Genomic DNA, 144,179 nt, shown 5'->3' on the forward strand with positions numbered 1-144,179 from the left:
TTTATTTTTCTGAGGAAGAAAAATAAATACTGTAAATACTGTAATGGTTAGTTCAGTAGTCAGTCCCCTAAAGAAGTTCCCACAGTCAGTCCCCGCAGTCCCCTCGGTCAGTCCCAACAATTATTTTCTCGGGGGGCGTCTCTTGTTCACATACACGCATGCGCCTAGATGTGATGAGACGCATACAGTATGCGTTTCAACAAGGTTCCAATTCGCATGCGCCTAGCTGTCCACCAAAATACTGTAGAAGCTGCTCAGCCAATGATATTGCTGGACTAAAGTTTGGCGAATTGTGACTAAAAGAACTACAGTAAATAACCATAAGCAAAGAGATTGATTACAGGAGAATCGCTTTACTGTGCATTGATATTGATATTTCAAAAAAGAATAAAATACGGCAGCATACTCACCATAGACTTTGCCAATCGGTTGGCGCCGAGCCACTGCCAGTCCCGTAGTCTTGATTATACACGTAGTTGACAGGTGACAGCGGGCCTGCTAGACCTGTAGTTGACAGCTGATGATGCTGGAAATTGCTTTGGTACATGCAAGCTTGCTGGTATCTGCATGTGAAATCCTGCTCAGGCAGCAGGTATCCATGCGGGGGCTGATAGCAAGGGTTGCCAGTCAGCAGGTTTTCACAGACGGTCGGACCGTCATTGGAAGCCGGTGGTGGCGCTGGCGTATTGCTTGCCTGGGACTGACGATTTCTAGTTGGTTTTACAAAGGTACTGGAAAATTCAGGGGCAACACACCAATACCCTCCTCCTGTAACTCCGGGTGCAGGAGCAATACGAAAAAAACGCGGATCAATACATAACTTTTTCCTTATCGCGTGCTTCCACCCCAGAGCATCTGGTGAAAATCTGTAAAAGTCATAATTTTCGATAAAATATTGATAAATTTGACCAACTGTGGCCATCTTATCATCTGCTGAACTAATTGCTAACCATATTAAATAAGCGTACGTTATGTTGGACTTTTTGAACACGGACTGCAGTGATTTACTCATCTCTGGACCTCTCTGGACAATGGAATAGAACACCAGACAGTTTGCATTTAGTTTTTAATATGAAACGCCTAAATAGATACAATGTTGTACAACTTCTTCAGTACCAAGGTCAATTCACAAAGAACCACTGTGGTATTTTTTATACACCTGCAAGTCGATACATTACTGAAGCGCATGCGCATTACAATTCATGAATTTCTGCCACCTGGCAGATACGCGAAGAATTGCAACCAATTAAATCCAAAACATTCACCGGAAAATATCGGTGAAGTGTTAGAATAAAAGGGGCCGCGGCTGTATGTGTCAAAATAAGTGCTACTGGACGTGGCTAAATATATGCAAAAAAAAAATAAAGAAGCCCAGTGCTACTTCCAATATGACAAAAATACACTTTGAAATACCTATATATTCTCTTGAAAAAGAGTCATTTAGATTAACCCTTTGGCCAAAGCGTCTTAAGCCTGTTGCCAATATTCCCAGTATTTTGAGCTTCAAACTGTAACAATAGATAATGTTAGCATAGTAGTATAAGAATACATTGTAGCTGCTGAGTTACACTGCCTGAAGGATTGATTGAAACTGAAGTGAACCCCTTAAGTAGGATATTTGTTGATCGACCACAGGAGAACTAATCGATCTGCAGCTAAGGTAATTCACTTTCAAAAAAGGTAATCAGAGGCTGCCTATATTTAAACAAAAAAAAGATTATTCTTTTTTAAAGTGTCGCTTGGAATTGCCTCTTTAAATGGAGAATATTCTGTTAGTTAAAAGGAAAACACAAATGGATATAATCCTGCATTAATCTTATTTGTAATTAACATAATTGAGTTAAAAAGCTTTAAAATATGTCTTAGTGTTTTAATAGTTCTAATTGCATAGAAGGGTTGGCGACAACAGAATTGTTGTTTGTATAATGTCCATTTTTTGTTAAAATGCGTTGCCTTCAAAATAATTTTTCAATAAAAAAATAAATATATAAAAAAATAAAGATGTACCTGTAGTATGACAATCACTATTATTGTGATTTCAAAGGCTGGTAATTGCTACGTTTGTATCGTTCTGTTCGGCCGCCTACAACGTTTTGCCTTCCTTGCAATGATGTGCAAAATGTTTACTGAAGTTTGCAAATCATGGCAACATTGTAACATTTTCTTCCACAAAACATGTTGCAAGAAATGAAAGCTCCGCATTAAAAGTGAACGTGTAAGGACACGGGGCCTTTATATCCCACTTTGCTGCCATTCAGACGAAACGTGGCGAAATTCTGGTGAAATTGGTGAAATTCTGAGAGTGTTTGAGTGAAACGGTTTAATAATAAGTTGTCATCCATATACACCGTTATATAACTCACCTCCCCGTAGAGTTCTACAACTAAACACTCATACAGGCGGTCCTCATCCAACGGAATCCGTTCTGGAAGTAGCGTTGGATAGTGAAGCCATTGTAAAGTGAGTCCCATGTTAATCAGTGGCGGTGAGAGTCGGATAACGCCTTCCGGCATCGCAAAACGGATATGTCATTCATTGTAAAGTGAAACGTTGGATAGCGAGGACTACCTGTACTCCCTAAATCCCTCACACTACGGTATATCTCAATTATGCTTCCACCACCAGGATTCCTTTAAGTACTTAACTTGAGACTGTGATGGTCCCCAAAAGAATTTATACAGTACTGTACGTTGAACACAAATCTCAAGAGAGCAAATACGGTAGTAAAATGTGTTTGAAAAGGAGATCAATAACTTCACAGGTCAACAGGTTGAATTAAAGCCCAAAGACAATAATTACTACATTTTTAATTTACTGCAATATAACAAAATGTGTTAAAATGCTTGTACAGAAAACGAGGTTACAGAATAACATACAGTAAATAAGATCAGATGGTGTATAAAATAAAAAGAAGTAAAACAGAAAGGGGCAAAGACATCAGGATGAAGAAAAGAAGATCAATACTTGTGGATTAAAGCAGCGAAATGTGAAACCTTATGCGTTTTTTTTTTAAATAAATAAATCCGTTCTGTAGTATTAGATGATAGTGACTATTTTTTTAATGACTTTTTTAATGAGTTTGAAAGTATCCTTTGATTTCTATAGCAAGGAGGCAAAGGTGCACAGCAACATGCAACATGCAACATGCAACATGCTGTGCACCTTTGCCTCCTGGCAGTTTCGTCTCTACTCTACAGCATTTCACGCGACCCACGTAACCCTGCACCTTGGATTTGCTTTACCCCCAGGGACAGGTAACGGGCAGTTGCCCTCAATTTGTTACCTTTGCCCTAATTTAGGGGATGTTTCATAGTTTTGAGGGATTTATGTATTATAACCAATTGTTGTGATAGTCCAAGGGACATCACTAGGTTATTTTGTCCCCTGGCTTTCATTTATGGACATTCATACTGGCTGATAGGTGCAGTGAGACTTTTGTGGTTTCAAAGACATTATGAACATTATTACTAGCAGTGCACACATTCATATTTGAGCACCACTGTTTCTTCTAATCTATGTACTGCATTTGATTTCTGTAGCAGGTTTTCCCCCACCTCCCCAGCAGTGTAAGATCTTTGTTACACTTTCATGTTTCTGATCATTTGTTGCCAATGTTTATTTATTTATTTATAAAATATTTTACCAGGAAGTAATACATTGAGAGTTACCTCTTGTTTTCAAGTATGTCCTGGGGGGACATGTTCCCAGCAGGTTGAGCTGTAAACAGTAAAAATAGACAATGTTACCTTAGTAATATCAGGATACATTGTAGCTGCTGAGTACTGAAAGGCAGCCATTAAATTAGGCACACAATCAGGACTTTTACAGATTTATAACAGGAGCACCCAACGATTGCCAGCTTAGGTAAGAATATAGAATTATACATTGTTATATGTTTTACATATGAAAAGAAGAAAACTCTTCAAGCAAATGAGGATACACTGTGTAAATCAAGTTGAGGACCCCTCATCACCAGACCATGGATGCCTTGGATTGACCATAGACCATCAAACCTTGAATTATAAATAGGCTATAAGATCTGGATCTATTTATGGTGTTGGTTGGTTGGTTTTCTTGGACCAGCTGGCCATTGGGCCATGGAATGTTTGTATTCAGTTTTTATTTTACTGTATTTTTCATAAAGGGTGTAAGTGATCATCATTTACTTAATAGTTTCATTAAGTGCCAATGTTGTCACCTAGGCTTTCATTGAAAAAGCACAGGTAGCCCGACTAACACTCAGTGGGTTAATTCAACCCTTGTTATTATGAATGACCTTTTGTGTGTATATGTATGTGTGTGTGTATATATACAGTATATACAATTCTGTACATACTGTACACTCATCAGCAGGACCAGCCTTTGTCGATCCAGTGCTGGATGAAGGTCTCCTCAAGGATTTTCCAGGTGAAGCAGTTGCAAGCCTCTCTTTTCCACGTTTCTCCAAAAAGTTTCTGATTTCATCCTCCCATCTTCCTTTTGGTCATCATTTTGGTCTTTTAACCTCTCTTGGATTTCAGTTGAGTACCATCGTTGTCCATCGTTGAATGCTTTAGCATTCATAAAGACATTCATGCTGCACGACCTCATGACCACTAGGTGTGAGGATCAGGCGCAAGCTCCGCTCCAGAGTTTGATTCTGACTTGCTGCAGGCTTCCTCATCAGCTACTGCTGTGTGCACTGGATTCACTTTAAGCCTCTGCTGACCAGCAGTTCCTTGATTGGCAGAATCACCCTTTATATGCTCAGCCTTTGCACCTGCAAATTGGCTGAGCATAATCGTTGTTTTGTGTGATGTGACGCTGTTATTTCCTGGCCTTATCTTGTCATCTTGTTTCCTTGCAGCTACACCAATACCCTTACTACGGATACTGACTTCCTGCCTGTCTCCAGCCCTCCAACTCTGCTATGGATACCACTACTTTGCCTTCTCCTACCTCGACCTCGGCTACGTGACCCCATCTACGTGACCCCTACTATTCTCACCTCTCCAACCCTGGCCCGGCTAACCACGATCACGCATCTGCATTCAGAACGCTACTTCGTGGCCCCCGGTCGGTGTATCTATATCCCCACCTTGGCCTCACGGTTCAGTCCAGTCTGCAGCGAGCACCCGTTACACTATGCTATTAAAGGGTTCATTAACTATATAATTTGAGAATATGCCAGGTGTATATATAGTTTAACAATATAGATGCAGTGCTATCTAGGTTCGTTTCCCAACCAGACCTTCCACTTTAAACACAATTACCTGATATAAGATATTATGTCTGACCTTGCATTATAGGTTTTGTATATTATGTACTGTTTCTTTATGTAACCCCCTGCTAAAACCAGGCCTTTTAGCATGCAGGCTAGGGCATCACTCTGACAGTGTAGGGGTTAAACCCATTACACATGGTCCTGCATGTGAGCTGGCTCAGAGATAGGATACAATGTTGCAGATCCCAGGCACAAGAGGCCTGACTCAGAGCTAGGAACGTTCTATTAGGCCATGTGACCGGTGGGGTGGCAGATTGCTACAGCATGGTTTCCACAGAGACAGAGAAGGGGAAAGGTTGACACTCCCCTGGATATAAGAGGTGGGGAACTACCCTAGAGAGAGAGGATACTGGGGCAGACTGTGCTACAGTAGGTGCCTGGTGCAACAGTGGTTTCCATGCTGCAGGGAGCAGGGCTATAGCCAGGTTTAAGTAGGGACCTGGGGCTAAGCCCACTCCACTCTTGTCCAGGGTTAAGTTGGGTCCTGGGAGGAACTGCAGGCAGAGAGAGAACTGCTGTAAGGGAGACAAGCTGAAAACCTGTCCTGTTATGCTGTGTCTGCTGACAATAAAGCAAGCATCCTGTTAAAAGTTCCTGGCGCCTTTTCTACTTATTCTACTCCTCACTACAGCCTTGGCCTGGATCCACTGGAGAAGCCCTGAGACCAAAGGTAAATCTGACTGAGCTACACTACGCTGAAGCAGGTAGAAATCCTGTTTGCCGTGCAAGAGAGAGACTGATTGCATGTACACCCTGTCTTCTGCAGCCTGGTGGTGGTAGGGGTGTTACATTTAGAAAATGTATTAACTCTTTGATTAGGTTTTCTACCTGTGTTAAGCAGTTTGTCATGTTCTCATTGCCTTTGAAATGTATATGTGACACTGTATAATATCCTTAAAAGGGTTTCTCTTTTTCAACTACCGCGCCGATCTGTCACAAGCACCCATCTAAAGTAAAGCAGAGTACGTACTCTGCCCCGTTAATAGTGATGTTACTTCCTGTCACGTGACACATCCCATCCGGTCCAGGACGCAGGAGACACCTGAAAGGCAACCGAAGCATCTATGCTGCCTGCATACACCTTAATCCAGACCACTAAACATCACGACTCTCTACCGAGTGTGGAGCATTCATCCACAGAATTGCTATGATGGCCAAAAAATAAGACTCTGAACAGATGTGCCATATTTGTGAAGGATCCCCCTCTACTTCCATATTTGTCATTCATGGGGCAGTCGTGACCATGTGATGGTCACCAATATAGTGGCACGGTCGCGATCCCTGAAGTACAGTGGCCCTCGAATTACGGCACTGCGAAGGTTAAACAAAACATGTGAACATTTTGGAAAGCAAATTTGAAGACATTTGCAAATCCCTATGTTATTGTTCACTGACTGCAAACCACAGCTAGTTCATGCTCTGTAAACGATGCATCAAATTGCAGCTGGTAGAGCACTGGGTGTCTGTCCTGCTCTAATTTTGCCATCAGATTGCCATGCTCTTGTGCAGTAGATAACACTCTATTCCCTATGCCGTGAAGCTGATTTTAGTGCAGAAGAAGAACAGGGAAGAGACTTTGTAGCACATTGACAAGAGCCATAGGGACTTATTCTATATACCCCGAAGTGGCTGCAATTTCTCAGTACTGTCTACCTAATTACAGTATGTACATTACCACGAACATTAAATCCTGTGAAAAATCTGTAATATTCTGTGTTATAATGCAATATTCTGCGTTATGAGGGGATGCAATACCGTTGGCTATGTACATGTATACATTAATAGAATGCGACATTGCCTGATTAGATGCCTGTTTGCCTACAGTACTTACTGTAAATGACAGAATGTTTAATTACTTATGGACTTTTACCAATTATACATGGTAGGCTGAAAACCTCCCTCAATGGAGGGAAAACTCTCTAAAATATACGCAGTGACATATTAACACTTGAAAACCTGATACAGTTGCACAGGTCGATAATTGCATGTTAAATATATACAGTTATTAATGTCGTGTTCAGTGAAGTATTCAGCAAACCCAAGCAGTCCCTCTAGCTGCTGTCACCCTCCTCCCTGTCTCTCCCTCTTCCTTTCTAATGATTACTCTCTTCCTGTGTCTCTGCCTGCCTCTTAATGCAGCAGTGCGCAAAGATATGGGGATTCTCTGCGGTGGGGGGGAGGGGGGCGTGGCGCTTACAGAGGCCCCGTGCGCTTCCCGGGGGGGGGTGGCGAAGGCCTCTGTAAGGTCCCTTACCTTGGTTCAGCCAGCTTCTGGCGACGCGTTAATGTATATTTTGTAAATACATTTCTTGTGGAAAAAAAATTATAGAATTTTTCTTCAATTTGTTTCATTCCTCTTTTTTTCCTCTTCATTCATCAAAATTATAATACATATAAATATATATATATAACATAGAAAAAGAACAAAAAGCACTCCGTAATAATAGTCACTGGTATGGGTGCAGATCCTATAATGAAGAATAAACAATACGATACCGTTTGGAAACGAAATCAGCAGGCAGCACTCCAGAATTGAACAAACAAGTGTATTGAAAATAAACACAAAACCAACGTTTCGGTCCATGAATGGGACCTTTGTCAAGGTGGCACCACCTTGACAAAGGTCCCCGTTTCGTGGACCGAAACGTTGGTTTTGTGTTTATTTTCAATACACTTGTTTGTTCAATTCTGGAGTGCTGCCTGCTGATTTCGTTTCCAAACGGTATCGTATTGCTTATATATATATATATGAAATATATTGATATGGGTAACCTTTTTCCCTCTAATTATGTAATTCTTAATAAAACAGAATCCATGCATGTATATTACCACAGATTCATGCTAAGATGTACATGTGTATAATTATGTAAGAGACGGCAATCACAAACAATTACATTCTAAAAATTTGTAATAAACTTTTTATTTTAGCCAATTTAAGATTATTTGTTATTTTCTTCTCAACCTTTTGGGTGGTGGGGTAGTAGAAAGTTATTGTCTGACGTGGATGTCCTGGATGTCCTCCTCTTGGTGGTCCCGTTTATAAGGGTGTAAACGTTGGGTTGGGTTGGGGCTTTTTGGGGGCAGTGGTGAATGTCGTAGCCATTGTATTTGCTGCCTCACTCTACAAGAGTAGATGTATTTCTATCTTGCACAGCAATTTGCTATTACACCTCAATTGCACCTGGACCCAGGCATATACATACCTGCTCTCACCCATGCCTCCCTGCCACCTCTTTCCCTGATAATTTCCCTATCTAGTTTAATACCGACCAACCATAAAACTCACCTCTCAAAAGAACCATCCCAATAACCTGTACTCACTCACTGCTACCGTCCCACACCCAGTCACTCCTACCAACCATTGTGGCCAAGCACTGCCATCTACTGCACTTATTCCCTCACCTGCAGTCTCTGTAAGTCTCCCAACATACCACTTCGATTGTAAGCTCTCCGGGGCAGGGATTTATTTTCCATTGTCTAACTTCGCTGCGCTTATTGTATTATAATTCCCTGTACTGTTTTGTCTTTATAAAGCACTGAGTACACTCTCGGCGCTATATAGATAAAGATATACATGCATAAATACAACGATCTGTTTGAGTAGTAATTTGTTTCCCACATGTACTTATTCATTGCTTTTGAATTCCTGTGCAAACCTCGTCTCTCCTTCTTGCTCCTCCTGTTGGGTGGATTGGGCAACCCTGCAGAAGAGGCGCTGCAATATGTTCGGAGTGTATTGTAACCATTTCTTCCATTGCAGGCTCATGCGACTCCTCAAACAGTGCAGGTGTCTCCAAGTCACCCAATAATAGAAGTGTGCCTGGTGCAGCTGGCAATACTGGGGTATGAACCTAAAGCAATAGTTCTCTTTGAAGATAAATACGCAAAGATCAGTGTTGGAAGTAAGAATTGTTTTCTTCTAATCAAAATGCATTGAGTAGACCATGAATAATTATTTCTAGTGTAAACGTATAATTTCATAATATCCACCTACTATTAAAAATGTATTTTATTAAGTCCTCCAATAAAGGACATGCATCATTTCATATTTTTTTTTAAGTTTTCCGTAAATTATATTCTTATTTACATGACACCTTATAAATCTATTTAGAAAATGATAAATACTGTAGATTATTTTTTGTGACAATAGTAGTCACATACAGTACGTTGGCAAAAAAAAAAAGTAACCTTATTTATCTTATTATTTCCTTTAATGTAAACTCATATGGTATTCCTATAACTTTTAACATTATACATTGTGGAAAAGTAGCTTGTACACCAAGGGGTTTCCGTGCCAATTGATCCACAGCTGCACAGTCGGTGGGAGTTTTCATGCAATTCTGCCCAGATATGCACTAGAACAGTTTCATGAATAATCCCCTGAATGGAAGCACATGTAACGGAACATGAATATTATCCCTCTGTGAAGACAATAGCTGGGATTCACTAAACAGTGATAGGGGAAATGACACCCTAATCTGGCAGTAACTGCCATTCAAATCTATAGCATTTACCACCAGATGTGGATGCAATACCCCTCAGTGCTACTTGATGACCACTAAAAAGTGGTACTAATTTACAGCAAAAAAAAAAAATAGATCATTTATTGTGATTTAATGATAATAGCATATACTGTATGACTAGCCTGCCTCCTCTTCTGACTCCACAGGACCAATCTTAGGGTCACCCTCCAGGTAGTGTATGGACTTCGAGGCTTGTGTCTCCTGGAGCCTCTCCTCTATCAGCGCCACTGATTATTCTAGGTGGGCCACCTTCGGTTTCAGTTACATGTCTTCTGGACACCACATATTTTTCCTTGACACTCAGTTTTGGATCTGAGAATATTGTTTTCCACTGTGTTCAGTCACTCTGAGACAACTGACACTAGCACAAACATTCTCTGAAATGTGATTTTTCTCGGACGTTATACACCTTACTGCGTGGTTTTCAAAGAGCTTGCTATATTTTGAAGCACTTTCTCCATAAGGATCTCATGCCCAGGAGCAGTAAATCACAAATTAGACACTACCAGTGCCACACATACATTGACCTGTATGCTCAACTTCAGGTGGAGGCTGTAGAGCCTCTGGAGTTAGAATGTCTCCTTTTGCGCCCTGCCACTGTAATTCCCACTCCAACCCCATCCATAACTCCCCAGGAACCTTCTTTGGGTCTTCTTTCCCTGGCCACCTTTAATCAACATGGACCTTCCTCACCTCCTTCCCACCTCTTTTCCCAACCTTCACACCTCCACCACCACTCCTTTCCCCTCTATCACTACTCACACTGTCACTCCAACCACCACTCCCAGAACCTGTCTCACTACTACCACTCCCAGCACTCCTCTGACCACCACTCCCAGAACTCCTGCAACCACTACCATCACTCCCAACACTCCTGTCACCACAACCACCACCACTCCCACGCCTCATCTCACCACGACCAGACCTCTTCTCACACACACTCCCAGCACTCCTATTTCCCCCAGACTCTCACTGTTCTGACTCGCACTCCCAGACCTCCTCTCATATGCCCTCCCACTCCTTTCCTCCTTGGTCACTCACACAAAAAACTCACAAATCATTAAAAAAATCTACAAACTGACAGTAACAAACACACACAGAAACTAACAGACTCCAACAACAAATGCTCACGCTGACAAAAAGACAAAGGCAATCTCACAGCTACTAGAATAGGCCCCTGTGATTCTGAGAGAGCGCAGAATGATTAAAAAAACATCTTATACACAACACAAACTAACATTGTACGTAATCAATAATATTTAGTGGCTTTTAAAATCTGTGTTTAACCCCATTTTGCTAATTATTGATTAGGTTTAAGGATTGAGCCTAGATGTATTTGCTTTACTCTCTGCAGGCATCTGTGAGAAACTGATTTAAGTGACAGTCTTGTGTTGAAATGCTAATTAGTCATGAAATATTTACAATACATTCACATAAATCATTAGATGAGCAAGTTCTATTTCTTTAGTTATCAATGTCCTAATGCTTTTTAACATCTTGCAATTTTACCATATTGACAGAGTGTAAAAGTAAACATAATAGATTTTACTTACAATAAATATAAGATACGTTCATTTGTAGCTGTTGCAAGAGTGGGTATTAATGAATCTCAAACACACACAGCCCCTGTAAGCTCAGAACCCAAATAAAACAGATCATATAGATTTGTGTCAAGGAGGGCTCTCGCATCTGGCACTCAAGTCTCCTCCTCACTTTTAAAGCTTTACACTCTTCTGCCCCTCCTTACATCTCAGCCCTAATTTCTCGCTATGCACCATCCCGACTTGCATTCTTCTCAAGGATGTCTTCTCTTTACCCCCTTTGTATCTAAAGCCCTCTCCCGCCTTAAACCTTTCTCACTGACTGCCCCGCACCTCTGGAATGCGCTTCCCCTCAATACCCGACTAGCACCCTCTCTATCCACCTTTAAGACCCACCTTAAGACACACTTGCTTAAAGAAGCATATGAGTAGCACCGTGGCTAATACTATACACATGATACATCAAGCTTGGCCCCTGCAGACGCACTTACCAGAATGCCCTCCCACTATCTCTGTATGTTCTTCCTACCTACCAATTAGATTGTAAGCTCCTCGGAGCAGGGACTATTCTTCCTAAATGTTTTATGTCTGAAGCACTTATTCCCATGACCTGTTAATTATATTATTTATTATTTATATGACTGTCGCGTATTACTACTGTGAAGCGCTATGTACATTAATGGCGCTATATAAATAAAGACATACAATACCTCCTATATACTGTATGTAACCCCACTTCTCCTGCTGTGTTACTAAAAAATACTCTAGGAATTAACCAATAAATAGAAAGTAAGCTCCACGAGTGATGACAGAGCAGGCGGTGTCATCAGAGGTATCTACAGATGCAGTCAGATCCATTGTCGCCCTGCCCCACACATGTGCTGGTGAACTACGGATCAAGGGCGACCTGATCACTGCCAAGTGCAGAGCAGGGGACAATTGCCCATCAGGGTCTCTGCTTCTGAATGGGACTCCCACTGTGTTAATGCTACCGGGCTTCATCAGCCTGGAAAAGCTGCGCAGTGAGAGGAGAGAGACGTGGTCCCTCTCCCTGCGCATCTCTAACAGGCGATCGCAATGTTTTTATTTTAATTACACAGTATTGAAGCAGGGGGTCTCCGGAGCTGAACTACATTAATTTCAGTCTGAAGGGGCCCTCTGCTTCCCGAGATACAGGCCCGGTATAGGGTGCCGGTATCTCCTGAGCGTTTAATTCACCCGTGTCACGGCCCACATGACCGGCACATTTAAATGTATAGGAGATAAAAGCACCACGTATATGGGGGCCTGTATTTCAGGAAGCAGGGAGTCATTGGGGCTGAAATTAATGTGGTTCAGCTCCGAAGACCCCCTGCTTCAATACTATCTGATTAAAATAATAATAAAAGTAGCTTTATTACCTTACTGGCTAGCCGCTAAGGTAATAAAGGGGTTAACCAGAAGTACCCGTTTTTTGAGGGTGAAGGGGTGGCTGAAGGGGATAGTTGTCCCAGGGTCGGTGCTTAGGCCTCCCAGAAGGGTTACTACATCTAAGGTAATTAAGCATTAATCCCATCTGCTACCCACCTTGGAGACCTAACCACCCACCTTTGTGTAAATTACACCATTTACCCATCCCCTCTACCCACAACAAACCCCACCCCCTTCCCTCCCCCACAGCAATGGTCAAATGCTCTAGTAGCCAAATATGGCTACTATCCCTTTTGCTCATTCAAACTACCCCCTTCACCCACCCTCTCAATACAATCAAATACATTACAATCAAAACAAACACTAGCCATTTAATCCACTATGGTTATCAAGGCGAGGGCACAGGTAGCCACATTGTCAATCAATGGGTGGCACCCAATATCCCACACCTCTACCCCCAACATCCCCCCGCCCCCCCAACCACCACATTCTAATGGGGCTAAAGCCCAATTGGCCATATTTAGATAATAGCGCTTTTGCCCATTTAAAAGCAATCAATAGTCAGCAATCCTATAGTAAATAAAAGTTGTACTTAGCCCTGCCAGGATGAAGGTTGTCCTCATGTTCGTCCTCATCTTCATTGGCACCAACATTAAAATAAAAAAAGTAGCTAATGGCCAGTAACCCCTTAATTATATTTGCGGTTAATAACTGCTAAGGTAATTAGGGGTTAACCCCTCCCACTACCCACCCAGGAGGCATAACCACCCTCCCAGGGGCAACGTCCCCCATACCTCACCCCTTCTACCCCATCACCACACACAAATAAGCAAAAGCACTAGTAGCCAAATATGCCCAACCGTGCTTTTGCCCAATTGTGATGCTTAAAAAAAAAATCACAATAAAACAAACATTAAAAGACAATAAAAAAAACAGAAGCATGGGAAAGGAGCATGGGATTCTGGGGGAGTTTAAGTCCTAGGATGGCTGTCAAAAATAAGCATCCCAGCTCAGAGATAGGAAGGCTTTCCCTATAGTATAGGGGTCAGGCCCCCCTTTTATTGTATTCTAAAACAGGGACAATACCCCATGAGTTATGATCCTTGGTATATGATCGTAAGTAAGTACAAGCATGTCCCACCAAAGGGAATGTAGACATGCCACCGTGGGCCATGTAAAGACCACCAAGGTGTCTGGGGATCAGCCCTACAAGCAGATCCCCATTCACAGTGTTCAGTATCCCTGAGGAAGTGGCAGTTCCCAAGTAGGGATGGAGCAGTAACAGTAAGGTTACACAAACAGGGGCAGGATCATAGCAGGGTACTCACAGTTAAACGGAATTCAGGCATATGAATAAATGGGGGGGGCTTGATGTGACCATGTTGGTGTTACCACAGGGAGAAGAAGAAGCACCTCCCATATGTGTTATGTGTCGGCACCTAGGGAAGATATTAATAATCATTGCTATCTGTATTGATGAAAACACGTTCAATCATGTAAATCTGTGAATGCTGTGAATGTTGTGACTGCAGTGTTCCCCAGCAAGGGGACACAAATAAAGATTTAATGTTGCTGTAGAAAAACACCTTGCGCCCAAATTTTCCTATGCTCAGCCAACCACTGGCAGCCCCTGAGACAAGGCAAATAAATATGGATGCCTGCTACACCACTGCACTGATGTAACCTCTTTAGGGAGCTGGGCAAGGAGGGTTACATATAGAACAAAAGACGAAGAGCCCCAGTGCTACATTCAACTTCACAAATTATGTAGCTAAATATCAATCTGTTTATCTTCTCAAAAACAAGGGTCATTTAGTTATGAGAGCTTTTTGCATGTGCAGCAGTGTTTAGACCTACGGAGGGGCCATACCGTGACAGGGTTGTAGGCTTAAGGTACTGTACTTTGGCTGGAGAGTTGAACTAAATGGCTCTTGCTTATGAGACAATAAACATATCAACATGTACCTATATACTGTAGCACTGGGCCTATTTGTCTTGTCTTCTATTAATGAATCACAAGCAGATCCATCTACCAGCACACACTAAAGATACATTGTATATATTTTGACACATTGCATCATTTCCTGCTCCGAACAGCATTATACAGTTTGAAGACCGGGCCACTGAGAGTTAGGGACAGTTAGACCTGTTGTCCCTGGCCTGGTGAGAGAAGCGTATCCAGCATGTCCAGCCAGTCCACAGCTGTCCAACCTCTGGGTATAGCACGACCCAGCACGTCCCCCAAAACTTTGTACCCTACCTGTGGATTACTTACCTGTTTCCCAAACCAGCTTCCCCCTCTGCTGAACAGTGACTGAACCAGAGACGGCAGTGTTCATATGCAAGGGCCCTGTGTGTAACCACCCTTGTATTAGAAGTTGTTCAAGGTTTTTACATCTTGCGCACATTGTTAAGTGGTTTATACCACTTCAGGCATCTCAGATTTTTTTAAGCAGGAGAAAAGGAGGTGCACAATTTGATAAGTATCATTGCAATATGCATTCAGTAACGCCTCCAGTTGATACTGTGCTATCACCCAAAGGGCAACATTGGAGCTAAGTACCTTGATAAATTAAGACTCCTAAATTGACAATGATGTTTTTTTGCAGAAATTCTTCTCTTAAGGGTCTTGATTCATAGATCCCCAAAAATGTAGCTCTTCTTAAACGGCAATAGATGATACAAGTACAACAAGGGAAACGTCTTGTATAGGTATGTCTTCACCGAAAATCTTGGGAGTGATTCAGGAAGTTGAACTCTGAAAACAAAAGAAAAGCACCCTGTAGCATGGGACTTACCCCTGTTTAAATAAAGCTGCCTCTAGTGGGCTGAAAATCCAGCAGAGAGCTGGTAAATTGCAGCTAGTCAATTAACCAGCTTCACCTGGGTAATCAGAGGAGGATAAAAAAAACACACGCTGCGACAGACCAAGAGACTACTTACCACAGTCAGAACCGTGCTGACAGAGGAGATACTGTCTTGAGCACAAAGGCTGTGCTGAGATCAAGACACCCGGACACAGGGACTGACATGAAGGGCCACCTGCTTAAGGTACTACTTGAGACTTTGGGGTGGTAGGCTGGTAAGTGGCTATTCCTCCTGGTCTTGCAGATAGGGACTGGGGAAGTAAGTTAGCCCTTACACAGGGATAGGTGTTTATTTATTTTGTACATATGTTTAGCCTTAAACTACTGTTTATAGGGACAGGCTGAATAAAGCCATGTTTTAATTTCACCAAAACTGTCTCCCGGTGTGATCCTCTGCACATGTCTCTTACACACCCATGGCAAGAAAGCCTTCCTGCTAAATGACTTCAGGTTACCTACTATTTTTATTTTTGTTTTTAGCTATTAATTTAGAAAATTAAATAAGCCCTTTTACTTCAAAATATACAGTATATGCAGACAAACCTGGGGAAAGAACGGAAATATAATTGTACTTGGCAAGTACAGTGTGGCAGGGCGGCCTGTGGCCGAGGTCAGACAATTGTCCACGTGTAGTTTCAGGTTAAAGCAAATGTTGAGTGGTTTTATTTCTCCACAGCATAACTGAACATGTGGGCTCACTGTCCCTTTAAGGCAACACAAAAGCAAAATAAAATCTACTCCACATTGGGAGAACTTACTAACAATCCAAGCCCTATCTACTAGGCTGGCTGGCTATGTCCAGTTATCAAACCTTTAACATACACCACAACAGTAAGGAAACAATATTAACAGTTCTTACTGTGGTTTAGAGAGAGTTGTGAATCCATCTGTATAGCAGCTTGTAGAATGAGACAGACACCTGCTTGCAAGCAATGGCTTCCTCATATCTCATGCTGGTTGTCAGGTGTGTCTGCTTACTTCCTGATTGCCCAGCTATTCTTCCTGGGTTAACCTTCTGAGTGCTGGATGAAGGACTCAGATATATATGTTTCCCAAGCATTACTAGCAGTACCTGACTTCACCCTGTCACATACAGATTTATAGCTGCTTCCATTTTGTAAACTAGTTGATTGCTGGTACACCATGCATTGACCAATGTGAGAAAGCATCCTTGATATAGTTGTATCACCGAGAAGCTTCCACATGTATCTTTGTTGGATGTTCTGTAGCAAAGTAAATATGAAGAAGAGACTTACAGTTAGTACAGTGTACCTCACATATAAGACACTTTGTAGCACTGGATTACACCTTACAGCCATTCAAATGAATATACGGTTTCTTCCAGTACCTGAAGGTGTTTAATGGCATAGCAATGCTTAGTGAATATTGCCCTTAATCCCCTTAAAAGTAAATACTTTAACTTTTTCTGTCCAGTGAAAACAATGATTATTTCTTCTTTTAATCTATAACACTACAATTATTTTTCTTATCGGTTAGTTATTGTTCTCCCGCCTTGGAGGTTTGATCTTTTGCCTTTATGAAAGGTGGTTTCCAGGCAAGCTCCAGCTGGTTGGTAGCAAGAACATAATTGAATAGGGGTACTAATTGGCTCACCAATAGCTTTGTGTGGCCTCCACTATTTATACATGCCATGACATGAAGGGTGTAGTTTAAATAATGCTAAAACATTTTTTTACTGTATTTATTGAGCAGTGCCGAATACGGTTTTAAAGAAAAATTCATTTGTGATTGCAATGGCTTATTGTTGGTTCTAGTTTTCTAGTTCACACACACTACAAAGCCAGCGACATTACAGTATCTTACAAGGTGATAACATTGACATAAATCTTTGCAACAAAGAAAAGTTTATATGCTCCATCTTCTTTGAGGTCAGGATGAGAACAACAGAGTTAAAAGAAAAAAGTCATACCAGCGAATATTTGTCATCAGTAACGCTTTGGTTTTAATTCACACATTGTTATTTGTGACAACTCTTATAATGGATACTTCATTCCATTAACATGTTTTCTTGTTGTGAAAATTCGGCATGACTGGACTAAGCCACTGCATTCTGCATAATCCACTTCTTTGTTACAGTACATGCTACAGAGAAGTAGATATGATCATTGGTTATGGTTTTTGATCTGCATGGTGCTGCACAGCAGCAAGAAACCAACCTGGTGTTGCTGTGCCTGGCTGGACAGAATAGAGCCATGTTACTGGAGGTGGTTAAGAGACTGGGTGAGGTTCTTCTAAGACCAAGCACTGTGAGCACTAACAACATGGATGAGTGTTATGTGATAAAAGCCAAAAATCCTTTTTTTTACAAAGGATGATATTGAGGCCTTCCTCCTTGCATTTGAGAGAACTGCTGCTAGGGAAACCAGACAGCAGAAACAATGGTCTGGTATACTCATGCTTTTTATGTGCGGTAGAGCTCAAAGGGCCTACCACGACCTTGATTTAGAAGATGCTGCAGAGTCTCCTCGGTGGAGTAACTGCAGCCAGAGGTTTTATGCATGGACATTACAGTAGGACTCCTCGTTCCCAAATGTTTGACCTTATTCATTTGACACGTAGTGGCAACAGTCCTGCCCACATTTTAGAGCTACTGCTAGTGGACCGATTTTCTTGCTTGCGAGAATGGATTGGACAAAATGCTCTTGACTCCTATCACTAGTTTGTGGCACTGGTAGAATCACAACGGGCCGCTGTCATGGACCCAGAATGAGGATTGGGACTACTGTAATAGACGAACTCCAATACTTAAGACGCGTAATATGGATGTTTTCTGCATTGCTGTAACAGGGAGAGCACATGAAGAACAGCATGAGCCCAGTGCACTAATCAAGGAAAAACCTGGTAACCATAATCAGAACTTGAAAAGAACATTGGTTTCCCTCAAGTTTTATAATTGCGGAGAATTGGACCATATACAGTAGCTGGTCAGTATCCCAATGAACCGGAGAATATGCAATTTGAGTTTGACCAACCTCGTGGAAGCGTTTGAAACATCACACTGATTCATCAGGACTAGCAAACTACATGGACAGAAAACCACTGCTCTTTTTGACTCTGGAAGTGCAGTCACTCTGCTTTCAGGAAGGCTAATTGGCCTTGATAAACAGGACCTAAATAAGAGAGTTGGAATAACCTGTGTGTATTGGACAGTGAACTTCTATCCCAGGAGAACGGCAATTATTGAAATACAGGTGGTCCTCGCTATCCGTGTTTTTGGTATCCATCGAACGGATTATCCGACGCATCATAATGCATTTGAGGAACGCATTATCCGATGTCGGAATGGATTATTCGACGCTCGCCACCGCAGATTAACATTGGATTCACAATTCGATGATTTGCTATCCGACGTCGGTTAGCGGAACAGATTTTGGTGGTTAACCAAGGACCTTCTGTAAAGGGAAAAAGAATAAAAGTTACAGTCCCCGTCATCTCCTGGCTACCCTATTCAGTCTAACTGAGAGGAAAATTCCCAGGATTTTATAAACTAGTTCAGACAGATTGAGAGATGAATGGTGACCACAAGGCAGAGCAATGGATTTCTAATGAGAAATTCATGTCTACATATCAATTTACAGATCCTGACTTGTTCTCAATGCCTGGGAAAGACAAACAAAATGAAACATGAAAGAAGAAAAGCCTAAAAATTGGTGTTTAAATAAAGGCTCAGGAGGAAACCTTAGCGGACAAGCAGACTGAATAGCAGGATTAACAGCCAGTGCAAGGAAATAATGTTATAGAGCCTGTAAATAACATGAGGTACAGGATAGCCCGATTGACTCGCAAAGTTCAAGAGTGTATAAAGAGGGCTCAAGAAAACCAACCAAGATATCATAATCAACATGCCAAAATACAGACGTTCCAGCCTGAAAATTGTGTTGTCTATAGCTGAGAACAAACTCCTTGCAGGTGGCAAGGACCATACGAGATCATTGAGGCAGTAGGGTAAGTAAACTACAACGTTAGACAATCTAAACTTCTTAAAGCCTTGGCTTGAAAGGTAAGTCTATATGGTTATGCTAATAACAAGTCTGTCGGATCTGACACCTGAACAAAATATTGAGGTCACCAAAATAATAGAAACCAACACCCGGTCACACCACAGGGATATACAGATGTAGCAAGACTTACTGTTTCCATGACCACATGAAACCAAGTACATTTCCCCAGTATTTATTTGCATGTCATGGCCCACGTAAACCGTGGAAGACCCACACCTCTGAAAAGAGGTTTTGCGGCTGCCATAGTACTTTGCAGTACTGATACTAGTGTGTCTTTAACCTGAATTCAATGCACAAGATTCCAAAGCTATTGCTACAGTAATTAACGTTATTTACAATACTGTGTAATGTAACCCACCCCTTATTCCCCTACTGACAGGATGGTCCCTGGTGGGTCTTGGACCCTGGTCTCTCTCACTCCCAGCCTGAAGTTATGCTGTTCTTCCACTTGGAATGCTGTTGCCTGTGGTTATTCCTGCAGAGATCGTTCTGAGGCTGATGATTGCCTCATTGCCGGCACCTGCATCCTATCTGCAGCCAGCCCTTATAAACCTTCCCTTACCATTCCTCCCTGACTGTTTATTCAGGTTTACGTAGTACTTAAGCTCACTCAACATCACGTTGCTATCACTCCCTATATGTGTTGTAGATCTAATTTGGACTTTACTACGTTGCTCCTCTGTTGTCCTTGAACTCAGCTTGTTTACTGACCACCAATACCTGCTTGCTGCTTGCCTCAAACCTTGGCCTGTCCCCTGAACATCATTAGCTATCTGCCACCTGACTTTTACCTCTGCCTGTCTTCTGACCATTGTTGCCAGACTCCATTTCCAGATGCAGCACTCCGTCTATACTACTGACACTGCTAAAATCACGAATGAAATTAATAAAGGATGAGGCCCTCTTCTGGGTAGCCCTCTCTTCTGCAGAAATAACTGTAGGAAAGGCAGGGAAGGGTAAGGAAAGGAGGCTCATGCTACAGTCTAAGGCCACATTTATAGTGGGCGCGTGCGATGGAGCGCATGGCGTCACGCCCATCTGTCGCTCGAGCGATTTGTGCTCATAGGGTTTGCACGACGGGGAGGCATCACCAGGACAGTTCGCCGTGATAGTCCTTTAACAAATCTGCCACGCAGTCGCGCGCACTGTGGACGGCCTCATAGAGAAAAGGTCTGTTGTTCGCGCCATGCGCACGCATGCGCCATCATGCCCACTATAAACGCGGCCTAATAATTGTAAGGTGCTAGAAGAGGCGTAATAAACATACAGGACAGCTCCTTGCAAGAGGAAGGGAAAAGCTCCTTTTGTTAGCACTCGAATACAAGTGCAGTGAAATAATAACGTCATTTAAAACTTAACTTTTAATTAAAACTTATAGTAGAATAGTGTGACAGACAAGCAAAGACGTTTAGACAACACAAAGTATATTTAAAAATAAGTGAAACTTATAGCACAAAACTTTGAGAAATAAGTCATTCTCCCTATGTATCCCCACTGAATTGGTGAGTAGTGGGTGTGTGTGAAGATAATGCAATAAGGGTAGTCCCTAGAATCACTGAACAATGTATTCTCAAACACAAAACGAAGATATCTTAGAGGTCATTACCATCTAAAAAAATGAGGGGGTTTATCATAGCCACACTGTCTCCCTAACTGTATATAGATATAAATGATCAAAAGCATACTGATAAGGTATAGTTATCCATCGATTTGTCCACAAAAAGAGGGTATACAGGTTGGAACAGATATTGTACTGTTTATGAGTCACAGTACTAACAGCCATACCATTAATACAGAATTATAGTACCAATAGTGATTATTGTGTCCAGTAACAGGACAGGTTTTTTGCAGTTGTCAGATTAACTAGCTAAAATGTTGAAAGGTGACAGAAACAATGTAGTAGTATCTTGTACTTAACTATTTATCTCCCTACCGATATAAATCTATCCAGTTAATGCAGACCTAGTATAGTAGGTGAGTGCTAGTTTCAAATAATCACTATGTACTCTCAATCTTAGTTAGGAACTATATACACAGGAGCAGCCTCACTGTGCTGTTGATTGTACATAGTCAGCGACTCTTAAAAAACTGTGAACAAGGAGATGCAGCTGATCAAATAGAACCAGCAGATACTGATAACAGCCTCTGCGTGGCTCAGAGACAGAGTGGAGCTGTCGGATGGCTATTCACAACACATATAGTGATACATAGACATTTAGCCCTTAATATATCAGTCGCCGCACTGAGAACTTAGTCAAACACATTGTAGCCAGCATTATGAACATAGTGGCCACCGGGTGATAGAGAAAGTGGGATACATTAGTTGTAAAGCCTCATTTAAGTAATATCCCAGCCTTATATATGGGCCCTTGTTCACATATTGCAAGTGAATCTAGCAGTTTAAACCAATGTTACTTTAAAAAGGGTCGCCCATATACATAAGCAGCGGCCTTTATTCAAGCATTTCACGGAGCCGTTTTTGTGAACTCTGCTGTATTCCACGCGGCATTCACCGTTATTCTTCCGTGAATGCAGCAGTGAATGCCGCCAATCACACTAGTCACACATGTGTTTACCGCGGTTGATTTCTTTGAATTATCTGGATTCTGATTTCTTTGGGTGCAATTCTTCGCGTATCCGCCAGGTGGCATAAATGAATGAATTGTAATGTGTACACATATAGTACTGTGCTACTGTGTCAATTTTCAGGTGTTTAAAAAAAAACAGATAAAAAAACAAGTCTATAGTACCACAGTGATCCATTGTTAATCGACCTGGGTCCTTGAAGACGCTGAAGATGTTATCAAATTTAGGCGTTTCATAATAAAAATCTCTAAAACACAAAGCCGTGGGCATTTTTCTACATTCTTAAACCTGCACAATTGCTGGATGGACTGGACACCATGTGTACACCGTACACATAAAAAAAAACTGACTGTAGTTATGCATTTTTATTATGTTCTGCAATTAATGCTGCAACAGATAAGATGGCGACTTTATCAGAAATATATGAATATTTCATTTCGAACTATGATTTTTACTAATTTTTCCCAGACGTTCGTTGGAAGCGTTTGGTAAGGCAAACCTTAAGTAACAATCAGTGCTTTTTTTGCGTTACCCCTCCTGTCGGAGATAGAAGAGGGTATTGGTGTGTGATCCCAGAATTTTACAGTATTTTTGATCATGGCAAATGCAAAAGGAAAAGGTCGGGTTTAATCCATATAAGATTTGTCTATTCCAATCCAGCAATGCGCCTGCATCAACACCGATTTACAGTAACGGTCCGACCGTCAATGAAAACCTGGTGAACGGCAATTCTTGCTACCTGTCCCCGCCAGATTACCTGCAAAGTTTACAGCCTGGTTTCCAACCAGATTGCACATACCAGCATGCTTACAAACATGATTACCAGCTTCAGCAGCTGTCACTACACATGTAGCAGGCCAGCTGTCTCCTGTCAACTATAATGCAAACTACAGGAGTGACAGTGGCTCATCTCCCCCCATTTGGCAACGTTTATAATGAAGGTAAATATAATGTAGATTACTACAGTATACTGTATTACACTATACAGTATAGTATTAAGTTTAAAGCTGCAGTTCAAGCTGCCGTTTAAAAAAATTAAATATTCTTTTTTTTTTTTAAACAATATGTGTATCAATACAATATGCACACAGACAAGTGATTAGCTACAGTAAGCTGCATATCGGTCCGTTCTCCTGTAATCAATCACTTTGCTCAGGGTTATTTAAAGGTAATTCAATTCTTGCACAGCATTATTGAAAATATAGTCCTGCAATATGATTGACTGAGCAGTTACTACAGTAGATACAATTGGTAGACAGCTAGGGAGAGGGAGGGGCTCAAGAGCCAGAGCCTATCAGAAGGGGAAGGGGACAGTCACTTTGGAAATGCTTCCTACAGTACAATAGAAACATTAAAAATGTCTTTCAAATATTTTTTAAAAAAATGCTACAAGTTTGTTCTCATAATACAGAACTGATTTATTTAAAAAAAACACATGTAGGATATTGCTTGAACTACTGCTTTAATTCCCAATGACACGATACAGTAGTAGTGTACAGTATTCTTGCCATACAGTATCAATGCTTGTACTCATGCACACTACAGCGCGACTTGACGCATGCGCAATACCGGAAATTATAGCATCATTTATTTTTTTTACAGAAAATAAAATTTGACATCAAACGGCAAAAGATCAGGAGGAAGTTTGATGGAACTCTAATATTGCTTTTTTTAAATGTTGCTTGTGCATTGTGAATCTGATTTAAAAATCCAACGAGGAAAAAATTTAAAGTGACAATGTAATTTTTATTGAGAAGGAGAGAATAATTGTGAGATTTATACAAAACCTTATACAGTACTGTATGATGCTATGTTTTCATATTCAATACATTTTTATCATCACTACTGTTTTATCAATGATGTTGCATTTTGCGGTATAATTACAGTAGACTTGCATGTGTTATTAATTCTGCTAGGAAACCACAAGAATAAAAATTGATTGATTCTATATTTATTATTCAATAATTTTGCTAGGCTTGCTCTACTTTTCATACTGTACATTACTGTTTCTGTGAGTGATCTCTGTGAGTGTTAACTCTTTATTACGTTTTACAACTGTTCCAAGGATTCACGGACGCACACACATTAGACAAAGATGGACTAATTTAGTTGCAAAAGACATTCAAGTCGTTATCCTTAACTCCCCCGGGCCATGGGAGCTTCCTTAAGAAGCAAAGACACATTAACTTTGAGCATGTGCATGTGTAATAAGTCCTTCATGGGGATTTGGCGAGAATGACTTCGCATTCAATGTGAATCTCGACATGAGCTTATGGAATGAGTGATTTTAAGAAACCATTGTTTTTTATTAAACAATGTTTAATAACCATTAACAAAAAAAAACATTAACCATTGTTTAAGAAGCATGTTTTTTATACTTTATCAATTTTTGCCATTCTTAAAATCACTCGCTTTTTAATTCTACTGTACGAGGTGGCATACTATAATTTTTATTTGGGGGTGGGGGGTTTCAAATGATCCTGATGAACAACTTATTCTGATGAACTGTTCAAATGATTTCTTTGAACTACACTGGCGACACAGTTTATTACACTGCGGCCAGATCCGCAAGCCGGGAGATTTCCCGGCTTGCTAGTGGCCGCCCCTCGGCGTGCCGCGCGTCATAGACGCGCGGTCACGCGTCTTCGGGAGCGTGCGCCCCCTGCACGCGCGTCCAGGGGCTCCCCGAGGGAGCCCTGGTGTCCCGCGATCGCGGGACAGCGGCAGGGGGTTCCGGGGGACCCGGCGGACCCGGCAGCGGTAGGGAGAGCGCCCCGATCGGAGGGCGCTCTTCCGCTGCTTCGGCGCGCGCCCGTCACTCTCGGGCGCGCGCCAGGCTACTGCTGCGGCACAGAACGGGCAAATGCTCGAATAAACTGTGCCGCAGCAGTACAGGTACAGGTATAATACTGAACACCCGGACTGGCAAAGCTACAGTAGTTGCACCTTTCCCTCACCCCTCACAAAGCCTAATAAACAAAAGCGAATTCAACTGCTTATCGACACCTCCCCCCCCCAGATTATGTTTCAGGCTTTGATGAACTGTGTAGAGTCTTGAGGTCGGTTTCCCACACATGCGCACGTGTGATAAGTCCTTTATGGGGAGTTGGCGAGAATGACTTCACATTCAATGTGAATTTCAAGTCTGAAAACAAAAAACAAAAAAAGAGGCATCCCTTTTTTTTTCTCGACATGGGCTTATGGAATGAGTGATTTTAAGAAACCATTATGTGAAGTATGTTTTTTATACTTTATCAATTTTTGCCATTCTTAAAATCACTTGCTTTTTAATTCTACTGTACTGTGTACTGTACTGCTGGGGTGAGCAAACTTTTTATGCCGAGACCCCCTTTTTATCCATGAAATTTCTCGGGGCACCCCCTGCCTGATGTAATCAAAATCACATGAAAAAAAAACATTTATTAAACGGTATACAAAGTAAATACAAATATGTCTAAGGCCGCGCATATAGTGCCCGCAACGGCGACGTCACCCGTCTCCGCTAGCGAAAGTTGTATTTCGCTTTGCGGCGGCGGCGTGGGTGACCAGGCCATTGATTAGTTCAGGGGCTGTCACATGAGGCGACAGCCCCTAAAAAATCAAATATTGCTGGCTTCAAATAATCGCGTTGCCACGTCACGCTTACTATAAGCGCACGCGGCGGCGACAATGCATTTGTTTTCGGGCGACGTCACATCGCCGGCACTATAAGCGCAGCCTAAATACATACATACTTCAACAGCTCGCTCTTGCAAAATTAGGCTGCGTCCACGCTGCCGCTAAGAGCGGTGACATCACCAACTCTCCAAGCATGAGCGCAGGGTGTCCTGCATAATTTTGCAATCACGAGCAGGAAAGTGTTTACACTTTTTTTTTATTATTTCTGTACATTCATAGTATGATTGATATAGTGGCAGCCGACCCTTTCACTTGCAGAGGATCGCAGCGAAGCAGGTTGACAGCGGAGGAGAGCAGGAACACAGCGCTATTGTAGGGCAGACACCGGAAGGAGGGGCGTTTGACATCACAGCGCTGGGGTGTGCTCCTCCCCCGTACCTCCGACTCATGTGGCCCCACCTGCACTATTCTGTTTGGCCACCCTCGCGCGCACAACTTTTTTGCCTGCGCACCCATGTTTTGCCGCACGCACCCCGCCTAAATAATCTTGCGCCCGGGGCGTCCCCCCCTCAGTTTGTGCACCGCTGCATTCAATCACAACACCCACACACACACACACAATCACAACACCCACAACCAAAACACACACTCAATCACAACACACACACAGTCACAACACACACAACCAACACTCACATAATCACAACCAACACACACAGACAGACAACCAACCAACAGGCACAGCACATACACACAAACACACACACACACACTCAATCACAACCAAAACACTGCAGTTTATATATATACACACACACACACATATATATATACACACACACACACACACATATATATACACACATATATACACACACACACCTGGTGGGTGGTGGGAGGGAGTAACTAAGCCTGCTCAGGTCCCCCCATGTGCTGCTGAAAACGGGCGGGTAACAGACAGGAGGAGGAGGGCTTGTCTGTGTGCAGGGAAGGCCCCACAGCAAGGCCCCGCCCCCGCAGCAAGGCCCCACCCTCTAACACAGACACAGCAGAGAAGCAGCCTCTGCACGCTTCTGAGCTTCTGGCCGCCCGTGCACAGCTCTGCCCGCCCCCAAATTTCCCAGCACGCTGCCCATGCCCCCCCCCCTACATAATCTTGTGCCCCTCCAAGGGGGCGCACCCCCCAGTTTGCGCACCGCTGCTGTACTGTACGAGGTGGCATACAGTACTATAATTTTTAAACCATTTTTAAACCAAAGTTAAACCATGAACACACCAAAAAGCATATATAAAGAATGAACAATTTTATTTGTACAGAATAATAAAGGAAAAAGGAATAATACAAAGATTATTGTAAAGAATAAGTAAGTATAGATATAGGATAAAGTATCTGTTGTCTAAATTTAGCATAGGTTGAACTTGATGGACCTGCGTCTTTTTTCAACCTCATCTACTATGTAACTATGTAACTATGTAACTATGTAAGATACAACGTCGCCTCTTCTTCAAAATTTACAATCTTGTGTTTTTGTAGATTTGTATTGCCATGCAGGTACATATGCATATTATATAGAAATTATAACCAATCAGTATTGCACACTAGAACACAGCATGAGAGGACATTATTCACTACTTACCCATTCATTCTAAATTCTCCTTACAATTTTATTCAGTTCACTATATATCCATCAATAAGCATAATTACTGCTATATATTATATACAATGTTCGGATAGAGGTGACTGAGTAACCTTGTTCATATCACCATGACACGTAGAGGAATTTTATGCATTTTTTCATTGTAAATACTTCATATAATTGTGTATATTATAGATTTTTGATGCAATAAAATGTTGTTATTTTTTTTCGGTTTTACTATATTTGCTGGTTCATTTGATCATTTTTGATTGCCAATCAGATAATATCTGAAGGGTTATTATTGTCCCGAAATATCACTATATTAGGTATTGAGTGCAATAATTGGGGTACCTTGGATCATATCTGTATCTGTAAAGAAAGAGACAATATTATATATTTACAATTGCACCGTACATTATGCAATCCAGATTTTTGGGGGGTTTAGGGAGAAAGGGCATGACATGGGGAACCATACATTATGACTAAAGTACATTGACCACTTTACACATGAAATTAACGACAGTATTAAACCCTGACGCCAGTACAGTCCATTGTTAAACAGTATATTATGCTTTTGGGGGATGGGGGGGTGGAGGAAACAAAGCATGTATGGCATGAGCTATTGCACTTTAAAGTAGGACTAGAGGTTTTAAAGTACCTAAGGTTTTAGGGGGTTTGTGGGAAAAGGGCATGACATGTGGAACAGTACAATATCACTACAGTGCCTTGTATCTTCTGCTTTTGGGGGGGGGGGGTTGGAGGAGACAAAGCATGCATGACATGGGCTACTGCACTTAATAATAGGACTAGAGGATTATAGTTCCTTAGGTTTTGGGGGGGTTGAGTGGAAGGGACATGGCATGCTTGGATTTTAGCACTGCGTCTTACATGGCAGTATTGCTGGGAGAGTTTCCTGCACCAACGAGGGGGGGGGGGGTCCCTGCACATTGTCTTTACCAAGCTCCAGACATGCAAAATAGAAAACAAGCATTAAACAATGAAATAATTTTTCAAAATCAACAGATTTTTTTTAAAGATTAAAAACATTGGCGGCGCATCTTTATATGTAAATAAAGTTATAACTAGTAGTCATCCAACAAGTCGATGGACCTCCAGGGAAGAGCCCTTGTATGCCTCAAAAGGCTATTGATGCTGTCTCTCACGGTTTTCATAAGAAGACTGGTATCTTTAAAATTGCACTTCACTTCCTTCATAATTGTTCTCCTTAAATTTGCAGGTAGAGCCTTCTTGTATTTATTGCCTTCATAGTTGACATTTCGGGTCCACTCGCTGTACAGCTCAAAACTGACATGGTGTTTAAAGAGGAATGGGGCATATTTCTGAGGTAGACCACCACATCTGATCTTGTTTTCCTCCCTAACGCTCTGGGGCAGTTCTCTCAGGGGGATGCCTGGGAGCTGTACAGTCCTGGGTGCTGGAGTGGGTGTGCTTCTGGCAGCGGGTGGGGGTAGATGGTCGGGGAGGATGCTTTCATCCTGTCGTGGCCTAGCACTTACCGCGGTTGTAATCTCCTCCAACAGAAGGGTATACATTTGTTCTGGAGACAGAGGGGGTGAGCGTGGGGGGCCCATGGCGTGCTTGGTTTTGGCACCGTGAAGGTAAAATCCCGGGATTGAGACGGTGCACAGGGGAAGGGGGGTATGCGGTTCCTCCTTGGGAGAATAAGATGCCTCCAGGCCACCCTTCTGCTCCTGCGTCGAACATACAGGGGCAGGGACTCGAAGCAAAGAATAGAGCCCCACTATGTTCCTCTCAATCTTATCCAGATGAACACTTATGCCACCTATGCACCTATCCATAGTCACTATGGTCTCCAAAAGACGATCCATCTTGGCCTCGATTCGGTCCCTGTATTGCTCTGTTTAGTTGTCAGTGATTTGTCAGGTAATGAAGGGGTTAAATATACCCGCAACCCCCCCGCAAGGCCTAAACTACCACCAAGGGCCAATACCACCTACACCCACCCCAACTACAACAATAAGCTGGGCACTGGTGGTTAACCCTTTCATTGCCTTAGCGCTTAGCCGCTTAGGTAATTAAGTTGCCTGTAAATGCATTTTTATTGCATGGGATTCATGCCGGGGAACTCCGGTGCTGATATTAATCAGCTCCGGAAACTCCCGGCATCAATCCGATGCAGGAAAATGCGTTTTTTTTTCTAAGTCATCTCTCGCTGCTTTCTCAGCAGGTTCTTCCCAGCTTCACGCCAACTTTTCCTGGCGTGAGGATTTTGGGTGAAACTCGCCATTCTAGAGCTGCGATTAGCCGCCATAAACGAATTGAGGCTACTAGAATTGCACAAGCTTCAGAACCTGCCAATAAGTGGCTTATTGCCGCTCACCCGGTGATTTGTTTTTGATGGCTGCAAAAATGGGCGATTTATTCATTTATCGCCCACTTATCGAGGCTTACAGAATAGCAGTAGGTATTTTGGCCAAAATGGCCTCTCAATAAGTGGGTTATCGAAGCTTATAGAATAGGCCCCTACTATAATAGTGCAATATGCTTCAATTGGGTCTGAAGAGTTAGGTGAATTCTGTGTAATGAGAACTCACATTTTTTTAGAACAATTAAGGCATTTCCCACATCAATGGTGGATACAAATCAGGGTAACTTGCTTCTTGGTTTGCTTGTTGGAAATCAGAGTCTGGGTGTTTCCTCAATGTAGTGATGTGGTAATCTCAATAAAACAAAAATACAACCATAGTACGGATTGTAAAACTAGTTGTATTATATGGATGTAAACAGAATGCGCACTTACATTAATACATATAGAACAGGCATGTAAAACTATAGTTGAGTAGCCTCCGGTACTTTCACCGCTCCACCTGGTGCCGTCGTCTCCTCATCCACTGCACTTTCGGTATCGTATTTAGTCCCTTCCAGTGTGATCAGCTTGTGCGGACGGGGAAATAATATGGCCCGGTTTCAACAGTTGAGATGCGGATGATCGCTTACTGATGCTGGAACAGACTCAACGTGTTTCGCTTTGGAACGGCTTCGTCAGGAATCATATTCACTGCGTCTTATTATATATATACATCCTTATCTTGACACTGATTGGTCTAGAGAACACTTCTAAGGAAACTGATTGGTTAAAATTGCTTATGTGGGATGGACTTACAATAGCCGAAACATTGGACTTTTAGACATATTAAACCAATACATAATTAATATACACTACCAAATGTCTAACAGTCTCAGAAACTTTATTACAAACGTTGTAATAGAAAGTTAGCGGTGTGTGCAAAATATATTTAAAATAAATAAAAATAAATCAATGATCCCACTGATTTAACTATAAAATAAATTAAAATCCCTAAAGAGACTGTGAGCCAGTGGTGTGTGCATACCACATCAGTAAGACATAATCTGTTTAGAAGGTATAAGACATATTTTCAAATTATGATAAATTCATAAACATGCTAGAAAATCTATAATGATAGGAGTACATCTCCAATCTCTCAAATAAATCCTACATGGGATTTGGATATTGTGGAAGGGGTATCATCACATGCGACAAGCCCTTTGTCAGCGCCATCCCCCCTTCCCTACCCCCTCCACAATATCCAAATTCCATGTAGGATTTATTTGAGAAATAGAAGTACATCTCCTATCTTTACAACGTCCATTTTTTGCAAAATGTTAAAGACATTTTCATACAGTACCGTGAAAGTTCTAATCATTTCGCCATTAAAGTATTGCTGCAATTGTGCATTGGGTTAACATTAGCCAAGGGGCCTGATTTGTCTTGCTGGGAGCAGGAGACAGAAGTACTTGCACAATCAGAAGGGTTGAGGTCTGTTGCTCATCAGGTTTTTCCTCCTCACTGTCACTATGTATACTCAGTCAGTAATCAATCACCATCAGCCCCCCGCTGATTGCTGACTCTGGAACTGTAAAGTTATTAAATTACTGTATATCTCATATCCTTCCGTTCCGTACAGATATAATTAGAAACAGATAGTCACACTGGGGATAATTGATGCTCAGCATGGCAATGATATGCACTAGCTGCCTGCAAAACAGTTTGCTAGGATAGGTGGTTCACCTTAGCACACTCCTCAGAGAGTGAAACATGTTCAAACTCTTCCTCAAGCCTCATCCTCTAAACTACCATCTGATGCTGCATCATGCATGCTGTCTCGGGGGGATATACTGTACAGTGTCAAAGGTTGGTAAACAGCAATCATGATATTAACTACTTTCCGCATAACTGCAGTTTTAAGCATACACACTAGATAAAACGCTATTAAAAGATATGCCAAGGCATTGTATGGGATAATCAACATAGTAAGGCTCAGGTCCCTAAGGCCTCTTATAGATCTGGAAAACATGTTGTGTAGACATAACCAACTGCTAAGTAATACCCATCCCAGTAGAGGGGATATAATGAGTAAAATATAGCCTTAGTACGCGAGACTCCGCCACCTATATGGGGACATAAAACTACCCAAACCGTTTAGGCGGGACTGCACACCTGATTTATTAAAAAGAGACGAGTAGCAGTGAACGCTAGTCCATAGTGTATAGAGCCACTATTCCTCACTATATAGCCGCAATTTCTTATGGGTGTTCAGGGGCCTCTAGGTGGTCCCTGCGGGTGTCTGGGTGTCTCCGGGTGGTCCCAGTGGGTGTCCGGGTGTCTCCGGGTTGTCCCTGTGGGTGTCCGGTGGTCCCCGCAGTCCTCCGATATCAATCATGTGGAGGAATTTCATTACCTTAGTGGCTAACCGCTAAGGTAATGAAAGGGTTACAAATCAGGCTCTGCATACTGTAGTTGTTGGTACCAAGGGTGGGTAAGCATGTGTTTAGGCCTTGCGGGAGGGTGGCAGCCGCAGTTAACCCCTTCATTACTATAGCAGTTCACATGAAGGGGTTCAATAATGAAGGGGTTAACCCCTCACGCTACCCTCCAGCTAGGCCTAAACACCCACCGGGGGCAACCATCACCTTCACCCACCTCCTGTACCAACAATAGGAACGGGTAAAAGAGCTATTAACCAAAGATAGCTAATAGCGCTTTTACCCATTCAAAAAACAAAAAAAATACAGTGAAATACATTAAGATAAATACAATCCCCCCTTCTCCCCCCCAACACCAACACATACAGTACAGTAATGGGCAAAATGACTATTGTCCTGATATGGATAATAGTGCATTTGCCCATTTAAAATAAAACCAGCCGGCATAAAGTAAATAAAACTTGCACTTACCCCTGCCAGGGTGAAGGCCGTACACATTCTCATCATCACCATGTCCTCCATTGGCAGCAACAGTACAATAAAAAATACAATCTAATGGCCCCTAACCCCTTTTTCACCATAGCGTTTAGTAACCACTATAGTAATTAAGGGGTTAACACACCTTGCCCTGCTTCCCACCTGGCGGGCCTAACCACCCACCCTGGGAAACTACCACCACCCTCTACCCATTGATTGGCACAGTGGTACAACATGCCCATATAATATGGGCATAATTTTCCACTATGGCAGTCAATGATCAACCTAAAAAATAAACAAGCACCAAAAATAGTACATTTAATCAAAACAATCACCAAAAGAAACACACCAAAAATAGACAAAAATAAAAAAGTAAACAAAAAATCTAAAAACACCAAAAAAATCCCAGAATTAAAAATCAAAACACATAAAAAAATATCAGAAATAAAGACAAGAAAACACCAAAAAAAATCCTGAATAAAAATCAAAACACCAAAAATAAACAATCAACAAAGAAACCCAAATTATACAAAGCAATCAACAAAAATACATACTGTATAAAAGAAATAAAAGCAAGCATTTGCCAAAAAAACACATTGATTGTCACTGTATTTATATATAGCCCTAAAGGGGCATAGATAAATACATTGGCAAGCAAAAAAAATCAAAATTAAAAAATGCAAAAAATAATAATACCTGAAAAATTAAAATAACATACATTCAATGGTTTTTCTTACCTTTAGATGTCTTCGCCCTCCGATTGCCGTGGTATCAGGAAGCTCTCGATCAAAGACGCAATGATCGTCAGGTTCAAGTAAGTTGCTTCTTCTTTTCTACTATTCTACTGTTCTTCTCTTCTTTCTTCTGTTCTTTTAATCAGTTCCATGGGGGGTGGGGGAGATGTGTTTCTGTCATCTTCTTGAGGTCAAATGAGACAAGACAGGCCTTATATAAAGCCTGCAATGTCACATGTTCTGTCAAAGGACACACCTCCAATCCTATTGGATGGTTTGCCATGTGACAGGACCTCATTTTTTTTAAAGGATGTGACGTCATGTAAAGGGAGGGAAGCCAGCCAATAAGAAAGGCTGTGCTCCCCCCCCCCTTTAAGATGATGTCACCAAAAACAAGATGGCCACCATCACATGTTACTCCAACCAATCGGATTGTTAGATATGCCATGTGAGGCATTACATGGTATATCCCCAATCTGTTTGGTTGTAGTAAACCATGTGACACAGTCCATTTTTGATGAGGAGTTGCGTAGAGAATGACGCTCAATATCAGTGTATACACAAAATCATCATAGAGTTGAAAAAATAATTGGAGATAGGAACACTATGATTTATCCATGAGAGATATAGGTAATATAAATTTAAGGGGGGGGCAAAATAAAGACCTAGCGGTCAGTCAGCCCGACTACCGCAGATGTGGTCAAAATGCACACCCCTCTTAAAATATAAACATCCCCAATATAGGGTCAAAGGTAGTAGTATAAGGGCTATTGCCCATTACCTGCCCTTGGGGGTATATTGAAGTCCAGAAAACCAATGATGGATAGTAGTTCCACTGCGTGCAATCCTGATGTGTAGAAGCAACAGTTGAAGAGTAGAGCAAAGGAGCACTGTTACCGGAAGAAATCCTGAAGGAACAAATATCACGGGCAAACTCCAAGAATAAAACTGAGGATGTTTAATGCATAAGCTCACAAGGAGATGAACATGACCAACGCACCAACGCGTTTCATCCCGTGGGACTTTATCAAGGTGTAAAGTAAAAAACATACCTTCTCCTAGATATAGCTACCATTTCGCGTCAAAAATCCGCAGGGCCGCAGCGCGCATGCGCACCAGTGACGTGTCGCACCACTGTGACACCGCATCATGTCCGAGGTGAGTATGCGCGGCACACATGATTTCATTGGCCTGATGATGCGGATGACGTCATTTTTGGCGCGAAAACCCGGCGGGCAGCTGTATTTAAACCTGTGATAGTATAGTATACAGCACTTCTTGAAAAAGTTCTCTAGAACGAAACGCGTTGAAGTTTGCTGCTGTCCCACATCCAGATGACTTACCAATAAAGGAATTTTACTGCAAGACCTGCTCTCATCATCTTTGCTGTGCGCTGCACACCCTGGCCTTTGGTAATGGGAATATCCCTCCAGTCCTGCAGATAGGGTCTGGGGAAGTAAGTTAGCCATGAACGCTAGTCCATAGTGTATAGAGCCACTATTCCTCACTATGTAGCAGCAATTTCTTATGGTTCCCTCCTCTACACAAGCTCTGGACATGTTCTAGAATAAGAAAAAATGAATTGTGATACATTACATGCTAACCAAGCCACTTGAGCACATATTCCAAGAAATAGAAACTTATAATGGCAGTAGGCACTACCTCATCCCAATTATAATAACACTGACAATACCAAATCTCATGGAACCTTCCCCATGATCCATGATATTCAAGGAAGATGATAGAGACCGACGCACATTCTGCATCGTTTAACCTGCACAAGTACTTTTGTTGTCTATGTCATCACCTGCCTCTGCAGATACTAGTATTGCACAAGACTTTCAGTATTTTGTCAACGCATGGCTAATCATTACTCTTCCATATGCTTTGCCTACCATGATGGTAATGCAGATAAACAAGTGGCTAAGCATTTCTCACCCACCACACACCAGCTGCCTACTTTATGTTGTATGATTATAGACCATGTTCCCTCATCAACAAGAGGTGGTAATCTGTCAAACACTCTTTACTCCATGAGGCGGAATGGATACAAAGATTGGATATTATCTCACCATAGGGCTTAAACGAGACCCTTTACTGAGATGCTTCCTGAAATTTTAAGCTGTTCAGTGATGGGATAAGGTTAATTGAATCAATACGTCTGCAACTCCTGGAACAACATGTCAACTTAGATGTCAAAAAAACTACAAGACCAACAGACGACTGACTGCTTGTCTATCATCTTAATTGAATATCATGAATTGTGGATGAGGTTCCAGCTTGCTTCTCTAACCCACACTTCTTATCCACTATTTGCTTTTTCGATGAGTTTGTCCACCACAAAATTAAATCCTCAATACTTTATTCTTGGTCTCTGACAAAACTTGTACCCAACATGAGATTACATTTGTTTTGCTGTCGTAGATATGTGATTAGCACTTCATTACAGTACACTACCGACACACTTTATTAAAGTGTGGCCGGTACCGCAAGCCGGGAGATTTCCCGGCTTGCTAGTGGCCGCCCCTCGGCGTGCGCGGTCACGCGTCTTCGGGAGCGTGCGCCCCCTGCACGCGCGTCCAGGGGCTCCCCAAGGGAGCCCTGGTGTCCCGCGATCGCGGGACAGCGGCAGGGGGTTCCGGGGGACCCGGCGGACCCGGCAGCGGTAGGGAGAGCGCCCCGATCGGAGGGCGCTCTTCCGCTGCTTCGGCGCGCGCCCGTCACTCTCGGGCGCGCGCCAGGCTACTGCTGCGGCCAAGAACGGGCAAATGCTCGAATAAACTTGGCCGCAGCAAGTACATCAGTACTTCTCCTTAGTGAACAATTTGGGACTTGCCGTATACTGTACTTATAAATGTTGTCAATGTTCCAAACTGACAAACGGTGTTCATTTGATAATAAGTAGTTTATTGCAAAGTATGATCATACTCGTTCAAAAGTCTATAAGACTCTCTGCCAGGGAGTATCCAAGCAGGTGTTTTTTTGTCTAAAATGTGTTACTAGGCAGATTATACTAACCACTTCTTAATTCTTAAACCAATCATTTTACAGCACATTAAACCTAGATTAGGTTTATTAGAACTAGAACTAGAAATTAGAACTGGCTTAAAACATCTCTGAATAGGTACCTGGTACAATCCCTCACTAGGAATGTGGGCGTTACTTCAGGCACAGTCGTAAATCTACTTAGAAGCGAAACCCCCATCTACAGTACACCACACACACACATCTTACACACAAAATGGATACTAAAGCCATAACAGATTTTACTAAATGGAAACTGAACATCGCTTTCAATCCTTCTCCAGAGACCCCCCCCCCCCCAGTCCATTTCAGTAATATATCAACAGTATCTTCATTTCAGCAATATTATTTCATCACTGTACTCTATAGTAAGGTCTCAATTTCAAGAGAATTCTGGTATGGGATACTTTATTTATATACTTACAGGTTCTAATCAACTTTGACTTAACGTTTGATTTTACATACTGTTTCTTTACTTTGAGACTGCTTACAATAATATCTTTGCAGCTAATAACTACAGATATAGGGGCCTATTCACAAAGCAGTTACAAGTGGTTAAATGGTCGGTAAATGCCCTTATTGTGCAATACTACCTGCTTTGCTATTCACTATACAGTGATAAAAATGCAGTATCGCACTATAATGACTTTTTAATGACCATTAACAGCCAGAGGCAACAAAGTCATCCAACAAGCCAAAATCTTTTTTTTTTTTGCCAGTAACTGCTATTCACCAAACACTGATAAGCTTATCGGACTTTAAAAAAATTGCAATATTTTGTCGCCAGCTGAAAGCTGGTGCTAAAGATATTGCAAGATGCATAAATGCATTTTATTTATTTATTTCTGCACTGGATTGATACCAGAGGCCGGCGGGGACCCCCAGAGACCCATGGGACCCCCAATTGTCTCTGGGGGGTCCCTATGGGTCTCAGCGGGTTCTCACCGGTTTCCAGGGGCCTCTAAGTGGTCCCTATGGGTGTCCAGGGGCCTCTAGATGGGCCCCACAGGTGTCTGGGGGTCTCAGGTGGCCCCAGCAGGTGTCCGGGGGTCTCCGGGTGGTCCCCGCGGGTGTTAAGGGGCCTCTAGGTGGTCCCTGTCGGTGTCTGGGGGTCTCCGGGTGGTCCCAGAGTGTGTCCGTGTGTCTCTGGGTTGTTTCTGTGGGTGTCCGGTGGTCCCCGCTGTCCTCCGGTATCAATCTTGTGGAGGAATTTCATTACCTTAGTGGCTAACCGCTATGGTAATGAAAGGGTTACAAATCAGGCCCTGTATAGTTGTTGGTACCAAGGATGGGTAAGCATGTGTTTAGGCCTTGCAGGAGGGTGGCAGCCGAAGTTAACCCCTTCATTACTATAGCAGTTCAAATGAAGGGGTTCAATAATGAAGGGTTAACCCCTCACGCTACCCTCCAGCAAGGCCTAAACACCCACCGGGGGCAACTATCACCTTCACCCACCCCCTGTACCAACAATAGGAATGGGTAAAAGGGCTATTAACCAAAGATATCTAATAGCGCTTTTACTCATTCAAAAAACAAAAAAAATACAGTGAAATACATTAAGATAAATACAATCCCCCCTTCTCCCCCCCAACACCAACACATACAGTACAGTAATGGGCAAAATGACTATTATCCTGATATGGATAACAGTGCATTTGCCCATTTAAAATAAAACCAGCCGGCATAAAGTAAATAAAACTTGCACTTACCCCTGCCAGGGTGAAGGCCGTGCACATCCTCATCATCGTCCATGTCCTCCATTGGCAGCAACAGTACAATAAAAAATACAATTTATTCACATAGCGTTTAGTAACCACTATAACCACTATAGTAATTATGGGGTTAACACACCTTGCCCTGCTTCCCACCTGGCGGGCCTAACCACCCACCCTGGGAAACTACCCCCACCCTTTACCCATTGATTGGCACAGTGGTACAACATGCCCATAACTTATGGGCATGATTTTCCACTATGGCAGTCAATGATCAACCTAAAAAATAAACAAGCACCAAAAATAGTACATTTAATCAAAACAATCACCAAAAGAAACACACCAAAAATAGACAAAAATAAAAAAGTAAACAAAAAAAAATCTAAAAACACCAAAAAAATCCCAGAATTAAAAATCAAAACACCAAAAATAAACAAGAATTACAAAAACAATCAACAAAGAAACCCAAATTAGACAAAGCAATCAACAAAAATACATATTGTATAAAAGAAATAAAAGCAAGCATTTGCCAAAAAACGCATTGATTGTCACTAGATTTATCTACAGCCCTAAAGGGGCATGCAAAAAAAAATCAAAATTAAAAAAAACAATAAAAATACAATAAAAATAGCTGAAAATTTAAAATAGCATACATTCAATGGTTTTTCTTACCTTTAGATGTCTTCACCCTCCGATTCCCGTGGTATCAGGAAGCTCTCGATCAAAGACGCAATGATCGTCAGGTTCAAGTAAATTGCTTCTTCTTTTCTACTATTCTACTGTTCTTCTTCTCTTCTTTCTTCTGTTCTTTTAATCAGTTCCATGGGGGGGTGGGGGAGATGTTTTTCTGTCGTCTTCTTGAGGTCAAATGAGACAAGACAGGCTTTATATAAGGCCTGCAACGTCACATGTTCTGTCAAAGGACACACCTCCAATCCTATTAGATGGTTTGCCATGTGACAGGACCTCATTTTTTTTAAAGGATGTAAAAGGAGGGAAGCCAGCCAATCAGGAAGGCTGTGCTTCCCCCCTTTAAGATGACGTCACCAAAAACAAGATGGCCGCCATCACGTTACTCCAACCAATCAGATTGTTAGATATGCCATGTGAGGCATTACATGGTATATCCCCAATCTGATTGGTTGTAGTAAACCATGTGACACAGTCCATTTTTGGAAAGGATGTGACGTCACTCCCTTTGGATGACGTCACATCCTTTATGCGGTTTTTCTCCTGCTGCTCACATGGATGTGAATGCTCTCGTGCTTCCGTTGCCCGCCAGCCATCTAACTCCTCTGCTGCCCTGCTGACATGGTGATCCTCCTTCTCCCACCACCAGCTTCGTCTTCCTCTCCTGTCATCAGTCATTCCTGCCGCCACCATCCACCAAAGCCAGGTAAAGGAGGGAGGTGAGAGAGGGAGGGGTGAGGGAAAAAGAGAGGGGGGTGTAACCGGTACTTATCACTGTTTGAGAGAAACTGCCTCTAAATCCTGCAGGGAGCTGGTTAATTGCAGACAGGCAATTAACTAGAATCCACCTGGTCACATTAGAGCTCTAAGAAAAGCCTCCTGTTGGAAACAGGATAGAGATTCCTTTGCTCACATTTGGTCTGACAGAAAGAGAGCAGGGAAGCCTGCACACAGACACTGTCTTGAGAACAAAGGCTGTGCTGAGATCAAGACACCCAGACACCCAGAGACCTATATTTCCTGGACACAGAGGACCCAGGAACCTGGCAGAGACTGACATGGAGGGCCATCTGCTTAAGGTACCTCCTGAGACTTTGGGGTGATAGGATGGTAATGGGAATATCCCTCCAGTCCTGCAGATAGGGTCTGGGGAAGTAAGTTAGCCCTTACAAAGGGTTAGGAGTTTGTTATTTTGTTGTTTTTGTATGTTTTGCCTGGATAAAGGAACAGGCTCAATAAAGCCAAGATATAATTTCACCCAAAACAGGCTCCGTTTGCATACCTCTGCATAGTTCTCTTACATGGGGCTAGTGCCATTTTTTAAATATAATTTGTCGAGCCCTGTATATATATAAAAAATATACATACATATGTAACGGGTATTCCCTGTGAATACAGACTCTACTATAATATATTCATTATCACAGAAGCCTGTTCAGCTTGAAGTATATATTAAATAGTATGTGTATGTGTATGTGTATACACATGTGTATGTGTATACCTGTATGGCTCTCAGGAGCCCAAGCCTCAGACTAGGGAACATACATATAATTATCTCGGGGTACAGCGCCTCCACCTGGGAGGGATCCCAACGGAGTGGGAGGAGGCCCTCACAGGAAACAATCACGGTCCTCACACGGTTGTAAAACAGGACTGGCTTTACTACACATATGCACATAACTTATACTCTAATATTCATAACGTTCAACGTTGCACTTAGGTAAGGTATAACATACACCCCGCTCCCACCACCATGTATCCCCACACCGTGTCCAATCGCACTATACAAGGCCCTTGGCCACTCTCCACGTAAGTGTCCCCAAGTGATACCCCCACCCTTTAGGCGTGCTTCTTGCGTTGCTGTACAGTGTTGGTGCACTTGAAGAATTATACCTGCCCAGGGCTCCAACCCCAGGTTCCGCAGACTACGACAGGTATTCCACCCGATCCGACGTCGTCCTCCGCACCACGTTGGGTGAATTCCGGCGTGGATAATATCACCTTAGTCTCAGGGTCGTTGGTGGCGTTCTAAGCCCAGAACCCACCTCGCAGGGCTGCACTGCTTCAGCGCTGTGTCCCTGACTATACAAACGGCTAATGGGGCAGGGTCCCTATCTAGGGCCTGTCCCTATAGCACAACAAGCTACACAGTGGCTCAGGACCTAACTGGGACCTAGGGGGCTGCTGGCCTAATCCAGTGGGTCACTGATCCCTGCACTCAACTCCTTCCCCTAGCTTGTCCTGGTCCTGACTAACGTGCTTCTCAAAACCCCGTGAAATGTATCTAATCTCCTCTGCAGGGAGATGCTACAGTCCTATTGGCTCCCTGGCGTCACTTGGGGTCCCTTAAGGCTCATGGGACCTGTAGTCCCTGCTTAGAGCCCTCTTCTCATTGGTGGTGTGTTCGCACGCTTATCACTGTGCATGCTCGATCTACAGGGGCCTCCCGTCGCCTCGGTCCTCACTGCGCATGCGCGAACTTGCACAAAATTGCGGCGCCCTGCACGGGAGCCGCCAGAGCACCGGAGCGCTCCCTGCTCGGCCCCCACCCTCCAGAAATGCCGGCAGGTCTGCCTCTTGGCTCCGGCAGCACCCACGATCCCTCCCGGCAGCGGAGGTAAGAGGGGGTCGCAGAACAGAAGGGGGACCCGGCTACATCCTCCCCCTCGTGAAATCCCCAACGCCCTCGCTTGGGACGCAACTTAAACAACTATACACAAATACGAACACAACTTAACACATCGAATGACTTTACACGATGTTACACAACTCTGTGAGCATTACAATTACCGATTGTATTTTGCTACGAGACCACTGGTGAGCCTCATAATGGGGTGCCCCAATTTGGTCATAGGTTACCAGGTTTGGAGGGTACCTTACTCTTTGGCTCCTACTGAGCTGTTCTTCAGCAACTCCCTCTGGGGAGTAATAAGTACAGTCCTGAGGCTCAGCCTCTTCCCTTGAGGGGAGAAATGTCTCTGAACAGTCTCTGTTAGGCACAAAGCACAGGCTCTGTGGATCCAAAGGCTGGCCTGTTGGTGCCACCTTAGTAGACGTTGCCTACGGGGCCCTTTACCCGTAGCTCCTCCGGGAGATGCCCCTTCAGTGGAATAGTCCCTTTGAGAGGGTCCTTCCATAGGGTCTTCAGGAGTTTCAGAGTTGGGGTAATTAGTTACAGTCTCTTGACCAATCTCTGAGAAATCGGACTCACCGTTGAGCGGTGTGGCCAGTATTTCTGCTTCTTCGTCTCCCACTTGTGGGATGGGGAGAAGGTGATTACGATGCCAAACCTTTACCCGGCCTTCAGTGTCTTTGATGCGATAGACCGGGAGGCCAGGCGTCTGTGACTATCTCATATACGCCATCTCTCCATCGGTCCACCAATTTATGTTTTCCGGGGACTCCCAGATTACACAGCAACACAGCGTCCCCAGGACGTAGCTCCCGATACTTGACTTTATGGTCATATCGTCTTTTGTTGCCAGCATTCAGTTTAGCTGTAGACTTCTCAGCCTGTTGGTAAGCCTGCTGCAAACTGTCCTTGAGTCTTTGCACATATATGAAATGGGTAGCATTGTGTATCCCATCCGTTGATACTCGAAGACGCAAATCTACTGGCAGTCTTGCCTCTCGCCCAAACATGAGGAAGTATGGGGAGAATCCAGTGGACTCATGGCGGGTACATTTCTACGCATGTACCAAAGCTTCCACGTGTCGACTCCATTCCGTTTTCTGCGCACCCTTCAGGGTTCCGAGCATGTCCAACAAGGTCCTATTAAATCGTTCTGGCAAAGCGTCTCCTTCGGGGTGGTACGGAGTCATCCGTGATTTGGCAATATTCAACATTTTGAGCAATTCCCGGATCAGAGTGCTCTCGAAATCTCAACCTTGGTCTGAGTGAAGCCGGTTTGGAATACCGTAGTGAACAAAGTACTTCTCCCATAGTATTTTTGCTACTGTGATGGCCTTCTGGTCTTTCGTGGGGAAGGCCTGAGCATACCGGGTGTAATGGTCCGTGATGACCAGCACGTTACAGATTCCTCGGGTATCGGGCTCAATACACAGAAAGTCTATACACACTAGGTCCATTGGGCCAGAACTCTTGAGATGGGCCATGGGCGCTGCTCTGGTAGGCAAAGTCTTGCTTTGTATATACCAGGAACAACGGCGGCAGTGTTGTTCCACCGCTCCCCGCATCTTGGGCCAGAAGAAGCGGTCTCGGACTAACCCAAAAGTCTTCTCTACACTGAGATGCCCATGTTCATCATGTAGAGACTTCAGCACCATATATCTCAAGTTTTGGGGTAGAACCAGTTGTCGCCTATCAGGGTGATTGTGATATTGTACTACCCTATAGAGCAGGCCTGCACAACTCCAGCCCTCGAGGGCCGCAAACAGGCCAGGTTTTCAGGATATCCCTACCTCAGCACAACTGGCTCAATTAGTGGCTCAGTAATACTGAGGACTGGAGTTATGCAGGCCTGCATAGAGCAAGCAATTGTCAATCTCAAACTTGTCCACCTCACGCATTAGCAACGCGATCAAGTCTCTGGGAGCACTTTTCAGTAGAGCTGGATTCTTTCTTTGAACAGCTTGCCGAATTATGCTGATTACCGGATCTCTCATTTAGTAGTCCACTAGGTCTTTCCATCTTATGACCTTGTCGTGAATTACTGTATGTTCATTCCTTTTGGATTGCAGTAGGCGGCTGGGATAGCCTGCGACTGGCATCCTAAGGAATCTGCAACCCGTAGTTCGGAGGCCACTTGATCATTGATGACGGCCACTATGCTACACATCGCTCGCATCCCAGGTCCCGGGATCTCTTCCCATTCATCATCATCGGGGGTAGCACTTAGTCCTGGTCATCGGGATAGAGTGTTCCAATGTTCAAAGGCCCCGGCTTATACTTCAGAGAGAATCTGTAATTACATAGGGTTGCCAGCCATCGGTGCCCTGCTGCATCCAACTTTGCAGAGGTATTGATGTACGTGAGGGGATTGTTATCCGTCCTTACCTCAAACGTAACACCATAAAGGTAATCATGGAGTTTTTCTGTGATCGCCCATTTCAGAGCCAGAGCGAGAGCGTTCATGGAACGGAGTGGCATCACTCAACCTAATGGTGTGTTGGGCGCTGCGACTGCGAACCCACATCTATCTCACTTGTTGAAAACACCGCCCTTCTTTCATTCAGCTTGGCCTTCCACTCAGTTGACAGCGTCGAGTCTCCGAAGTTTAAATCCAGATCGACTAACTGCTCACCCACTGCAGCGGCATTCACCTATGGCACTGTTTCCACAGGGCTGACCGGATATATGCTGCCCAAACTTCGTCCTGCATCAATGTCCATCAGGAATGGAGAGATGTTCTGAACATATACGTAGGTTCGTAGAGGAATTTTGGTCGTCCACTCTCTCACTTCGGGTATTACCCTATACCCTCTCTGAACCTCTTCTTCAGGGGTACTCTCCAGAGAGAAAAGATGATTGGTCTCATCTCGATCGGGATAACAGCACCAGACGGCCATGCGTTGCACTCCCCCTGGTAAAATGGTCGTCAGTCCACGCTGACGATTGTAGAGGTCCCCGTGACGCTCTAAGGCATATACTCGGTTGCACTCCTCCCGCAGTACAGGGTCAAGGAGTGGATTAAAATATCTTTGTCCCACATTGTTTATGTATTTATTATTTTTTATTAACTTTATTCACATTATGCTGTTGGTAATTCACAATTGATTACCCTGTATCTCTACTGTCATTCTTCTTCGTTTCTTTTTCTTTTTCTCTCTTTCTTTCTTTTCTTTCTGCAAAACAGAATTAATTAGTTAATTATTTCCAGCTGTTTTGCATGACGGGGTGTGCGTTATATACCCAGGGCCTCCCCTTTCTCTGCACTCCTTGAAAAAGTGCCATAGTAGGCGTGAAACGCGTGGGAGAGTCTGTTTGTGCTGTTTGTTTTTTGTTTTTTATGTAGCCTAATAAAGTAACCTTTTTAACTTCTACGCTGGTGAGTTCTTACCTTTTTTTGGAGCGGATGGACTACCGATTCTTCCCCTTCTCCGCTGTCAAGGAGTGGATTAGGCATTGGTAATTCGTTGGTCTCTTTCAGGTATGCTCTGATGATGGCTCGCACTATGTCAGTATTCGTTCCCAAGATGACCGGGTACTGACACTGTCCTTGAGGCTTCGGACATACCATTGCCTCCACCTGCATGGGATGTTTCTGGCCGGTGTTCAGTTGGAGTATCTCCAGTTGAACTCTCACAATCCCGTCGATGGGGTAATCTTCGTTACTTAACCCCCTTACCTTCATATGTTCCGCCGACCGTAGGGGACAGTGTTTGAGGTGTTGGTCATAGAATTATCGGTATATTATGGTAACTTGGGATCCGGTGTCCAGTAGAGCAGAGGCATAGACTCCTTCCACTACCACACGCACGATGGCAGATGGGCCTACCTAATTGTAAGCATCCCCGGACGGAGTTCCATCATTGGGGCTTAGGTCAGTAGGAGCTTTGGGAGGCGCAGGGGTGGCCTCGGATGTCTTGGCTTCGGTGGTCTGTATCCGGCAGATCATGGACATAGCCGAGCTTCCTTTACTTGGAGTTTTTTTTTCTTGGTTGACTCCTTCAGGGCACTCTCTGGAGAAATGGCCCTTCTGTCCACAGCCATAGCAGACGATATCCTTGGGATCAAGTCGTCTCGGGTACGTGGGGGAAGATCTCCCCGAAGTTCAGCATTTCAGTGAGGGCGACTTGGGAGGCTCTTCTTCCTCTTTGACCAGTTTCTTGACCCGGCGAGCGGAGGCTCCCGGGAGGTCACTCGCAAGATGATCTTTGACCTTGGTGGCCGTATGCAGCTTGGTATAGGCTTCATGCCCCTTGACGGTCCCCAAAATGTCCATGAATGTAGGGGGAGGCCCCCTAATCATGATCATGATCACTATGTGATGCGTGGGAATAGCCCCTCGGAGGAACTGCTTGCGCCGATATTCGTCCATATCTGAGGCTCGAATGAGGCTGCAAGTTCATACTGTTACTCTCTTTAGCAGGTGATATTGAACCTAACCCAGGTCCTCCCATTTCAGCTCTGTCCCATGCCCCTGAGAATTCCACCTTTAAATTCCAAAAAGGGCTATCTGTCCCCCATATAAACATCCGGAGCCTGCTGCCCAAACTGGACGAACTAAGGGCATGGTGCCTTATGCATAAACCCAAAGCCATCGTTCTTACAGAAACATGGCTATCCCCTAAAACCCCTGATGCAAATATTGCCATTCAGGGATACTCCATTTTTAGTAGAGATAGGTCAAAGAGAGGAGGAGGGGTGTTATTTTATATTGCAGACACATTACAATTTACACTGTTAAATTGCCCACCAAGCCCACCCTCTTTTGAAATTCTAGTTGGCAAAATCTGCCTCCCCTTTTCTAAGCCCATCTTGCTTGCTGGCATCTACCGTCCCCCTAAAGCCCCTCTACAATCCCTGACTGATATCACCCAATTTCTTGGCTCCATTTCCTCTCTGAATGAGAAGAGTGAGCTGCTAGTTCTTGGGGATTTCAACTTCAATTGGCTTGACCCTAAAAACCACAAAATCCAGATACAACTCAAGTCACTTAACCTATCGCAACTCATTTCCCAACCCACACGGATAAACCTGAAATCGCATAACCATTCCTTGCTAGACTGGATTCTCTCCTCAAACCCCAGCAGAATCCAATCCTCTGGCATCCTTCCTGATATTTTCAGTGACTATGCAATAGTGTACTGTGTAAGAAAAATTAAACCGCCCCATTCAAGCCCTAAAGTTCTCCTCACTAGAACATTTAAAAACTTTAATCCACAACAGTTTCTGGATGACCTTACCAACTGCCCATGGCACAGAATCGATTTAATTGCCGACCCTGATTCTGCGCTCGACTATTTCCAATCCGAGTTCTTAAAACTCTGCGATACCCATGCTCCACTACGCAAAATAAGGGTACGGGGGGCCTACCTTCCATGGATTACACCTGACCTTATAGCACTCTACCAGTTCAGGGATGCCTTGTGGAAAAGCTACAAAGTAACTGGCACTACAAAGGATCTCAATAACTACAGATGCATGCGGAACATGTGCACAAGGCAAACAAGGCATGCAAAAGCACAATATTACTCTGACAATCTCCACCAGAATATATCAAACCCAGCTAACTTCTGGAAGGTTATCAACAATATATTCCAGCCTCCTAACCATCAACAACCAAGTAATATCACTAACATTACTCTGACAAACCCCACTGACATTGCAAATGCATTCAATGATTACTTTGTGGGGTGTGCCACTAACTTATTAGCGAAACGCAGCCCAAACCACAAACCTGAATCTCATCCTGGGAGTACCCCTACAGTCCCACCACCTCCCAACACTGCCCACAATTTTCAATTTGGCCCAGTATCTGAAGAGGAGATTATACAAGCGCTCCTCAAACTAAAACTAAGCAGCCAATGTGGACCCGACTTACTACAATCTAGGTTCCTACGACTTGGTGCCCCAGCCATTGCCAAACCAATTGCGTCCATAGTCAACTCTATCCTGTCTGCAGGCCATATCCCTAAGACCTGGAAAACTGCCAGAGTTGTCCCAATCTTCAAAAGTGGGGACAAAAACACTGTCTCAAACTACAGGCCAATCTCACTTCTCCCAATTCTATCCAAAGTCATGGGAAAATGTGTCCACACCCAATTAAGCGATTTCTATACCAAGACAAATTTCCCTAGCCAATTCCAATCTGGGTTTCGTCCCAAACACTCCACCGTAACTACCCTGCTAAAAGTTTGCAATGAAATCCAGTGTGGAATGGAACGGGGACAACTCACTGGTGTAGTATTCCTAGATTTTGCAAAGGCTTTTGACACAGTTGATCATGCTATCCTGCTTAACAACCTCCAGAGCTCTGGAATAGGGAAACATGCTTTAAACTGGTTTCAGTCCTACCTATCAGGAATATCCCAACATGTGTCCATCTCAGGCTCTAACTCCAACCCCATGGATATCACCTGTGGTGTCCCGTAAGGCTCTGTTCTGGGGCCCCTACTCTTCTCAGTGTTCATTAATGATCTTCCCACAGCTTGTAAGGAAGCCTCAATACACATGTATGCAGATGACACAATCCTATATGCACACAGCCATAGCCTCTCTGACCTTCAACACATACTTCAGTCTGACTTTTTGAAACTCAAAAACTGGATTTCCCAAAACAAACTGTTTTTAAACACTGACAAGACTATAACAATGGTATTTGGGACCAAGACTAAATTTGTAAAGCTTCCAGTGACTGAGCTCCTGATTAGAACCAACGCTAACACCACCCTAACACCTGTCACTAATTTTAAATACCTGGGCTTATGGTTTGACTCCCACTTAACATTCGGGATGCACATTGATACCCTGACAACCAAGACCTATGCCAAACTAGGGGTACTTTACAGGAACAAATCCTCCCTAAGTCTCCTGGTCAGAAAGCGTATCGCACAGCAGATGCTAATGCCAATTATTGACTATGGAGACATAGTATATGGCTCGGCTCCTCAAACCCACCTTAGCAAACTTGACACCCTCTACAATTCAATTTGTCGTTTTGTTCTCCAATGCAACTACAACACACATCACTGCGAAATGCTCAAAGAACTAGATTGGTCAACACTAGAGTCTAGGCGCAAAGTTCACCTTTCCTGTCTTGCCTTTAAATTCTTCATGGGCAAGCTACCCAGCTACCTGAACAAGCTCCTCACCCCTACCACTTGCAGCACTTATCACCTGAGATCAGACTAAAAAAGACTATTCATGGTCCCAAGGCTCAACAAAGTATCCGGACGTTCCTCCTTCTCCTTCCGCGCCCCTTAAAACTGGAACAACCTACCAGAGACTCTCACATCCACCACCAGTTAAAGTTCTTTCAAATCTAAGGCTGTCTCACATTTTAACCTGGTCTGTAACTGTTTCATACGCTCATAATATATATTTTCTTTAACTGTGCACGCAATATCTTTTATATAATGTATACCCTGTTCATTTATGTAACTGTACTTGTAACCATGTATTATTTGTTTTACTCTGTGCCCAGGACATACTTGAAAACGAGAGGTAACTCTCAATGTATTACGTCCTGGTAAAATATTTTATAAATAAATAAATAAGTTCGCAATTTCCACAATACCAGCTGAATTCCTTGAAGGAAATCTGACAGGTCTTCTTTCTCCTGCTGTCGGAGACTGTAATATTTGAACCACAGCTCACTTTCCTCTTCATCTTTGCCATAGATCTGGACTAACAAGTCTACCATCTGATGAGCAGAGAGATCAGGGTCTTTGTCGCAATGTGCACTGACCATGGTGGAAGCCGGGGGTCTGAGGCTTTCCAGGATTCTCTGCCGTCTTACCGCTTCTGAGCAGGGCCATTCATCGATCACCTTGAGGGTGTGTTCCTTCCAAGACTCGATGCCTTCCTCACCCACGGGGACAGGAATCGTTCCTGAAAACGCCTTCAACTTCCGGTATTTCTGAGCTTGGGCTGACGTAGTTATAGCTTCCACAAGCTGCGGGAATGTCACTCCCAGCATGGAGCCGTCACTAGGTGAGGGACTTGCGATTCCTGCTCCTATGGTATGGGCTGGGGTGAAGCTACTCATTAATCTGTTAGGGGCCGGTGATGTTGGTGGGCTACCGGCCCAACTGGTGGCCCCTTGCCTAGTATCAGAAGAGAAAGTCTCTTGGGGCAGGGATATGTCTGATCTGATGGGAGTACTGGCGGCCATGTCTTTGCCTTCCCAACCCGCATGTCTGGTAGGGGAAGTTTCGTAACTGGAGACGGTTCCAGGGTAAATGAGAGGGCACCCTTGCGGTAAAGTCTCTGTTAGATACACTACTTGTGGGCTGCTATCAGGGGGTAACGCTTGTTCTGTGGCCAGTAGTATGGTGTTCTCTTGCAGGTCAAGGTGGTAGTGTTTACTGATGATGCGGGCTCCCGCCAGACCAGGTAATGTTCTTACTGCACTGCAGACAGTAAACATGGGTACATCGGCAGGTACCCCTCCTACAGTGACTACGTGTCGCAGGGGCTCTCCTAGTCTTTTGGCCCAGGCGTCCACTTGTTGTGACGTGAACTCAGGCATGCTGACTGATATAATACTACGTGAACTACTGAGTAGGGCACCCCAGGGCTGATCTCAGCAGTGCCTCCAAATGTAACAGGTATTCCCTGTGAATACAGATGCTACTAAAGCTGTGTATACCTCTATGTATACCAAAGCCTCCACTCTGGGAGCCTGGGGTACATACATATAATTATCTCGTGGTACAGCGCCTCCACCTGGGAGGGATCCCAATGGAGTGGGAAGAGTCCCTCACAGGAAACAATCACGATCCTCACACGGTTGTAAAACAGGACTGGCTTTACTACACATATGCACATAACTTATACTCTAATATACATAACATTCAACGTTGCACTTGGGTAAGGTGGACAGGGAATAGTTCCGTGGGCGCCTATAAACTTTACCACTATAAAGGATATACGAAAACCAAGCCTGTTGGTTGTGAAGATTGTTGATCCTCACGGTGGGCTTGAAAACAAAGAGAAAGCACAACACATAGCGTAATACTGTTGAAACATTAAACAAACAACATATAAGACAAAATATTACAGCTGAATACTGAAATGGTATTTTTAGGACAATAAAATCATTTAATAACAATTAATATTTAATATAATGCACAATTTGCATGGACATATAAATTTAAGCAATAAACGCTTAAATTTATATGTCCATGCAAATTGTGCATTATATTAAATATTAATTGTTATTAAATGATTTTATTGTCCTAAAAATACCATTTCAGTATTCAGCTGTTATATGTTGTCTTATATGTTGTTTGTTTAATGTTTCAACAGTATTACGCTCTGTGTTGTGCTTTCTCTTTGTTTTCAAGCCCACCGTGAGGATCAACAATCTTCACAACCAACAGGCTTGGTTTTCGTATATCCTTTATAGTGGTAAAGTTTATAGGCGCCCACGGAACTATTCCCTGTCCATACTGTTTTCCTGACCAGGGGGTCAGGCTTTGTGTCCTAGGCAGCCCCTTATGTATAGTTTTATTTAGTATATAAGGTAATAGTTACTACACCACACACATTGCGGTTAGCGCTACCTGTTTTGTTGTTTACTTGGGTAAGGTATAACATACACCCCGCTCCCACCACCGTGTATCCCCACACCGTGTCCAATCGCACTATACAAGGCCCTTGGCCACGCTCCACGTAAGTGTCCCCAAGTGATACCCCCACCCTTTAGGCGTGCTTCTTGCGTTGCTGTACAGTGTTGGTGCACTTGAAGAATGATACCTGCCCGGGGCTCCAAACCCAGGTTCCGCAGACTATGACAGGGATTCTGCCCGATCCGACGTCGTCCTCCGCACCGCATTGGGTGAATTCCGGCGTGGATAATATCACCTTAGTCTCAGGGTCTTTGGTGGCGTTCTGAGCCCAGAAACCACCTCGCAGGGCTGCACTGCTTCAGCGCTGTGTCCCTGACTATACAAATGGCTAATGGGGCAGGGTCCCTATCTAGGGCCTGTCCCTATAGCACAACAAGCTACACAGTGGCTCAGGACCTAACTGGGACCTAGGGGGCTGCTGGCTTAATGCAGTGGGTCACTGACCACTGCACTCACCTCCTTCCCCTAGCTTGTCCTGGTCCTGAATAACATGCTTCTCAAAACCCTGTGAAATATATCTAATCTCCTCTGAAGGGAGATGCTACAGCCCTATTGGCTCCCTGGCATCATGTGGGGTCCCCTAAGGCTCATGGGACCTGTAGTCCCTGCTTAGAGCCCTCCTCTCATTGGTGGTGTGTTCGCACGCTTATCACTGCTCATGCGCGATCTACAGGGGCCTCCCGTCGCCTCGGGCCTCACTGCGCATGCGCGAACTTGCGCAAAATGGTGGTGCCCTGCACGGGAGCCGCCGGGGGCCTCCGGAGCACCGTAGCGGAGGTAAGAGGGGGTCGCAGAACAGAGGGCTGGCTACACATACATACATATACACTATATATATATATATATATATATATATATATATATATATATATATATATATAATTCAATGCACAGCCGGCACACCATATGCAAGTAAATAAGCTTTGGTGCTTATCCCACAATGTGTATTTTGCACGTCCCTGAAATAGTTAATCTATCAGGTATCAGCTCCAGATCAGTTTAGCCCATGCGCACTCTCTCCGGTTATCCAAGATATCGCTGGGTCTGGCAGATTTATGTAGTCTCTCAGCAGTAACATTATGCAATTCCTGAGCCTTTTTGCGCATGCCTAAACACATATCAGGTAAACAAATATAGAGTTAATATATTCAAAATGGACGCTCTTTACCTGCTGATACTGTGGATGCATGTCACATAGGCAGGTGAGGCTAATTAACTGTGATTGGTTTTGTTGAATTGCACTGGGGTTTGGGGTATATATATGTATTGTGCACTGCATTCAATTGCACCACCTTGAGAAAGGTCCCACTGGGGGACCGAAACGTCGGTTTTTGTGTCTTCTATCAAATATAGAACATTTTTGATTTACTTACCTGCGTGCTGTCCCTTGATGTCGTGTTGCAACCGGTATCGTATGGTCGTAATATATATTTTATTTATATATATATATATATATATATATATATATATATATATATGTGTGTATGTATATATACACTAGTATATGTTGGGATATGTACACTGGTTTATGTTGTCTGGTGCGTCTGACTATAATGAACTAAGAGAGGATGGACTGACGCCCTGCCCTGACACATACAGGGAAATAAGAGGGGTTGCTAATGAGTCTATCATCCATTTGTTTTTGCACACACAATCGTTAACAAATCCAGCCATATGTTTGATAAAATAATACTCACAAGTATTATGCCTGTTTTTTTATTAAGTTAATTGAGTATGACCTCTTAAGTTGTACATAAAAGTAGAAGACATTAAAGGACATTAAAAGTCATCAGATGTCGTGGCCATATTGTGAACGCCAACAGTAAGAAAGTAACGTACAAGCAATACTGGAAGATCCACCACTGCCCTTGGACAATAGACGAAAATAACAGTGCAGCTTTTGCAGAGAACTGCATGAACTTCTCTTGCGCATCTTAATGTATTCAACTAAACATCTTTGGTGTACTGAAATTACTTTTCTATGCTGGATTTTTTTTTCTGTATAAAGAGCACTTGGATTTTTAGCAAACTAATAGCTTTTTTATCAGGCATGAAAGCCTGTTCAAATCCATTCTCTTTTGTGTCAAACACTGTGTAAAAATGTTTTAAGGTTTGCTTAGTGATTATGCAGCCGACAATGTTAAAGTCTGGATTCCAGAGTATGCCGCGCAGGTGGAAATAATTAAAAAGCAGTGTTTAAGGTTAATTGGTTTTATTTACTAGCAGCATCATTTTAATTCTTTAATGTATATTGAACATATTTTGCCGCCATGCACCTCAATTAAGAATGGAATGAAAAGCAGTGTTATAATGAAAACCTGGTAACTACATCTGGCAGAAGAAGATGAGATGAAATGAAATGGGAAAAAGTAATAGCCCTTCTTCGATTAAAGCACCATTCCTATACTTGTGTATATTGTAATTGTTTCACAGTAGGAACAAAAATGGTAAAGTATTATTTGCTAAGTTTATTAAGGATGAGCACCCTTATGACTTATTGCTTAACTGCTTTATTACTAAAGAAGTAAAAATCAAATAAAACATACATATGATAAAGGCATATAAAGTGTAAGGGCTCAGTGGTCTGCATCGTCTTCACTCTCCCATTTCATTACCAGCTAAAAGTCAGCGCTGAAGATCCACACTCCAGTGTAGCCACAGCAACTCCTGTTGTCCCTTATTAATAATAGCATGTCCTTGTATAGCGCTGCTAGTCTTACGTTGCGCTTTACAGACACAGTCCCCGTGGAGCTTACAATCTATGTTTTTGGTGCCTGAGGCACAGGGAGATAAAGTGACTTGCCCAAGGTCACAAGGAGCTGACACTGGGAATTGAACCAGGCTCCCCTGCTTCAAACTCAGTGCCAGTCAGTGTCTTTACTCCTTCTCCATATGATAAAGGCATATAAAGTGTAAGTAGCTGATATCAACATTACTAAACTGGCTTCTTCTAAGGTATGACCACTATCTATGACAAGCGTCAGCGATTGCCCTCTTAGGGGGTTGCTCTATCCAGCTATAGCGAATGTATATTATTATTAGCTACATTTTATTTGGTTTATTTATTTATCAAATGTTTTACCAGGAAGTAATCCATTGAGAGTTAGCTCTCATATTTTCAAGTATGTCCTGGGCACCGAGTTATATTGTCAAATACATCGTTACATTAAGTGAAAAGGGTTATACAGTACATTACATACAGTACAAGACATTGCATGCACAGTTAAAGATAATATATATTATAGGTGTACTGTATATAACAATTACAGACCAGATAAAATGTGAGACAGCTATAGTAATGGAAGAACTTAGACTGGTGGCGGCAGTGAGAGTCTCCGGTAGACTGTTCCAGTTGTGGGGTGCACGGTAAGAAAAGGAGGAGCGGCCGGATACTTTGTTGAACCTTGGGACCATAGTTGTTTGGAGGTTAGTGGCCCCTCCTCCCAGGGTTTAAGCTCACCCCTCCCCACTTTTTAAAGCAAGGAAGTTTTTTTTCATTTTGCTGTATGGATATTGATTACATTGCTATTTTTGCCATGAAAAACTGCCCGAAAAAGAAATGCAGTTTGGTGTGATAAAATTCAGGCGTTTTTATTCTAGAATTATCAATGTATAGATAGTGCTACAAAACTTATTGCATCTGAATGCACATTTTGCAGCAATTCCCATTTCTAGTAAGCCTAGGAACCCCTTACAGCCCTGAATGGCCCCGATGTGATACAGTATGTGTCTCATCTCCAACACCTCTCTCCAGCCACAATGTGCACAGTTTAGAACAGAAAAGCCATTCTTGCAGTTGAATTAACCTGAAAATGGCCAGACACATTTTAAAGTGGAAGTACTGGAAAAAGTTCCCCAGAAGATGTATTATTCTGCAAAAACCCATCAGGGAAGTATCTGCTGTGCTATTGTTCTTTCAAAAGAATGAACAATTGTATGTTTGTAAATAAATGATTTCTTTCGTTATAAAATGCTTTACCAAGAAGTAATACATGGAGAGTTCGTTTTTAAGTATGTCCCGGGCACATTTCTGATGTAGTGGTACACCAGGTGCAAAGATAAATAAGTCGAATAAGTCTAGAACGCTGTACTATTTAGTACCACCACACTTCAACCACTGAGCAGAAGTAGAACCCCTCCCGTGCCAGAGTTAGGTTTTCCACAACTCGTTGCAGGCGCCTGTGACACTCAACGGGTTACAAAATATCTGTCCCAGCAAGGTCATTTTTCAGATGTTTCAGGAACCATGAAGATATACACCTTGCCGTTTAAGATGCATAATCCCTGTTTGTAGAAATGAAAGAATATAAATCACCACTAAATCTCACTGCCTTCATCTGAAGCCCAAATAAAGATAAGGCAATTGAAGAATAAGGGGAAAAAAACACAGATGTTGCCATAAATCACGTTTAAAACTGAAATGTTTTGTAAACACTATTATTTGGACATGTTTACCACGAAAACATTAAGCACCAATTTTAGTTTTATTCTTCTCGGAAACAAATCCCAACTCTGTTTGTGATTTTATTTGTTGCATTTAAACTGTCAATTCATTCCCTATAGATGCTGCTTAGTGGAATACACCTTAAGTAGCAGTCCAGGTAAGAGGTGGAAGAAATACTGAGGATAGATTCACTAAACATCATTACTGATGATCATCTTCATTCGTTAAAATCAGAATCATGCAGTATAATTTCTCATTTGCTATGGTTTTTACCAGTGTTATTAGATTTTTTTTAAATTGTGCTATAAATATACTGTATTACTCTGCATGTAGCTGTCACTTGATGAAAATTTAATTATTGAATATTCTGATTTTCCCCTATGACATCGGCATACATAGGAAAACTCTTGATGTCATTAGGGACGGCAATCAATGCATCGCAGAGCATTACAGCGCATTATGGCATCAAAAGTCTGCAAATAGAAACACAGCAGCAATTAACATATAGCAGAAAACTTTATTCAGGAACATACAGTATCAACACAGTAGTGTCCTCTGTGTTCAGCAAGGCATGGCTAATACAAGCCTTTCTGGTCTTCATGGGACATTACCATACCTTTACCATCCTGCCATCCTTAACTTTAAACTAACCTAACACCACTTCAATAACATAGGGGGCTGTTAGCTATCCCAGACACATGATTACCAGGCCCTGGTTACTGTTGGGGTGGACACACCTGGAGACAGCGCATTGGTGATGCTCTATGCTGCGCTCACCTAGAAGCTTCAAGTATTTGTCACTGTTGGAGACGGAATGACCAGGGAGGCGCGAGCTTCCCCCCCTCTCCTAGTATTATTTACATGTAACGTACCAATAACGAGAGGACACAGTCTGGAGGTATAATGGCCGCGGCGTTGTTTATTAATAATAAACATCATCATAGCTGGAGATAGCGTGCTGCCCGTCCACGCCAGAAAGTGCTCGGTGCAGGGTAATGCAAGAGGGGGCACACGGAAGTACGTCTTCCTCGCTTCAACCTGCTTTACCAGCACCGAGCACCCTCTGGCAGGACAAGCACCTACCCCCCCCCCCCACCCTCCCAACTGCAGCCACCGACGGGCCTGTTTAACCCCCCACCCTTAAATCAGGCCCGTACCGCCATAACCTCGCTCGTTGCCTCCCTGAACCCTTCTTCCATAATTCGGCTGCCCCTTTATTGGGTGTCTTTCCCGCAAAGGCGCTATTGTCTCTACCGAAATTAGCGTTCACGTCATCCTGCTGTCCTGTCCCCTTAAACCCCTTACTGTCCTTCTTGTAACATTTTGACTTGGGGTGCTGGCCCCCGCACCCGGCGCAGGTGTGTTGGAAATGACAATTGAGGAATCTGCATTTTGACTCATTAAATCCCCAGCATATGCACGACTGTTTTCCGACTGCGCGTCCCCTCCCTGCCGGCCGCGCGAACCATTCCGAACCCTCCTGTATATTGTACTCAACATGTACCCCTGAAAAGCTGCCCCACGAGAGGTTGAACCTCCCCCCCCCGAAATGTGTTCTAAATATAAGTCAACATCCTTACGGTCCCACGTAACCACTCCTTTATTCTCCTGCATACTTTGCCTGAATTCTACAGCGTATGTCCACCATCCCATTCCCCGTATTTTTGGAACGCCTTCCTGATTTTGTCCTGATATTTGAACAACACGGAGCATAATTGTGGCTCCTTTTCACCCGCCACACCCGCCAATATCCCAAATGCCTGCAGCCAGTTACCGAAAGTGCGTGGGTACAACCGTCTTTCTACATCGTCCTTATTGGCCTCCCCTTTCTTCTCGGATTTCGCTACCGCCTCGTTGTACCCGGGAAGCAACGTCGGTAACTCAACATAGTCCCCTGCCCAAATTCTTTCCTTCACCTCGTCTGATAGATGCGCACCCAGGGATCGGGTGACCGCTGTGTACGAATCCCCATATGCCGCTACTGGCACCACGGTCCCCGCCCCTCCCACTGCTCCATCCTACTGCGCTAGCTGCCGCCGTTACTCCCGCTCCCTGACCTGCCACTGTTACCTGACTAACTTCTGGTCCTGCGCTGCCCGTGCCCCCGCTAGAGCCTTCCTCCCCCGCCGAAGCCTGCTCCTGTGTAATCCTAGCTGACGCGCTTGCTGCTCCGGGGTTCCCCCCTGCTGCTGTTCCTCCTTGTGCCTCGCTTGACTTGCCTATGCCTGCCGCTCGTAACTTCGCCTGAACGACCTTTTCCATTACGCTGATCAATCTCGCCTCGGCATTGCCCGCCGCCCCCGCTACCGAACTCTCCGGTATTGGGGAACCACTGATGCCTGGCAAGGTAGCCCCCCCCTAAATGCGTAGCTCTCTTACGCTTACCCTTTGGTGTCCCGGTCCCCGGCGGCGATGTGAACCACCTGTCAGGACTAACCTTGAGGCCCTTGCCCCTCCGCGTTCTATTCGCAGGCCCGACGGGGCGCCCCGTCCATTTATGAGTCGTGGACGACGTACTAGCGCCGCAAAGCGAGGTTGACCGTGTCCCGACCGCTCCAGCCTTTCCTGTAAGAGAAAACAAGATTGAACCACACCCCCACAGGATTCATCAATTTCTAATCATAAGTCCGCCATCCGGGGCTCCAGCCCGCCCCCCCACATGTGCCTGCTGTTGGCCCCATGTGCTCCGCTCATCCGCCTTAGGCGCCCATCGCCCCTACCATGGCCCGTCTGTCGTTCAGCTCCCGGCCAGGCCCACACAGCCATCCCGCGCACCCGGCGGTGGGATCTTCCATCCGTGTTGGACCTCATACCCGTGCTCATACCTACATATATATCTATATACATAAATATACTAAATATAAAATATAAACAAACACTTCACACAGTCCACACGGGAAGCCTCACGGCGAAACGGCCATCGGAGCGGAGCTACGACATACCTCCACTACCCCTGACCCGTGTGGACTGTGTCAAGTGTTTGTTCCTTCGCATCTTCATTCACCATTCTTTTGATGCAGGGATGTCCTGATGCTGGTCTGTATTGCTGGACTGCCCTTTCATTATGCTCACTGCATATCTATAGTGCTTATTGCTGCTGGGGTGTCCGTTTTTGACCTTTGCATAGCTGATTATTGCTTGGAATGCTGGGGGTCTACTCTGACTGCACATTGTGCTATACTTGAACTTCCTTCCCACCTTGCTGATTGTATGTGTGTAGTGCATCTTTAAGTATCAGGGCTCATTTACTTATCTTAGCACCTCACAGGGTCCCCTTCATTTTACCTTTGTGGCTATATGTATTATATGCATTACTCCTTCCTTAGCCATTTCAGGTATTCTGCTGTTTGTTACACTTATTTTCCCCAGTTAGTATTAATTCCTTTTTGCCTGTTATTTTATGTGTTACATCATGCAGCATATATAGTGTTTTTGAGCTGCTTTTTTTTACAGGCTTTTGAGGGATTATTTTGTGTTTTGGTATTTCCATTTATCATTTTGAGTTGCTATTCACCTTAGGATCGGCCGATCTTTACTACATTACTAGGGGAATTTTTTTTCCCCTAGTTTTGTTATGTTCTATTAGGACTCTTATTATTTGGTTTTTCCATGTTTGGGGTTTTTTTTGTGTTTAGTTATTCTAAGTTTTATTTTACAGCAGCTTATCTTACATGTGGTATGTGTATGAGTTTGTCTTTGGTGTTTTTATCTTGCATTGCTCATAAAGTCCATTTTTCTATTTTCATAACATTTTTGAGTGCTCCACTTTTTGACCCTTTTTTCTTCTTTTTTTTGTCCTTATATTATCTTTGGGTCGGTAGCACCGCCGGAAGGTAATTTTTACCCTGATGTCTGGTTTTATGTATTAACAGGTCATTCAGAACTGATTTGATTGCGGCATCTATTCTGTGTTCTATACATACATATGTAGCCCTGGTCTCCAGCGGCTCCTAGAGACCCCCCTCATTTGGGACAGTGCGGTCGCGGGTGCCGCCGGAGCCAGCGACGGACCCGCCGGCTGCTTCCAAAGGTGGGGGCTTGAGCAGGGAGCGGTGAGAGCCTTAGGAGGCTCGGCAGTGCACCCGGCTAGCGGGGGCAGCCATTGCAAATATTTGCGCATGCGCCGTGATCGCGCATGCGCAGAAAGCTCACAGGAGCCAGGGAGAAGTCGCGCGAGTGCGGGAAAAGGCAGGGAAAGGTTACGGTGGCCAAATATTCCCAGGCAGGGATAAAGATACATTTCGCGGGCTGGTAGCACACAGTTCAGTTGGAGCTGGGAGCAGGAAGGGGAAAGAAGGGTGTAGGGAGCAAGTGAAGCTCCTGCACCAGGTAAGGTTCCCCCAGGTCCCAGATAGGCCCCAACTCCCCACCAGGTTAGTGGGTAAGTGATAAGGGATGGCCCCAAGTTAGGGACCCTGCCCTTAGGTTCGTGGTGTGCACTCTTGTCCGGTCACAGCGGTCAGTGCTGTGAGGGCTGACAAGCGGGCACCATGCAAGGTTGCAGTACGTTGCTGCAGGGGTTGGAAGGGTTAGGTAGGCGTGAGGCAGAGGGGACTCGGGCGGTACAGGAAGAGATAGTGTAGGTGCAGGGGGTCAGGGACCAACTTGCATAGGACATGTTCCCTGTAGGCCCATAGGAGTTTTCCCCTGAAGCCATTCAATGTTGCTGTAGGGACAGTCTATAGTACTGCGAGCATCACCGTAGTTCATAGAGTCAGTTAGGGACTCAGCAGACGCTGCGCATCCGATCTGAAGGTTGGGCGCATATCCTTGTTGTGGCTGCAGAGGCCATCCTGGTGGGATCGTCCCGGACGGTGGATCCAGGATGTCGTGAAGGTACTCGTCTGATCCTTTGTGAAGCCCGTTGCAGGCCTGAGCATTGGAGTGCTTGGCAGGTAACCCCCTTATCTACAAGTGCACCAACAATCCTATTAGTTTCATCAGTGACTGCGCAATCACACATATCCTCTCTCTGAAAGAGTGCGGGACATTGTGTGGGGATTATTGGACACGGGGTGGGATCACCCGGTGTAGGGGGAGCGTCCTATGAGACGCGTTAGTTAGTGTCTCCTCTAGAGAGGGACACCTGTTATTCTGTGAATGTTATATGGTTCATATGTTCACCAGTAAAGGTGTTGGTTATTTACTACATACATAGAGTGTATGTGGTTATTTGCATGTGGCCTGCGAGGAACTATTCCCGCTCTGCTAGGAACCATCGCAGGTGGAGGCGCTGCACCGAGTGTAAGTACATACCCCAGGTTCCCCGTGGCGGAAGCTCACCTCTCCTGGTTGCCAAACAGGTATCGCACCACACTGAGAAGTAGTCAGATACACCACCCACCCCAATCTCACTTAGGGGGGGGGGAAGAGGGCTACACATATATATATATGCACATATCATACCTATATCCACCCATATATGCATGCCCACATACCTACGCACATACATACATATCTCCGTGCCGCTCCAGCATGCTACCCCTGTGAATTGCCCCCTCTTCCCTGCGAGGGGTTGCTGGATCTGGGAGCAATGAGCTATGTTGACGGCCGGACACCATCCCCCGAACCCCTGCTTGAATGCAAGGGTGACGGAGTAACCCATGGCCCGGCCACCCTAACCCACGCTGACCTCGGTCAGTCAGAGCCACTCAGCCGTGCCCGAAGGCAACCCGTGACCAATCCCCGAATAGGATCCCTGCAATGCCACCCTCCAGAGGTCCCACGTGTCCTGGTAATACCTGCCCTTGCAATAGTCCCCCCCACTACGGCAGAGCGTGTGCGACCCCGTATCTGTGTGTCCCCCTTGCCTACGCCGCCCCCTTGTGCGTGCCTGCACCTGTATACATACCTTTGCATATATGTGTATACATCCCCATATACATATTGCCCTGTCCATGCCCATATACACATCTACTCGCATATACATCCACCCATGTACCCGCCTCATATATATATATATCCATATATACATGTCCACATACACGCACATATGCCCGTGCCCATATATATAACATAAATATATACATATATATGCCTCTACATCCCAATCTATGTCTATACACGTATATATGCCCTTACATCCCCCCCCCCATATATTTGCAAACGTAAGCGTCCCCCCTCACATCTACCTGATACATACCTACCTATATACGCCCATAACCCTAATTATATATTCGCCTACGCAGCCTCATGGCCAGTAGGTCAACCTTACTCCTACTGCTTATCCACCCTCCACCCCCCCCCCGCGCGCCACCGCAGGCACCCTATGTGCCCGCCTCATGCTCCAGTAGGCCAACCTTGCCCTACTGCTTTCCCCCCCCCCCCCCCACACGCACCACCGCATGCGGGGGTCCACGTGGCTCCACCACCCGTTTGCAGCCTTTGTACCCTGCCCCGGCCGCCCCCTGCCTCCCCCTGCGGCGGGACCGCGCACCCGCCTCCCGACCTGCTCCTGAGGAGGCGAGACCGCGTGGGAGAACCACGCGCACACCTCCCTTAGCTACCCGGCTCCTCCCGCCATGCCACAGCTGGCGGCTAGAGTGCGCCGTGCGGGAGTGATCGCTGGAGCAGGAGGCCCGGCTCCTCTCCTCCTCCTTCCCCCCCGCCCGCCGATTGCTCCACCCGGCGCTCCGGCCCAGATGGAGGACAGGGGCGGCCAGACAAGTGCCGGTGAGTGCATGGACAGCCATGGAGTCCCTCTCCTCCCTGCATCCCGCCCCCCCCCCCCTCGCTGCCAGTTCAAAACGCGCGGCAATATGGGAGGGGGGAGTGCCCGGGATTGACCCCCTTTTGGGGGCTTACCTTAAATGTACCGGAGAGGAGAGGGACTACCGAATCTGTGGCAAGCCAGGAGCAAAAGGCCGCACCTCCCTCCTGGCTGCCAGTTTTAAGCCTAAGACGCCTCCCCCGGCTGCTCTTGCGGTCAATCCGGTTCGGGGAGGCCGAGCCCCCCGGTCATCTGCTGTGCCGCCCATTCAGGCTAGGCCAGCTTCATACTAGACTTACTGGACTATTTTGAAACACAACAGAAAAGAGGGTATAGAGAAAAAAAGAACAGAAGTGAAACATCAGAGCCTAATAGGCACTGTAACTGAATACTTTATACTGTGCTGATTATTAAGGAATTAAAGAAGAACCCTGTTAGTTAACCGAGATGGAACGCTCAAGCATTTTCAAGGTTTGTTGGCCCCTGTAGTGAATTCAGTGTACTGTAGGTCCAAAAAGACCTACAAAAATAACAAAAAGTTTATTGGAAGAGCCTAATCCAAATGTGGCATAAAAAAGGTAGAAACTAAGTACAGTAAAAAAAAAAAACCCTCAAAGAGTGGGTTCAGAAGACAATTCTCTTGTTCAGCAAATAGCTAACCAAGTATTGGAAACGCTCATGCCATCTAAAACTCATATTTTCCTATCTCTAAATATTACTTTGCTAAATTACAGAGCCATTTCACTCGGCAACAAGCCAACCTTGAGTTTGGTACAAAAACAGTGAACAATGAAGACCAAACCAGTCAAACTTTCCAAAGTTGAACTTGTTGCAAAAAAACAAATTATTCTCTTAAAGTTTAAGGTTAAATACTGTGAAAATAGGTCTCACTGTAATAATATTTGCATCATAGGCATAATAATAATAGTTTGTTCTTCTATAGGGCTGCTAGTTTTACGTAGCGCTTTACAGAGACTTTTGCAAGCACAGGCCCTCCCCGTGGAGCTTACAATCTATATTTTTGGTGCCTGAGGTACAGGGAGATAAAATGACTTGCCCAAGGTCACAAGGAGCCAACACCAGGTATTGAACCAGGTTCCCCTGCTTCAAACTCAGTCCCAGTTAAGTGTCTTTACTCACTGAGCCACTCCTTCTATCAGGATTGATCACTAATTAATCACTGCTTACATTTTTGCACTTGGACTATATCACCTCTGCTATACCAGTCAAAAGAGCTTATAGGCTTGAATGTTGGAGACCAACCTCAACAGTACAGAACAAGCTTTTCTATCCAGCCAAGCTACAGATGCAGCCACTGGTATTGCCCGTATTATCAAATGACGCCCGACAGGAAATTCATTACATGTAACATTTGTTTCAGTGACTCAGCATCACATCTCCTGTTAATTGATGTGCCAGCTCTGCTGTAAAGCATTAGGCAAGGTCCCCGCTGGCTACTGCAGTGCCCGCTGTGGCGGACACTGCAGGGACAAGAGCCGCCCCACAATGGGGTCAGGCCCGCTGCGAGGGGGGGCCGGGCCTGCTGCGAGGGGGGGCCGCCACGCTGTGCCGACAAGAAAATTGAGATCAGGAGTCGTGATGGAGCGCTAGGCCACGCCCCCCGGCGGTTCAGCCAATGAGGGCGAACCTGCCGGGTGATGTCACGGCCGCGCCCCCGTCACTCCCCCATCACGCCCCACCCCACCCTGTCTTTCCCGCTGCAGCTCACTGCAGACCAGGGAATTCGGCTGCACAGCGCCCCCTGCCTCGCAGGCACGCGTGCAGCAGGGCCGCAGCCTTAATGGATGCGATAATGTTGGCTACATCTGTACGTGGAATCACTAATGAGGGTGCACTTTCTATATGAAAAGGATTGATGGTTACCTCAATGTTAGCACTTCCTTTGACATTGTCCTGAGACTTAAGTAATAAAGTTTGCATTGCGGGTCATACTGTATGTACTTTTTGTGAATCCTGTGCCAGTTCATAATTACTTGACATAAACCTAATCTCCAGACGGATTTTCATCAGGAAAAGCTTGGGGTTCAGTTTTGTACTTGCTTTGTGATTTTTTTTGTACTAAATTCTATTTTGCTATCTAATTGCGTTATACATTGTCCGCTCTGTTCTCCTAGCCGACCCCACTCTTCTTGGGTTAGAAAACCTTTATTTGTGCCGATGTTCAGAACAACCTATTGACTGTCACCTTATCTGATACATTTTGTTATAAAGAATGATTCGCTATTAAGCAGTTCCAATTCTTCTTTTAAATAACCCGTATTACAAATGTAGCTGGACTTATTACTCTAGAGCCACTGCTAAAAAAGCAAAAAAAAGCCACGGCTCCAGAGACATTGCTGCAAGGTTCTGGATCACCAGCCTCCAGCCTTCATCCTCTGGTTCCAGGGCAGCCATGGTCACATTCCCGCAGCTTGCCTATGAGCTGAAGAGTCTGGCTACACCTGTATTTCTTGAAATGTCGGGGTAACACCTCCCTACAGATTTAGCCAGACTAACTTTCTGGGGCATTCCTTGGAGTTCCAGCCACCCCATCCCCCAGGGAAGTGTGTCCAATTCAGATTTACCAACCCTACAGGCATCAGTGGCTTTCATTTTCTCCTGGGCTGTAGCATTTTGCCTTTTTTATGCTGTGAATTCTGGGAAAGAAAGACTGGCTATTTCTGGCTAGATCTGTATTAAAAGACAAAACAAATCTTAACTCCTCCTTAGGCACTGAAAGCAAAAACCGGTTTACATCAGAAAACACATCCAACTGGAGATGAGCACTGAAAAATGTAGGGAGATTATGCCCAAGCATGCTATCCTACTTCAAATACAAGTAGGAGGAGATGTGTGTCTGTGCTTGTGAAGAGGGGGATACCTTTCAAAGTGCTCTCCTCTTTTGAAGACCTACAAGGCAGATTTATTATTTTTAAGAGCAAGCTTTTTCGGTTTTATATTATCTTGGTTAAGGTGTGTGCCCAAAATGTCTACAATAAGCTATTTTGTTTCTCTCTAGTTTACAAACTAGACCACTAAACCGACGTTATTCACTTACCTCTAAGCATATGCAAACTCCAAACCTCTAAGCATATGCAAACTCCAAACCTCTAAGCATATGCAAACTCCAAACCTCTAAGCATATGCAAACTCTAGACCTAAACTGCTTTTTTAAACAAAATTATAAACATTTTATTAAGATCATTGCTGAATGAGGGAGTGTCTCACTTCCTAAAATGATTCACTGAGAAAGGGTTTGTTTGGGGCAGACAATCAGGTACTAACGTTCAGAAAAATATTATTAATGTATGTAGCCCTCTTTCCTCCACCCTACGTGAGATTGAGGTGGGTAGGTGTATCTGACTACTTATCAGTGTGGTGCTGTACCTGTTTGGCAACCAGGAGGGCTGAGCTTCCGCCACGGGGAACCTGGGGTATATATTTACACGGTGCAGCACCTCCACTGATGAGGGATTCCCAACGTGGTGGGAGTGTGCCCTCACCAGAACAACCATACAGTAAATACACACAATGTGAATAAACAGTATTTACTGAGCATGAACGATAACTTCAATGAAACTCTCTTTGCAAAACATCAATCCATCATATGAATAACATTGCATTACCCTGAATGCATACCATCCCCTCACCCACATGTCCATTATCACATCACCCTCAGTTCCTTTGATAATAATGTGAGTGTCCACAACCATAAAGAGAGTGTGAGTGTGAGGGATAGCGCTTCCCTGTGTTGGGGCCCGGTGGTGCATTATTCTACTACCTCCCTGATCACTGCTCCTGATCAGGATAATCCTTGGACTCAACAACACTGCGCAGTGATCCCACGCCGCACTGCGCTGCTCTCTGCAGGAATGGATGCTCTTTCTGCACTCAGGCTGCACGACATTCAGGCACTGTCCTGCAGCATGTCTCTTTCTCTGAGTATGTGAAGGAGTCCCTGTCTTAAGGCAGTACCTATCACATACAGTACAGTATTCCTCTAGTGTCTCAGGGGACTAACTGGGCCCTGGGGGTATACCTCTTCCCTAGCCCCTGCATGCAGAAGATCTCTTACTGTAGCTTCTGTCTGATCCCAGACTCTGGCAGCTCACCACATGCAACTGGCACTGGTGATATTACACACACTGTATAACTTAGAATGCAAACCCCCCTTCTTCCTATGAGGGGCCTTTCCCTGACACAGCCAAAGCAACTACTCTAGCTGCACTGCACACAACAGTCTCTTCTTGTCAGAGCACACAGCACTGCATGTGATGTGGGTGAAAGGGCAGTCCCCAGAGGCTGCTTGGAATTGTAGTCCACTCAGGACCTCTTTAGCATTGGGACAGCGTGCGCTATGTCTGCCGCGCCTGTGCAACCCTGTAATGGCCGCCACTGCTCTCTTCTGTGCCTGCGCAACCATGGGGAGTCCCTGCACTACGGAGCGCCATCTCTGCCCCTTCGCGCTCACTATATTGGCCGCCGCATCTGCGCATGCGCGAGCCTCTGCGCCAATGCGGACATAACAAAGATGGCGGCGCCGTGCCTCTGACGCCACCGGGAGGACTCTTTGGGGACCTGGCTACATGTACAATATAACCCTCTTTCCTCACAAAATGCAAATTCAAAAAAATCAAATAATATAACAGCAAATTTATGCTTATATGCTGAAAAAGTAGTTGACTTGATTGCTTGGGATCATCTGTTTACTTCTATTAATTGCTTTGGCTTTGTGGTTAATATTCTTATGGAAAAAAAGGCTCTTTATGTAAATTATACTGTCACGCTAAAGATTTCTATGTTAAGTGGTGCGAACAATTACAGCAACCAAGGGGTTGACTTTCATTTAAAAAATACCTTTTTCCTCTCTCATGGTGTCTGCAATAATGGACCAATAAAACACTAAAAATAAATATGTTTATAAGGGAAGTGACTGGTGACAGTGTACAGATGTACCATAGATTTTAACTGATCTGGCATGGTATCTTCAAAGAGAGCATCACAAAAATTCCTTGCATCTAGATTGCAGGTGCAATCTCAACATCTTTTAGTTTAGAAAGTGATACTAGGTGCACATTTCACCCTTTACTTTTTTTTTTATATATAACTTTAGAGTCTCTGGGGCTTATTCTAGTAGCTTCGATAAAATCACTGCCATATTTAACATTTTGGCATGACCTACCTCACGGTCTGACGTTTGTGTTATCACTGTATTCAGAAAGAGTTATTGCAAGTAAGATATCATTAGGTACAAAAATACCATACCGCTCAGGATAGCAGTGCCTCTAGCTCTGTCTTTTTCAATCTTCTGCCCTGCGATCTGCCTGCAGTCTGTAAGAGCTGCACAGAGAGCTACCTCTCTGCACAGCTCTTACAGGCGATCGCACTGTTTTTATTTTAATAACACAGTATTGAAGCAGGGTGTCTCCGGAGCTGAATCGGGAAACCCCTGCTTCCCGAGTTACAGGGCCTGTAACTCGGGAAGGAAGGTGTGTCCAGGGTTGAAATTAATGTGGTTCAGCTTCGGAGATCCCCCTGCTTCAATACTATGTTACAAAATTAAATAAAAACAGCTTCATTACCTTAGCGGCTTAGCAGGTAAAAGCACAGTACCTGGTTTGTTGGGGGTAGAGGGAGTTGGTGAAGGGGGTAGTTTCCCCAGGATGGGTGGCTAGGTCTATCGGGAAGGTTGCGAGAGGGGGTTAACCCCTTCAGTACCTTAGTGGTTACTATCGCTAAGGAAATGAAGGGGTTATCCCCTCTACTTCCCCCCCGAGGAGCCTAACCACCCACCACAACTACCCCCTTCACCCACCCCATCTACCCCATATAAACATTAAAATATAATGCAACAACCAATACTATCCAATACGCCCATTGATTGCCAGTGTGGTTACCTATGCCCTGAATGGGAGCAAAGATCACCCCATTGGCAATGAATGGGCACCCTGCTACCACCCTCACTAACCCCAGCCAACCCCCCCCCCCCCCCAACAACACATACACTAAAGTAATGGGCAAAATCTCTTTTATCCAGATCTGGATAATAGCACATTAAAAAATAAAACATTACCCAGCTAGCATGTAGTAAATTAAAGTTGTTCTTACCCCTGCCAGGATGAAGGCCACCCTCATCTTGTGCTCCACATCTTCCATGGGCAGCAACAATAAAATTAAAATACTAACTACTAGCCACTATCCCCTTAATTACCTTAGCTGTTAATAACCGCTATCGTAATTAATGGGTTAACCCTGCCCGTTACCCACCCAGGAGACCTAGCTACCCTCCCCGGGGCAACTACCCCCATACTCCACCCCTTCTACCCCCATCACCACACATACAAATTGTCAAAACACTAGTAGCCAAAAATGGCTAATAGAACGTTTGCCCATTTGTTTTCATAACAAACTAAATACACAATTAAATAACATTTACATAACAGTACAATACATTACACAGTAGCCAATAAACCCATTGATTGTCAATCTGGGCATGGATTGCCACAATGGTAATAAATGGGCAACCTAAAAAAAAAAAAAACATAATAAAAACGGTTAGCGGCTAAGGTAATAATGCTGCCTACAAATGCATGTTTTTTTACATAGTATGGAAGCAGGGGGCTTCCGAAGCTGTCTCTGTAAGTCTCCTACCTGTCTCTCCTTGTTGCCTGGATCTCATTATGCCCTCCCCATTGCTTTTCTTGTTGGTTGTTTCCTCAATCCTTTGTAAACTTTTCTATTCTCTCCAACTTCCACACCCTCCTCCTTCTATCCACATTACTTCATCTCTCCTCCCCTCCACCCATGCTTGTGCCCAGACACTGCACCACTATTTACAACCTCTTTCCCAACAACTTCTACACCCCTCAATAAAAAGCACTCCTACAAATCTTCTTTTCATCTCCTCTCTCTCTACTCCTTTTTGCTGTTGGGGATATCTCTCGTAATCCTAGACCCAGCCATATACACGAAACAATGGTGGATTCCGGCGCAACTGCGCATGTCTGACTCAGAGAGGCTGCTGGGATCTTCAAAAAACTTTATTCATAGAACACACAAGGGCTAGCACCGCATTCTCCCCCTCAACGCATTTCACCCTTAGGAATAGGGCTTCGTCTTGGAGTGGGGAGAAGCGGAAGCTGCCTGCTTATAAGCAGACATGCGCAGTTGCGCCGGAATCCACCATTGTTTCCTGTAACTCATCTGACGGTGGCACGCAGGAGCAGCCGAGGTGAGCAGGCCCCAGACCGGAGATGCAGGTGAGGTAAGTTACCAACAGCCCCCTGCACCGGTCAATTCTGTGGCCAAGCGGAGCTCCCTCATGCGCTGCCCCAGTGTCTGACACAATTTCAGACTGCCACTCTGCACACTGAAGCGCAGGACAGATTCACACATTCCCAGCCATATACACACCTGCTGTATCACACACCTCCCTGTCTCCTCCCTGATAATGGTCTTAACCCATCTATTTTAACGCCTGTTCTCATGGTTACTGTCCCACACCCACAGTCACTCCTACCAACCATTGTGGCCAAGCACTGTCATTTACTGCACTTATTCCCTCAACTGCTGTCTCTGTAAGTCTCACATCATACTACTTAGATTTTAAGCTCTCCAGGGCAGGGATTTCCTTTCTTATTGTTTGACTTTCCTGCGATTATTGTATTATTATATTTTCCTGTACAGTATTGTCTTTGTAAAATGCTGAGTACACTGTCGGGGCTATGTAAAAAAAAACAATATATACATACATACATACATACACACACACACACATACACACACACACACACATGCACACAAACATACAATACATCTTCTCCTTCTCTCTTTGTATTTGCCCTCTCTACCCATAGTTATTCTTCCATTTTCCTTCTTCCTATGAAGAGGGGAAAAAAACAGGAGTGGTGAACCGTAATATTAAGTTATTGGGCAACAGTTTAAAAGAATAATAAGAAACACAATAAAAAAAACTGAACCCAACCAACTTTCCAGCTCTGTGGAGACTCTTGTTGCCGTGAACTTAGAATTCAGACAATGTGATGACCGGCATCAGCCTTATTCTGGTGGCCAGCAAAGCTGCAACGTCATGTCGGGGATCTCTATTAGTGACCCCATGACCATATACTGTATGTACAGTAGTTAAGATAAGATTGAATTCTGCAGAACTACTAGATCTATCCAGGTTAAAAAAACAACTGATATCTGGTGGGATTTGTGATGGAAAGGGGTCCAGAGATCAGTAAAATAAAGGTTAAACCCAGTCCTTCCCTGGGGCTCATGTGGCCACCCGACCCCTGAGCTACCCTATCTTAATATGCCCCTTGCATCCCATGTAAAAGTGTACTCTTTCTAACTGTGTGTACTGTATAGTGCAAGTATAAAAATGTGTTTGGTGCAACAGTAAAGCAGAGCCAAAGTCACTGAACATGCATGGCTGAGAAATTCGTAGAGCAGGCCGCATGTCTGGAGAAAATGGCTGCTGCTTGGACTGGAGGGGGAGGTGAGGAATAAAGGAGAGAGTGTCCAGGGGCAGAGATCAGAATGGGGGGTAATTCACCCGAAAAGTGACGCAATTTGTATCCTCCCCAGCCCAGCGGTTGATATACTGCTGGTGGAGGGGAAGATGCTGTCGAGTCGTTCTGGTAGGTAATGCTCCCATTGGCCAATTTGAATTTCCCTCCACAAGTCCTTTAAACTCCCTCAGCCCTCCCCAGGCACTGATTTGCCAATGCTGGTGAGCTCTCACCTCCTGATTGGGTCCTGAGCAGAATCCGCGTTGTGGATGGCTGTGCAACATTTTAAAGTGTCTGGAGTTAATTTTGGAGTTGAAATTGGAGGTGAAGATTGGAGGAAGATCTGGACTCTGCACAACGACAACTCTGCAGCTGTGAGATCTTGATTTTCTCAATGCTATGATTCTTTGTACTTTTCCTATCCTCCAATACCTGGACTGTCTCCTCCTGCATCTCATCATGCCCTACCTATTGCTTTTTTTGCTTACTGTTTCCTCACTAATTTGTGAACTTTTCTGTTCGCTCCAATTTCCCCACTCCCCACTGCACCATTATTTATACACCTCTCTCCCAACAACTTCTTTACTCCTCAATAAAAAGCACCCACACAAATCCTCTATTCACACCCTCTATCTACTCCTTCCTGCTGCTGGGGATCTACCCTAAGCCTGAACCAAGTCACACCTGATATCACCCATGCAGCCTGCCATCTCTTCCCCTGTAAATGGTGTTAACCTTCTGATTTAATACTGACTAACCTTAAAACTCACCCCACAAGTTAAGCATCCCAACAGCCTGCACTCATGGTTACTGTCCCACACTCAGCCACTCCTACCACCCACTGTGGCCAAGCACTGCCATACACAGCACTTATTCCCTCACCTGCTGTCTCTGTAAGTCTCCCACCATAAATCTTAGATTTTAAGCTCTTCGGGGCAGGGATTTCCTTTCCTATTGTCTGATTTTGCTGCACTTATTGTATCATTTTAATTCCCTGTACTGTATTCTTTGGGAAGCACTGAGTACACTTTTGGCGCTATATAAAGACATACAATACAATACAATTGATCGCTAGCCCTTCTACTATGATTTCCTATGGTAGCCGGGAATCTACGAAAGGGGAACCCGATCAGCGTTACGCAGTTCATTCTGATTCTGTCGTGGAGGTACACTAAACAGTGTGCTCCGAGACTGCACCAGAGACCCAAAAACGAGGATGAGAGCCTCACCGAGTGGGGAATTTGAAAGTGTTTTGTGCTTCAGGACTGTAGCTGTGCCAGAGAAGCAGAGAGCAGGACTTTTAAAAGTGCTCTGCTGCAAATTGTACCGGAGAGGTCTGGACGGTCCCCACCTCATCTAGAGTGGAAACAAGACCTGGGTAAGCCTTTGAAGTGGGGCCCAGCACCTAGCCAGCTAGGAATTCCCCTTGTATGCCCCCATTTTTGTGAGTATAGCTCGGATTGTGTTTTTTGGGTTGTGCTTGCTGGCTCCGGCTGGAATAAAACTTCTTTATTGAACTGTTTTGTCCTGTCTGGTGCAAAAGGTATATATCAATAGTGGCGCTCTATTTATAATTAAAACATGTGTTAACACAATAGTAACAATTTATAACCAAAGTGAATATAAATGTGGTGATACAAACAAACTTTTTTGATGCAGCTGTGACCCAAAGCAGGATTGCTCTCTCAATCCCAGGTAGGTATGAAGAAGTGGTGGTCGGTGGGAAGCGCAAAACATGTGGAAACAAAAAATATATATCTAATGGTGCAGTATAGTTATATTATAAGTGAAAAATCTTCTTTAGGTCTATAGCTGTTATACTCACAAAAGTGAGAATCGATCTGTGTGCGTAATGGTATCTTTAGATATTGCCTCTTCAATTTTGAGGACGAGTTAACCAACTTCAGCAATGATGTAAGTATGGATTCCTTAAATGGTTAAGCACAGAAAACCAAACATAGTGCAGACTGTATAAAACTGTATTAGAATGGTAAGTGAATTACAATACACTCACATGATATCAGTTGTTATTAGGCATTTAGATACACAATTGATCTCGCCTCCGGTTTGGCTGTTTGCTTCTCCTCTGCTCGGCGTGCGTCTCACGGCTGTGTTCCAGCAGATCCGGATGTGACGTCAGCGGGTTTGGGCAGTTCCGGTCGGCGAGGCAGCTGTGGATCCTCTCTCAACGTCACTCTACGCGTTTCACCTTACTCGGTTTCATCAGGAACAGAGCAGAGGAGAAGCAAACAGCCAAACCGGAGGCGAGATCAATTGTGTATCTAAATGCCTAATAACAACTGATATCATGTGAGTGTATTGTAATTCACTTACCATTCTAATACAGTTTTATACAGTCTGCACTATGTTTGGTTTTCTGTGCTTAACCATTTAAGGAATCCATACTTACATCATTGCTGAAGTTGGTTAACTCGTCCTCAAAATTGAAGAGGCAATATCTAAAGATACCATTACGCACACAGATCGATTCTCACTTTTGTGAGTATAACAGCTACACTGGCGACACACTTTATTCGAGCTCGGCTAGTCCCACGAATTCGGGTATACCCGGGTGTATTGAGGTTTGTGACTGTTTTCTGCCCGAGTGCATTGGGTTATTTTCCAGGCAGGGATTGAAGCATTTTATTCCCGCTGGCTGCAATACTGCACAGTATATATATATATACAGCATTACAATTCATGAATTTATGCCATCTGGTAGACACGCGAAGCATTGCAGCCTATTAAATCCTAATCATTATCATTTAACAGATTAGCCGCCCGTCAGCCAGGCATGAACCCAGGCTGGGAAGGCAAACACAACGGGGCTTGTCAGAGGTGAGGAGCGGCGCATTCCAGGTATCTGCCAGGTACATACTGGATATTTGCTCGAATAAAGTGTGTCGGTGCAGTATAGACCTAAAGAAGATTTTTCACTTATAATATAACTATACTGCACCATTAGATATATATGTTTTGTTTCCACATGTTTTGCGCTTGTCCTGTCTGGTGCCTTGATCTCTGGGTTAAGTTCTGGTCTCCCGTGACAGGATTGCTGCTTTATTAAAAGTGTGTGTTGTAAAGCGTTGATGCACTGTTTTATTTGATCTTTGCAAATTATTGCATGTATTATGGGAAAGTTGACAAAGAGGCAAGCACCTTGATGCATTTGCCCAAACAAAATAGCAAATAATATGTTTTAAGAATGGTTTCACTTTCTAGAAAAGAGGGCGAAGGGCTTCTCAGAAAGAACACAGAATACGTTTTGCTCCTCTCTAACTACAGGTGAATCCTATGGACCGAACATGACCCTTTCACCACATGTAACTCACATCTTTCCCAAATTACAAGGCTGCTATATGTGAGCTTTCAAAATACATCTCAGTATGGGTCCTCTGTGGCTTGAAGCTTCTTTTTATAAAGACATCAATGTTTAATAGTTTATGTTTCCAAATCTGGTACCCAAGCCAGTAAACAATCTTTTTTTTTTTTTCATGGAACAATACCCACGGTATAATCCTGCACAGCAAATAGAGGGTACGGTTATTTATTTATTTTTTTATCCCTGCTTGCGATATTTTATCTTTGGAAAATCTATGTGGACAATAAATAAAGAATATTGGGATTTACCTCCAAGCAGAGCAGTGAATCAAGTCCACTTAGCATGAAGGAGATCGTTAATTAAGAGATACCATTGCTCTTGCTAAGTGCGCTAATAAATAATCTTGTAGGCTTAAACCCCTATGAGAATATTACTGAGATTCCACATTGCACAGCAATTAAAAATTCCCAGAGGGCCGAGCGAAACATGCTCTTGGCAACACATTATGAGACATCTCTGCCATATATTACATTAACATTTCATCAAGGTTGAATTTTTTTTTTCCATTGGTAATTTTTAAGAAGCCTTTGAAGCCATCAAAATTTACATATGTATGATGCTGCAAGCAAATGATGGGAAAAATACCATTTATAATTATAATAATAATAATTAAGTATAGTTTATATCATATGTTCTTTTTTTCCTAGATCAGGGTAAAACTAACTTAACCCCAGAATGCACCTCATTGGGTCATATTTACTAAGTGATGCTACTTCATGTCACGAAAGCCACACCCGTATGCACGTGACTTGTGTATGTGACAGTGGTTAAAAACTCCAGCTGTCCAGCTGACTCACTTAGCTTCCCGCAGGGCACAAAAAAATAGCAATATCTCCCCCATAAACCATCACACTAAACGTTAATACGCTGCCACCACCAAGAATAATTTAAGGTCTCACCCTCAGGAGTTCTTAGTGTCCCGTTTACTGGAAAAGAAAGATGTAATTAACGCAAAAAAAACAATGTACTGTAGCAAAATGTGTAAGAAAATGCGGCTAAACTCTTCACAAAGGTACTAGTTTAATTAGAGCTCAAGGACAGCACTTATTCAATTTTAGATTTAATATACGAAACGTGGTACAGTGCTTGTTTACAGAAAAAGGATGTTACCAAAAAAACACAATACCAACTATTAGACGCCTCAAGAGGTTGTGAGATTGAAATACAAGAATTCCTGCATCATTTGGTATAACACCTCTCTGTTGAATTCTACTTTTGATACCCAAATGCATTGTTTTTATGCTCAAAACATTGCCCCTGTCACAAGAACAAGCAAACCTTTTGTGGGTGTTTCTTATCTCCAACTCCTCAATCGTTTGTGCCATGTATGGCTGGGAAAAAGAATGATTTTAAACTCCAATGAACCTGAGAGCATAAAATACCCTATAAACTCGCCCCCTATAGCCCATAGAATAACTAGGGCTACTCTCACCATTGCATACGTATGACTCTAATGCACGCATGGACATCTGTCTTGATAGTGATCATTTTAACCTTTGAGGGGGAAACAAATATCAAACGTATGCAACACAGACAACCTGCCATGTATGATATTGTTAAACTGGCCTGGTTTTCAGATTTGAATCATCATCCATTTTTAAATCTGAAAGGAAAGGGAGAGGGTCCTTTCTGACACCTTCTGTCTGCTAAGCAGACCAGTCTCCGGAGACTACATGATGCGCTTGCAGACAACTTAGAGCAGGTGTCTCCAACTCCCGTCCTCAAGAGCTACCAGTCTTTCAGGATATCCCTGCTTCAGCACAGGTGGCACAGTTAGTGGCTCCGTTCTAGACTGAGCCACTGATTGAGCCTCCTGTGCTGAAGCAGGGATATCTTTAAAAGCTGACCTGTTGCAATCTCTTGAGGACTGGAGTTGGCCTCCGCTTACCTAGAGATCGTTTGAAATCTCTGGTACATCTGTACACTTTCACCAGTCACTACTACTATACAGTAAACATACTGTACTGTAATGGGTTTTTTTTTTCTCATTGTTTTGTTGGACCATTAATTAATTTATTTATCAAATGTTTTAGCAGGAAGTAACACACTCCTGACGAAGCCATATGCAGTTCTCAAGGGCTGGGCGAAACGCGTAGAGTGGTGTTTTGGACTAGTGGGCGACCCGTAGTTTCCTTATCCTCAGAGCCGTGACGTCACACGCACAGAAGGAAGCTCAGAGAGAAGCTGGGATTTCAAAGTGCAGGCGAAGGAGCTCCGATTACCAAGGGGAGGCGGTGAGAGCTGCGGTGAACCCAGTTTATACACATTTATTGTGACAAACGCTTGATTGATTTTAGCACATTGTAAGTGCACATTTTATATACCTGTTTTTTTATAAAGTATTTTATACATCAGATCGCGCTATGTATTGCTGTTTTTCTCTCTCATATATACCATCACCATACTGACGAGACGAGCCTAGAGGGAGTTCCACACATCAATAACACCTACTGGGCAGCAGCCCTATCTGCAAAACGCATTTATATCATTGACATCTTGTGAGTAGGCATACCATCAGAGCCAAGATTGCATCTCATCATTTATCTCTTTACCAATATATCTGCACTTAAATTTTGCATTATTTCTTCTTGTGTTTCCCATATATGCTCCTCCTGGACTGTCTGAGATTTAGCAGGAATTAATACATTGTGAGTAACCTCTCGTTTTCAAGTATGTCCTGGGCACAGAATTAGGATGAATGATACATGGTTACAAATACATGGTTACATTAAGTGAGCAGGGTTATACATTCTATACAAGACATTGCATTGTATTAATTAATTTATTTATTTATTTATTTAGAGAATGTTTTACCAGGAAGTAATACATTGAGAGTTACCTCTCGTTTTCATGTATGTCCTGGGCATAGAGTTAAGATGACAAATAATACATGGTTACATTAAGTGAACAGGGTAACCCGCGGCTAGCCCGCTATGCACCCGGCAAGCTTTAGAATAAAGCTTGCCGGGACAGTACATTATATACAGTACAAGACATTGCATGCACAGTTAGAGAAGATGTATATTATAGGCGTATGTAACAGTTACAGACCAGATTAAAATATGACAGCTTTTGTTTTGAAAGAACATAGACTGGTGGTGGCTGTGAGAGTCTCCGGTAGGTTGTTCCAGTTTTGGGGTGCACGGCAAGAGAAGGAGGAGCGGCCGGATACTTTGTTGCACCATGGGACCATGAACAGTCTCCATGAACAGTCTTTTGTAGTCAGATCTCAGAGGATAAGTGCTGCATGTGGTAGAGGTGAGGAGCTTGTTCAGATAGACGGGTAGCTTGCCCAGAAAGTATTTGAAGGCAAGACAGGAAAGGACTTTGCGCCTAGACTTGAGTGATGACCAATCTAGTTCTTTGAGCATTTCGCAGTGATTTGTTTTGTAGCTGCATTGGTGGACAAAACGGCATATTGAATTGTATATACCCACACACACAAGCACACACGCACAGACGTCCCTTTTAAAAAGTATTCCTGCACTTTGGTTTTAGGACTCTCACATTGCTTTGGAGCACTGGTTAAATTCCTAAATCAAATAAACTAAAAAAAAAAATCCCCATTTTTTTTAAAGCTACAGGACCACAAAAAATTGGGGGTTTCAAATTAAAAGTTTATACTAAAATCCCACTCTTTCTTTTACCAAATGTCCCTCACTCAGGGAATGCCATGAAGGATATCACAGAGCACAGCAGAGAAATGGAAAACACCAAACATGACAGCACACAAATCCATTACCTTGTACCGTGTAGCTTGATTATTTTATTAATAATTAGCCTGTTCTTGATATACTTTATGAAACACACAAAGTTATTACATTACATTAAAACATTAAAATTAAAGTGTTTCTTACAGGAGATGTAACCTGACTTTAAAATGCCACAAACAGGAATCAGCTGGTGAGCCAGTTAGCAGCATCTTGGAACCAAGCCAATGCCCTCTTCGTTAATAATTAGATTTCTCTTGAACTGGTGGAAGCCTTGGTATAGGATCACTTATGTTCTATACTATGACATGCTCTGTCTCAGAAACCCCCATAAATATATGAATTGGTTAACAGCAGACATTACTGCCTTGAATGCCAAAACAGTCAATTATAATGGGATTTGATATTTTGTTTAAAATGATGTGTGCCCACTTGCAAACATCGGTAGTCGTTGCATGGAGAAATACTTTCAGTGTGACAAGCTAAGGACATTGTGGCATTGTGGCATTTACTGTTTAATTGACTAGATCGTTATTTAGAATATGTTATTATATCAGGGTACTTTGCTCTGAACTTGCTCTGTTTGTAGTAGTAATTGGTTTGGACACTGGTTATATGGGGCAACATGAAAAAATTGGTATGTTAACATTCAAGTCACATATCATAATGCTACATATAATTTTTTCCCCTTTTGTGGTGCTTAATGGAGCCAGCCAGTTCCGATATGGTGTAAATACAACTGAATAGCATGCAAGGCATTTGATAAACAATTTTCCTACATTTAGCTCCGACACACGGGTTTATTAATAAATAATAGAGTCAGCTTCATAAACCGACCTCAGGACTGTTCTCTTATGCTGTATGCAGTAGTTGCACATGGACGTTACATCTTCATTATTTGATCTGTGTCAAAAAAATAACCTGGAAAAAATAGCACAGCAAAAACTACATGTGTATTTATTTAGTTACCAAAGCAATCTAGTTATTAAAACAACACACATTAGATTATATTTGTATATTTGCAACCACTTGACTCCTGGTAAATGACCCCTGATTAATTTTATAGCCGAATTCTCATGTGTCGGTTTTCTGCACCGTGAATATTGATTTATCTCACGTTTCCTGCTCTTAACCTTTTTTTATTGTGCATTAAACAGGAAATTTCTCCTATAGACACCCCTGAGATTGATGGAACCACATCATTTTATGGAGAGCGTCCCCTGAGGCCAGTAACCCCCTGTAACAAATGTCAATATTTCTGTAGAAACTATCGGCCCCATTAAGATAGATATCAGCATTCGTTATTCTTGGATTGTTCATTTCTGTTCTCTCTTGTGCTCTAGTTTAATATAACAATCACATTCCGTAACATTCAATGAGATCAATTCCAGTTCAAACCATCAAGTGGATTGCTTTTGTTCTTTAATGGTGCGAGCGCTGTACACAGCTCAGTAAACAGTGGAATAATTCAGTCACAATGAATCCTTACTTCTGAAAATATGCCATACATTTTTTGAGGTTGCCTAAAACACACACTGATACACACTCTTGTTCACTGATACCAGGAGCAGGTAATCATTTTGTATGCCTGTTGTGAGGCAGTTTTAGCTATATTTTGTAACCAACATGTAATGTTCAGACACATTTTACTGCTGAGTGTTGCTTTGTTCTCAGGGCTTCAAAGTAACATTGCCATTTATTGTGGGTCTTATTCAATATGCTCCAAAGCGGCTGATCGCACTGTTGAAAACTCCCATTGACTTCAACAGGATTTTTGGACCGATACCAGAATAGCCTCTATAACTCTATTGAATTACCCCCTAAGTTATGTAGTAGGGACACTAGTGCTTTTATGCACTGGAATCAACACAACTTGAATATCTGTACTTTCCTGGTGCTTTAATCAATTACATCACAGAACCTTTGCAGCAATTGTGAATATAATTTGTAGGGGCTTGTAAAAGATGTCTGCAGAGGTGTGTAATGGAGGCCGTTTTAAGGTGAAACTAAAATGAGGCTTTATTGCGCCTGTTCCTTAAACACGGCAAAACATTTAAAAAAAAAAAAAAGGCCTACTCCGCTTTGGAGAGTATCTACACCTTTACTCCGTCTCTCTCTAACTTGGTGGGTAGCTAAGCTAGTTACCACCCCCAAACATATATACATATAGATAAACAACAGTCCAAGAAGAAAGTCTCTTATCTGTTTGTTGTAGTTGTAGGGGAAGGCCTCTCAGCTCTCCTGGGTCAGCACCCTTGTGTGCTATGACAATGTCTATGTCCAGGTATAGAGGTCTGGTCCCCTTGTCTTGCTATCAGCATACAGTCCTTCTGAAGCTCAAGACATCTGTTCCACTGGTCATCCCTAGTTGTGGGCTAAGGAAAATTCCCGTTTCTCAAAAAAAACTTTTTGTAACACAGTCTTAATCAGCCAGGTGTAGCCTGGTTGATTGCCTGTGTAATTAACCAGCCCACTGCTGGATTTAGAGACAGTTTTTTCTCAAGAGTGGTAAGTCCCTGTTACAGGCCTCTAAAAGCCTTTCCTCCTGTATTTATTTATATTTAAAATATTTTACCAGGAAGTAATACATTGAGAGTACCTCTTGTTTTCAAGTATGTCCTGGGCACAGAATTATGATGACAGATACATGGTTACAAATACATAGTTACATTAAGTGAACAGGGTTATACATTATATATGTAGCCCTTTTTCCCTCTAGCATGAAGGGACTGGTGCTGGCGCTACCTGTGGGCTCCTCCAAAAAAACAGGGGAGCGTGTCTCGTAGTCTTGAAAATAAAGAAAACATCACATAGTGTAGTAATGTAAAATCAATTATTAGGTGCAGAAGCTCAAAAATGACTACTCACATGAAGATAGTCAAAATCAAGCAGCCATCCAACTTAAGGGGTAGATGCGTCCTGTGAATATGCAGCAGCCACCAGCCACCAACCTCCAGGGAAGAAAAGAAGAGACCATATAGTGTAGATGGTAATATATTCTAAAAAAGGTATACAAATGAAGGCTTACACTTAATGCAGTCAAGGTAGGCAATAATGAATAGCGGATAACGGGTACACAGTGAGTCGCGAACTCTTGGGTTCCTCGTTTTCCTCCGCTTCACCGGAACACTGTCTCCACGCCGGGGCTCCTGTTACGTCACTTCCGGTGCGTCGAGAACCGCCGGATCAGATGGTAAAAGTGGATACTCTGTGTTTTTTCTCTTAGATGTTAACTGGACTGAAAAACTCTACGCGTTTCGCCGTTGCTTACGGCTTCATCAGGAGTGTCTATTGGCTGCTGAATCCTGCTTTAAATACCCTAAAACCCTCCCTCTTACTTACATCCTATTGGCTAATAACTATGACATCATATGGGTAAACAAAAGTGGGTGGGTATATCGCTAAAAACATCTTTACGTCCTCCCTTCTTACATATTAATAATAACATAGTGAAAAATCGACAAAAGTGGGCGGAATATAGTAGGCATAATTAATACACATTAGATTGCCACATACGGCATATGACAAATGACGAATAATAAGGCATATTAACGTATTAAAATATACTAAAAAGTATAAAAAGCTCAAATAACATTTTCTAACCTAGACTCACTCAAATTAAAATAACTTTAATTACGACGATTGTGGTTTTATCTCAGGAACAGAGGCAGAAAAAGGGGACACAAAAGAAAACATAATTAATATACATTGGGTTATTACAAAAATAGTGCATAATAATTTTAAATTCTAATACATAGTAACAAATATTCCAAGATTCTATCAATAATCATAATGTTATCATTTTAGAGGAATACTCCCAATTCAATATCTACATTCAGTCCCTTTGGGGTTAAGGTTTCCGTTGTAAAGATCCAGTATGTCTCTCTTTTGGTTAGTAAAACATTACGATCCCCTCCCCTCCAATGGGCTAATACTTGTTCCAGAACTGTAAATGTAAGTCCTGTGGTGTTACCTTGATGATAATTTATAAAAAATGTTCAGACAAAAGGTGAGTAGTTAATCCTCTCCTAATATTTCCTAGATGTTCTAAAATTCTGACTCTTACATCTCTTGATGTTTTACCGATGTATTGGAGTCCACACGGACATGTGATCATAAAAATTACATGATCAGTTCTGCAGGTGACATGTTGTTTAATAGAATATTGTTCTTTTGTCACATGGGAAACGAATATAAATTTATCGGCTGTCCTGTATTTATAGGCTTTGCATACTGTACATCCAAAAAAAACTTTAATTTTGGGTAACCAATTTTTTTCTCCATTTTCTTTTATTTTAGGAAGAGAACTTGGTGCCAGTTGATTCTTCAAATTATTGGCCTTTCTAAATATAACCGATGGCACTTCTGGGACTACATCACCCAACAACACATAATTCCTGACAATATGCCAGTGCTTTCTAATAATTTTGACAATTTTATTAAATCCTTATTAAAATTTGTTAGAAATGAAAAGCTGAATTTATCCTTATTATTTTGATTTGATTTGTTATTATAATTTGTCTCAGTTTTTAACAGATCTCCTCTGTCTAAATTTCTAGCTTTAGTAAAGGCATTTTTTTATATTACAGGGATTGTACCTTCTATCCAAGAATCTGTTTTCTAATATCTTTGATTGTTCCTCAAAGATATTCAGATCTGTACAGTTACGCCTTACCCTTCTAAATTTGCCATATGGCACATTGTTTAGCCAGCTAGGATGGTGGCAGCTGGAGGGTAAGATATAGTAATTACTGTCAACTTCCTTGTAGAAGGTTTTGGTTTTTAAGCATCCTTCTTCCACAACAATAGTAAAATCAAGGAAATTAACAGATTTTTTACTATAATTACATGTGAATTTTAAATTGGAGTCGTTATCATTGATATATTCGATAAATCTAAATTCGATAAATCTAAGAAGACTTGATTCCTCACCTCTCCAAACAAAAATAACATCTCTGCCATAGGACCAAATAGTAAGCTGCTACCTGTGGGCTCACAGAGAGCTGAGCCTCCGCCACTGGGAGCCTGGGTTAACAAATATATAAAGTGGCAGCGCCTCGACCTGCACAGGATCCCTATTATATGAGAGAACCCCGAACAGGAATCAATAACAGCTCACAGATTATGCAAAAACCTTTTACTGTCATATAATATATAAACTAATTGTAAGAGATGTGTGCAGAGGTATGCAATGGAGACCGTTTTTAAAGTGAAATTAAAATAAGGCTTTATTGCGCCTGTTCCTTTTAACACAGCAAAACATATGAAAATAACAAACGCCTATCCCTGTTTAAGGGCTCATTTTCTTCCCCAGTCCCTTTCTCCAGGGCTGGAGGGATAATCCCATTACCATCCTATTCCCCAAAGTCTCAAGAGATACCTTAAAGCAGCTGTCCCTTCATTTCAGTCTCTCGTAGGTTCCTGGGTCCCCTGTGTCCAGGAATATAGGTCTTTGGGTGTATTGATCTCAGTAGAGCCTTTCTGCTCAAGACCTCTTTCCTCTTGTCAGCACCCTTGTGTACTGAAGAAAATCTCTCTTCCTGTCTCTGAGGCAGGCTTTTTTGACACCTGTAATCAGCCAGGTGGTGTTGGTTAATTGTCTACCAGCAGTTAACCACCACACTGCTGGATTAGAGGCACATTTCTGAACAGGGATAAGTCCCCTTTTACACTAATCTTCACAGAGGATATAATAACTCTACTGGTTACAGCTATCACAGTTATCAATTGCCGCGCAGGCTTTGTCCCACCACCGTGTACCCGCACACCGTGTCCACAATACCAGAAGAGTCCCGGAGTCACCTCACTCTCTGAGTGTCCCCCAAAAGATACGCTCCCTTCTAGGCGTGATCAGCGCCTTACTGTACAGTAGCGTTGGTGCACGTTTGGTGAACAGGTACCTGCCGGGTGTGTCCACACCCAGGCGCACTGACAAGAGGTTTAAGGGATCCACCGATCCTGCGACATACTTCGCCGGCTGAACACCTCCCACTGAAGTGACACTTGCGTTGATAGTCGCTATCTCTCTTCAGTCTGGTCCCAGACTGCAGATAGTAAGATGTTCCAGAAGCAGCTGTGGCCCTAATCTGGCTAACCACTAAAGGCAGGGTCCCTAACTAATGGTGCCTTCCCTAGTGCAGCCACAATCTAATCTAGGGTGAGTTGGGGCCTAGGGGGTGTCTCAGGCCTAGTGCAGAGGGTCACAGACACATGTACCTACACACCCTCCCCTGTCCATGTTCCAGCTCCAACTGCCTTCCCTGTTTAATCGCGCAAAATGTAACTGCCTCTGCAGAAGATCTCTACCGAGCGATGGGCTCTCTGGCATCATGTGTCACATGCCCCTATGCCTGCTGGGGACCATGGGGGACCGGGTTACATATATATATAAAAACATTCTTATCTATGTGGAATGTGGCAATGAAGAAAGAATTAAGATACCAGTAAGGCCTGTTTACCTTGGACAGCTGAGAAGTGGCAAAAGTATAGAGCGAGTGTCTTTTTATCTGGGATTTTCTATGGATGGTCTGATAGCATATGATATAGAAAGCATTTAAAGGAAGTTGTCTTACTGTACATATTGTACTCAACAGCTACCCAATGTACAAGCACCATTTAAATCTGCAGTCACTCCTACTTTGTTTTAATAAAAACACCTTTTTAGATCTAACTTGTAAATGTGTATGTTATATTCTTCATTAAAAGTTGTTCATTCTTTCAACAACAAAAACATTGCATGCACAGTTAAAGATAAAATATGTTATAGGCGTACTGTATGTAACAGTTACAGACCAGATTAAAATTTGAGACAGCTTTAGTTTTGAAAGAACTTAGACTGGTGGCGGCTTTGAGAGTCTCAGGTAGATTGTTCCAGTTGTGGGGTGCATGGTAAGAGAAGGCCACCACAATATGGATGAACACACCCCTTACCTTGGTATAGTTGATAACTGGGTGCAAGAAGATCTGATGACCACCACATAAGTCAGCACAAGGTCAACCCATCAAAAATAATGTGATCTGCTGCACTCCTAATCATACAAAAAGTTGTTTTATTTAATCATCCTTAAAATACTAAAAATGGTCAGGATGGTATCTAAAATAACAAAAGCGGTTATGTTTCGGGCACAATAACCCTTTATCGGATGTTATTTATAGTCCACAGTCCAGGCAGCTGCAGAGTTTAGGAGTAAGGTAACTCAATGTATATGTTGTAAGACTTGCTACACATTCAAATGTCAAACTGACTGAAACAATACATTTCGTTTTAAAGATGCTGTCCTGCTGAAAATCTAAATGAACCATTGTGAGTGACTTTTTTTAGTTCTTCTTTTTATTCAAGATTATAGTAGTTAACAAATAAATGTGCATTCCAACAATTAATAAAGTAAGAGTAGCACAGTTTTATGCAGAAAAAAATACAATATATGGAAAAATAAAATATGTGAGATAAATAAAATACAATAAATATATATTTATCAATGCTATGGTAGAACTAAGAAATATACCAAGTTAATATAAAGCGTGTTGTTTACAGGTAAATGGCGGGTGATTATTAGTGTATAGTAATATGTTGTCTATTTTGATCAAGTGTCAACGTACGAAACGTGCAGACCTGGCAGAATTTGACGCAAATACAAGATATAAAAAAGTGATTCACAGAGACACAGAAGAATTGTAACATCTCCCCACCTGCCCTTACTGACACAACTCGCACTCTGACTCACCAGGCGCTATACTTGGAGCTAAGGCCAGGTCCCCACTGGCTGCTGCGGCGTATGCGAAACACAACACAGCACAGCCCTGTATAAGGCAGGCCCCAGTGGCCGCGTGTGTGTGGGCGCGCAAAGCGCGATGACGCGTACGCTGGCAGGGAAGACAAGAATTTTGTCTTTCCTTGCTGCGACGCAATCACGTAGTCGGCAGGCAGCCAATGGAAGTGTAGATATGCCCCGTCATGGCCGTGGCCCCCCCGCACCCCACCCATCATGGCCATGTCCTCCCCTCCCCCCCCGTATCCCATCGCTCCCCTACAGACCGCAGATCACGGCATTTATATGAGCACGTGCCAGCAGGTCGCCAGCTGCGTGTGCAGCAGTAAACACTGGGGACGTAGCCTAAGACTGTGATACATGGAGACGGCAGATGAAAATGAGGCAATTTGCCTTGATACATTACTCACCATATATTTAAAAATGTGTGCACAGCTGTTTGCTGTACTGATGATTGCATTTATTTTAGGGAGACAATGATTAAGTACTTTACATATATTTTCTGTGAGCTAAGTTAAAGTTCCCTTTTAGATAACCATGTTTTATTGGAGACATAGTTACGTTTTGGAAGTATCTGTTCAGCGATCCTTCTTGGATACAATTTCAGTGGCAATAATGTCTCCTTTCAGCACTACACAAATGGAATTCTGTTGAACTCTTTTACAAATTGATCTTTTCCTCCCCAAGTCATGATTTTAGTGTAAGCATTATTCTTCTGCTACAAGAGGTTAAGAATAAACTACTGTTGTAGATTTTGATAAAAATGTACTTACCAGTGCAATGGCCACTGAAGATTTGTGAATAGTAGATGCTATATGGCTCTTTGTAAAAAGAAATGTTAAAAAAAAAACACCCAAAAATATAATCTCAATCTCATATAAAATCACTGATGTTCTTAACCACTTTGCAACATGATGCAATGTTACCTTTTAAGTCTGACAGAGATCATTGTTCTTCATACATGATATTGAGAAAAGTTATTGTAATATCCTATTTGCAAATAATACCAAGTTATTGTACGCAAAGAAGGGTGGGAAGCAGTCTTGGTCCTTTCTTCCATGTAGTAACAAACGAGAAAGGAGTAGGTGGTGTGATATCTTTTATTGGCTCAACAAGTAGTTGATACGTTTTAGTTGAGACCCGATCAAGGACCCTGAGAGGTTGGAAAGCTTTTAACATACCAACTACTTGTTGCTCCAATAAAAGGTATCATACCATCCACTCCCTCTCCCTCCTTTGTTTCTACAGGTTACTGTATGCAGTATAGATTATATAAGGGAAGTTACCGAGAGACTGCAGAAAGAACTGGACAGAATGCAGAGCTAGGCATGAACATGTTGGATCACATTCACTTCAGGAATGGCGCTCATGAGGAAAGTCACAGAAGATCCTTTGTGTCAACTGGCCACACACCTCTTATTTCTAAGAAAATGTCGTAATTCCTGTGAGTTTAAACCTCCCTTGAAACTTTAAAAGCTTTATTGTCATGGAAATGTGTTTCAATCTGTTGCCTTGTGACATGCCACGTGAAAGTTATTATGGAGACCGGCATGAGAGGAAATACAGGTAAAAAACATTGCGGACAATACAGCTGCAGCCAACGGTATTCGACCACATCCGGAAAAAAAGGAGAGATTTCCATAAAAAGCCCCAGGAGATGGTCCGCAGCAGATTTAATGGCCCATCGGATTAACACAGCAGGATCCCATGTTTTACCTATTTCCACTTCTATATGTATAGTAACTATGAATTCCTCATGTGCGTGTGTCTTTTTGTGTGTGTATGCGTGTGTCTGTATGCGTGTGTGTGTATTTGTGTGTGCCTCTGTGTGTGTGTGTGTGTGTGTTTCTGTGTCTGTCTGTGTGTGTGTCTGTGTGTGTCTGTGTGTCTCTGTGTGTGTGTGTGCTACGTTTGCGCGTGTGCTGTGGCTGCGCATGAGCAAGCGTGTGGCGCCGGCAGCTACTGCGCAAGCGTTCCCAGCCGGCACCTACTGCCCAGCCGGCTGCTAATGCGAAGGCACGCCGAGCCGGTGGCAACGGCTCCTGCGCACCGAGCATGGGAGGCCACCGCATGCGTGCCGAGCTGGCAACACTAGCGGCCTCTTCTGCCAGAAGTAACGTCACTTCCGTGGCTGCACTTCCGTCACCATGAAGGTGATTTACTCCAAGGGAAATTTTTCATTTTGTAGGTGCCAGCATAGAAGTTTCAATTAAAAAATAATGCTAATGCAAGTGCCATATACACAGGACTGATCCAAGTAGGATCAAAAAAGATCCACAAATAGTTGCACTCAATGAAATTGCACAGATATATAGGACAACAGTGGTCCAGCAGGTAGTTTGTCTGCAAAGGCTGTCAGATAGACATCACGATCAGTAATTAAAATAAAACAATAACATTTATTACATCCAAAAATAGAGTGGCATTGTGATATTAACTATATACAGTGAATAAATATAATAAAATATAATCCCCGTGGTGGAGTGTGAAAGTAGATAGGAAACTGGGCTATACACAGTATGTTAGACCTGTCATAAACGCTTACAGTTGCGTATCTAAACATATATACCCATAATAGCTACTCCGATATCTAGGATATACAGTACAAGGTGTATGTATGCTGTGATCACTATTAAGGATATTATATCTTCCTCCTATGCACCTTTGTTTTAGAATTTATATTTTGATTCCTTTCATATGCAGACTAGATACATGGCGAGCAATCAGACCAATCCTGCTCTCGTTTAATGCAAATGCCAACCTAAAAAAAAAAATACAACATAAAATAAAATACAATCCATGTTACTTTTGATGTCTTCACCCACCGAATCCAACTCCAGCAGCAACAGCAGCAGTAGCAACTCCTGGCCCACGACGCAATGGACAACAGCCACGGCCCACCGGTAAGTTATTTAATCATTTTCTTCTTTCTTTTCTTCATCTGTAAATTGTAAACCAATTGGGTGCCCTCTAGTGTCCGTATCCCCCCATAACGGGGCCTGTAACTCAGGAAGAGGGTCACCGGACCTGAAAACAACGTGGTTCAGCTCCAGAGACCCCCTGCTACAATAATATGTTATTAAAATAAAATAAAAGCCCCTTTGTCTCTTACAGACAGGTGAATCCCGGTAGGATTCACACAGCGCACGTCCCATTCAAACGCAGGGACCCCTGCTGTGTTAATCAGATGGGCCATTAGTGTGCGGTGGAACATCTCGCGGGGTATTTGGCGAATTGGCCGTGAGTTTGGAAAGTGATGTGGTCGAATACAAGCCGCTGCCTCTGTAGGTCTATAGGTAAAGATGACTCTCCTCCATACTTTCCACTGAAAAAAAGAAGAAAATCACAGTCAAAGACTGTATGGAACCTCTATTTAACTTGCTTAATGTGTAAGTTAATGAAGCAATTGAAATAAAAGATGAGGCAGCAGACTGGACTTGGGCAATCTGAACAGTAACAGATATCTTCCCCCTGCAAAACCATGCAGAATAGCTGAAGAAGCCCAAAACTACACTTCGTGCAAAAAAACAGGACAACTTTGAGAATAGATGAAGGCAACAACCGAAGATTTATTGGCTTACCAAAGAATATATCAGGAGAAAGCCTGTTTAAATTTGTTTCAAGGATGCCTTTTAGGCCTCAATGCTGCTTCAATTCTCTTACAGATAGAGTGAGCCCACCATATGGGGCCAGAAAAGAAGGAAGGGAGGACGTGTCCTGTGGTTTCGATCTGTTACATTTTCAAGATACACTTTCTATTATGAGACTTTACAGCCACCCAACTCCTGTTTCTCTGTCAAGAATGTTCAGTTGAGACTAGGTGGGACATTGCATCTATTAGTGGTTTGTTATTTAAAGAAAACTACAAATTGGCCTTGATGTTCCCGGCCTATGTGAAGATAATCCTAGAAAGGTCACCCAAACCTATGATACACCGCAGGAAGCAGAGAACGATTTGGAAGTCAGGATCTTTAGGAAAAGATCTGAATCTGCTGATCCCTCACCTCCTCCCCAAGCAGGAAACATCTGCAGCTTTCCACGGAAAACGGTGGGGCTCTAGCGTGAAACGTTAGCATCTCCTGGTTCAGAATCCAACTGCAACTTTCTACACAAAACGCTCGGAAAGTGAACATTGAAAGCTAAAAACTGGTTGGGTTCAAGCCTGTCATTCAGCAACTTCTAATACTAAAACTAGAAGGGTGACAAATTATTTAGAAAAGGTTTTCATATAGAACTAATATCTTCCAAAGTTGATATACAGGGAGATATGTTATTATAGAATCTAACATATTAAAATATATCATATGTAACATATGCTCCTACGTCTTACCATTCTTTATTTTTCCATGTGTTGATAACTTAAGCAAATATGGGGATGATAGAATAATTCTTTAATACATTGGACAATTTACATATTGACAGGAAGAATAAATATAAGAGGTTGAGATACACTAACACTACTTCAGGCATTTTTGTTAAAACGTTTATTGTATTGTACTGCATGGAGAGGGGATCACCATATAGGACAAGAATATACATCCATACTGGTATCTAAATCTCAACCCACCTTGACCACAATAAACTTTTATCTTATCAGTACAATGTTATTTGGCAAGGCCTCAACTTCCATGAGTAAGACAATAGCCATTTCAGATCATGCAATTATCAGGATGTAGGGAACTGTAGGAGGACGCGCGCAGAGGTATGCAAGGGAGACTTGTTATGGTGAAATTAAATAAAGCTTTTATTGTGCCTGTTTCCTTAACATCAGAAAACCATCCAAACAAGGGGTCAAACAAAGCTTCTATTCACTTGGGAGTATTTCTAGTGATACCTATGCAGACCACAACTCCCTTTAGATAAGCATGTCTCCCAACCCCAAACATATATCTTGATATGAGCAGATATACCAAAAGTCTTATAAAGGAAAGTCTTATCTGTTTCTTGTGGGTGGAGGGAAAGTCTTCTCTGTTCCTGGTTTGCTGCTTTTTCCTCAGGTTGTCAGCATTCAGGTTTAGAGGTGTTTTCCTCTGTGTCTTGCAAGCAGCTCTGCTGTTTTTTCTGGCAGGCTCAAGACATCTGTCCCCATGGCCAGTCTCACAAGTTGTGAGACTCAGGTCAATCTCCCTTCCTGTCTCAAAGACAGGCTTTAAATAAGGAACCTAATCAGCCAGGTGGTGTTGGTTAATTGACTACCAGCAGTTAACCACCACAATGCTGGCTTAGAGGCATATTTTCTGAACAGGGATAACTCCCCTGTTACAGGAACCCTCAGAGATAACATGGAAACCCACAAAAAACAAGAGAGATAAATAAAAACTGATAGTGTTTAATGTTGACACTAAAGTAATAAACCATGGAAAACAAAATGGAATCTGCAAAATGTGTAGAGCTACACCAAAAAGCGATGGTAGCTAGAGAAGGTCAGAGAAGCAGAGAGGCAAGAAGTGCAATAGGAGTATGTAGGAGATGTGTGCAGAGGTTTGTTAGAACAGGAGACGGTTTTAAGTGAAAAACAAATAAAAAAAATATTAGCCGCAACTTTGATAACATAAATAGCTTATGATCAGCAAAAACAGGGTAAAAGGAAATCAAAACACCTAGCTACTACAGGAAGCGCTAACTATACAACTGCAAACCCCCTCCCATCTATGGGTCTGGGAGCTAAGTCCCTTACCAATAACAAAACAGAGTTCAGTGTGGAGATCAGTTTCCTTCGGGCCCGGGTTTACTCCTCTCTGGCTAGGATGTGGGGGTGTGGGGGGGGGGGGTAAGGTAGAAGAGTTTTAAAGTCCACGTGCAGGCTTCTCTCCACAACAGCCCACTTGACTCCTCTGTGAGCCCCTATTCTGTAGGTCAACAGGAAGTACTGCAGGTGGGAATCTTGACAGCAATAAGGTTTGATACAGTATCTCATGAACGTAATTGTAAGGTATGGAGGTTCCCTGATATCCAAGCTAAAAATGAGAGCTTTAAACAATCAATTTCAGATATGTGGAAAGGGTTTTAAATTAATAAATCATCATAAAGAAAAGTCATTATTATTTTCGGATACAGCAAAAGCTGGATTAAGAGGCAATTTAATTTCCTATGTCTCTCATAAAAGAACATAATCTAATACAGCATATCTAGATGCCTGTAGAGATCTTTCCAAAGCTTACATTAGATTTAAAACAAATGAATATGTTTCTTCTAGGAAAATATACAATGAGAAGAAATCCCAATTTGATTTAATCCTGCAGGGAAAAAATCGATATGTCTTTGCATAAATCCAAAATTGCTAAATATGGCAGCAAAGTCAGGAAGATTTTAAGGAACAGGGTCAATGGTGGGAGGACTCAAACAATAATTACAGGTCTGAAATATTAAGATGGGATTGCAAAAAGTAAAAGCACTAAATGTGTGAGATTCTTAGAAAATTCTATGATCACATATAATAACAGAATTTATGGGGCCATGTTCAGCTTGCATCGATAAGGGACTTACAGTAACACCTGTTAAGTGCAGTTTCCCAGCAATTTTGCCATGTGTAGCTAATCAGAAAGCTTCAATAACATGTCGAAATTGCTTGAAAACTGCTTTTTAACAAGCATTAGCACTGTGGCTCTGACCAGCCGTGAGGTAGCTCAAGAAATGCCCAGACTCTCATTTGTTGGCAGTAACTTCTATTCAGTTATGTTCGATATGCACATCGCACCTTAAACCTGCATATTTGGTTTCCACCATCTAGAGGGTGGTGAGATCAGGATCAGGATGTGTATAGGAAGAAGTACACTTTTTTTTATTGGCTATGATTGAACTGGGGGTCTCTGAAGCTTTCCCCCTCGTTACTTTCAACTCCAGAGACCCCCTCTTCAATTCTATGTAATATAAATAACATTACAGATCAGCTTCATTACATTAGGGGCTAAGCACTAAGGTAATGAAGGAGTTAAAGAGCAATGCTTGGTTTGTTGGTGTAGAGGGGGTAGGTGAAGCTTGTAATTGCCCCAGGGTGGGTGGTTAGGTGTCCCAGGAGAGTTACGGGAAGGGTTAACACCTTCATTACCTTAGCGGTTACTACCGCTAAGGTAATTAATTGGTTAACCCCTCCCACTAGCCACCCAGGAGTACTTACCATCCACCCTGGGCCAAATACCACCTTCATAGTTGCCCCAGGGTGAGTGGTTGGGCTACCCGGGAGGGGTTAGCCCCTCCCTTACCTTAGCGGTTACAATGGCTAAGGTAATGAAGGGGTTAACCCCTTCTGCAAGACTTAACCACCCACACCGGAGCAACTACACCCTTCACCCACCCCCTCTACCACAATTTAAAATAAATCAATAGCCAGTCACCCTACAGTAAGCAAAAGTTTACTTATCCCAGCAATAGGATGAAGGCAGTCCTCGCCCTGCTCCTCATACTCTTCCATGGCACCAACATTTACATTAAAAAACGACAGTAGCTACTGGCCAGTAACCCCTTAATTACTTTAGCGTGTAGTAACAATGAACATTCACAAATGTTCACCAATCGGATTGGTGGATTTACCATGTGATTCCATCAAGTTTGGTATACAAGTCATACTCTGCCAAACCTGATGCCTAGACACATGATACATCAGCAATCTGATTAGTGGATCCTGGACCTGTTCAAGAGAAAATAGAAGAAAATAATCATTGAAATAAGATCTACTCACCGGTGACAGATGCTCTTCATGCAACTGAGGATTGTGGACTTCTGAGTTTCATGCTGTACTTCAAGATGAGGATAATTGCTTCATGGGTCAAGAGTTGTTGGTGCCGCTGTTGGATGAGGAGGATGAGCCCTCATCCCGGCATGGGTAAGAAATACTTTGATTGTATTTTATTTAATTGTGTATTTTTTTAGGATGTCCATTATTTGACAATGTGGTTATCTATGCCCCCCATTGAGGGAATAGATAACCACACTGACAATCAAAGCCTTTTTTGGCTACTGTTTATTTTTATTTTATTGTTATATGTTTTTTTGTAATGTTATTTTTTTAGGTTGCCCATTGAGTGCTAATGCGGGTATCTGTGCCCCCATTGAGGTCATAGGTAACCACAGTGACAATCATGGATATGGACCAAGATAAGGACGGCCTTCATCCTGGCAATGGTAAGACCTACATTTTTTTTTACTATTTATTTGCTGACTATTGTACTAAGATGGCCCTTGGGTGCCAATGTGGCTATCTATACCCTGTTGAGAGCATGGATAACCACAGTGACTATCAATGGATTAAATGGCTTCTGTATTATTTTTATAGTATTGTAATTTGTATTGTATTTTATTGCACGATGTTGTTTATTTGAATGGGCAAATGCGCTATTATCCATATTTGGCTAATACAAGTTTTGCACATTCTTGTGTGGTGGTGTTGGTGGTAGTGGGGTGGGTAAAGGTTATAGTTGTCCCAGGGTAGGTGGTTTGGCCTCACGAGAGGGGTTAACCCCATTCTTACCTTAGTGGTTGTAACCGCTAAAGCTAAGGGAGGGTTAATCCCTCCTGGGAGGCTTAAACACCCACCCCGGGGAAACTATACCTTCCCCCACCCCCTCCACCACCAACAAATCAGGTACACCTATTTAACCCCTTAATTTCCTTAGCGGTTAGCCACTAAGGCCCTGAAGCTCTGTTTTTATTGTAATGTTAATGACATAGTATTAAAGCAAGGGGTCTCTGGACCTGAACCACATTAATTTCAGGTCCAGTGATAACATGGAAGCTACCCGAATAGGCCCTGTAACCTCCAGGCGAGACAGAAATTATGTGAGTGAATCATTTCTCCCAGTGTTTGAGAAGCTAAAAAGGTCATAAATGAATTGACCAATTAAAAGGCCTCTCACCCAGATGGCAATAATTCTGAATGTTTTAAAACTTACTTAGACTGTAAGCTCGTCGAGGCAGGGAAGCCTTTTCCTAATGTTTGACTTTTATGTCTGTAGCACCTTTTTGCATTTTGTCACGTGTATTACTGCTGTGAAATGCTATGCACATGGATGCTGTTTAATCTGCACACACTCACTTAGCTCACAACAGCTTCATGCAACATTACCTACCTCTATGATAATGAACATGCTATGTATCTCAACTTTATTCTTTCTTGTGGCCTCATGGAAATGTTACTCTCTCTCTCTCTATCCATTACAATCCCCTCCCTCCTGGCCCACACCCAACCTCACCATACACCCTGGATTACTCTTAAGCCTTGCACTATCTACTGAATGTTGATGGGGGACTCTGAAAACCAGCACACCAACCACCGCTCACTCTAATGGCAAACATCACAAATTTACAACTTGCAAACAACTACTGAAATCCTAAATTATATGCCTCAGCTCCATAGCCACCATGATAAAAAACCTTTTGATGTTCCCGGCCTATGTGAAGATAATCCTAGAAGAGGTCACCCAAACCTATGATACACCGCAGGAAGCAGAGAATGATTTGGAAGTCAGGATCTTTAGGAAAAGATCTGAATCTGCTGATCCCTCACCTCCTCCCCAAGCAGGAAACATCTGCAGCTTTCCACGGAGAACGGTGGGGCTCTAGCGTGAAACGTTAGCATCTCCTGGTTCAGAATCCAACTGCAACTTTCTACACAAAACGCTCGGAAAGTGAACATTGAAAGCTAAAAACTGGTTGGGTTCAAGCCTGTCATTCAGCAACTTCTAATACTAAAACTAGAAGGGTGACAAATTATTTAGAAAAGGTTTTCATATAGAACTAATATCTTCCAAAGTTGATATACAGGGAGATATGTTATTATAGAATCTAACATATTAAAATATATCATATGTAACATATGCTCCTACGTCTTACCATTCTTTATTTTTCCATGTGTTGATAACTTAAGCAAATTTGGGGATGATAGAATAATTCTTTAATACATTGGACAATTTACATATTGACAGGAAGAATAAATATAAGAGGTTGAGATACACTAACCCTACTTCAGGCATTTTTGTTAAAACGTTTATTGTATTGTACTGCATGGAGAGGGGATCACCATATAGGACAAGAATATACATCCATACTGGTATCTAAATCTCAACCCACCTTGACCACAATAAACTTTTATCTTATCAGTACAATGTTATTTGGCAAGGCCTCAACTTCCATGAGTAAGACAATAGCCATTTCAGATCATGCAATTATCAGGATGTAGGGAACTGTAGGAGGACGCGCGCAGAGGTATGCAAGGGAGACTTGTTATGGTGAAATTAAATAAAGCTTTTATTGTGCCTGTTTCCTTAACATCAGAAAACCATCCAAACAAGGGGTCAAACAAAGCTTCTATTCACTTGGGAGTATTTATAGTGAAACCTATGCAGACCACAACTCCCTTTAGATAAGCATGTCTCCCAACCCCAAACATATATCTTGATATGAGCAGATATACCAAAAGTCTTATAAAGGAAAGTCTTATCTGTTTCTTGTGGGTGGAGGGAAAGTCTTCTCTGTTCCTGGGTTGCTGCCTTTTCCTCAGGTTGTCAGCATTCAGGTGTAGAGGTGTTTTCCTCTGTGTCTTGCAAGCAGCTCTGCTGTTTTTTCTGGCAGGCTCAAGACATCTGTCCCCATGGCCAGTCTCACAAGTTGTGAGACTCAGGTCAATCTCCCTTCCTGTCTCAAAGACAGGCTTTAAATAAGGAACCTAATCAGCCAGGTGGTGTTGGTTAATTGACTACCAGCAGTTAACCACCACAATGCTGGCTTAGAGGCATATTTTCTGAACAGGGATAACTCCCCTGTTACAGGAACCCTCAGAGATAACATGGAAACCCACAAAAAACAAGAGAGATAAATAAAAACTGATAGTGTTTAACGTTGACACTAAAGTAATAAACCATGGAAAACAAAATGGAATCTGCAAAATGTGTAGAGCTACACCAAAAAGCGATGGTAGCTAGAGAAGGTCAAAGAAGCAGAGAGGCAAGAAGTGCAATAGGAGTATGTAGGAGATGTGTGCAGAGGTTTGTTAGAACAGAAGACGGTTTTAAGTGAAAAACAAATAAAAAAAATATTAGCCGCAACTTTGATAACATAAATAGCTTATGATCAGCAAAAACAGGGTAAAAGGAAATAAAAACACCTAGCTACTACAGGAAGCGCTAACTGTACAACAGCAAACCCCCTCCCATCTATGGGTCTGGGAGCTAAGTCCCTTACCAATAACAAAACAGAGTTCAGTGTGGAGATCAGTTTCCTTCGGGCCCGGGTTTACTCCTCTCTGGCTAGGATGTGGGGGGGGGGGGTAAGGTAGAAGAGTTTTAAAGTCCACGTGCAGGCTTCTCTCCACAGCAGCCCACTTGACTCCTCTGTGAGCCCCTATTCTGTAGGTCAACAGGAAGTACTGCAGGTGGGAATCTTGACAGCAATAAGGTTTGATACAGTATCTCATGAACGTAATTGTAAGGTATGGAGGTTCCCTGATATCCAAGCTAAAAATGAGAGCTTTAAACAATCAATTTCAGATATGTGGAAAGGGTTTTAAATTAATAAATCATCATAAAGAAAAGTCATTATTATTTTCGGATACAGCAAAAGCTGGATTAAGAGGCAATTTAATTTCCTATGTCTCTCATAAAAGAACATAATCTAATACAGCATATCTAGATGCCTGTAGAGATCTTTCCAAAGCTTACATTAGATTTAAAACAAATGAATATGTTTCTTCTAGGAAAATATACAATGAGAAGAAATCCCAATTTGATTTAATCCTGCAGGGAAAAAATCGATATGTCTTTGCATAAATCCAAAATTGCTAAATATGGCAGCAAAGTCAGGAAGATTTTAAGGAACAGGGTCAATGGTGGGAGGACTCAAACAATAATTACAGGTCTGAAATATTAAGATGGGATTGCAAAAAGTAAAAGCACTAAATGTGTGAGATTCTTAGAAAATTCTATGATCACATATAATAACAGAATTTATGGGGCCATGTTCAGCTTGCATCGATAAGGGACTTACAGTAACACCTGTTAAGTGCAGTTTCCCAGCAATTTTGCCATGTGTAGCTAATCAGAAAGCTTCAATAAAATGTTGAAATCGCTTGAAAACTGCTTTTTAACAAGCATTAGCACTGTGGCTCTGACCAGCCGTGAGGTAGCTCAAGAAATGCCCAGACTCTCATTTGTTGGCAGTAACTTCTATTCAGTTATGTTCGATATGCACATCGCACCTTAAACCTGCATATTTGGTTTCCACCATCTAGAGGGTGGTGAGATCAGGATCAGGATGTGTATAGGAAGAAGTACGCTTTTTTTTATTGGCTATGATTGAACTGGGGGTCTCTGAAGCTTTCCCCCTCGTTACTTTCAACTCCAGAGACCCCCTCTTCAATTCTATGTAATATAAATAACATTACAGATCAGCTTCATTACCTTAGGGGCTAAGCACTAAGGTAATGAAGGAGTTAAAGAGCAATGCCTGGTTTGTTGGTGTAGAGGGGGTAGGTGAAGCTTGTAATTGCCCCAGGGTGGGTGGTTAGGTGTCCCAGGAGAGTTACAGGAAGGGTTAACACCTTCATTACCTTAGCGGTTACTACTGCTAAGGTAATTAATTGGTTAACCCCTCCCACTAGCCACCCAGGAGTACTTACCATCCACCCTGGGCCAAATACCACCTTCATAGTTGCCCCAGGGTGAGAGTTTGGGCTACCCGGGAGGGGTTAGCCCCTCCCTTACCTTAGCGGTTACAATGGCTAAGGTAATGAAGGGGTTAACCCCTTCTGCAAGACTTAACCACCCACACCGGAGCAACTACACCCTTCACCCACCCCCTCTACCACAATTTAAAATAAATCAATAGCCAGTCACCCTACAGTAAGCAAAAGTTGTACTTATCCCAGCAATAGGATGAAGGCAGTCCTCGCCCTGCTCCTCATACTCTTCCATGGCACCAACATTTACATTAAAAAACGACAGTAGCTACTGGCCAGTAACCCCTTAATTACTTTAGCGTGTAGTAACAATGAACATTCACAAATGTTCACCAATCGGATTGGTGGATTTACCATGTGATTCCATCAAGTTTGGTATACAAGTCATACTCTGCCAAACCTGATGCCTAGATACATGATACATCAGCAATCTGATTAGTGGATCCTGGACCTGTTCAAGAGAAAATAGAAGAAAATAATCATTGAAATAAGATCTACTCACCGGTTACAGATGCTCTTCATGCAACTGCGGATTGTGGACTTCTGAGTTTCATGCTGTACTTCAAGATGAGGATAATTGCTTCGTGGGTCAAGAGTTGTTGGTGCCGCTGTTGGATGAGGAGGATGAGCCCTCATCCCGGCATGTGTAAGAAAATCTTTGATTGTATTTTATTTAATTGTGTATTTTTTTTAGGATGTCCATTATTTGACAATGTGGTTATCTATGCCCCCCATTGAGGGAATAGATAACCACACTGACAATCAAAGCCTTTTTTTGTCTACTGTTTATTTTTATTTTATTGTTATATGTTTTTTTGTAATGTTATTTTTTTAGGTTGCCCATTGAGTGCTTATGCCCATTGAGGTCATAGGTAACCACAGTGACAATCCTGGATATGGACCAAGATAAGGACGGCCTTCATCCTGGCAATGATAAGACCTACATTTTTTTTACTATTTATTTGCTGACTATTGGTATATATTAATGGTCAAATGCCTTATTATCCAGATATGGATAATAGGGATTTTGCCCATTACTGTATGTGTTGGGTGTGGGGGGGGGGGTTGTAGTAAGATGGCCCTTGGGTGCCAATGTGGCTATCTATACTCTGTTGAGAGCATGGATAACCACAGTGACTATCAATGGATTAAATGGCTACTGTATTATTTATATAGTATTGTAATTTGTATTGTATTTTATTGCACGATGTTGTTTATTTGAATGGGCAAATGCGCTATTATCCATATTTGGCTAATAAACGTTTTGCACATTCTTGTGTGGTGGTGTTGGTGGTAGTGGGGTGGGTGAAGGTTATAGTTGTCCCAGGGTAGGTGGTTTGGCCTCACGAGAGGGGTTAACCCCATTCTTACCTTAGTGGTTGTAACCGCTAAAGCTAAGGGAGGGTTAATCTCTCCTGGGAGGCCTAAACACCCACCCCGGGGAAACTATAACCTTCCCCCACCCCCTCCACCACCAACAAATCAGGTACACCTACAGTATTTAACCCCTTAATTTCCTTAGCGGTTAGCCACTAAGGTCCTGAAGCTCTGTTTTTATTGTAATGTTAATGACATAGTATTAAAGCAGGGGGTCTCTGGACCTGAACCACATAAATTTCAGGTCCAGTGATACCATGGAAGCTACCCAAATAGGCCCTGTAACCTCCAGGCGAGACAGAAATTATGTGAGTGAATCCTTTCTCCCAGTGTTTGAGAAGCTAAAAAGGTAATAAATGAATTGACCAATTAAAAGGCCTCTCACCCAGATGGCAATAATTCTGAATGTTTTAAAACTTACTTAGACTGTAAGCTCGTCGAGGCAGGGAAGCTTTTTCCTAATGTTTGACTTTTGTGTCTGTAGCACCTTTTTGCATTTTGTCACGTGTATTACTGCTGTGAAATGCTATGCACATGGATGCTGTTTAATCTGCACACACTCACTTAGCTCACAACAGCTTCATGCAACATTACCTACCTCTATGATAATGAACATGCTATGTATCTCAACTTTATTCTTTCTTGTGGCCTCATGGAAATGTTACTCTCTCTCTATCCATTACAATCCCCTCCCTCCTGGCCCACACCCAACATCACCATACACCCTGGATTACTCTTAAGCCTTGCACTATCTACTGAATGTTGATGGGGGACTCTGAAAACCAGCACACCAACCACCGCTCACTCTAATGGCAAACATCACAAATTTACAACTTGCAAACAACTACTGAAATCCTAAATTATATGCCTCAGCTCCATAGCCACCATGATAAAAAACCTATGAACAAAAAAAGGTCTGATTTTTTCTAAGTCCCGTATCGCCGCTCAGCCCCAGCTCCTTGCCAACTTTTTGTGGCAGAGAGATTTTGAGAAAAATTCTCTATTCTAGAGCGGCGATCAGCGGCAAGATGCTGATCGGGGCTACTAGAATACAGAGAGTTTGAAAAGCTGGTGATGAGCGGCGAGATAGGGCTTATCACCAAGCGCGCTGCAGATTTTTTTATGAATTTAATGAAGGTACAGATAAAACTCCTAGCTGCTATTTGGAGATTCAGACTGATCACAATGAATGTACTAATTAGGAAAGGAGTTCTTTTGCTTGGACTCAAAAATGACTGCCCTAATTAAAATATGTGATTTCTCTGATCAATCATGTTTGACGCTGTAATCATTGACTGCTCTACAAGTGTTTTTTGATTTTTCCTAGATTAATATACTGTAGTAGGACAGTTGATGAGACCAAATACTGATTTAAGTGGACCCAGAATATCCCTTTCGTTTACTGTGTCATTGTCAATAACGTCTGTCTTCAGAAAAAGTGAAAGATTCCAAGTTACCCCTGAGTAAAAAAAAATGTCAATAATGTTTGTGGAAGACATAACTTAGACCTCTACTAGATTATATCCATGAGAATCACTTTAAGATAAAGTTCATAAGTAGAGATCTATTTGGATGTGTCTTGATGCCTTATATTAATAGATGGTGCTTAAAGTACAAATACAGCAAGTCTTACTGTACTTGGCATTGCGGACAAACAAGCAAAAGTCCATGGCGCCGGAGACAGGGTGTGCCGCGATGTAGCTTCTTAATGGGACAAACGAAAAAAGAACAAGGCGCACAACGCACATAGTAAAGTACAGTATAAAAAGTTAATTTTACTACAAGATAATAAGTTCTGCGTACATCAGAGTATATAAAATCAGACAATGGATAGGTGGGGTTACCACACCGGGGGACAGCTGGAGTCATCACTCTTCCCCCAATGTAGAGGGAAGGAACAGCAGACCAGCGATCATCAGACAAGGCAGGAGGGCCCTCTGGATCCGTGGAGTGCACTCACTCCGTTTATGGACGATGAGATGGTAAGTCCACAGTGTGAATTTCCACACACGAGTCCCAAGACCGAATGCAGCAGTCTCCGTTGGTGTCTCCGCTGCCTAACGCCGACAACATGCCGCTGCGCATCGTGGGACGCCCGCTGATGACGTCACTGGCTTATACCACATATTAGCTGCGCACTTCCCCTTTTTTTTGTATCTTAATGGGACACCCTGCAGAGTTAATCCTTCGGTGCCGCGACTGCCGCGGTCACATGACCGCATGTGCGAGCGGCTTCCGAAGACATTAAGTCTTGCTACATGTAGCAATGCTGTCGGAATTTTTATTGAGTCGAATCAGGAAGTCCTCCAATGTTAAACTATGTAGCTCTGCATACCTCCTGGTTTCTAAGATACTTACAGAATTAGGTGACGGTGTTCTCCCATGCCGGGGAAACAATATGGCTGCCAAACCGCAACCCAATAGGTAGCCACAACGTCCAATTATATTAATGTGGATGCCATCTTTAAAAAAAAAAAACAGAAAGTGTAAGTTGTCGGAGATGAATGATTACCTATTAGTAATAATCAATCAATTGCTATTCTGGATGCCGACACACCGAGTCCACTAGGGTTTAGTAGACGCAGCCCACTGCAGTGCAGATACATTATTGATAATAAAGAAAATCCAAGCAGGCTTTAGTCAGGCAAATAAAGATGTATTACTGCTCTAAAAATCTCATGGCTACTATCCCACACCCACAGTCACTCCTACCAACCATCGTGGCCAAGCACTGCCATCTACAGCACTTATTCCCTCACCTGTTTTCTTTGTAAGTCTCCCATCACACCTCTTAGATTGTAAGCTCTCCGTGGCAGGGATTTCCTTTCCTATTGTCTGACTTTGCCGCACTCACTGTATTATTATCATTCCCTGTACAGTATTGTCTTTGTGGAGCGCTGAGTACACTGTCGGTGCTATATAAATAAAGATATACACGCTGTACATACATACAGGGTAACAATGACATGACAGATCCATTACAAAAAATGTATGAAAACAATCAAACGTTTACACTATTCATTGCTGTATGAGTTGAGTCATATTAGTCACACCCCCTAGTCAATATCAAGTTTCTCAAAACAGGTTTGTTGCTGTTCCAAAATAATTGGTCTGTTATTTTGCCATGTCTCTATCCCTTCTAACCAAAATATGCTACTCGTCCTGACCTTGAGTCACTAGCCTCCCATTTTCTGTTCCAACCTGGATACAATATCCCATGAACTAGGACCTCCCAGGAGCTGGGAAAAAAAGCGTTGTTCAGCTCTTGAGGACCTCGAGATTCGAATCCCGTTGAAAAATCAAACGCAACTTATGGGTATTGCTGCTTAAATTCTTCATGTGTTCATATATCTGTCCAAATTCACAATGATTATATCGGCATGATACAGAAGGGGCTGGAACAGACGGGAGATATGGCAATTGAATTGAAGACTAATTGACAAACAACTGTAATTGTAAGTATGTTTCAGAGTTCTTTTATTGATGTACTGTAAGACAGTTTTACAACGATGGAGACCTGGCCCGGCTAAAATTGTAAAAAGATAAAATAAACGTTTAACAACTTTCTGGCAGCGATGCAGTGTCATTATCAAGATTTCTCAGGATGTTCTAGCTATTAGAATTCTCTAAAAAAGAACTGTGTTATGCTCTTATAATTGCTTAAGCAAGGATTGCATTTTGCCAGTGGCCTGTAATAAAATTTCAATTTATTTTGTCTTCTGATTCAAAACTGTTCGTCTACTATCCAATAGGGGATATAGCCAGCAGTACTCTTAAAATTGAGAAAAGTTGTGCTGTGAGAAGGATCTTAGCAAAGGGCTTGTGGCAACGCAAAACTTTAAGCAAGGTGAAAGCAAACCCCTTGAAAATGCCTTGAAAATGCCCAATCATCCCCAACCCAGCCAGGTGCAACTAAACTACAAATTCTCAGTGTGTGTCTTTGAAACCTACAATAGCAGTGGTTTAGAAGTCCTGCAATGGGTACCTTATATGAGGGGTTCTCAGTGACATAAGATTTATGGTCTCAAACCATTCTTCATTGAACACCAACCATACCAGGTTTTAAAGCATCTGCCCAACAGTAAATGTGCATAATTTGCATTTAAATAGGATCTTCGCTTGCAATCCAAAAAAAAAAAAAAAACAGTCCAGGCTCCGAGCCCTGAAGAGACATTTAACAATCACTAGCCTAAACCATTACAGGATTTTGTTTCCTTTGCTTTATCAATAGATATTATTTGGATTAGGCTATACTGACACCTGCAGGGAATGACACCTGTTTGGGATCTCTGGATAAATGTTTAATAGTGCAGCACCATGAAACTAAATGTTGATACCTTGTAGCTTGCGATATCTTTTAATGAACCAATAAGGGCATTCTTCCTAGATGTAACATTGTATAGAGAGCGCCCGAAACGTCACAAGTCTCCTCTTCGTGTTCACAGGAGTATCACTCCATTTCTAGTACATTTGAAGACTACTCAGAGAGTTTATCCTCTTTCCTACCGATCGCCTTGAATTTCAGGCCCCTGTGACAGTGAATAGGGGGTAACTACTGTAGATGCAGTGACTATAAATAAGACCAGAGCAAGAGCAAATCTGATTTGCTCTCATGGCCCTAATGACCATGATAGTTATGGGGTCAGGTACAAAAACTGGGGGAAATACATGCATCTTTTTTCTTTTATTGGGACTAGAGATGGGTGACTGTGTCAAAATTCGTCCCACAAATGTTTCAATTTCTTCACAAACCTGCAATTATTTATTCAAATATTCTCTCTCGTAATTGCATACTATTGCCCTAATAAAGGATTTTTTTTAATTAGTCAAACCAATTTTGTTTTTATACTAAAGCTTGAATATTCTCACTAACGAATATTTGTCATATCCGCGGCAAATACAAATTCAAAAGATTTTTATACGAACTCCCTTTTCTGAAAAAAGTGTGAAAGCCCTGAAGGGGTTAAATAAAGCATGAGATTATGTGAGTAGTGCAATTCAAATCTGGCTAAAGCCAGTAACACAGTTGCCTTACTATAGAGGCAAAATGGGTGCACTATTTCCCAGGTGTGAATATAATAAAATTTACACATATTTCACTAGTCCATGGGACAACTGTTACATATACTGTATATAGTGTAGGTACCTGCATACGGGTGTAGCCCTGTTTCCTACTGAATACAGTATAACTACAATGCTGTATAACCTGTTGGCTCGCAGGGCCTAAGCCTCTGCCACGGAGAGCCTGGGGCAATGTATATATGTATTATCTCTTACCAGATGCAGCGCCTCCACCTGTGACGGCTCCCAGCAGAGCGGGAGTTGTTCCTCGCAGGACAATAACACAATACTACTCACACAGCATGTAAAAGAAACAGTAGCTTTACTAGCGGTAACCATAACCATGCATGTATCATAACCTATCAGTATTGCTCCTTAATGAGACACAATAGCTAACGCGTTTTGCAGGACGCCACCTTTCACCGTGTTCCCACACCGTGTCCAACACCCCACACTGCAACCCCCAAATGTAAGTGTGTGCGTGACTGCGCAGCCACTAGTATGAACAATGTTATAGTTGGTGCACTTTGATGGATGTTACCTGCCAAGTCTCCTGCGCTCGGGCCCGCAACAGTCTTCCCAAAGGATACGACGACGCAGAGCTGCCTGTGATGTCCTCCGGGGCGATCCCACCCGGAGGGCTGATGTTGTTTCTGAGGAGGTCTGGTCCCAAACCTCTGGGATGATGCTGTGACAGTCTCTGTGTCCCAGCTTCATTCACTAATGACAGGTTCCTATTCTAAGGCTTGTCCCTGCATTAACTATAACTGACTGGGACTCAGGGCCTATCTGGGCCTGGGGGTATTCGGGCCTAGTGTAGAGGCTACTTGTCTCTCTACACACTGAGCTCTTACCTCTTCCCCTTCCCAGTCTTCTCTGGCTCGTGTGCTCCCCTGCGACACCTCTTAACCTCTTCCTGTTCAGTCTCTCCGCCCTATTGGCTCCCGGGCCTCACCTGGTCTGGCTGAGGCTAGTGAGACTTGTAGTCCTCTGCTCTAAACCTCCTCTGGTTGGTCTGTGCTTCGCGCGCTACCGCAACCACTTGCTGCGCATGCGCGACCTCTCTTCTGTCGCAGTCGCCTACGGGACTCGCTGCGCATGCGAGAATACCAAAATGGCGGCGCCCTGAACGCTCGGGCCGCCGCGGAACTTCTGGTGCACCGGAGCGCTCCCTGCACACTCTACAACCTTCCCTGACTCTCTCACCACAACGGAGGTGAGGGTCAACCTGGGGAACCTGGCTACACGGGTATGCCTTGACGTGGCATGCAGGCTTACAAATGCTTTGGCCAAAGGGTTTAACAAAATACCATTTTTCATGAGATTATTATTTTATCTTAGCCTAATTGGTAGGAGCACAGGAATCGTTCTTTTTGTTTTTCAATAGTAGTCCTGCCTTCCTCTAGGTAGGGATAAACCACTGCCTTGCCCACACCCAACAGCTCTAGCTGTTCTAGATAGTCTTGCTCCTGTTACAATGTTGAACACCTGATAGATACAATTTTAATTAAAACAGAATATTGTGGGCATGTTTCCAACTACAGTTTCAACGAAGAAAGAATGGGATGCAGAAATTAAAAAAAAGGAGTTTAGCAATACATTCGAGACATCTGGTTATATATTCAGCAAAAATAAACATATTGTTTCAGAGTAGACATGTACATACAATGAATTCCAGGACAGTATATATATTTTTTGGTCACATGTCAAGCACAGGGTCAGTAACAACCTTTGGGAATTAGGTGGAGAAGGAGTTAATCCAGGGGGACCAAACATCACTAATCGATTTGCAGGTATTATTAAGAATACTAGAAAGTCTTGCCATTAACATGACATAATTCATTTGTTTATAAATGGTCTACAATTGTGGGGGGCTCGCTTGCTTCCAATGGTTAGCTACAGTATGGTCAATCAAGAGTTATGTCTTGCACACCTATACATGTATAATATAAGCAATATACTTGCGATTTGAGGTACCGGTGCTCCGTGGTTCAGGGAAAAAACCTGTCTGGTGTAATTTCAGAGTATATGAACAAAATAGAGGATCCGGGGCACTACGGGTTTGTAGAAAATAAATTTATTCTAGGCACACACAACGTTTCGAGCTATATAAAGCTATTTCTCAAGGAGAAAGAGCTTTATACAGCTCGAAATGTTGTGTGTGCCTAGAATAAATTTATTTTCTAGCTAAAGTATGGAACATTTGGTAGCTGTTAAAATAGGAGAAGTTAGTATTCTGGTGTTTTGCGTAGTGTGAAGAATGTCCATATTCAGAAGAACAATACTAGGGTCCAAGGGAGTTTTATGTCGTCACTAACAGAAAATATTTGAGCTCAGGTCTGTGAAATTCTCAGACACGTCGACCAGATATGTAACATGGTACCTACTTGCCCACAATTTAAGGTATTTAACACATCAGGAAACATGTATTGAAGTCTCTTTGGGACCAGGTACCACCTGAACAAAATCTGATAACCACTTTCCTTAATATTTGTACAAATTGAAAGCATAGCCGGCTTTACAGTGATTGAATGCCAAGTCTCAATCAGTATTTCAACATCTAATTCTATAACCCATTTCAACATATATGAGATTTTAGAGTCTGAAGGTGTCTCTTGCAAGAGATTGTACACAATGGAAACCCTTCCTATGGAAATATACTTTACATAACTTTTAAATCCATGTGCCTGTCCGCAATTGACCTGGAAGGCTTAGGTAACAAATAAAATATTGTATTTGGGGATATTGGTAGAATTCGGTATTGGCAAGGTTAAGTTGTGTCAGAAAAGAATCTTTGCATGCCCCTCTCGAATAGGTGAACTAGCTTGGTGGCGCCCACCTCCTGCCATGTTTGAAAATGTTCTGATATGCATCCATTAAGAAAATCAAGATTTCCTAGTATGGGGTTAGAGCTGAGTGATCAATTGCCACATTTGGCTTTTCCCACCCATCTATCCAAGATATACCAAGAATTGTTAGTAGTGGGCATAAGATCTGCTTTTGCTGATCCATAACAAATATTGAATGGATAAAGGGGAGATCAGTGAGTTCTCAATGTCCACCCACCTCTTGGAGTGGAACAGGGATGGGCGAAACTGTCAAAATCCATTTCGCAGAATTTCCCGACCTTTCCATTCAAAATTCATTCCGCAGTATACAATCCGTCAATGGATTGGTCAAATTTCAATCCGATGCAGATCAATCCAAAACCGCCATTGAATCCAATCTGCTGGTGGATTTTAAGAATCCAATCTACGGATTAGGATTCCTAAATCAATGGATTGGATTGCTAAAATTCAATATACGTATATAGTCAATACTGCAATATATGAATGGGGGTGGAGAAAAAGTGTAAACTCTACTGGATCCGTGCGCACATTGCCACAAGTCTATGAGAGATTTGCTTTTTCTGAATTGCCCGATAGCTCTAGCGATGCACTTATCAAAGTTACTTCCTTTGGAGCAGATGCCACCAGACCTATCAAAAGTAGCATTCATGATCATATTGAAGTCTCCACATAATATTACTTTTCCCTTTCTAACATTAAAGAGGTGAATGTAAAATCTCTGTAGGAACTCCATTTGTTTTGTGCTTGTGTAACAGTGTTTCCCTCCACCCAGTGGGAGATCTGGCCATGATTAGTCTTGTGGTGCATGATACCTGATGGTAACAGGAGGGCTGAGCTGTCCACCGATGGTAGTGGGGACACAGGATCAGGTTTCTGGGGTACATTGCAGATGAGGAAGATAGAAAACAAAGCACTACTTCACTAGTGCATGGTAAATAAAAGGTTAAATCAAGTGCGTGCCCATAAAAAGTTGTTTATTGGTTCCAAATGTAAAACAGCTACATGGAGGGGGTCCAAGGGCCCCTCACCAACATGTTTCGACCGTTTGTCTTTCTCAAGGTGTCAGGGGTACATTACCCACATGGTCTATAGAAGTGCAGCGCCTCCATCTGCCACAGGCTCTAAGATGAATGGAGGCGATCTCCTACGGTTTAATTATTCCCTCTCCTCCCAGTAAGATCACACACCAGGCAGGAGGTATATGCAAACAGGAACGGTCTTTATTGAATACACCACAACACAACACTGGTCTGCCCAATCACAGCTTTTCAGAATCAGCTATCCACTGGATGATGGTCCCTGGACAATCACTACAGGTCAGGGCCAATGCAGCTGTCCTAGCTCTTCCCAACTCCCTTATCAGGAGTCAGGGCATAGGTCTAGACTCACTCTCCCCCAAGGGGAAGAGGAAATGGTTAGGCCCCAATCTCAGGCTCCCTGTGTGCAACCTTGCCTCTCTCAAGTGGGGAGAGGCACTACTGAATTTGGGGCGGTACTGCCCTTAAGTACAGCCAGGAGGAGGGCACCAGGTCGGTCCCACGATTGGATATGCTCAGGCCTGATGTCACCGCCTCACAACATTGTCAATCAATTCAGCACCTGGGAGTAGGTAAAACCCATATTAACTGCTGGCAAGGCCTGATCTTACCAGGGCTTACTGCCAGTACAAGGGCAGATTTGTAGCCACGGATGGCATGGCAACATCCTCCCTCTGCTGGAAACCCAGGGGCCCCTAAATTTGGTAGGTACCATCATTCAATGCATAACCTACAAAACAGTACAGACAATGCAGTATGTTAGTCATAACAAGACATGATACATACTTGTTCTATTTACATTAGAACATAATCAGCTCAGCCTCCCATTGTACAACCCAGATCCATCCCAACATGGAGAACCTATTACTCAATAACAATGCTCCGGGTCTGGCTTGCTGACTAGTGCCCCAGTACTATCTGGCACCATAACTGAAAATACCCTCTTAGGATGGCTCTCAGACACATATTCAACTCTGACCATATAAATGGACCTCCCTACCTTCCACACATTCAATTTGTCTAAATTTAGCATAGGTTGAACTTGATGGACGTATGTTTTTTTTCAACCTCATCTACTATGTAACTATGTAACTACTATGTAACTATGTAACTATGTACTCTAGCTTCCAGATGGTGAAATGTACTCCGGCTGTGAGTCTGAACATAGGGCCTCATGCAGTAAGCGACGAATATGTGAAATCGGCAAGCTTACCGATTAGTCATGTTATTGGCGATTTTCCCTCTCCGTATGCAGTAAGTGCCGAATACATTCAAAATCAAGCCGAAAACAAATCCGCCCACTCTCACGATGATTTGCCGATCACACACAGGTGTATCGGCGTGCGTGGCGGGGTGCTGTTAGGTTGCCCAATCAAAAATCTTGCTGAATCAGGCGAAGCAAGCATGTATTGGATAGCGTGCCATATTTAAAGGCAACGTGTACTGTTAATCATTCTCTGTGTTGTTGGGAGTGAGAGAGAGAGAGACGCACAGAGCTGGGCGATTTAATATTTGCATATTGACTGAGAGACTTGTTGTGTATTGTGAGAGCTTTGTCCTTTGTTGTTTTGTTTACATCTTTGTCTTGTTTTATATGTGGAAGTGTTTCGTGTGATTGGCTGTACATTTGTTTTCTGTTTTTTGTGAGTGCTGTAAGTATGCCCGCAAAGCGTGGGAAGAGTGATGCTGGTGGGAGTGGTAGTGCTACTCGTGCGAGTACGCGTCAGAGTGAACGTACTATTCAGGCGAGTGCTGTTGCTAGGAGTGCGAGTGCTGTTGCTGGGAGTGGGAGTGCTGTTGCTGGGAGTGGGAGTGCTGTTGCTGGGAGTGGGAGTGCTGTTGCTGGGAGTGCTGTTGCTGGGAGTGGGAGTGCTGTTGCTGGGAGTGGGAGTGCTGGTGCTGGGAGTGGGAGTGCTGCTGGTGGCTCAGTTGCTGATGGGGTGTCTGGTGGTGGCGTGCTTGCTGGTGGCCAGCTTTTGGAGTCTCTTCCATTGGAAGAAGGAGAGTCCAGTCAGCACCAGCCAAGCTCTGAGCCTAAACCTGGTCAGAAGAAACGTGTGGAGAAGCCACGTAATCCTCGCTTCAATGACCAGGAAAATAGAGCTCTTGTCACTGGGATTCTGGAGCACTATGACAGTATCTATGGACATTTAGTAGGTAAGTGTACCTTTCCATTTATTCTTCAAATACATGTGATCCTAGGTCATGTGAGTTTTGTTCATATGCAAATATGGGTACAGAATATCTTTCTATGTTAATTAGTGTGGAAACACAGCTTTTTATCATGCGTTACAAGGACAACAAAACTCAGGCGTACAATTTGCGATAACTGCATACAATATTAATGCAACCTTGCTTACTGTACATGTATAGGTTTAATAGTGAATGCTCATGTGCTTCACATATTACACCTAAAACAGCATGTTTGCTTTCTCTTGGAACAGCTAGCAGTGTAGGAAACTGGTGCTTGTATTATTATTAATTAACCTCATATATTTTCTATGTTTTTCAAGGGCGGACAAGTTCATCAAGCAAAAAAGAAATGTGGGACACAATAGTAATTGGTGTCAATGCGTGTGGGAATCGTGTCAGGGACAAGCGGAATTGTCGCAAGAGATTTGACGATATTCGGTCAAAATTAAAACAGAAAATACAAGACCATCGCGTGCATGCTACTGGCACTGGAGGTGGGCCGACACCACAACGTCTGATATTAACTCCATTGGAGGAGCTGCTTCGGGGAAAATTACTTCCCGTCGTCGTGGAGGGCTTGGCCGGTGACCGTGATATTGGAATTTATCCCTCACAATTTCCACCAGGTGAGAAATATTACTGTACTAGGCGTGTCGTTGCTTACAGTTATTTTGCATATTTCCGCTGCTTTTTATACTGTCTTCACAATATAAGCATACCTGCATCTATATATGTATATGTCTGATTCTGTATATATATTTATCTCAAAATAGACATATATGTTGTAGTCCTACTAAAAGCAGTAACTACTATAGCACGTGCCATTGCGTGGTCATTTACATGTGAATTCCCAAAATGCATTGCTGCATTGGAAGCAATTGATGGTGGGCGAAGATGGGGAACAACAGGGTAGTACACATGTGTAACACATGCTAATGAGAAATTATTACTAGCTACAGGTACAGAACATAAATATGTATAATATTATTGTGTATTTTATTTATTTTACTCCTACAAACACGACATTACTGCCTATTTTAAGCATGCATCAAATATATTGCATGCAACGGCCTACAAACATCACTTGCACTAACACATCTATACAGTAGTTGTTTATGAAAAGGTCCATTTTTGCTTTATGTCATATACAGACAGCATAATGAGGCACACGTAGCATATGTTATGTCATTGTGTTCATAACTTAAACACTGCAGACGACTATTTAGCTCCTCTACCATTGTGTTAAAGCAGCTGCAATGAATATGTCATCACAGCATACACGTCAACAGAGGGGGTGGGGTTCAGCACACACACAAATTACAGGGTCATCTTAGGGTCAACTTAGTTCACACCATTTTCACCTGTTTGAAGTAATTGATAGGTCTGGCTGATTAGGGTTTTTGGGGAAGGGAATACCGTTCTTACAACCTGACTAGCACTACTGAAGTTAATCACACTCATTTGAAAGCTTAACTCTAGCTACTAAATGCCCCAACAAGTCATTAGTTATCAAACCGTACGTCACACATTAGTTCACTCATATCTATAGTTGAACTACTATCAACGACACATTATCACACACTGCATGTGTTGTCTTGTTGAGTGACAGCCACATTCAGGTGTGCCACATCTTCTATTAATGTACCACACATATCCTGTACCAAAAACAAAACTTTTTGCAATATGACCACCTTCATGATAACCATTGTGAATGTTCATCTCATGATAGTTATGTACATTATGATACTGACATGACTACACAACATATGATTTTTATGTACAAATTTAATCAATTTATCCTCACGCATTACTGCAGAAACATAGTATGTTGTATGTTAGGGAACTCAAAAGTTCTAAGTACACAGGCATGTACATTGTTATTACAACTATTTATGTTCACTTTCACACACACATTTTCGGTTAAGGAACTGATGCTGTTAGGTACTCATAAATACAGAACATACAATAACTGTTTGTTCAATATTTACACATGTAAATGTACAACTAATGTTATTGTTATATATAGTTGCCCCTGGAGGACATGTGTCACCTGAGACGGAACAAGTGTCTTCACCTGGGTCATGCAGCTCAACACACCTAGAAGGTGAGTGTATGAGTTGGTGGCCATATAATATGTGCACTTCTATATGTTATGTTGTCATGTTCATTATTTGTTTTGCACATGTTCTTTAAATAGGATTACTTAGTGTCAGTGAAAATGAAGTGTAAGGCAACATGTATTGTGTTAGTGATGTTAACTATCATGTAGGAGTTCTGAGTTTAGAGCAAGTGTTCATTCATTCATATTTCATACTGAGTCCAAACATTATTCGTAAGTCAAGGTAGATTTTAATGTGAGGTTATGAAACGTATGGAAACATGTTAGGTGTTACGTATGACACAGTATAATGACATAGTAAAACAGCAGAGATTAACATGCCATTTAATAATGTGTACATTTATTTTTAGAACATGATGATGAAGATGATGATGATGCCGCCATAGACACAGAAATACAATCAAGTGAGCATGAAGAGGTTCCAATTGAAACAGTTATACCGCCAAATCGTCCATCAACTAACACATACGATGCAATAGTAGCTTCTGAGGGAAAAATTGTGGAAGCAGAAAATCGTCGCCATTCTGATCTGATGACAGTGCTGGAAAGGATGATTTCACTGCAGGAAGAAACGATATCACAATTGGCACATCTCCACAGAGTCTTCATTGAAGTGCCTAAACAGTTGCAAAAAATCAACACCTCATTCGAAGCATTAGTTGTTCAGCAAACCCAAGCAAATTACTTGAGAATGACTACTGTACCACATTTCAACTTCAACACCTCACAGGCAGGATCTTTACATGCTGGTAATTTTTCACCACATGCATCTGATCTTCATTCCCCAGGTCCGAATGTTACCGGTCAAGTAGCAGACATTGCTGTGCAGGTTCCTGACGACATCCTACCGCTGCCATCTGTAGAAAATCAGGAGCTGACACCTACAAAGGAGGCGACAAAAACAAAACAGCACAAGCAGTTACTACTGACCAGTTTTTGGACACAAACAAAAAAAGACACACATGAAACAGACCAACCATCACTTGTGCAGTGTCTACCAACTTGCTCACATGTGTCAGTGGGCACAAGCCCTGTCGGGGAGTCACTGGCCACAAGCCCTGTCCGTGAACAGTCACTACCCACAAGCCCTGTCCGTGAACAGTCACTGGCCAAAAGCCCTGTCGGTGAACAGTCACTGCCCACAAGCCCTGTAGGTGAGTCACTGGCCAAAAGCCCTGTTGGTGAACAGTCACTGCCCAAAAGCCCTGTAGGTGAGTCACTGGCCAAAAGCCCTGTAGGTGAGTCACTGGCCAAAAGCCCTGTAGGTGAGTCACTGGCCACAAGCCCTGCCCGTGAAGTGCCAGAGGCCACTCAAAGTGGCTCTGTTGTGGCTAAAGTTGTTGCAAAACGAAAAAGGAAAATCCAAGAGACAACATGCAGGCCTGTTACTCGCTCTCAAAAGGAAAAAAAAAATGTTATAATTCACTAAATATGTCTTTGGCCTTGTTTTGTTGACTTCAGATTATCTAATTAATATTGTATGTATGCTGAAGACTGTGTTGTTTCCAAACTTTCAAGTATGTTCTTGTACACGTGAAGTTTTGGAAATGTTAACAGTCCTAATTAATGAATAGTGTTATTAATATTGATGTATTAATCGTCTGTTCAGTAATGGTCCACCAGGAGCCAGTTGCTATGTTTAGAGAATCTGCCATTGACTTACCTGCAAAACATTGTATTTGGGTGTGTTACTTGATGTAATCATTGCATGTGCATATTATTCACATGCAATTAAAAACACACATCTATTTAACTGCAAACATCTTTCTTGTCCGTGTACAGCAGGATTATGTGTTAAATATTACTTACCTTCGCCTTGCTTGGCCATTGTAATGTTGTCCTTTAATCATTTATGTGTTCTTGTTTCAAGAACATCTCTGAATGTATACTAATATATATGTAGTATGTATGGATATATGTACACACACACAGTGTGTGTGTGTGTATGTATGTATGTATGTATATATAGTACTATCTAAACTGGTATAGATGTATTTACAAAAAACATACAATTCATGCTTCCTTGTGAAAACACAGTATTTTAATAATACAGGCCTAATGTTTGTGAACTATACTAACTGTGAGCCTATAACAGTATTGGGCTAAAACAAATGTTTATTACTTAATTCACTCATGTTTATCACCATTTAAATAGGTTTCATACAAGGCCTACTTACTGGCATCAATATGTTCTGTGTACTCCTGCATTATATATATATTATTGGTTTTAACACTACAGCCCTTCTAAATTAAAAAGAAACCTTTTTTGATGGTAAATCACATTTACCAGACAGGTCAATGCAATAGGCCATAAAAGTTTAAGCCTCTATTATATTAACCTTTAAATAAATCACACCAATATAAAAATCCCTCCCTCTTAAGCCCTTAAAAGTTTTTATATACACACACAGACATGTAAAGTTTGGTTTTACAGACATATTCTAATATATATAACTATATATATATATATATATATATATATATATATATATATATTTATATATATATATATATATATATATAACTATATATATATATTACTATATATATATACTACAATATACATATACATATACATATACTACAATATACATATACACATTATATATATATATATATATATATATATATATATATATATATATATATATATATATATATATATATATATATATATATATATATATATTTATTTATGAGAGAGATATATATATATCTACATATACACACGTACTTAAACTGATGCAGACAGGGAGTTAACCAGACTTTCAAATACACACAGAAATTTATGAGGAAAAAAAACATTTACTTTTGCAGGTGTGTGTGTATTTCATTATATGGCTGTGTAAGCACTATTTTCAGACAGTGGTCAATGTTATTTTTCCTCAACCCACAATGTTTCTTAATTAAAAGTCTACCAATGTTGTGAGAAAGTAGATAAAATTTGCTACATGTTGGTCAGACAAATGGCTATCACAAACCACAAACGTGAAACCAATTATTTCTACACATCCAATTGGTGCTTCAAACAAGGAGTACAAGTTGAAACTTTTTATGACCTTGAAAAGGAAAGACAGCAAATAGTTAGCAATTGATCCGTTTCATTCTTATGAGCAAAGAACAGAGAACTGCAGACATCTTTTCTGTTAATCTGCAATGGCTGATGAATTATTAAAAAATATGCATCCGCACATAGGCTACAAATTCATGATAGCAGAAGCGATTTTGTCCGCTTCGGGACACAAAGCCAACACGGGCCAAATCTATGATTTGATTAGAGCCAAGTATCCTTATTACCAAGAACCTGGGCATGCGCGAAATTTTAAATCCTCAGTAAGATTCACTTTATCAACTAATGACTGTTTTGAACGTGTGCAGGATAAGCTACAAGACAGGTATGGTTTTTGGAAGCTTGCTAAGGAAAAACATTTCACCGTGGAAGAGGGCACACATATTGTGCTAAATGGCATATTTATTCCTAATGCCAATAGCAATGGATCCGCTACTACTGCCTCGTGTGAATTGATACCTGCTGCAATATCTGCACCCTCCATTCCTGAAACCCACATTGTACAAGAACATAACTACTATGATTATGTACCAAGCCTTTCAGCTGAAAATGCATTGGAATGGGTACCCGAAGAAATGAACCTACCTCCGGACCAATTGTTTGAAGAAAGCTGTGGCGATTCCTATGAGCGCTTCATGGAGGAGATGTGTGTCATACAGGATTCAGCGTTTGGGTCAAGCGTGGATGCAAATGCCTTGCTTTTCTGGAGCGACCAGTTGCAGGCAGACGAAGTGTTAATTCTACAAGAATGGTAAATATAACAATCGTTATGCGTTGACTCAGCTTTTAAATTTTTTTTTTTTTTCTAACCACCATTTTCACTTTAAATGCGTGGATACAGCGTAACATTGCAGACTGCATAACATGTAGCGATCACAAACAAATTGTTTCCTATTACAATATAGTAGAACCTGAAAAAGTAGTACACATTGCTGACGGAATAAATATACGTACTTTCCTATCCCTTTAAACATATTAGCAACATGTTACCATAACTCTAACACATACCTGTTTTGTTATCATGCAACATCTACAAAATAAAAAAACGGGTCCACCACGTATGACGTGGGACCCTTGTCATGTGCCAAGGCGTCCTTAAAAAGGATTACGGATGTAAGTCCCGCCCCCAAGCGACGTGCGCGCGTCAAAGCCTATTGGCTGTGTTGTTTTGTTATAGTTATGGTAACTGCACTGTGTCATGCGTGCGGCTCAGTGTTTGTGGGCGTACACTGGGCGTTAGCCGAATGTTAATTGAGTGGGAGGAGTGTTTGCGTGCGCTTCACGCTGCCTTAACATGACGTCACACGTATTGCATTTGCGCATTGTGTTATCGGCCGTGCTTTCTGTCCACACACGTCTGTTTAAAAAGAATACAGATGTACTCGTTTAGAACGAATGTAGTTTCGCCTTCATAGTATTTGAAATAAATATTTTATGCTTAATGGTATTTTCAACATGTATTGAACGCACAACGTACGCATTGTTTTGCGCATGCGCTAACAGTTAGTCGACCCAAGCGTGAAGTGCGTGCGCACACTAAGATGTGCGCGCACATTTTTCAGTATACAGGCAACGTTCACTTCATATACATAGTTATGCCTGCTACTAATTTAATGAAAGATTACATAATGATGTACACTTGTACTTCTAACATATAAGTGACTGACGTGTGTATCTACACAATCATATAGAGCTGTGTAACGCGTTGTCACGGATACATATATAGTAAGGTGCCATCTTTGACCATCATGTGTTTGCTGTATTTCAGAGATGTCGGGGAAGATACAATCGGATCAATGTATGATTTCAGAAGAGTCTACCTTTATATGAGATGATTGTGAGGAGGAGCCAACGACTACTATACTACATATGGAACTAATTTTATATTGCTTGCAGCGCTTATTAACAATCAATTAAAAATGTGATACCCTTATGCCTATATTGCATAAGCACTTAATTAACATAATGATGTTGCAAAACAGTGCCTCATGAATTTTTCTTGAGTGTTCTTTAATTACTACTAACATTTTATGGCATGGTGTGTTTTATATATAACAACCATTCCCACTCTGCTAACACATTTGTGTATTCTATTGTGTAATGGAACGTATGACTGTCGAAACTATGTAACAATAATAATAATAATAATAATAATAATAATAATATGAGCATGTTCATGTATAGCGCTGCTAGTTGTACGCAGCGCTTTACAGACACATTTTTCAGGCTCAGGTCCCTGGCCCGTGGAGCTTACAATTTATTTTTTGCCGCCTGAGGCACAGGGAGATAAAGTGACTTGCCCAAGGTCACAAGGTCACAAGGAGCCGACACCGGGAATTGAACCAGACTCCCCTGCTTCAAACTCTCACTGCCAGTGTGTGTCTTTACTCACTGAGCCACTCCTTCTCCCAATGTAAAGGACACTTACAACCAACTACTGTAGCCATTTCTTGTTAAAAATCTCTTGTTACATGGGTATGTTGATAAAATGGTTTGGGACTGTAGCAAATAATGTTATTGGCTAGATGTTGTGGTCCCCTACAATGCATGATGTTCTGAATATTACATCAACATCATGTAATGAAGTACGTTTCTGTGTATATTTCATTTACCTAACTAACTATAGTTTACTGTGTTTATTAAACGTTGTATAAATAAATAGTACAGTCAATATGATGATATAAGCTACCATAATAAACCTGCTGTTATCATTTGTCGATGTTATACATGGATCCTACACAAATTGATACAGACACAAACAGTTGTCTTAAAAAGTGTGCATATGCTAATGTGCATGTGATTGACGTTTATATTTACAGAATACTTGATAATTATCATCATGATAATGATGAAGTGACGTGAATGACATTCCAAATATATTACCAACATTGTCATTGTGGGAAATTAGAAATGCAAAATTACATTAACATTTGGGACAAAATTGTGTTTTTGTTTACACTTTGACACTTGTTACATGTAGGTCACATCCACACACGTGTGACTTATACATACACATGTCACAAATTTTAATTAATGTTGACTATTAATTTCTAGCATTAATAATCACCTACATTGCTAAATATAAGATGTACTACGCATTGTTGTGATTACAGGCATTCATGCATGGAGTGATATGATCAGTCAATTGCATCCGTGATGAATGAGCTCCCGTAAGTAAACAAATAAGTACAGTTATCCCCTTTTCTCCAAACACCTCTATATTACATTAATGGAATTTATAAGGGAACATACATAAAATGTGATGAAATGGGAGTAATCATTTTGTAATACAATGCACATGAAACCTCAATAGTAGCTAAATGCATGTACATGATACAGAAAGTACATGTAACATTTGTGTTTAAACCAATATGTTGGGTTTTTACTTCAAAAACTTATACGAATATTGAGGTAGGCACATCTTATGAGAGATGTCAGCAAATATACATACCATGATCAGTCATACTGGAGATATACCTATAATGCAATGGAACAATATATAAATTGCAAACATTGACATGCCATCTTCAGTACCGTAAGCAACACAGCAAAGTGTGTATTTGGTGTTAAATGTGCAACACCATGTATATTTCATGACATTCAAAATGTAAAGCAGCCTGGTGTACACATCATATGGATGTACATGTTACACTGCACCAATAACATTGTATGTAAGCATACTAGAAGAATGAATGACTATGGGCATACTATGTGTATTGTGTTTGCATAAGGAACAACACAATGCTAAAATATTACTGCTTTGTTACCCCAGTTGTATTCACATACACACAACTAATGTACAATTGAAGAGGGATTATATAACCTGTGCAACAATAACATACCGGTGCCACATCCCTTTGTGCACACAGCAGAGAAAATAAAGGTGTGCAACCCATATTCATCTGTGTCCTAACAGAAGGTTATATAAAAAAACATTATTGTTAATATAACATAATTTAACTATAAAAGTAGTACTAGGAACATATATGTTTTTACTTACAAGAAAAAAATGAATTGATGAGATTCTGGCGTGTCTGGCCACCACTGGCTGTTTGTTCATTTTCAGCAGCTACATGGGTGGGATGCTCGTCTACCAAAGGCTCAGCTAGGTCTGATTGTACATTGTGCCTGAGTGCAACATTGTGCAAAATGCAACAGGCAAGGATAATATCAGACAGTTTTTGAGGCTTGTATAGAAGAGCCCCACCAGTTCTGTCCAGACACCTAAATCTGGTCTTGAGTAGGCCAAATGTCCTCTCTATAACAGATCTTGTAGAGATATGGGCTGCATTGTACCTCTCCTCTGCTTCAGTTTGAGGGTTTAGCACCGAAGTCAAGAGCCACGGCCTAATTCCGTATCCTGAGTCACCTATAAGGAATGGAGCACACATAAGCTTACATTAGTGATAAGATTCTACAATGCCAACATTCCTAAAGAAAAATGTGTTTTGTGTTAGAACATCTAAATCTGTACTCACCCAGCAGCCAACCATGTTCAAAATGTCCCTCTTCGAACGCATGGAAGACTGAAGAGTTCCTCAGGATAGATGAATCGTGACTGGAACCAGGGAATTTGGGTACCACATGCATTATCCTCATCGTGGCATCACATACCACCTGTACATTGAGTGAATGGTAGTGCTTACGATTGCGGTAAACATGCTCACTCTGACTAGGTGCAATCAAAGCAACATGTGTGCAATCGATTGCACCCAGCACACATGGTATCCCTGCTATATTATAAAAGGCATTCCTGACTTCCAGCCACTCTGTCGCCTCTGTAGGAAAATGAATATAATTCCTAGCGCGTCTATTGAGTGCATAGAGAAACTGGGTAAAGGCCCGCGAGAATGTAGATTGCGAGACCCCGCCCACTATGCCCACAGTTGTCTGGAATGACGCGGAAGCAAGATAATGTAATGAGCACAGCATTTTAACAAGCCCAGGGACTGCACGACCTCTGGCTGTCAAAAAATCTAAATCTCCCCTTATCTCCTCATAAAGAGATAAGATTGCTGCTGAACTCAAACGATAGCGACTTACTATCTCCTCCTCACTCATCCCATCTAACAGGGTTCTCTCCCTGTACACACGCGGACGAGGCACAACTTGTCTCCTCTGTCTTCTCCTCTGATCTCCTGTCCCTCTACCTCTCCCTCGGCCTGTCCCTCTCCCTGTCCCTGTCGTATCCGCGTGCCTGTCACTGTCCCTCGGTCTGTCCCTCCCTTGCCTTATATCATTCTCTTGATCAGCAAGCATGTCATAGAAAAGAATGTTCCTCCGTCTCCTAAACAATCGCAACATTTTGAAATGAGTAGCTGTGAATGAGCAGGTAATGGGCGTCCTTTAAATAGGTATGTGATGATGTCAGGTGACATAGTAAAATGCAAGGTGTTACATTAACATAATAAAGTACTTCTGTGCCAAGCTGTGTGCAGTTGATGTTAGAAGTATTTGTTGTGTGTATTCTGCAGGGAATGATGATATTTGCCAATGATGTCACGTGAAGCTTTGTACAAACATTGCTTGAAAATAAATAGTTTAATGTGCAATGCATGTAACACTTCTGAACGCAACAGTCAGTCATGTAATTAGACAAAAAGGCTGAGATTGACGTGGGAAAAGTTTGCTGTAACATGTGTAATTAGCCATGTTATTGTCACATGTTGACAACAATGAATTGTCGTGTGCATATGCATGCATTTCTGTAATGAGGATAGTTGCTATAGAATGAGTTTTCAAGGTGTCACAATGATTAATTACTGTACATGTGTGTAGAAGTTAGGTTGAAGTGCTTGTAATGCAACGGTTACAATGTAAACATGCAATGTGATTGAGTGTCCAATAAGTGACGTCATGAAATACGGAGGACACAAACTAGATGTAAACATGAGAAGAAAGATGTACATGAACGTTTAAAGATGCGTCACACATTACAAGCATTGTGTAATGTAAAGGAACATGAATATACGGTGTATGTGTGACATGTGTGACATGTGTAACATCATGTAAATAATTGTCGCTCAGTTCAGTAAAATGTGTGATATGATGTGAGGTTCTCCTTTAAGAGTTAAGTATAGTATTTTCCCTTGACACATCATCACATGATGAGTAATGTGACACGCAAATGATGAAAACATGTAAAAGTACAATGTTATGCAAATAATACACGTCAGCTGTGACACAATGCAGGGAATGCCCCCCACACTGTAATGCAAATCACGTTTGTATTGTGAGCAATGAAACGTAAACAGTACTATACTGTTATACGTCCCCGCTCCATTGACTCCATTGATGTACAGAAGAGTTTTTTTTTCTAAGTGCCGTTCCGGCAGCCTTAGCGATCGTTCTCCCCTCCAACTTGCCAACTTTAGTTGGCGGGAGAAATTGGCCATAACATCTCAATTTCGTAGTGCCGATCAGCCCCGATAAGCTGATTTTGGTACTTGAATCCAGCCGATTTAAAAAAGTGGCGATCAGTGGCAAAAACAGGCTTATCGGCAGCCGACTGGCCATAACAAAATTATCGGCTACGAAACCTGCCGAAATCAAGCACTTATCGGCGCTTACTGAATCTCAAACCCAATTTTGGCTATAAAATGCCGAAAAAATCCTTATCAACGCTTACTGCATGAAGCCCATAGTCCCTAATTACTTCCACTAACCATCTCTCACGGTTCTCCTCAATTTCTCTCACTATGGGTTCAGGCACATAAGGATATTCGAACCCATGTGATTGCCTGTACCACTGTACAACGTGTCTCTCTGCTCTAGTAATTTTAGTAAGCCTATGACCCTCAGCTTTTCCTAGCAGGACCCAGTACTAGGGTTCCTGTGTGGGTGGTTCACAGTACATTACTATACTGCCTTTTGGTTCTATGATACCACACTTGATTTCATATTCCCTTCACCTTATAACTTCCACTGTCTCTTCAGGCCAAAATTCCCCCTCTTCCCACCAGTGGTCTATCACATCCCCAGCTTCTAATAGGAAGCGTGTGCAGTGCATAAATGGTACATATCCCTGAAATCTAGGGTCCCACCAGGGTAGGGACTTAACAGGCAGCGCCTTAGTAATTTCTGAATCGGAGGTGGGGTGTGAAGAAAACCCAGACGTATCTGAATTCACCAACATCGCACACTGACTTATACCAGATTTAACACTACATGACATAGCATCTTCTACTGTATATCATCATCAGTACACTTATCATCCATTAACATAGTATTCCCCCAAGACCAGTCCTTACAATCCGCATACAAATTAAGAGTATTAGAGACCCGCAGGCTCCGGGCTGTATGATCAGCTTCTCCCGGCGGAACACCATTCTGGCTGATCCTGGTAATAGGATCTTTAGGCATCCCGGCTACCCACCTCAGGGCGACTCAGAACAGATGTGTATACATTTTCTATAGTATAGACACTGTCCCTTTATAGAGTAAAAATAACACAAGGCACTGCGGATGTTTCTAAATGCTATTTAATGAGCCAAAAACTTGGCTAGCCACTCACCGCTTGAAAAAGTCCGCTTTGGTCGGAATGTCGCTAAGTTTTTGGCTCATTACATAGCATTTAGAAACATCCGCAGTGCCTTGTGTTATTCTTATATAAGTGTAACGGGTATTCCACCCCACCCTATCGCATACAGTATATAGTGTGGGTGCGTAGAACATACGGTGTTACCCGGTGTGGTGCATATACCTGCAGGCTCACAGGAGGCCTGAGCCTCCGCTAGTGAGAGCCTGGGGTGAATCCTCTGGAACGTTTCTTTGTTTCAGCGCCTCCACCTATGTAGGATTCTATGGGTATGTAGAATAACCCTAACATAGGACCCATATGCAAATAATCAGTACACCATATATATGATAACCAATACCTTTTTACTTGTGCTCACATGAACCATATAACATCAACATAATAACAGGTGTCCCTCTCTAGAGGGGACACTGACTCTTGCGTCTCGCAGGACGCTTCCCCCTACACCGGGTGATCCCACCCCGTGTCCATCAATCCCCGCACAATGTGTCCCGCTCTCTTTAGGTGAGAATATGGGTGACTGCGCAGTCACTAACTAATGGAACTGTTGGTGCACTTGTTGACAAAAGGGGTTAATTGCCGAGCGCTCCTGCACTCGGGCCTGCAACTACTTCTCAAAGGATCTGTCGACCTGGATCCCGTCTGATCCGGTTGTTCCTTGCTTGGGGTCCGCCACGGGTGATCCCACCCTGAAGATAGTCTCTCTCTGGGCACAGACTTAAGCCCACGTCTCCTGGCAGGAAGCGCAGCATCCGCTAATCCCTATCTAACACTGGCACTCTAACATGACATGGTCCCTCACCTAGGGCCTGTCCCTGGAGCACCACTAACTGGGGAGTGAAGACCTACCTGGGACCTAAGGGGTTAACTGGCCTATCCTGTCCCCCTAGCTCTCCCGGTCCTGACTCTAGCTAACTAGTACCTAGTACTTGCAGTAACACACTGCCCCAGGCGTCTACATACTGTTGGCTAGCCTAGTGCAGATCCTCTCCAGAATTCCTGACCTCGTTAACAGGCTATCCCTTCAGGCATCCTACCCCTAGCGCTACCTCAAGGTGACTGGGACCTAGTACTTGGTACGTACAGCAACCGGCTGCACAACACGGTGCCTGCCTGTCAGACCTCACAGCACTAACAGCCGTGACTCTGACAAGGCAGCACTCACACTAAGGGCAGAGTCCCTAACTGGGGCTGTCCCTTATAATTACCCCCTAAACTGGTGGGGAGTTGGGGCCTACCTGGGATGTGGGTACCTATCTGGATGCAGGAGCTGCACTCACTCCCCGCACCCTTGCTTTCCTCACAGCTCCCGGACTCCACCTAACTGCATAGCTGCAGCCCAAACAATGTATCTCTTCTCCTCTGCCAAGTCATCCTAAGCCCTATTGGCTCCCTGGGGTCACGTGGGGCATACAGAGGCTCATGGGACTTGTAGTCCCTGCTCAGAGCCTTCCCTAGTAGGCTAGGGTTTCGCGGACTTCCTGAGCGCTGTACTGCGCATGCGCGATCTCCCTGATGCTGCCTTAACCTTTTCCTACCTGGAGTCGCACTCGCGCGACTTCTCCCTGGCTCTAGAGGCTTCCCTGCGCATGCGCGACCACTGCGCATGCGCGAACCGATGCGCAATGGCGGCGCCCTCCTAACCCGGCTCCGGGAGCGCCGGGAGCCCTTTAACGTGCGTGCGGCCTTGGCAACCGGCCGCACGCATCCCCGGCAACCCCCGAGCCGGGGCCTGACCGCCCTCACCCCTGCGATCGCCGCGCGGTGCCGCCATTTGACTCGGCTGCCCCCGCGATCGTCAGCAAGGTGAGGGGGGTGCTGACAGGCTGGGGAGACCTGGCTACATAAGTGTATGATTTGGATGTCCAGCAGGATTTCTTTCAACATAAGTGCGCAGGTAAATATGAAAGATTTTGCAATATATGGTGTGCAGTAGTATTCCTCCCTTTCCTTTATAGAGAAAAGAAAAATAATCAGGCACACGATCTTAATCATGAATGAAAAAAGGTTTAATGTGCCAAGGAATCCAACGTTACGGCAGTAATACTGCCTTTCTGAAGGTGTAGGCTACCAAATACAAGTGAACAGCAGATATATATACACACATGTACAACCCCCTCTGATTCTCACGCCTCCCTATTCAGTAGCACGACATCAACGCCCACGTGGTGACGTCAGCGTGGCGCTCCGGGATGACATCAGACGTCGTGACACATACTGTATCCCTGGTAGCACAACATGGAGCTGCATAGGGGAAAAAAACACTGCCACACCACACACCAGTAAGCGACGCCCCTATGGTGACGTCAGCACGTCAGGGCGACGCACCACGATGACGTCAGACGTCAGGGGGGGGTGGAGTTGGACAGGGGGGCAGGTCTTCACCAGTGCAGTACTCACATGTGCTGTGCTGTGGATGTACTGTAATCTGTAATCAGAGGAGTACGTTCTGAGCAGGGAGGACTGAGGTCTTAGTGCATCACTCTGTGAGTGCTGAAAGATATCCATAAGTAAAACAGATCAGGTATATGTGACATGTAAAAAATACATGATATACCTGTGTAGTAAGTATGTAATAAAAACAATGGATTATAAGCTGCATAAGACTGTATAAACTTATACTACACAGCCCCAAGTATAATTAATATACCTATATAATTCATATGAGCAGTACATCATAATATTGCAAAGTGTATAATGCATATGTCCAGGGGAAAGGGGTGGTGGGGGTAAGAGGGGGTGGGGGTAAGGGGAGGGCAGGGCGGGGAGGGAAAACAAAGGGGGGAATGGGATATGCAACGAATCTCCCACATCAGGATAGAAGCGGACTCCATGTCAGGTTCCAGGCCAAATTTGCCTGTAAATAAACAAAATGATCTTTTGTTAAGAAAACATCTCAAATGTTGTTGATCATTGAGTCCTGTTCCATTACTGGTGTTCAGTGCGTGAATCCAGAATGCTTCTCGTCCCAGCAAAAATGTCTCCCTGTCAGGAGTGCCTTTTCTGGGCGCTACTGACTCAATACCCATAACGCGCAGAGATGCCACGTTATGATTGTGTTTCACACAGTGTTGCACTAGCACAGAGGGGTCCTTCGCTGATAACACTTTTACTGTATGCTCTATAAATCTGGTTTTGAGCATTCTAATAGTCTTACACACATATAAAAGACCACATGGGCACTTTATAATGTACACGACCTGATCTGCATGTTATTCTGTCTTTAATTGTGATTTTTTTACCACTGTTAGGGTGACAGAACACATTACCTGTAACGAGGCTATTGCAGACAGAGCAACTTAAACACCTGTAGTTACCCGGCCTGCCGCCCATTAGAAAATGAGGGGTTTTGTAATTACCCTCATTGTCTGCATGTATCAGACTGTCAGCCAAGTTTCTCCCTCTTTTGAAGGCAACCATAGGGGGTACACAGCAACCTGCAGAGAGTATGTCATCATTTTGTAAGATATGCCAATGCTTGAGGATGGTAGATTTGACAAACCACCTGCTTGGCTATAAGTGGTCGTGAATACAAGTCTTTCCTCCTTTTTTCTTTTGATAGCACTTACCTCTATACTCAGTGCCTTGTCCAGCACAGCTGGAGGATATCCCCTGGCCAGGAATCTGTTACGTAGATCTCCTAAGGCTGGTTTGATTTTATCCTCTCTGCTTGTGATCTTACAGACACAGACTTTCTGAGAAAATGGTAATGCATCAATAAGTGAGGGAGGATGGTGACTATCTGCTCTTAAAGTAGCATTCCTATCAGTACTCTTTCTGTATGTCGATATGTAATTCCCCATCAGTTTGTGTAATTAACACATCTAAAAAAGCAAGTTGCTGTGTACTCCATGTGTTTGTGAGGCGTACTGGTGAGTCAAGATCATTAAGATATTTAAAAAGCAATAGTAGTTGCTCCTCAGTCCCAGTCCACAAAAAGAACAGGTCATCAAAATACCTATGGTAGCTCAAGATATGAGCGAAAAACTCTGACTTGTAGATATACTCCTCCTCACAGTGTGCCATAAATATATTAGCATACGCAGGGGCCATGTTACTGCCTATAGCTGTACCTTTGATCTGCAGGAAAAAAATCGTTCTCAAATCTAAAATAATTTTTATACATGTAGCCCCGGTCTTATTTTGCCTTCAGAGACCCCCTCTGTAGTGTGCCGAGCGATCGCGGGTGCCGCCGGAGGCAGCGACGGACCCGCCGGCACAACGCAATGGTGTGGGCCGGAGCAGGGAGCGCTCCGAGTCCCCAGAGTCTCTGCGGCGTACCCGGCTAGCGGGGGCCGCCATGACAGGTTGCGCGAGCGTGCGCATTGGTCGCGCAGGCGCAGTAAGGGTAGCGCACGCGGTCCCAATGCTAAAGAGGTCCTGAGTGGACTATAATTCCCAGCAGCCTCTGGGGATTGCCCTTTCACCCACATCACATGCAGGCAGCCAGCAAATAGGGTTTTGCAGCTTCTCCTGTGGAGGAAGGCTACAATGTTGCGGGGACCACGTTTGGCAGTTGAAGCTGGGAGCAGGAAGGGGGAGGAAGGGTGTAGGGAGCAAGTGGCTCCTACACCAGGTAAGGATCCCCAAGTCCCAGGCAGGCCCCAATCCCCACCAGGGTAGGGGGTAGGTACTAAGGGAGGGTCCATAGGTTAGGGACCCTGCCCTTAGGTGTGAGTGTGCAGTCTTGTCAGTGTCATGGCTGGTAGTGCTGTGAGCGCTGACAAGTAGGCACAGTGTGTGCAGTGCAGTGGGTTGCTGCAGGTTGAGTGTGTGTGCAGTGTGTTTGCTGCAGAGGTTAGGGAGAAGTTAGCCAGAGGGGACCCGGGTGGGTACGGGAGAGGTAGTGTGGGTGCAGGGGGTCAGTGACCCACCTGTATAGGATAGGCTACCCCGCAGGCCCCAGGAGTTTCCCCTAAAGCCATCCAAGGTTGCTGTGCTGTAGGGACAGCCTATAGTACAGCGAGTGTCACGTTAGTTCACGGAGTCAGATAGGTACTCCATTGACGCTGCGTACCTGTGCAGAGGGATGGGCGCTGCTCTTCGTTGCGGCTGCAGAGGCCATCCTGGTGGGGTCTTCCCGGACGGTGGATCCTGGATGTCGGGCCGGAACTCGACGGATCCTTTGTGAAGCAGTTGCAGATCCGAGCACTGGAGTGCTCGGCAGGTACTATATCATCAAGTGCACCAACACCGGTCATCAGGCGCTGATCCCGCCTTAGGCTAAACTCTTTGTAGGAACACTGAGCAAGTGGTTACAAGACTGAGCCTATACCATATAGTATCATACATGGACACGGTGTGTGGGGCACGCGGTGAGGGGACGGAGACGTTACTCCTGATGAGAGTGGCTGGGCCACTAAGGTTACCTGTTGCGTTATAGAGTGATAAGGTTACTCTGCATTATCGTTAATACAGTAAAGTTGTTTGCATTACATGTGTGTGTATGTATTTCTTGCCCAGGGGAATCTCACATCACGGGGATCCTGGGTAAGTGGAGGCGCTGCGCTAAGTAAATGTATGAGTGTTACCCCAGGCTCCCAGCTAGCGAAGGGTCAGATCTCCTGGAGCCGCAGGTGTTGTACAGCGACCAGTAGTTCCTTTGGGAGGGTTCAGAAAAAGGGCTACATACAGAATGAAATGTAAAATCAACATAATGTATTCCATAGGGATAGTATCCTTATAATGAGTAGTGAGAGCAGACCTTACTATGTCGAGGCCCGCACCATGTGGAATGATCGTATAGAGGCTAGAAACATCTAAGCTGACCAATATGTTGTTTTGACCATTATGAGGTATTTGTTTGAGTTTGTCAAGAAAGTCAAATGTATCTTTGATGTATGATTTCAGTCCTCCCTGATCAGAACGTACTCCTCTGGTTACAGATTACATCCACAGCACAACATGTTAGTACTGCACTGGTGAAGATCTGCCCTCCCTGTCCAACTCCACCCCCCCCCCCAATGTCTGACGTCATCGTGGGGCGTTGCCCTGACGTGCTGACGTCACCATAGTGACGTCGCTTACTGGTGTGTGATGTGGCAGTGTTTTATTCCCCTACGCAGCTCCATGTTGTGTTACCAGGGATATGTGTCACAACGTCTGAAGTCATCACGGAGCGCCACGCTGACGTCACCACGTGGGCGTCGACGTCGTGCTACTGAAAAGGGAGGATAAAGTATCAGAGGGGGTTGTACATGTGTGTATATATATCTGCTGTTCACACGTATTTGGTAGCCTACACCTTGAGAAAGGCAGTTTTACTGCCAAAACGTTGGATTCCTTGGCACATTAAACCTTTTTTCATTCATGATTAAGACCGTGTGCCTGGTTCTTTTTCTTCACTGGATCACTTTGGGACGTCAGGAGCTCCCCAGAACCAGCGCACCGGCAGTTAAGTACCCCACCATCACCTGTATGTTTGCGTGCGTGCACTACCTCCTTTCCTTTATAGAGTAAATCATGATCAGAAATCTGCCCTCCTTGTCAGAGAAAGAAATCAAGAATATAAAAAGCAGGTCCTTATTAATCAGTATAGCCACGCTATATTGTTTTATTTTAGCTGAAGAGATAAAACTAATTGGATACTTTAATGTTGAGATCCACCTGAAAATAAGTTTCTTGAACACAAATGTTGTCCCTATGGTCCCTGCCAAACGATTTCAGAGGCAAGCCTTCTTTAGGACTGCACATTGAAACCCTTGACATTGAGAAAGAATATTTTAAGCATAGTTTTCAGAAGATAACCAGAATTATATAGAAAATAAGCTAGAATGTAGGTAGATAACTGGGATCCAGTAGGCAATGCATGGTCTACGAAGGGGGAAAAAATAATCAAAATGATTGTTTTTTAAGTGTACAGAAAGGGAGAGGGAAAAGAACGGAGCACTATCTCCAATGCTGTAAAAAAACAGCCAATAAACCACAGGGTATGCGTTCCCAAAATAAAGCTATTTAATGGGTCAAAAAATCAGTTACAAAGCACACCAACGCGTTTCAGACCTTAGTGGTCCTTTATCAAGGTGAATACACAATTTCTAAAAAGAGTGTGATTTATACTTACCCCAAAGCCGCGCGGACCAGTCGCGAAGACTTCCGGGTGCGTCACGTGTCTCGGGTGCTGACCCCGCGACCTGCGACGTCATCCCGTCGGTTGCTGCAGTGGGGGTGCATAGCCGCACCAGGCGCGTGACGTCACTACGCATAGGCTCGTGTGGGGGGAGCATGGCGTCTGTGTAACTGTCCACAAGAACTGCCAGTGCTCCTCCTCCCTCGGCCTGGATGTTACAGTGCGTGTGACGTCACCACGCCGCGCGCGTGACGTAAGCACGTCACAATGCCTCCCATTGCTAGGCAACTAGGTCAACTCGGCTCTGGGGAGGCACAATTCAATAGAAAAAACTTTATTAACATAGACAATAACACTCTCCAATCAACAGTGAAAATAAAAACAAGAAAAGACAATAAAAAAAAAAATGATTAAAACATAATGGTAATTTTTTTAAAAACAACATATCATGAAGGCAATTGATCAATATGTGATCAATCCATGATTGAGTGACAACCTTGGAGAATATAATTTAAATTCGATCTTAATGAATTTGTGTAATGTTTGTAGTGTAGGTGTCAGAAACTTTTATGGATAATAGTATGTCTTGGCATAAACAACTTAATATTACCATAGTACAGGTAAGTTCTGAACCTATGAGAGAATGAGACTGAATTTAGGATTGCAAACCAGTTACATAGCGAATGATTATTTAAATACACATATAGAGATGAAATCTTTTAAGGCTATATACCCTATATTGTATATGTAATTACGCTATCCAGGGTTTGTAACTAACTGAGCTACATAATCTGTGCACGTGCTGCTAACAAATATTCAAACACAAAATATGTTTGAAAGAGGGGTACTCCTCCAGTGGGCCAACAGAGCTTAAGTATCGAATAGAAGAGAACCTATATCCCAGTCTGAATTTAGACCATACGGGATACGGGTTTGAAGAGTGAATATCCAGTAAAGCTCTCTTCTATTCAAAATACTCAATCTGTTTCCCCCTCTAATTGGGTTCGGCACATGTTCAATGCCCATGAAGGACATGTTGGTAGAATCGCCCATGCTACAATTACTAAAATGTTGGGATACAGGATGGTTAATATCTTTTTTTATAATCAACCTTAAGTGTTCAAGGATACGAACTTTGAGATTTCTTATAGTCCTTCCTATATATTGTTTGCCGCACCCGCAGCTTAACAAATACACTACATAAGTGGTATCGCAATTAATAAATGAATTTATATGATATCTTTTACCTGTTTGTTTAGAACAAAAATCTGTCTTGCTATTCATATGTTTACATATCTTACATTTCGAGCAAACGTAACTGCCCTTAGGTAATTTAACCGTTGGAATCTTGGTGGATACAAATAGGCTGCTAGAGACATGGTTGGCAATAGTTTTGGCCTTCCTGAAGACTATTCGTGGTCCTTCCTCGTAGATGGATTGTAACATCGGATCTGCTGCTAAGACCCCCCAATGTTTCTTAACTATAGCTTTGATATTTTTTAGTGTACAGGCTAAACAATTGAAATTGAGTTTGACGTGCCAATTTTGCGACATGGTTTGCAATGGTTAGTACATAAGCCTATTTCTGGGATCTAAATGTTAAGACAACCTGATTATCTTTGAAGCACGTACCAGGAAAACACTCACTAGAGACACTGAACAACACTACTGAACAAACAGGAGCAAGGACGTTCGACGCCCACGATCTTAACAGGTGGTCGGGTATTTTTATATACCACTGTATATGAAATAAGCGACTGACCTCCCAAGAGATCTTGATGTAATTGATATATATTGTTGATGAATAAATTATTTCAGTCCTCAGTCTTACCTACCATGACTTTCTAGCAATGAGATGATGTTTGGAATGACCTGGTAGCATTGATTTTCTTTTTTACTTACCTAATAAATAGGACTAATATATAAAATGTACTTACGCGCTTCTTTCCTCTCCAGTTACTGCTCGCAACCTTTTATTTGGGCCATTCTGTTTTCATAGGTATATAAACACAGTACAGTAGATCTCCCACTTGCTATTTAGCAATACAATCTTTGTGCTGAGATAGAGCACATAATGTTTTTTTTTAGTTCCCTTATTATAAGTATGCCACGGTATTGCTTCTTATAAATAAGCAATAAGTGGCCCAGAACTCAACCTCTGTCACAGGCAGTGCGAGGGGCTTAACAGTGCGCTAAGTTACACAAATCCACTTAATAACGCATGTCATACGTAAAACCTGACACGCTGGAATCCGCAGGTCAGTTCGGCCTAGTAGAGGGTGTAGCGGAGTTCTGATTTAACAAGATGTGGTTGGAGACGACGTTTATGTCAGTTCCTCCTGTAGTTTGGTGTAATATCAAGCAAACTGTATCAATCTTCATTGTGCCAGCAGTTTCATGCTGTCATTTAGCTCGTGTCAAGTGAAAGAAATTGTTGTTTTGTTTTTTTAAATTGACACCGGTTTTCTTAGGTTCACTCCAGCTCAGACCCAGCAGTTTATTTGATGAATAGAAGTGAAAGAAACAATGACAAAATACGCCAAGTAACTGCCTTGCTTTAGTGCAAACCTCCCCAGTTGTTGGCTAAGAGACATCGTTGCCGTCTGCTGCAAAAAGAAAGAAGCCGTAAAATTGATATCTGTCACAAATCATGTTGCTAACCTAAGCTGCTTATTCTCCCTATTTAATGATTAACTTCTTGAATCTACCTCCTATTTAACCTGTATCACATTTATGATTTCCTCGTGTAAAGAATCATTTCCCTCTTGTTCACCCTACCTGTGCCTTTAACCTCTCAGTAATGCGCAAAAACATTACGGTCTTTGGGCGGTATTCGTTACATTCTGATCGGGCAACTATCGCACAGAAACTGTCATTGAAGTGAGGCAAGGAGAGCGCAACAAACTGCCCCAGATGTATGATAGAAAAATATCCTGTTGATTGATGGGTTTTCGACATTACATAAGACGCAGTTATCCTGCCACAGGATTGCTTCACCTTTGCCCTGATACCCCACTGTATCCTTCTGCTTCTTTTTAAATGCACAACATGAGAATAATACACGGTAGTAAAACATTATATAGGGTAAAAGAATAGATTCTCAATTAAAGATGAGTTCATGTGGCATTCCCCCTCTGCCACTTTTCCTATTGTTTTGACTGAAGCGAATATTCCCATTGTGTTATAACATTATGTCACGCTTATTGTAAAGTGTTATGTACCGGGATGGTGTTAGATAAAGAATGATATACATACAGTACATACTAGTGTAGCCTGGAGCTCCCGTGGCTCCTGGAGACCCCCCTCCCTTGTTGCAGCACGGTCGCGGGTGCCGCCAGAGCCAGCGACGGACCCGACGGCTGCTTCAAAGGGTGGGGCCGGAGCAGGGAGCAGCGCGTCTCCTCCGGTATGCGGCTGGTTGCCGGGGACGTGATCAGGTCGTTGCTAAGGCCACGGTCGCGTCGTTAGGGTCCCGGCGGCTAGCGAAGCAGGGCGCCGCCATTGTCAGTGCGGTTGCGCATGCGCAGGAGCCCAATAGAGCGGGAGGCCCACAGGTAGCTCGCGCATGCACAGGACAGGATTGCCAGCCCCCAGGGTGCATAAGGGCAGAGCCACATGACACCAGGGAGCCATTAGGGCTGGAGAATGACTTGGCAGAAGGAAAAGGATACATGTCACGGGCTTGGACCACGCTAGGCAGTGAGACCCAGGAGCAGCCAAGGGAAGGAGGTAGGGTGCAGGAGTCAGTGACTCCCTGCACTAGGCCAGCAGCCCCCAAGGCCCAAGATAGCTCTGAGTCGCCCAGTATAGTGAGTGTTGCCAGGGACAGGCCCTCAGGTTAGGGACCCTGTCACTTACAGCAGTTGGAGCTAGGGGGCTGTGAGGGAAGGAAGGGTGCGGGGAGCGGGTGAAGCTCCTGCACCAAGTAAGGCCCTCACATCTCAGGTAGGCCCCAACTCACCAAGAGGCTAGTGAGGTAATTGATAAGGGACGGCCGAAGATAGGGACGCTACCCTTAGTGTCAGTGTGCTGTCTTGTCAGGGTCACGGCTGTCAGTGCCGTGAGGTCTGACAGGCAGGCACAGTGTTGTGCAGCACGTTGGCTGCAAGCATCCAGTGGGTCACAGCTTGTTGCTGCAGGCGCTGGGACCAGTTAGTTAATAGTGAGGCAGAGGGGACTCGGGTAGTACGGGAGGAGGTAGTGCGGGTGCAGGGGGTCAGGGACCCCTGCATAAGATAGGCTATCCCGTAGGCCCTAGGAGTTTTTCTCAAAGCCATCACAGGTTGCTGTGCTGTAGGGACGGCCTATAGTATAGCGCGTGTCACTGTAGTTCAGAAGAAACCCCATATAGAGACACAGCGGACGCTGAGCCACTGTGCAGCGAGTGGGCGCAGTTCTTCATTGCTGCTGTTGCAGTCCTCCGGGTGGGATTGCCCTGGAGGTGGTTCCGATGTTCTTCGGTCGCCGGATCCTTTGCGAAGCCAGTTGGAGATCCGAGAACCGGAGTGCTCGGGCAGGTACTATCAGATCCACAAGTGCACCAACGGGCCCTTTATTTAATAGTGACTGCGCAGTCACCCATATTCTCTCTCTCTGCAAGAGTGCGGGACATTGGGTGGGGATCCTATGGATACGGGGTTTGATCATCCTGTGTTGGGGAAGCGTCCTGCGCGACGCCGTAGTCAGTGTCTCCTCTAGAGAGGGACACCCGTAGATATTCTATTTGTGTTGTATGATGTTTCTTATGTTCCCAAGTAAACGTTCTTAGTTACTATACTTAAGGTGTGTGAGTATTTGTATGTGTCCTGCGAGGAACCACTCCCCCTATGGTGGGAGCCATCGCAGGTGGAGGCGCTGCACCGAGTACGCGGTTACTCATAGTATCATGTAATTGCCCCAGGTTCCCCGTGGCGGAAGCTCAGCCCTCCTGTGAGCCAACAGGTAAAGCACCAAACCTGGTAACACTGTATGTTCTCCGCACCCACACTATATCTGCGATTGGGGGGGAATACCCGTTACACTAGTATAACATATAACATATAAAAAAAGTGAAGGGACGTGTCACAAGGCTAGGTGAATAAAGAAATGAGTCATCATATAAAAAATATATTTTATTGGACAAATACTGGACATTTACTGTGTGTATATATATATGTGTGTAAGGATAACTTAGATAGGATAACTTAGAGAGGATAACTCTCGAAAGCTTGTCCTATGACATAAATGGTTAGTCCAATAAAAAAGGTATCACCGAATACTGTAGAACTCATTTATTCTGCACTAATATATATATATATATATAATATATATATATATATATATATATATATATATATATATATATATATATAGTGCAGAATAAATGAGTTCTACAGTATTCGGTGATACCTTTTTTATTGGACTAACCATTTATGTCATAGGACAAGCTTTCGAGAGTTATCCTCTCTTCTTCAGGTCAAGCAAAGGATAAGTCTCGAAAGCTTGTCCTATGACATAAATTGTGACACATTTATGGAAATGTGAGAGTTTGTAGCACAACTAAAAGTGTGTGTGGATCCTTAGTGGTCCCTATTGGTGTATAGGGATGGAAAAACAAGGAGTATTAGTATGTGTGAGAGACAGCTGTGTGTGCATACATATAGCACAGTATGTACAGACATGGCCTTTAGCGCTCATGGGACGAGCGTTCACTAGTGTCAGTAATGACTCTTAAATTTCGATCTCTGTTTAGGCCACTGCTAAGTGTCCCGAACTGTTGCATAAATTTGTATTCATGCAACCGTCTCTCTTTCGGGGTTTTAAGATTACCTTAATGTCGTGTACCTCATCATGTGCATGAAATGCCCAGGGGGCTGCTACTACATAGGTGAGACAGGGCAGGGGCTAAACAAGAGAATGAACCTGCATCGCCACAGCATCACACGCGGTACAAGAGACAGTCCTGTTGGCGAACATTTCTCTGACTCTGGCCATAAGATGAACGATCTGAGGGTTGCCATACTCAAAGGTAATCTTAAAACCCCGAAAGAGAGATATGTCTTTCCTCCTACTGGTGTAAGTCCTGCTAAGGGCAGGCTGCCAGTAGTTATCATGGGTTTCCCCCACCTCAAGCCCTGCCTTGAGTGGTGAAGGTAGACCATCTGACTCTGTGTCTAAGGCAAGAGACACAGGGGAGGGGTCTGCTTACATCATGAGGGGCAGGGCTGTCTAAATTTAGTTGCCTGTTCCTGTCAGTGACAGTTAGTTGAGTTTTATCCTGGGTTCAGAGAGGAGTGTGTTCCAGGAGAGTTATGTATTACAATTGGAGGAGCTCAGGCCGTACCTGAGTAGAGCTTATAGAACTGTGGTGGACCAATGCCCCTTACCCTGCTTAGGGGGTGAGGGAAGAGTTGGCCCCACCCTGAGTGCCTGTGACTTGGGGTGGTGGCAGGGAACAACTGGAAGCCCCCAGACCATCCTGAAGGGGTACAGTCTGGAGAATGGAGACCTGCTGTACCTGATTGCTGTTGCTGTGTGCTGCTGTGTACAATAAAGGAACTGTTGCTATTTTTATAAAGACTTGAGTGAGACTGAAATATCTCGCCCCATCGTGGGGTTCACTGGAAGGATTTCACCCTACCCTGATAGGGCTTGCCAGAGATGGAGGCGCTGTATCACCACTAAGAAATGAAGGCAAGAACCCCAGAAACCTGTCCCTGTTGTCCCCCATACCATCGCGGGAGACTCAGGCCCTCCTGTTGCCAGCAGGTATGCACCACCAAGACACATGTAATCAGCCCTCAGTACACCCTAATGGTCCGATCTGCGATCCGGGGGGGGGGGGGTGGATGGGTTACATATATATATACATACACATATTTATATATATATATATATATATATATATATATATATATATATATATATACATACATACATACATACATACATACATACATACATACATACATACGATACACACCAATCATCAACAGCAGAAAAAAATCATTGCTACTGTATATAGTAAATAAATAAATACAAACAGATTTTATATACTACGAATGATCAAATCGAGACTAAAGAGAGCCCATAATGATCACAAAAAGTGTCTTAAAAAAACAACATACGAGGAGCATGCACGATGGCCACGGGCATGGAGGTCTAAGAAGTTAGCTCCGTACTGCGCTTATACTAAAGCTAATATTAAACACCCCAAAATCGACGGGAAACCTATAAAAACGTACAGCAACAATTACCAAGCTAGCAGAGATGGCTCCGAAAAAGCCAGCTAGTCAGAAAAAGCAAAAACTAGCAGATGTTAGAGACTACTTTGGTGGAGCGGGATCAGGCAGCGCGGCGGGAGAAATGGCGCCGGCTTCAAATCCTGACACAGATACGGAGCAGGAAGGAGATGAAGAGGGAGCCTGCAACCAAGCTCTTTTGCCAGTATGAAGATGTGACTTCGAGAGATTGTATAATGATCTGAAGTCTCTCTTACAGGCGGAAATAAGAGAGGTTAAGAGAGAGGTCAGCAAACTAGGGACACGTACTGATGCCCTGGAGACAAAAGTAGAACAAACCATAAAGGTTGTGAAAAAATCAGAAAAGAAGTCAGCGGAGCTGCAGCGGCAAATCGACGAGCTGAAGGACCGCCAGGAGGACGCGGAGAACCAGGAGAGGAGAAATAACATCCGTATACGGGGGGTCTCGGAGGAGGTAGGGGACTGCGAGGAGTTCGTCACAAGATGGCTCGAGTCTCTACTCCCGGAGTGTACTATGGAGGCTCGAGCAATGGACCGATGCCACAGAGCCCTTCGCTCCCGGCCAATGCAAACAGATCAGCCACGGGACATTATCATCAGGCTGCACTATTATACCACCAGGGAGGCGGTACTGTGTCAAACCAGGGCCCAAACAACAGTGGAGTTCGAGGGAAACAAGCTGATGATCTTCCAAGAGCTGTCCCCGGTTACCCTTGCTAGACGCCGCAACCTGCTGCCCATCACAAAGGCCTTATGGGACCAGAACATTAAATATAAGTGGACCTTCCCGTTCAGATTGATGGTGGTGAGGAACGGGAGGCCCATTCTAATGAAGGAGCCAACGGAGGGCCCAGTGTTCCTGGCCAAGCTAGGCTTGAAAAGAGCCCCCGCGGAGGAAACTGAGAGAGAGGAGACGCTGGAGCCGGAAGTGAGTAACAGCGCAAGCACATCCAAAGCCAAGAGAAGCAAGAAATAAGAGACGGACACAGAGGTCCCAATAATGCTTCAAGTTAATAAAAGTTACACGGTTTAAAAAAGTTGCCTCGCATGTTTTGTTTGCTGCCTAGCGGGAACATGAAGATGTGGAGCCCATAAGGTCCCTGCCTAAAGACAGAAGGGAAAGACAGCCCCCGACTATACTGTGGTGATACCTACCAAACTACGAACCTGATGGCAGCTCCAGCGGGAAAAAAAGAGATAAATCTTACCTTGGATCTACATTTAAGCCGTTGAAAGAAGATGGTGGACATGATGGCGCCTTTCCAGAACCAGCCTGAGACCCAGGACCCGGAAGAGGTGAAAAGGCGGGAGGAGAGCGCGCGCTCCAGCCTCATCGCAGCAGAAAAAGCTCCAAAATGGCGGCTGCCGGAAGCCGGATGTTGTCATCATCGCGGGACGAGCGAGGGGGCGCCATCTTGGAGGAGGCAGATCCAGGCACACAGGGACACATCAGGAAGCGACGAGAGTGTGCGGAAGGCCCCTTGCGGGTGGCTGGAGATACGCCCGATGCGGAGGCAACTAGGGAGACTGGCGCGGAAAGGGACGGAGGGGCGGAGTGAGGGGTAGAGAGGTGGTGTTAGTAGGTTAGTAGAAAGGCAAGAAGGATCGGAGGAGAAGGAAGGAAGGGAAAAGAAAGAGGAGGGCTACGGCAGCAGGAGAGAGGAGGAGGAAGATAGGAGAGGTCTGCGAAAGATAGAGGGTAGGGGGGAAGAAGATAGAGAGCGGGAGGGAGCCAACCAAGGAGCCGCAGTTTTAGTGAAAGGAATGAAGGAAGGGGGAAACGAGCGAGAAGGTGTCGGTCTAAGTAGTAGATGCTAGAGGGCAGTCGCGGAGGCACTTTTAGGAGAGGGCCCCTAGAAGACGATGGGGACGTGTCCCTCAGGACTGGGGGACAAGAGGGGACAAAGAAGAAGGAAGGGACTAGAGGCATACCACACAGGGAGATAAGGTAATAGACAGTCTAGTAGTATTCTGGAAGGGGAGACCCTCAGAAATATTAAATATCCAGAGGGCTAACGCAGGCAAGTTAAGGCAACTAAAAGTTAAAGAGTAGTTGCTACAGTTATAGGGGTGGAGAGAGCTCGCGGAAATGGGGTGCGGGAGGAGACACATACCCCGGAGTCGGCATGGGTCTCGATCGGGGCCACGGGTGGAGGGACCCCCGGGACTCCGATAAAGTCCTATGGTGGACAAGGGAGGGATGTGGTCGGGGGACCACGGGAGTTGTCACCCCAAAGGCGCTGGAATGGGCTACAGGACGGGGAGGCCCTGTAGTCGACAACAAGTTATTTCTGTTCTGTAATTATGTGTATTCATGTTTGGTTTTCCCCTTTGTCTTCCCTCTTGGTTTTTCCTTAGGTGTCTGGCCCAGTCCTAGAGAAGCGAGGGGAAACATAATTGTAGCGGGAGACCTTAACAGAACGTTAAACCCCAACATGGATAGGTGTACAGCATCTAACCTCCCCTTCAGACAGGACGTACTAAACATCACCCAGGGAATACGAGACTGTCAACTAGTGGATATATGGAGAGAGCAACATCAAAAGGTTAAGGACTTTACATTTTTTTCCCACCCCCACAACCGATACAGCCGGATAGATTACTTCCTTGTATCCAATAGACTGGTTCCAGTGGTCTCCCATACGGGGATACACGACATTTCGTGGTCAGACCACGCACCAATAGAGCTGCGGTGCAGACTAAATTTACTAGATAGACCGGGAGCAAACTAGAGACTTAACAAGCTGTTACTAAAGATTCCAGCCATTGCGCAGGAGATAGGAGATAAAATCAAAGAGTATTTTACAGAGAACGAGGGTAGCGTGTCATCACACTCCACGTTGTGGGAGGCCCATAAGGCGACCCTCAGGGGATCCCTGATAAGTCTAGCGGCTAGACGCAGGAGGGACCAGGATCGCCAGATTAAGGAGTTACAGGAGAAATTGGCAACCCTCACTGCAACCCACAAAACTTTAAAACAGGACGACACCCTGAAAGCAATTTTAGATATCAAACACCAGTTAAACATTCGTTTAGCCTCCCAGGCAGAAAAGGAGCTGAGCTGGACTAAACGCAGGTTTTTTGAGAAGGCGAATAGGTCGGACACCCTTCTAGCCAACAAACTAAGAAATAAAGCCCCAAATTACCAGAGTCAATCGATCAGGATGCAGGGGGCAGAGCTTACATCGAGTCCTAAGCGGATTGTAGAGGAATTTAAATCCTACTATGAGGCGCTATATGATGGCGGTAAGGTCATACACAACCAAAACACGAGGGACAATTTACGGGAATTTCTAATGGGGGCAAAATTGCCAAAATTGGGCAGGACGGAGAATGAGGCGCTGCAGATGGACTTCTCTGTTAACGGCAGTTGTAAAGTCCCTCAAGCCCGCCAAGGCACCGGGACCAGATGGCTTTTCAAACTTTTATTATAAAAAATATCTGAAAATATTAGCACCACATATGCTAAAACTCTATAATTCGGTGCTGCAGGGGGCCTCGTTCCCAGCTCAGATGCTCCAGGCGTCCATCTCCCTGATCTATAAACCAGGAAAGGACCCGGAAGACTGTAAGAGCTACTGGCCAATCTCTTTGATCAATACTGATCTAAAAAAATTCTCAAAACTTATAGCCAACAGAGTGGGTAATGTCCTCCCCAGGTTAATTCATCCAGATCAGGTCGGGTTCATTGGAGGAAGGCAAGCAGCAGATAATACCAGGCGAATAATCGATCTGATAGATCTGGCCCAAAAACATAATATCCCGTCAATGGTACTTAGACTGGATGCAGAAAAAGCCTTCGATAGGATTGATTGGCCCTATCTAAGGGGGACGCTGGAGGCATTTGGCTTTGAGGGACGTCTTCTGGGGGCCATTATGGCACTGTATGAGGGACCAGCAGTGAGGGTGAGACATCAGGATTTCCCTTCAGAACAATTCCAAATCCGAAGCGGCACGAGGCAGGGTTGCCCGCTGTCCCCCTTGCTGTTCGCCCTTTGTATTGAACCCTTGGCGGCACATCTGAGATTATGCCCAGATGTATCAGGAATAACACTAAAAGAACAGACACACAAAGTGGCGCTATATGCAGATGATGTGATCTTGACATTGTCAAGACCTCTCACCTCCCTGCCCAATGTTTTTGCAATACTAGGGAAATTCAAACAAATATCAGGGTTCAAAATTAATCAGGCCAAATCGGAAGCCCTCAACATAAATTTGCCCAAACCAATAGAAAAACTAATTGGATTGAACTTTAACTTTAGCTGGCAGCCCTCCATGATCAAATACCTAGGGGTATATATCACAAGGGAGTTTAAAGATTTATATAAGGCAAACTATTCCAGGTTGTTCAAGACTCTGAGAGATGATCTCAAGAGATGGGAGGAGTACGGTCTATCATGGTTTGGAAGAATTTACAGCATTAAAATGAATCTCCTTCCAAAGATGCTATACCTCTTTCTGGCCCTCCCGACCCCCCTACTGAAAGATGATATCCTCTCGTTGCAGTCTAGGATAACGAAGTTTATCTGGAATAAAAAAGTCCCAAGGATAAAAAAAGACATCTTGAGGAGGCCGACCTCGAGAGGAGGGTTGGGGGTGCCTTGCTTGTTCACCTACTACGAAGCAGCCCAATTGAGCCAAATCGTACAGTGGCACACAGATCCGGGTCTCCGGAGATGGGTGGCACTGGAGAAAGATTGCTGTGCGCCTATTGAGCTGCAGAATCTAATCTGGTTACCCAAGAAAAGCTGGTCTGGGATTCAGACTCCGCTGCAGGCCATCTTGAGCTCCTTGAAAATATGGGAGGCTACCAAATTCAGATGTTCTCTCACAACGCGAAACTCCTTGATGACGCTCGTTTGGGCTAATCCGGACTTTGCTCCAGGCCTAGATAGCTCAAACTTTACAAGGTGGATTCAATCAGGGTATTTTCGTCTAAAAGATCTGGAAGGTAGACAACATGTCAAAACGTTTGACCACATCAAAGAGGAAAAAAACATGCCCAATGCAGAATTCTTTAGATAGCTCCAGATCAGGGCATTTTATAATAAGGCTCCAATTCGGCCGGGTCGAACTAATTTTGAGCAGCTGTGTTCCAGAGGAACGGACATACAGTAAAGGGACTAACCTCTAGAATGTACAGAGAAGTGATCTGTCCCGGGACAAAAGACGAACCTCGACTTAGTTACATGAGACAATGGGAGACAGACTTAGGGGAGACATTAGAGGACAGGATCCTGCAGGCAGCAGCCAAGAGTTCTATCTGTACCACGTTAAAGGAGAACGCATACAAAGTCCTGATGTGGTGGTACTATACCCCAATAAAATTATCTAAATTTGTCAGAGGTTATTCGCCACTCTGCCCCAAGCAATGCGGAGAACGGGCCGACTTGCGCCACATGCTGTGGTCTTGCACGAAAGTAGCTCCGATTTGGCCGGAAATCAGGGACTGGCTGCAGAGGCTGGTAGGCGTGGAGATCCCCCTGGATCATTGGCTGTTCCTGTTGGGCAGACGGGTCCATGGACTGTCGAAAGCCACCCATAAATTAATATCATATTTAGCAACCGCTACCAGATGCGAGATCGCAGCATTGTGGAAGCAACCAAATATACCAATTTTACCCAAAATCAGGAACAGAATTTGGTTTGTGTGCCGGATGGCGAGTCTGGTTAACGACTCCGGCTCAAATTTTCTAAAAGTCTGGTCGCCGTGGCTGGCCAAGACAGATATCCCGGGGGTAGATGTCACCACTATACTGCAATGATAACTATAAATGCGTTCTCCTTTGACCAAATGGATCCATGACCACATAGAGACTGCGGGGCTCAGAGATAAGAGGAAGCAAACTGAGGTATAGCCATCCCCAAACCTAGCTGTAGGGACCGTGACCTGCACATCTTCAATAGGTTAAAAGCCAAGGGAAAGGAGAGTAAAGAAGAAAGCTGCCTCCGACCATCAGACAACAAAGTCGCCTACAAGATCCCCTCCCCCCCTTCCCTCCCCCCCCCCCCCCCCCCGACACCCTGAAGTCATGTCTGTCTGTTTGTCAAGTCTGTCATGTTAGTTTCATTTAATGTATTGAAAAAACGGAATTGGTGATTTTACGAGAGCCTATGGATTGTGTTATAATGTATGTACTGGACCACCTAATAAAATTAAAGTTATAAAAAAAAACAACATACAGTAATATCAATATAAAGTGAATACAGAAATATACTAAGCTGACACCAAGGTAAAAATGGATTGACGTTTTGGGCTAAAAATGGCCCTTTACCAAGAGTCTTTTTAGATAACCT

General features: G+C 43.3%; 1 long non-coding RNA gene across 5 annotated transcripts; it reads left to right on the forward strand.

The window, feature by feature from the left end:
- The first annotated feature begins 5,541 nt into the window (after positions 1-5,541).
- LOC142475901 (uncharacterized) lies at positions 5,542-82,314 on the forward strand. Of its 5 annotated transcripts, XR_012791197.1 has the most exons (6): positions 5,542-5,933; positions 9,024-9,165; positions 33,455-33,525; positions 38,860-38,930; positions 76,324-76,483; positions 82,190-82,314. It is a non-coding gene; the product is annotated as an uncharacterized LOC142475901 (long non-coding RNA). The 5 variants fall into 5 exon arrangements; XR_012791196.1 differs by lacking the exon at positions 82,190-82,314 and having other exon boundaries at positions 76,324-76,773; XR_012791198.1 differs by lacking the exons at positions 76,324-76,483; positions 82,190-82,314 and adding an exon at positions 39,521-39,621.
- Positions 82,315-144,179: the final 61,865 nt, after the last annotated feature.

This window comes from Ascaphus truei, chromosome 2, assembly GCF_040206685.1.
Source record: "Ascaphus truei isolate aAscTru1 chromosome 2, aAscTru1.hap1, whole genome shotgun sequence".
NCBI classification, from domain to species: Eukaryota; Metazoa; Chordata; class Amphibia; order Anura; family Ascaphidae; genus Ascaphus; species Ascaphus truei.